The following is a 144,038-nucleotide window of genomic DNA, read 5'->3' as shown; positions in this document are numbered from 1 at the left end:
ATTCACAGTAAAATCAGTTCATAAATTCAGTTTTTTTATTTCACCAAGTAGCTCATTTGGAACAATACTTAATAATAAAGCGTAAAGTTAAATGGTATTTTACAACTCTACATCCAAAAATGTTTACATGCTGTGTAAAATGTACGTAAGTAAAAACCGATCATTTGCAAATGTTGTCGCATTTAATAACTCATAGATAGATAGATAGATAGATAGATAGATAGATAGATAGATAGATAGATAGATAGATAGATAGATAGATAGTGCAGCAGCAGCTTGACAGACAGCAAGCATAGAATATAACATCAACAATACAAGAGCAAACACACTATACATAATAAATTACAAGTATAAAAAACAGAAATGAGAAACTGTAAGGTGCAACAATAAACTGTAATGTGCCAAGTAAAATTTATAGGTTTATATACTATTATTTTACTGGTCCAGTCCACTTGAGATCCACTTGGGCCAGGATTGGACCCTTTGGCAGGCTGGTTTTGGCACCCCTGCCTTAGAAGAACACATTATTGATGAGTACATTATTTACTGAACAGTGATATTAATACATAGAAACACACTGAGTTCATTCTATGTGTCATCAGCTGAGGTCAGTCGGTACAGTTGGCATGTATGACGGTAAAATTACATGCAGACAGTATTTATTACAGACTCAGCATGGACATCCTTCTTCTGAGAGTTAATAAAAGTATCCACTGGCTCTGGTAGAAACATCCTTTCAACTGAGAAAGAATCAGTACTGTGCACCCTAGCCCTGCTATTGCAGCTTTTCACATTTGAAGGTGTCAGCATATTCAAAGCCCTAGCTCTATCAGTTTGTTTTATTGCTACAAAAGCTTGTGCAGATCTGTGATAGCTCATCATTACACCCCTTGAATGATTTCACAGCTCATAGATTCATTTGGTCCAGTGAATAAATGCTACACTATCGCAGTAGTCCCAATAAAATTCCTGCTGAGCTACGCAATGTGACATTAGTGAAGCAAATAGCGTGGATTCAGAACTCACCCCACATGCAATGATATGTATGAATTTGTGGGAATGTATGTGTAAATGTATGAGTAAATGTGTGTGTGTGTGTGTGTGTGTGTGTGTGTGTGTGTGTGTGTGTGTGTGTGTGTGTGTGTGTGTGTGTGTGTGTGTTATGATCACAGAGGTGTCATGGCACAAGTGTTGCCAATTAAGTTGTTATACATGGAGGACTTGGGTTCCTGTGCTGTTAAGGATTTGCGTTGGAGTTGGAGAACGCCTGGAAGCCAAGACAACACTTCATTATCACTGAAACTGCAGCCCAGACACTCCATATTTGACACCAGGGAAGCAGTTCTCGTTCTGTTTATCTCTCCAAGTTGTACCCATGTAAGAATGTCTGAATTGAGATCGGCAGACATATTGGATGGGAGGTCTCTTAACATCATGTCTGACTACAAACTGGGCAGTTTACCAGAACTGCAGCTTCAAGTCTTTCCATCTTCGACATTTGCAGTGATTTTGACAAGACACGATCTAAAAAAGACAAAAGCTTCACTAGCTGCATGACAGCTGAGTTATGGGGAGAAATGTCTCAGCTCTTGTGTAAAGACAGCTTTGAGAATTTCATCTTAGCAGTTTTTCAGTTCAGGTCCATAAATGTGTCTAATGTTCTATGAATATCAAGTATATCCAGACTCACATTGGATTCTAAGTCTGAGGCCTCTTTGAAACTTTCATCTGCCAGCAATCAAAGCAGTTTTTTCTCCAGAAAATGAAGAGTGACTGTCTTAATAGTCTTAATAAATTATGCAATAATACATTTATGAATGAAATTAACTTTTAAAACATACCACTGAAAGATATAATACATGCTGTCATTAAGTTAATGATGGCACTTGCTGATGTGTGTGTGCTGTGACCCTGGTTTAGTAATGAAAAAGAATGACAGCCAAACTGAAGAGAAGAAGAAGGAAAAATCAGCTCCCAGCCAAATGTATTGACTCAAACAAGTATGAGATATCTTTGGAACAGGCATGAATTTAATTATAAAGTTTAGGTTGTCATGTTTCGTAATTGGTCTGAAAACTTGAAGAAACTTAAGTTAAAAAAAGGTGAGAATAAGTAAATAGAAGTTTTCTGATGATTGACAGAGACAGGAGTGGTGAACCAGTTTAGCTTCAAGAGTATAATTAAACCCCAGAGTCACAAGATATGGATTCACTGGAAAAACAGTGATTTAAGAATCAGAATCAGAATACCTTATTAATCCCAAGGGGAAATTATTGGATGTTACAGTTGCTCCATTCAAGTAAAATAAAAAGTAGCAGGAAAGAAATGATCAATACAACAGAAAAGATAGATAGATAGATAGATAGATAGATAGATAGATAGATAGATAGATAGATAGATAGATAGATAGATAGATAGATAGATAGATAGATAGATAGATAGATAGATAGATAGATAGATAGATAGGTCGGTCAATATACAAATATATATATATATATATATATATATATATATAAACATTCTTTTAACCCTTTATCGGGCAAGTGACTGTTTTTCTTCATTTCCTCATACATTGTAAGACAGTGACAGTAACAGTTCCAGTGAGGACAGTGAGTCAACAATCTCAGGTCCAATGTGGTCTACAGGGTCTGTAAGGTCCACCTCTGCATGAACAGTGAGTGGACCTGCTTTGTTAGGTACCATAAAGTAATGGTACTAATGTAAGGAATGATGTTCATAGGGAGAATGTGGATGTGGACAGGGGTCTGGATCAGCACTAATGTTGGTCTAATGTTCTAAAAGTCATGTTCTCATGTTCTAAAATGCATGTTCCTTTCACCTTACATGTGTTGTTCTTGTATTCAAAGTGTCTATTGCCACAGTACTGTGGGACTACTTTCTCATTTGTCTATTACCATAGAGCCAATCGTTATATCCTGTGTAGACTGGTAACCTGTAACCTGTCACCCTGCTGACACACTACTGTGGCAATAAGCATCACACATGCCATGTGCCTATCCGGTTACAGGAAAAGGTTAGTGTACCAGTTACCAGAAGCTGGTTTGTGCACCTATTCACACTTTCAGTTTCAGCATGCAGGCAAACAACGTGAAACATGGTGACTGTTTTACCTCATATGAGTAATTTGCCCAGGTTTTGATGAATATAAATCAGCCACTGGGACAACGTTCAGAGTGCAGAATTTGGATCATTTGACTGGCTCTGTGGCAACAGACAAACCGATATTTCATGTCATAGTACTGTGGCAGTAGCCATTGGCATTTTTTATATGTACTTCTTGGATTTTTTTGTTATTTTATATTTTTTGGCACACATTGGCAAGGAACCAAATATGGTAACTTCATTGACCCTGATTTTCTACATGACAATAAAAACATCTGAGAAATTTCACAAAAGTAATAAAGTCTTGTTATGTCCTCCAACAATACACTATTGTTGAAATGTTAAATTTCAGAGAATTTCTGTGAGTGAACTATAAAGGATTAAGACACAAAATTAGAACAAAAATTTGTACGATATGTAGTAGAAAATATATTATCAATATGATAATCAAAGAAATATACATAACACGTGTGTGAAATATTACAGGTTACATAAAAAGTTACTAAAACATACAAGTTAAGGTGCACAAAAGTTCACAAGTTATTTTTCTTACCTCAGTGCTCGGGTGTCAAACATACGGCCCATGGGCCCACACCGGCCCGCCAAAGGCTCTAGTTCAACCTGTGGGATGAATTTGTGAAATGTAAAAAGACAGTCATTTTAGTCTCAGCCCAATTTGATCGCATGTGGGTCAGAACAGTAAAATACTACAATTACATTATGACAGTGTTTGCAAGTATAAACTATCCTTTCACAAAACAGTGAATAACCTGAACAAATATGAACAACCTGCAATGTTTTAAGAGACATAAGTCCATTTTTACCAATATGACTCCAGTGTTGAGGCTTTGAAGTGAGACAGTGAAGTTTGACAAAGGAGGTAAAACGGTCTCCTATTTCTGTCTGTAAAAAAATACAACTCTTCCTATTCAAATGTCCTGTTTATCTTCATATTTTTTTTACTTAGCTTTTCATTTTCCTGACAGCCTTCACTATCCCATCAGTAGCATTAGCTTAGCTGAAGCACACCTGCACATCTGCACTCGTAGCATTTACACCTGTGTTACCTTCACAAAGTGTGGGGCATTTCTGTACTGTCACAGGATTGTAGTTATTATCTCATTAATTTTTTTTTTTTTTACCAAAAAATTCACCAGAAAGTAAAGAAAGTAAAGGAGTGAACTGTATCAGAGGATCTAGAACCAGTGGATCCCCACAGGTCAACGCGCTACAATAGTATAATTCACATTATTTACATTGTATAATAATACATTATATATTAATAAATTATACAATGATATAACACCATTATAAAATAATTATGTTTACATTGTATAATAATACACATTATAATACATTATTTATAATCATATAATACATATTGTGTGAATTGTATTATAATACACTAATAATGGATTGGATTTATATAGTGCTTTTCTAGACACCCAAAGCGCTTTACATTATTGACCCATTATTCATTCGCTCTCACATTCACACTCTGGTGGTGGTAAACTACATTTGTAGCCACAGCTGCTCTGGGGCAGACTGACAGAAGCGTGGCTGCCAATTTGCGCCTACAGCCCCTCTGACCACCACCGGACATTCATACACCAGTGTGGGTGGCACTGGAGGCAGGAGGGTGAAGTGTCTTGCCCAAGGACACAATGGACTGACTAGGACAGAGCGGGATTCAAACCGCCAACCCTTCGGTCATTGGACGACCCGCTCTACCACCTGAGCCACAGCCGCCCCCTACATGTTAATAAATCCTGCAAAGTTCTAATATTATAAAATAAGAATGTATTCATTGTATAATAATAATACACAATAAAATACATCATTTATAATCGATTAAAATAATACTCATAATATACTATATGATTAATTTACAATCATATAAAATGCCTTAATGAAATGCATAATCATAATACACATTATAATACATTACATGTAATCATATAATACCGTACATCTTAATCAGTGGTAAAAGGAAAAAGTAACTGCATGGAAACTGTTTTATTGGTACCAGTGTGGCAGAGGCTGGGGTCATCCTGATTACAGTTGGTCTCATTACACCATATGTCAGCCCTCTGTCCAAATCACCCACTGTCACGAGGTTAGACGAAGGGATTAGTCTAATAAGTGTTCCTTTACTGCAGAATGGGATCAGATACCGTCATTCAGCCTAACCTTTTAATCTTAGATCCTCTTGAGATTTGAGATTTTTCCCTGTAATTTATTAGCCGTATTCACATGCAAAAAAAAAAAAAAAAAGCTGCCATCCTGCCTGCATGCTAATAGGCAAAGAATAACAACTTTTGAGATAAAGTTTGATATCACGCAGTGTTGACAGAATGGAAACAGACACAAAAAAAGAAAGAGAGAGAGAAAGAGAGAGAGATAGTGGAAATGAATTATGGACAGAAAGAGCAGGTCTGTGCCTATCTGTACATCATGAGTGAGTTGGAGCAATTTAAATACAATTACAATTAAATATGATAAGCATATCTGAAATTAAAGAGGACCAGGAGCATGAGATGAATAAAAGGTGTGTGTGTGCATGTGTGTGTGTGTGTGTGTGTGTGTGTGTGTGTGTGTGTGTGTGTGTGTGTGTGTGTGTGTGTGTGTGTGTAGGTGTAGGTGTGTATGTGCGTGTGTGTGTCTGTGTGTTGTGTGTGCCCTATGGGGAGTTCTCCACAGCAGTGTGGATGTGTCATCTACTGTAAACTAAAGAAAAGCCTTAGTTCTCAGGTTATTCGAACCCTGTGGGTAAAGACTTGTAGGTTCTTTTCATACCTTCAGAGACCATGAAATTTGACAATTTTGTTTGTGTCACATTCATTCTTCCCAGCCATAAATCATATGTACTAGTTATATGTCTGGTATGTGACATGAAATTTCACTCGCTTTTGGCAGGCACAATGAGTATAGTAAAAGAACAGAAAAAAAAAAAAAACATAGAACCAACATGGGTAAAAATGTGCTCATATGATGGTTTTGAACAGGAGAAATCTGCGCTTTAATACTAACCCATAAAAACCCAAACATCGATCACCGACCAAAACATCAACTGATTAATACCTGTTGATCCATTTATTCTATCAATCCAAGTAAATAATTGGTGTAAAATACAGTTTGTCATCTTTCATGGTCATCAGACATGACCCATTTGGGCATTCAGAGGCTCCATAGTTACCGTGGAAACACCATCATCTTCTATAATATCAATCAATCAATCCAATTTTATTTATATAGCGCCAAATCATAACAAAAGTTATCTCATGACACTTTACATATAGAATTGGTCAGAACCAGACTCTAAGCCAATTTACAGAAACCCAACAGAATCCTCAGGAGCAAACACTGGTGACTGGTGACAGTGGCGAGGAAAAACTACCCGTTAACAGGCAGAAACCTCGAGCAGACCCTGACCCCTGGAGGATGGACGTCTGACCAGTTGGGGTTAAAGAGAGCATGATAGAGATAGAGGGAGACTGGGGGAGAGGGGAGAAGGGGGGAGGTAGGGGGAGAGACATGGATGCAGCTGATGCACAGATAACTGAACTAGAACATCTATGGAACTATATAATAAACACTATCATAACTATATGGATAAGTGAGTGATGACGATGAAGGAGGAGAGAGGCAGGACCACAGCAGCAGGTTCAGAGATGATCCTGGGAAAACCTGTGAGGCAATAAAGCACAGAGACTCCAGGGAAGAAGTCAACTCAGTAACATGTATTCACTGGGGTGTAAATAGAAGAGAGCATTAGGAGAGAAAAAGTCAGGGAGAAAGAGGAGCAGAGAGGAGGTCATAGAGGAGGAGGAGGAGCAGAGAAGAGCTCAGTGTATCCAGATGAGTCTCCAGATGAGTGAATATTGATTCACCAGTAAAACCCATGGAGTTGGATCAATGACAGTGGATGGACACACTGGGTTTATGTTCACTTAATGATATATTTGACTGAAAAAGTCACTTTTTTTCTGCTGTTTTCTCTGCTTTGGATATAATAAGCCTCAAGTTTAATCTGAGCTTTTATGAACATCTACATGATCAGTAAATTAGCCCATAAAGACCCAAACAGCCATTGGTAACCAAGTTATCTGCTAATCTAAAATGTTTAATAACTTCTGAACCACTAAACCTATCAATACATGTAAATAATTTGTGTAAAATACAGTTTGTCATCTTTTCATGGTCATCAGATATGACCCATGTGGACGTTCAGAGGCTCTGCACCATCATCTTCTATAACATTGATTCTCCAGTAAAACCCATGGAGTTGGATAAATGACAGTGGATGGACACACTTGTTTTTGAGTTCTGTTATTGAGTCACTTTTTCCTCAGTTTTCTCTGTTTCTGATATAATAACCTTTGAATTTACTCTGAGCTTCAACAAACATCTATATGATCTGTGAATTAAATATAGGAAAATGCATGATTTACGCTGAAAAATGCAAAAAATACAGGGTGGGGAAGCAAAATTTACAATATTTTGAGGCAGGGATTGAAAGACAGTGTATGACCAATTAGTTTATTGAAAGTCATGAGAATTTATTTGCCACAAGAAAATTGACATAATAGAAAATGTTTTTATTCTATGTGTCCTCCTTCTTTCTCAATAACTGCCTTCACACGCTTCCTGAAACTTGCGCAAGTGTTCCTCAAATATTCGGGTAACAACTTCTCCCATTCTTCTTTAATAGTATCTTCCAGACTTTCTCGTAATAGTTTTGCTCATAGTCATTCTCTTCTTTCCATTATAAACAGGCTTTATGGACACTCCAACTATTTTTGAAATCTCCTTTGGTGTGACAAGCGCATTCAACAAATCACACACTCTTTGACGTTTGCTTTCCTGATTACTCATATGGGCAAAAGTTTCTGAAAAGGTATGGATAATAGTGTTAGGTATGATTATGACATCAATATATGTTTGGTTTCAAAACAATTGACGTAGTGCCTGCTGAGAAAAAAACAACTAAATGTTCATTGTAAATTTTGCTTCCCCACCCTGTAGAAACAATAATATTACAGTAAATGGTGATAAATCACTTAAAAAACGTCAAATATAGAGGAAAAATTTTGATGGGAACTGCCGCAAAAGTAGCACTGGGTCTTTATGGGTTAAATAAAGGAAAATGCCTGATTTAGACTGATAAAATACAAAATATAAAAAATAATATTATAAATAAATGGTGATAAATAGAGACAATTTAGCCCATAAAGATCCAAACAGCCATTGGTAACCAAATCATCTACTAATCTAAAGTGTTTAATAACTTCTGAACCACTAAATCTATCAATACATCTAAATAATTGAGATAAAATACAGTTTGTCATCTTTTCATGGTCATCAGATATGACCCATTTGGATGTTGAGAGGCTTCGTAGTGAACATGGAAACACCGTCATCTTCTACAACATTGATTCACCAGTAAAACCCATGGAGTTGGATCAATGACAGTGGATGGACACACTGGGTTTATGTGTATTATTGATATCTTTGCTGAAAAAGTCACTTTTTCCTCAGTTTTCCCTGTTTCTGATATAATAACCTTTGAATTTAGTCTGAGCTTTAATGAATACCTATATGATCTGTGACTTAAATATAGGAAAATGCATGATTTACACTGAAAAATGCAAAAATACAATGGATAGTATTACAGTAAATAGTAATAAATCACCTAAAAAAGGTCAAATACACAGAAAAATTTAGTTGGGAACTGCCACAAAAGCAGCACTGGGTCTTTACATAGGAAAATGCCTGATTTATACTGATAAAATGTAAAATACAGATGATAATATTATAAATAAATGTTGATAAATCACTTAATAATGGTTAGATAAAGAGAAATTTTCATTTGGGAACTGACATAAAAGTAGTGCTGGGTGTTTATTGGTTAAGGGGTTGCTTTTGAATGCTTTTTTTTCCGAGGGCATTAATTAGCAGGTTGTCATATTACCATAGCTCTATGATTCATTGCTCTGAATTCAGGAACCTGCTTTTCATCCACAGTCGCCAGGTGGTTTAACACTCAACCAACATGCATATATGTCGTCAACAAGAAAAAAAAAAAAAAAAAAAGATTAAATAGCTGGTGTGTCCTCTACATCCGTCTGAAGGAGAGGGGGTGAAAGAATCAGAATAAAAATATATAATTTACAAAGAAAGATAAATGGATAAAGCAATGGTGCATGAGCTAAAACATTCATCATTTTAGAAAATTGTCTCTTAATTGTATTAGTCTTTGTACGACACAACACAAAGGTGTGCACCTCAGCATTGCCAGGCTCTGCATTTCCATTCCTGTTGCAGATGATGCAAGTAAAATATCGAGTGCAGGAAGCGCTAACAAATACACTGTTGTAGATGTAGAAATGATGGTTTCTTCCTCCCTTGAAACAGGAAACATTTATTCTAATGGCAAGTTATAGCGTCTACAATAGCAATGCTGTTTCCCACATTGGCAGGATGTATTGCCAAAGATTTCAGCCACATAAGAGCTACGTAAAATATGCTTATTTATTCATTTCTTCAGTATTTACAAAAGACATACACTGGGAATACTGTGAAACAGGCATGGGATTATTAGAGCTCACCACTGATGTAGATGTACCTGTGCACAGGTCAACTTTGATTCACATTCACATTGCCTTATTATTGCATTCTAATGAAATAGCCACATTGTTAGCTAGCATCACAGTTATCCTGACTAAAGACAGATTCCGTTAGCCGTTAGATCACTGATGAAAATGTAGTGTGTGTCATTATGGTTCAAAATAATAATAATAATAATAATAATAATAATAATAATAATAATAATAATAATGGATTGGATTTCTATAGTGTTTTTCAAGGCACCCAAAGTGCTTTACATTCCATTCACTCTCACATTCACACAGTGGTGGTGGTGAGACACATTAGCTTTAGCTGTAATAGGACAGATTAGTGACAGAAAACTGATGTCAAAGTGCCTGAGTGCTCACCAATATTACAGACTGCAGGTCTACGCTATTTTTATATAGACCAGGTATACATACTGTTTACATAGATATACATATTATTAATACTGTAAATTGTGCCTATCCATTTTGTATCCAGTTGTATTTTTTCTACTAAGCCCTATTCTTATGTAACATTGTTTTTTATTTATATATATATATATATATATATATATATATATATATATATATATATATATATATATATATGTATATATATATATATATATTATATATATATTTTTTTTTTTTTTTTTTTTTTTTTTCCCTTATCTTATTTTTTGTGATTTTATATTCGCTCTATTTTTATTTCTGTTGTACTAGCGTTTTGTTAAAATTGCTCCACTGACTGGAGTTGTACTCCTAATTTCATTGTACACACAATGACAATAAAGGCTATTCTAGTCTGTTCCGTTCTGTTCTGTTCTATACTATTCTATTCTGCTCTATTCTATTCTGTTTTGTTTTATTCTATATTCTGTTCTGTTCTATTCTCTTTTGACTTATTCTATTCTATTCTATTCTCTTTTGATTTATTCTGTTCTATTCTATTCTGTTCTGTTCTGTTTTGTTTTATTCTATTCTGTTCTATTCTATTCTTTTCTAGGTCTAGTCTGTCACAATACCTCAAGGAGTCATTTGTCGCATAAAATGCTAATTTATGCATTAGATCTTATCAGATTTAACAGTTTAACAGTTTTAGGTAGATAGTTTTTATTCAAGAAACTTCTCCAATTCACACAAAACATCCAGACCCCATAGCTGTGATGTGTTTACACCCAGAGGTTGTAATCCTTCATATTTAGTCAGAGTATCTTTGTGCAGAGGAGCCAAATGCTGACATACATAGTTAGTTCTTAACATTAGTTCACTAATTTCAGATTGCATTAGCCAATGGTTGCACATCTTATTAAGTTAGACTGATGGCGAAATCAATCAACAGCAACAACAACAAAAATGCTCTGTAGTAAATTGCTGTTTATCTAGTGTTTACTATTTTTCTCCATTTGAAGGGACATGGCATCACTGACAAGCAAAATAAAGTAAACACTGAATAAAATTACATATTTCTCTAAGTAGGACGTGTGTGTGTGTGTGTGTGTGTGTGTGTGTGCGTTCGTGTGTGTGTGTGTGTGTGTGTGTGTGTGTGTGTGTGTAGGTGTGTGTGTGTGTGTGTGTAGGTGTGTGTGTGTACTGTTGGACCTCAGTCATTTACGTTGTTGTTTGTTTCAGCTCAGTTCTAAATCTTGTGTTTCTTTCCTGACTTCCAGGACCTTCAACTTCTTCTAAACCCATCATTTACACTGCAAAAATCTAAGTCTTACCAAGTGTATTTTTCTCATTTCTAGTCAAAATATCTCATCACACTTAACATAAGACACAATTAACTAAAGAGTAACTTTTCAGTGAGATATGAGAACTCATTTTTAGATGATAGATCTTGAAAATCTTATTTAAAAAAATCTTACCAAGATAATTTTCACTTGTTCTATTGGCAGATTTTTTTGCTTAATTCAAGACTTTTTTGCTTAATTCAAGATTTTTTTTTGCTTAATTCAAGCTAAAAAATCTGCCAATGGAACAAGTGAAAATTATCTTGGTAAGATTTCTTGAAATAAGATTTTCAAGATCTATTGTCTAAAAATAAGTTCTTATATCTCACTAGTCGCTTTTCCATTGACCCTCAAATTGCACGAATATAACTTGCACATAAAAATTTACCTAATGGAAAAAACGACAATTTTGCCAAAACTCTCGTTTTTCGATTAAAAGTTTTTGCGCTGGCAAGAGGTGGTTTTTCAGGTGTAGCGCAATTGGTATATCACGCAAAACTGCAATGGAAAGACCTTTTTACACAACTAGAGTCGTGTTAAAAAAAACAGATGTAGACGGACGTTACAACAAGCAAAGAAGAAGAGTTTTAAAAGAAACATGGCGTGGTATGTGTGAACACACCAGAAAACCGAATCATTTTTTAATTTAGTACGGGCTAGAGGGGTAATATATGATACTAATTAATATATCTGTAAATTAATACCATATTTACGTTTGTTGCCATGTTTATGGAATGACTTCTTGTGTCATCTCATGATAATAAATAAACAAATCATCACATTTGTGATTTAGTGGAAAAACTGACATTACGCACTTCTGTTTTTTTGAGATTTACTAAATATTGGTAAAGTTTTGCGCAGATGTCTAATGGAAAAGCCACTCCTGAAAAGTTACTCTTTAGGTGTTTGTGTCTTTTTACCTCCACCAGGAGGGATTGTGATCACTTTGCTTTGTTTGTTTGTTTGTTTGTTTGTTTGTTTGTTTGTTTGTTTGTTAGCAACTTTATGGGAAAACCATTCCAACCATCTTTACCAAATTGTACCCACAGATAGGTCTAGGCCCTGGGACGAACCCATTAAATTTTGGGCCAAGTAGGCCAAAGTTCAAGGTCACAGCAAGGTCACAAAATCTCAAATTTTCCTATCTCTCATCATTGAGTAATTTTCAAAAATTCATAAAAATTTCAAAACAACTCCAATTAGCCTCCAATTTGATCCACCCGTAGCTTATAAGAATATCTTGTATCTGGCACAAAATTGTCCACATCCACTGTGGAATGTGGACTCTGCGGACATTTACATTTAACATTGAAAATCCCATTTACCACACATTTTTCATTTACATAAGTTTCTATCTGGTTTATATATGTTTCTATCTGGTTACCTCTGCCAAGGAGGTTTGTTTGTTTGTTTGTTTGTTTGTTTGTTTGTTTGTTTGTTTGTTTGTTTGTTTGTTTGTTAGCAAGATAACTCAAAAAGTTATGGAGGGATTTTCATGATATTTTCAGGAAATGTTGACATTGCACAAGGAACAAATGATGAAATTTTGGTGGTGATCAGTGGGGGGGGCACTGATCTGCCTTGGCGGAGGGGTGCGCTCTCCAAGTGCTTTTCTAGTTTTTAACTTTTTTTCATTATCATTTTAACTAATACAACTTTAAATCTACTCAACACTACTGAGTTCCCATTGCTTATTTTTTTAATCAAGCAAAGTCCATAGTTTTTAGACTGTATTGTACTTTTTCCATTAAGGCAAGTGGGGGGGGGGTCTGTCTTGGCAGAGGGCTGTGCTCTCCAGGTGCTTTTCTAGTTTCAATTGTGATGAGATATTTTGACTAGAAATGAGAAAATACACTTGGTAAGATTTAGATTTTTGCAGTGTATTTCTTCTTTTCTGGTTCCTCATATTGTTTCACGTTTGTAAATCTCCCCTCACAGAACTCCTTTCCCCTTTGAGTCACTGTCCATCAACATGCTTGTTTATGCGCATGCACATGTTTGTCATCAGTCACCATGTTCAGTTCTTGGTGTGTTTTCAGTTGTTGTAATGGGGCAGCTGTAGCGTGTTGTTTTGTTGTTCACTGTTGTTCAGTGTGACCTTTACAAGACCTGAAGTGTGTTTATTTAGAGAGGAGCTGGGTCCACACATGATCACGATCAGTGAGGTACATGTTTCCAATCTCAGAGGTATGTTAAAACACAATCCGGATCACAGTGTCCTGATCACTTTAATCCACGCAAGCACAAAACAGAATTTAACTGGTTCGACTTCTAACATTGAACACAGTTGTAGCAGAGGAGCTTTATCCTAAAGCACAGGTGTCAAACATGTGGCCCGGGGGCCAACACCGGCCCACCAAAGGGTCCAATCTGGCCCATGGGATGAATTTGTGAAATGCAAAATTAACAATTACACTGATGATATTAACAATCAGTTTTAGGTCAATTCAATCTAAAGTGGGTCAGACCAGAAAAATACTATCAGAATAAGCTAAAAAATAATGAAAACTGCAAACTTTTCTCTTTGCTTTAGTTTTTAAAAAAGTAAGATCACACAAAAATGTTTACATTTACAGACTAGCCCTTTACAAAAAATGTGAATAAGCAGAGCAAATATAAAGAACCTGAAATGTCTTAAGAGTAGTATGTCTAATTTTACAAATATTCTGCCTGTCACTAAATGTTTTGTATATTTGTAGATCCACTGTGATCTGTAAATTGTGATGCACATGTATAAATTATAAACTAAGGTGTAATAAAGTTAAAATTGCACTTATTTTTTAAAAGAATTTTCAGGTTGTTCATATTTACCTCACTCCTAACTCAAAAAGTGATGGACGGATTTTCAGGAAATGTCAATACTGGCACAAGGAACAAAAGATAAAATTTTGGTGGTGATTGGGGGCGGGGGGGATTTTGATGAAATTTTCAGGAAATGTTGATACTGTTACAGAGTATTTCTATGAATGCCCTATAAAAGGTTAAAGTTCACTTTTATTGTCTCTGTAGGTAAATTCATTCATGTCTTCCATTTAAGATAAGATCAGATAAGATTAGTGAAGTTAAGTTAAGTTAAGATAAGATAAGATAAGATAAGATAAGATAAGATAAGATAAGATAAGATAAGATAAGATAAGATTTTGCATTAAGACCTGCTGTTTGAACATAGCCATAGACTTAGAGTTAGACAAACTTCATTGATCCACAAGGGAAATTACTTGGTCACAATAGTTCAGTTGCATACAAAAACACGATTGAAAAAACACTAGTAAAAAAAAAACAAAAAAAGGAAAGCAAGTGTGAGGAGATAAAATCAATAAATAAAATACACTAAAGTAAAAAAGGAAAAATACAAGATTTGCATATGTACAAATCTACAGGAAATGGAAGTAAATATACACTATATACGTACACCAGGACAGTTCCATGCTGCCGACATCATGTGTGTGATATTCAAAGCATGGACAGTTGTGTTTCTGTTGTGTTGCCGTCTTGATAAGCTGATTGATATAAACCGGTGCAGCCCAGGACTCCGCTGGGCAGAATCTCCTCCCTGCTCTCCATTCTTAGCTTGTGACAAATGTAGCCTCTAAGTGGCTATGGCAGCCTGTGATCCTGCAGGACCCTTCATGTTGTGTATAAGCGTATCATTTTTTTCATTAACTCCAGGTGCGCCGTCGCTTCGCCTCCCCTCCCCCTCCCCTCCCCTTCCGTCACCGTGGGCCTACAGGCCGTACAGCCCACACCGAGGCCTGCTTTTCACTTTCCGCTCTGTTTCAACCTAGTCCAGATAGGCGGAAACGCATGACAGACAATCTCTGGCCTATATGCAGCACCACCACATGGGCACACATACACACACACACACACACACACACACACACACACACACATACACACACACACACAGACAAGTGAAGCCGCAGAACACAGGCCTCTCTGGGAGAAAACAGGGCTGAGGGCCAGTTCTGAATCTGCCTCTGGCTGTCCTTGACGAACCTCCGGGCTAGATCCTACTGGGTGGTCTAAGCAGCGTAGAGCTCTGAGAAGATTTATCTGGATGGTTGACAAGTTCTGCACCACTCATCCAGTCTGCTCGTGTCCCCATAGAGAGCACATGTCACCAGCTTAAAAGCAAAGCTGGCTGACAATGACATTGTGGGGTTGTTTTTATGTTCTACTCGCTTTATTTAGAAAGGGTTGAGAAAGTTTGGGGGAAGTAGAGGCAATTTTTACCTTTAGTTTCTACCTTGCATTGATCTGAATAAGGGTATGATCACATTTCCAGCAAAATCCAGATTCAGAATCAAAATCAAGGCCCGTTAATGCTCAGTTTATGTATGTGAAAAGGTACATCAGTTTCAAACATTTTAACTCCTGAGACATTATTCCAGGTAAATGTGTCTATTTTAGGTTCATAAAAGCTGCTGTGAGTATGTGTTTGTGTTCCTTTTCTTCAGTGGTTTTGTTTTACTCTGTATTTTAGGGTCAAAACAGGAGGAATAACAGAAAAAGACAATGAGAGGAATGGAAGTTTTTCAGGTTTTTACTAAATAAAGCACTCAGAATGTACATCGAAACTGCTTTTTGGCACCAGGTTGAACTCCAAAAAGCAGTTACATGGTCAAAATTCAGCAAAAATACAGTAAATGATAAAGGAAAATCACCACAACATTGCAAACAACAGTAAAAACAAAAAACCACAAGGAAAACAGTGTAAAAAAAAAAAAAAAAAACGCCAATTTTCAGTAGTTTCAAACATTTGCTCAGCAAGAAAATTTTCCAAACATGTGAATCGAATAGACCTTGTACTTTCTATAGACATCTGAGCATGCTCAGTCCACCCCCTGCCACCTGCCTCCCCCCTGTGGAGGGGGGAGGCCATTGTGATCAGGAAGTGGGCCAGCGATTCCATGAACTGGGATGAGGGGGACCTACACTCTCTCGCACTCCTGGGACTCCATCCTCCAGAGACCATCGAACAGTGGGGGGGGCATGGCTGGCCTGACAGATTCAGACAGATCTGTCACCTGATAAAAAGACACGTGGTCACATGTCACATGACTCTGAGGAAGACTGCAGACATAGTTGAAACATGTCAGCAAGGTAAAACACTCACCCGTACTAACTTTATTGCAAAGAATTGCTAATCTAATATAAGAAAACGACAAAATGAACATAATCAATCTGCTTTTTGGAGTTCAAGCCAAAAAGCAGTTGGACTGATTTCCATTTTTCATTTCATTCGTTTGTTTATTTCGAGCATTTACAGAATGCATGCAAATTCAAAATTAAAAAAAAAAAAAAAAATCATTCATCTATACTCGAAAAGGAGTGGGAAGAAGAAAAACTTATTTAATCCCACCCCCATTTTCATCATCAAATAACTGAACATAATAACATTTTAAATACTCACTCCTGTCCTTTGACTTCAAGCCAGAACAATGAACAAAATAGAACAAAATAGGCCAATACCAAATTAGAATGAACTCATTTGACAGCATTTACATTGTATAACCAAAATGTGTGTAAAAAAAATACAAAGTACATTCCTGGTGGTGTTACTACAGGTAACAGATAATAATTACATACCAACAATGGTAAAAACAAAAAACTGCAATACCACAAGTGGTAAAGAACAGCAATAATTACATACCAACAATGGTAAGAAAAAAAAAAAAAAAAACTACAATAGCACTAATGGTAAAGGGCAGCACATCCCAGTGATGGTAAGAACAATACCAGATGGTAATGGACAACACAGACCAACTTAGATGAGGAACAACAAGCACACATTAACATTTAAGACAGAATATTGATGGAACAGTATTAAGACCCTCCATCTTTATACATGGGACCAGACCATATTTTATAGAACAGTTTAAATCGGTGGGAATTTTGGCGTTGCTTGTGTTGGATGTTCAGACTGTTCCAAAGTTTCACTCCACATACAGACAAACAAAAACATTTACGAGTGGTTCGAAATTTGGGTATGCAAAATCTCCAAAGCCTCTCAAATTATGAGTACTCTCCCGAATTGTGAAGTTTTTTAAAATATTACTTGGTAGTAATTTGTTGAATGCTTTAAATAAGGTTATTGCTGTATAATATTTTACAAGATCATGGATTTTTAATAGTTTTGAATGAATAAACAGATTATGAGTGTGTTCTAAAAGTCCAACCTTATGTGTGATCCGTACTGCTCGTTTCTGTAACATGACTAATGGATTAATGGTGCATTGGCGATCGTTTCCCCACACATCTTTCTTTCTTTTTCTTTTACAAAAAAAAGAGCCCCAAAACAAAACCTACTAGGCCAAAACTCTAATCCTTCTTGTTGCTCAGTGTGTTCCAGTTCACGATTCATGTTCAACATCCTAAATCTCTTATTGATGTGCATTCTGAGTGCCTTATTTAGTAAAAACGTGCAAAAGGTCCATTCCTCTCTTTGTCTTTTTCTGTTATTCCACCTGTTTTGACCCTAAAACACACAGTAAAACAAAACCACTGAAGAAAAGGAACACAAACACATACTCTCAGCAGCTTTAATGACACTGAAACAGACGGCAATTCACAGCAGCACGTTTACCTGGAATAATGTCTCAGGGGTTAAAGGGTTAAATCATGTCAAAGCTATGTTCGTTTTGAAGCCCCCTCATATGTATAAAAACATCGAGTAAAGAATACGACCTTTCCACTAAATTGTAGAAACAGTGTGAAACCAAATAGTAAACAGAACAATTGTACAAAAATAATTAGAAGCATCTGTGACTCACTTGTCAGTGTCACTACTGGGACCAAAAAACACGACGAGCTGATGTGTTAACTAATTAGAATTGTCCAGGACTTAATTAACATTACTAACAAGTATAACAAATTTGTCAATTCTTGCATTTGACAGAGTTCAGGTCAACCACTGTAGGAGGAGGAACATGTCACGGATCGTCTTGTTCTTTTGTTAATTGCGACTTTTGACTCCGTGTGTTGGTGGTGTTTATAGAAGCAGCAGATGTTGAAAACAGGAAAATGACATTTAGATGTTCCCGCAAATGTCTGTTATTGTTTGTTTCGTGCAATTAAGAAATATTACCCGTCAATTCAAAGTCTAGTAGTTGAGCTTTAGACCTCTGTAATGTATTTCCGATGTGGAAAAGGAAGCCAAGTTAGTTCATCATAGTACAGGGTGGGGAAGCAAAATTTACAATGAACATTTAGTTGTTTTTTCTCAGCAGGCACTACGTCAATTGTTTTGAAACCAAACATATATTGATGTCATAATCATACCTAACACTATTATCCATACCTTTTCAGAAACTTTTGCCCATATGAGTAATCAGGAAAGCAAACGTCAAAGAGTGTGTGATTTGCTGAATGCACTCGTCACACCAAAGGAGATTTCAAAAATAGTTGGAGTGTCCATAAAGACTGTTTATAATGCAAAGAAGAGAATGACTATGAGCAAAACTATTACCAGACAGTCTGGAAGATACTATTAAAGAAGAATGGGAGAAGTTGTCACCCGAATATTTGAGGAACACTTGCGCAAGTTTCAGGAAGCGTGTGAAGGCAGTTATTGAGAAAGAAGGAGGACACATAGAATAAAAACATTTTCTATTATGTCAATTTTCTTGTGGCAAATAAATTCCCATGACTTTCAATAAACTACCTGGTCATACACTGTCTTTCAATCCCTGCCTCAAAATATTGTAAATTTTGCTTCCCCACCCTGTATTTGTCATGTTATTTCCACCTGTTGTTGTTTAAACAGTGCTTTTAGATCAACTTATTATTTAATACATGGATCTTTTGGGGCTTCTTTGTATTTTTCACTCACATTACGAGTATTTGTGAAACTGCAAGCAAATAAAGGCACCATTCAAGAAAGGCTAATTCAATAACAATAATTCAATGCAACAAAAGTGGGGGGAAAAAACTGTGTGTTATTACACCCAGAGGGTTTCTATCATAGTATGAACAGAAAGCCCAGAGGAGTGTGTTGGTTGTTGTGGTCCCTGCAAACAGTAATAGGCCGTGAGCCTCATTATTGGTTGTTTTCACCGTGTCTCAAAGCCATGTACCATCAACAAGAATGTATTTTAAGAGATTAGTTTGCACCTCCAGGTCATTTTAAACCAAATAACTGCTCACAATTATGTTTTCCTAATTATGATTATTTCATGATTACATTACAGAGCTCCCTTGCCATAGCAAACACAACATGGTCTCCAGGCTATTGAAGGAGAGGGGTGACAGTGTCACAGAAAGCAATTAAAAAGCTATCAGACAGAGCTGAAAAGAAAACATTTCCTCGTAGATTGCTAAGTTAACCACTGGCCTGAGCCAAACGTGGCCACAGGAGCACTAGGATGTTATTACTCTCTGTTGGTGCTGTTATTCCTCGTTGTGTCTGATGCTAAAGCGGACTCTATAAGGACCACTAACAGCACTTTGCACTGTTGCTTCAAAGAACAGCACATCAGGAGTGGGCATCTCTGCTCCACTTGACATTGCTCACAGGAACTCTCAAAGGAATCCAGTGAATCTTAAACACATTATATCAGGGGGAACAGGTGAGGATGGGGGCGTCAGAACAGGGAAAACCCAACTCCCACATCCAAATAAACCTCTGATTCTATAGCAACGCTGCTTTTATCAGTCTATTTCACTTCATTTCAGGATGAAGTACACAATAAGCAGCTTGCTGTCTTACTCTTAAAGACACAGTCCCTCGCAGTAAACTATGCTCCCGCCCTAGACGCTGTACAACCACCATAGTTATTTAATAATTCAGTGAACAGTCATTTATTCAGAGCGGTTTGACGACAGGACAAATTTTATCATTCTATTTATGTCCGATGTTCCTTTCCTGCAGTGAAGGATTATTGTAAGAAAAAAAAAGAGCAAATAAAATATAAAAATGTGAAAGATGTAGCTGACGGGAAAAACATAGATTTAAGGATAAAATCACACATCAAAGAAGCGATAAATAATTCAGTGCACCGGTATGGGTCCAAACACTACACGGGTTTAAAACAGACCACGGATAAACCATGCAGTGGTGTAGTCACTGTAGGATTAATATAGATAGATAGATAGATAGATAGATAGATAGATAGATAGATAGATAGATAGATAGATAGATAGATAGATAGATAGATAGATAGATAGATAGATAGATAGATAGATAGATAGATAGATAGATAGATAGATAGATAGATAGATAGATAGATAGATTAAAGTTTAATGATACTTTACGACTCCACACCAAAAGATGTTTACACACTATGTAAAATATAAGTAAAAACCAAATTCTATCATTTGTAAATCTTATCACATTTAACTCTTTTATAGATATAGATACCAAAAATGATAAAATCCAAATGCTATATCCTGTGAAAGAGCTAAAAGAATCCAGTGATGCCGATTTCCTTTTGAGTGTCCAAAAACCTAAGGTGAATAATTAGGGAGAATAAGGGTGGGACACAGTTAAGAAAGACAGAAAGTCAAAGAAAACAGAACAAAGAGATACAGTAGATAGATAGATAGATAGATAGATAGATAGATAGATAGATAGATAGATAGATAGATAGATAGATAGATAGATAGATAGATAGATAGATAGATAGATAGATAGATAGATAGATAGATAGATAGATAGATAGATAGATAGATAGATAGATAGATAGATGAAGGGAGGGAGGGACGGACAGACGAACAGATTTTATCGCAAATTACAGTGTAGCAGCAGCACAATTTAGAATAGAATAGAATAGAATAGAATAGAATAGAATAGAATAGAATAGAATAGAATAGAATAACAAGAAATACAACAGGAGCAAACCCTATAGACTACACATAATAAATTAGAGTATAAAACGACCTTGGTAAAGAACCTGGATAATAACTGTAATGGGCCAAAATAAAAGTGTAAGGTGCAAAAAGATCATCATTCAAGTTGATTTTGTTCTCCTGCTGGAATAAGGTCATCGTAAATCCAGTTATTCAGAGAAGTATTAAATATGTATACTGTATATGAAGAGCCAATCGTCCCCTCCTCCCATTCAACATGTTCTAGACACGCCCCTGAAAGGATTACTGTGTAAAAGCTCTTCACTTAAATAAATCCCACTTTCTTCACTGAATCGAGCACTCAGCTCCTCTTGTCCCAGTAGTATTTTGTGAGATATCAGGTTTTGGTGGGGGGGTTAAAAGGATTCAGAAAATGTTCTCACAAGCTCTCCCTGCGCTCCACTCGGCTGCCTGAGCAGGAAAAGGTGCTCGCATCCACAGTGTGTTTGTGTGTTAACGTGTACATAAGTGTTGTGACTATAGCGTCATTAAAACCCATCTGGCTACAGTCTCCAGGAGGGGGCTTGGAAGTAAAGCTCTAGACCCAGCAGGCGAGTCACGTAACGTCCCTGAACATCTGTGTGAAGGGACTAAGGATCAGATTAAACACAGGCCATGAAGGATGTGACTCACACAGACTCACTGCAAACACCGCCGGCCCCGCCAACCTGCGCTGTTTCTTGAGTGCGAAAGTAGGTTTTTAAGCTCTTCGGATAATCAGGTTGGAAAACAGCTCATGGCGGCGGTGACGGCATCAGCATCTACGCTCAGACACATGTCACCTCCTCCAGAAACAGTTATGTCTCAGGTACTGTAAGTCACCCTGACCACCCTGAGGGGACAGGGAAATGATCACGACCTGGGCAACATCATTAGGCAACTGCTGTGTGGCAACGGCTGCTTGGCAGAGTGATAAGCAGAAACACTCCACTGGGAAATGCTTACAGCGCACTTAGAGGTGACAGGGATAATATGGGCCATGCACTTGTTATTCTCAGCAGAGCGGCGCATCATTTGTACTCTTCAGCTATAAATAAAGATTTGTCACAAACCAAGATATGGACTTTGGATGAGGCGCTGAGCTGTAATCGTCTTCAGTTTTATAAGTGATGATAGATATACAGTAACTTATAAAGAGCGGCTGTCTGTGGTTGGGCACATATGGCAGCTGATGAATAATCAGAGGAGGAGAAGTAATGGAGAGATCACCGTAAGGCAAGTTAGAGGAGCGTTTACATTTTATTTAGGCTTCTGGTTTGGTTGTAGTTTACTCTGGTTTTTAGGAAAATGTTTTTACTTCATTTTTATTTTGTCTTCGGGCACAGTCAGGAGACTATGAACATGTTGGATGAAAAAAAACTTTACATGAGTGATATTTTACTTTTTTTCACCTTTTTCACCTTTGTGTGTGTGTGTGTGTGTGTGTGTGTGTGTGTGTGTGTGTGGAGCCTACTGGGCTTTTACAGCTCATAATGAAGGGTGATACACTGTACTCTAAAGTGTTGGACCTGAAAAGATGCATGCAAGTCATTTTCTGCTTGATTACAAAAGGATGTGTATTTATTTCAAAACAAACAGGAAATTCACTGTGATTGTTCAAAGGTAATATTTGATATTCTGGGGAAAAACTGTGAGAAAATGGAAACAGGCAGTGCTGAGAAGGAGACTTTTTGATTGCAATGAGTTACAGATTTGTAGTTGCCTCAGTTACTTCTTACCTTTTAACAAAAATAAATAAATCAATCAATTAATTAAAAAAAATAAATAAATAATCGGTCTAGGATTAGGTTTAGGATTATATATATATATGAATTTGTAGGAGTTGCAGTCAACAATATACCTGACACTATGTTAATGTTAACTTTGGCAGCTTTAGGTGAATACAGCAACTTTTGATATGCTGATCAATTTGCCAATTTTTGATGTAGTTTTTTTTACCCTATGTAACTGAGATGTTTTTCGTAAAGATTTCAGTGAAAATGGCTGAAATTAACAAATGTCTTTGCATTGCCTCATAGTACTAGAAATACCCTTTCCATCCGTGTGTTACACTTATATGCCAGATAAATGTAGGCTGACTCATTATCATCTGAACAGTTTTTTTACCCTACATAACTGCTTGACCACGCCCCTTTGTTTACTACAAGGAAAGCCTTACAGAAGCTGAAAAGCTAGGATGAAGTCATGCATGTAGGGATGGGAATCAAGAACCGTTCATTTTGAGAACCGGTTCCCAGTAGCTTGATTCCTTGGAATCGTTTGCCTGCCTGCTTAACGATTCTGTTCATCGATTCCACCTCTGTTGTGCATGTGTGATTATGCTCCATTGTTTTGGTCAGAACGTAGCCAACATGGTGTTGAGGCAGAAACGCTCCAAGAAGATAACACCAGGGCCACTTGTAACACTTACAAAGCTTCCATTTCTTCAAAAGGGTGGAATCTGTTCAATATGCTCAGACATTTGTCCACAGCATGTGATTCAGTTGCAGGAATGTCATCTATTTGATACACTACTTAGCAAGGCTTGTGAATCTCACGGCAGAGTGAACACCAGGACGTCATCCAGGCCTGGTTCTGGTGCAGGCATTAACGTCCTGCCCCCTCACATAAAAGTGTCTGAAGGGAGGGAAAAGGAAATGAGCTGCACAACAACAGGAGACATCGAGGAATTAGTAAATCAGCATTTTAAGTTTCAGTTTCACTGTACTCGCCCCACTCCCCCAAACCAGGCCCGGCATCATCTGTTCTTATTATTTGTACATACTGTATATGTTGTATTTTCTGTGCAGAGATGGAAATATAAAAGACAGTTAATCCAAACACACCCGTTTTTATTCTTTTATTCCCTCACCCAATAAGAATCAATAAGGAATCAGATCGATAAGCAAAATTGATAATGGAATCAGAATTCTTAAATTCTAATCGATTCCCATCCCTACATGCATGACATCAAAAATAATTAAGAAAACCATCACGCCTAACGTAACACTATCTTTGTGTTCATATCTGTACTTTGTCTTTGTTTGTATGATGGGCTCTTCTAAGTCCAACAGACTCCATAAACACCTGTAATTTCAGAAAATGACCCACATAAATATGATGAACGCAAGCAGTGATCATCTGTGTCAAAGACAATGTCAACAATGAAATAAAAAAAAAAAAACTGAGTGCAGCAAGTGCTCCTGAATGACTGATGTGACAGTATTACCACAACAGGTACTTGAATGAGTCTGCTTGTGTATCTATGTGACAGACACACACTGCGCTCAGCAAAGGAAAAAATAATACCCACTATGTTGCAATTATGAGATCTGTATCAGTGATGAGATATAGCTGTGGTGATCAGGGGGAGTCATGGGCCATAACATCCTTTATCTGTATCCTGCAGGTACAGAGTTACTTTTATTAGATCAGAGTGGACCTGAACCATCCACTGACCTGAGACGCCTACGCCACATGGACAAACTCATATAAATGTCATTAATATTAATCGATAATAAACATTGACATTTCCTTATGTCTCAGTCCGAGAAAGAACTAAACGCAGATTAAATCTGACAGTGGATCATTTCCTATTGCCTGTACGGGGAGGATTATTGAAAGACTTAATTTTTCTTGTAATTATGAGATACAGTATCGCATAATTATGAGATCTTTTCTCATAATTCTGAGATAAGGGGTCTAAAAATATTTTTCTTCAATGAATGCAATACATAGCTATAAAGTCCTGCCACTTTAGGTTTTCTGTGGTAGTCAGTGGTAAGAAAGTATCCCATTGGGACTGAACTTTGAGGGGAAAAACGAACATTGGAAACAATAGTAATAGGAGGTCAATGGCTACCCAGATAGCAATTACCTTTGGGCCGGATCCGCATTAAAGCCTTTACATCCGTTTATTCCTTACATCTGTTTTCTGACTTTGGACCAAATCTGCATCTGATCCGTCTTTCATCTCTCTCTAGCAGTTTCGGAGTTGTGCTGGCTTACTGATCCGGCCCAGAACAGTCTCCCATCACACAACCAAGACTGATTTTCAAAGTTGTAATGCTGATCTGGACCAGAATCGCAAAATGAATCTGGACCAGAGTCGTAATACAAATCTGGGCCAACATGATTCTTGTGTATATTGTAGATGTGATTGAATGGAGCTGGGCCAGAGCTGGACCGTTTCTGTAGAACACAGGTGTCAAACATGTGGCCCAGGGGCCAGAACCGGCCCGCCAAAGGTTCTAATCTGGCCCGCAAGATGAATTTACAAAGTGCAAAAATGCAAAAATTACCCTGAAGATATTAACAGTCAAGGGCATCAAACTCAAAAATAATAGCATAATAACCTAGAAATAATGACTCCAAATTTTCTTGTTGGTTTAACGTGAAAAAAATAATACATTATGCCTGTAAATGACGGCAACACCAATTTTTTTTCTCTTTTATTTATTACAAAGAACATTAACTTCTGATATCCTATAACAAGAAAATGTCAATAACCTGAACAAACATGAACCTGGAATGTCTAAAGAAAAATAAGTGCAATTTTAACAATATTCTGTCTCTTTTGTGCCTCGGCAGATCTGATCTGTAATGCACATGTAGAAATCATAAGTTGAGGCACAATATTGATAAAATTGTACTTATTTGTCTTCCAAAATTTCAGTTTTTTCAGGGTTTTCACATCTTTTTTGTTTTGTATAGAAATAGTTTCATCATTTAATGTTATTTTTTGCACTAAAAAATTTGGTGTTGTCATTATTTATAGGCTATTCTGCTATTATTTCACTGGTCCGGCCCGGTGGAGGTCAAATCGGGCTGAATGTGGCCCCTGAAAGAAAATGAGTTTGACACCCCTGCTGTAGAAGATCCATTTCGTGGCGCAGTACCTGTTTTGGCTCGATGTGCGTTTGGACACCGGGACGGATCTGCCAAACGGTTTCGGGCCGAGTCGGGGTGCGATTCTGTTCCAGATCTGTCCCAGTATCTCTTTGCTCTCTGGATAGGGACAATATTTGGATCCTAGTTGAACTGCGTTAGAGTAATGATTTTCAATACTTAAAGTTAGATTTGACCTAAATTACAATGATTTTGCTGTAATATCCAAGGCACAAATTGCTTGTTTTCTCCCACTGTGGTTTTTGAGCACCACCAGGCCTAGCTTATGCTTATGCTAACATAAGACAAATCCAGAACTATTGTAAGTCTTTCTTATTTTTTCCTGTTTTTAATTTACCATGTATGTTCATAACAGGTTTTTCCCTTTTTTTTTGACACCAGGACCCAAGTGCTTCAGTGACAAAGAAAGGAGAGGTGACCCTCAGAAGCCTCATGCCTGTATGAGGTTGACAAATTCAGCTGCTATATGTGATCGTGTTCCAAACTAGCATTTAATAGCTGAGGTCTGACATTTACAGGGTGTCCAAAAAAAGTGTATACACACTTTAAATAATTGTAAAGTAACTGTTTATTAAAATTCATTTAATTTTCCAAATGTAATAGAATTTACAAACATCATTTTATTGTTTTGTCACCGCCTATTCTGAAACTGACATCTGTTCTGGTCCAGACGCTGCTGACAACGCCAAGAAATGGAATCACACATCACCAAACAATTCCCTCGGTATTTGCGTACATTCACATTAATGGCTGCTCTCAATTCAGCAACTGCTGCAGGTCTCATAGCGTAGACTTTGTCTTTTAGGTATTCCCATAAAAAAAGTCTAGTGGTGTGAGGTCTGTTGAATGCGTAGGGTATTCAGCGAAACCCCTCCATCCAATCCACCTGTTTGGCAAGTTCACCAAACCTCATTTCATTTCATTTATTTTCATTTTTTCATTTTTCATTTATTTATTTGTGTCAGACATGTAAATAATTACAGTCCATAGAGTATAATAAACATTAAAAAAATAAAAATAATAAAATAAAATAATAATAATAATAATTGAAAAGGTTTATAGATAGATAGATAGATAGATAGATAGATAGATAGATAGATAGATAGATAGATAGATAGATAGATAGATAGATAGATAGATAGATAGATATACACACACAGGGTGGGGAAGCAAAATTTACAATGAACATTTAGTTGTTTTTTCTCAGCAGGCACTGCATCAATTGTTTTGAAACCAAACACATATTGATGTCATAATCATACCTAACACTATTATCCATACCTTTTCAGAAACTTTTGCCCATATGAGTAATCAGGAAAGCAAACGTCAAAGAGTGTGTGATTTGCTGAATGCACTCGTCACACCAAAGGAGATTTCAAAAATAGTTGGAGTGTCCATAAAGACTGTTTATAATGGAAAGAAGAGAATGACTATGAGCAAAACTATTACCAGAAAGTCTGGAAGATACTATTAAAGAAGAATGGGAGAAGTTGTCACCCGAATATTTGAGGAACACTTGCGCAAGTTTCAGGAAGCGTGTGAAGGCAGTTATTGAGAAAGAAGGAGGACACATAGAATAAAAACATTTTCTATTATGTCAATTTTCTCGTGACAAATAAATTCTCATGACTTTCAATAAATTAATTGGTCATACACTGTCTTTCAATCCCTGCCTCAAAATATTGTAAATTTTGCTTCCCCACCCTGTGTATTTATTTATTTATTTATTTATTTACACACACACACACACACACACACACACACATATATATATAAAAACAACACACATGCACACACCCTATTTTCAATAACAAGTATAAAGATGCTGGTGCCAGTATTTAACAAGTGTAGAATCAGCATAAAAGTCAGAGTTAACTATTGTAAAAATCACAACATTTCTAGAGTGACTTAAACGCAGTATAAAATTCCAAATTGCTTTCCGTAACACCTCATAATAAGAGCGAACATTATTAAAACAGAACATACCACTAGCACTACAGCTACGATAAAAACCATGTATAATACAGAATGCATTGTTAAAAGCAACTCTGACTGAGGGAGCAGTACAACGTTTAAAATTAACCCATAAGTAACAGAGATAAATATTCAAGCAAAAAGATATGAACAATTTATTCTTAACAGTAAGTGGAACTAAAATAAAACCTGTGAGAGATAAAATTACTCCTGCCATAAAGACTCCTAACCTTAGTTTGAATGTCATTGCCTCACACCACTAGACTTTTTTTATGGGAATACGTAAAAGACAAAGTCTACGCTATGAGACCTGCAACAGTCGCTGAATTGAGAGCAGCCATTGAACGTGAATGCACACAAATACCAAGAGAATTGTTTGGTGATGTGTGCGATTCCATTGCTTCACGTTGTCAGCAGTGTCTGGACCAGAACAGATGTCAGTTTGAGAACAGGCGGTGAAAAAACAATAAAATTATGTTTGTAAATTCTATTACATTTGGAAAATTAAATGAATTTTAATGAACACCTACTTTACAATTATTTAAAGTGTGTATACATTTTTTTGGACACCCTGTATTTTTGTGTTAAAATATTAAAAGCGTCTCACATATAGCAACGCTATAACACAGATGTTTTACAGAGAAAACAATATTTTGACTATAATATTTTAACATTTAAATGAATTGAAGGAACTTTCAGCGATATAATGCTAAATTCACAATGCACACATGTTCCTGTTAAACTTGTCATATGACATGTCAAGTTTTCCTCATTAAATAAATGTCTGAAACAGGTACATCTTTGTTATGACATGTTCGATAGTGTTATGGTGCAACTGGTCATTGAAATCGGATTGTCAACTTGTTATATCAATTAAATTCCATAATATATACACTCAATTAAGAAGGAAGGGCATTCTAATCAATATTTAAATGCAGCCTTTTAAAAAAATATATACGCAGTTAATTCAAGTCTTGTTTAGTTAATATGTTAACTGCCTGAACAAAATTTTTAACCCTTTCATGTATAGTGGTCACTACAGCGGACAGTTATTCTACAGCTGTTCTCTTGTATATTCATGGATTTTGTTATTTTATTTTCATATCAGCCAACACAATATACAATACACTGCAACTGATAACATTACTGTAACTTGGCTGTTCTTGATAAACCAAATCTAACATGTTTGAGTGTAAATCAATTCCTTGTTATTGTTATTAGACTGTAATTAATAACAAAAGTTTTTTTTTTTTTTTGGCATATTATCTCCATGAAGTGACTAGTATTGGAGTTCACTACAAACAAAAAGTTAAGGATATTTCTTTTTTTTTTTTTTTTTTTTTTTTGTTGTTGTTGTCATTTTTGCCATTTGTAAATAAAACTATGTCTGGTCATTAAAAAAACGTAATCCAATTCAATTCACACACAAAAAAAGTAAAAAGCATTGGGCAAAAATCCCAACTGAAAAAAACAGCCCCAAAAATTTTAAATATCCATAACTTTTTGTTTGTAGTGTATGTTAAAATGTGTGGAAAACATCAAATTTGCAGCATTTAATGTTTTTATTTCATAGTTTTCACACAGTATATCAGTAAATACACGTTTCGTTGCTTTAAAAATTAAACGCACATTTTTGCAACTCCATGAAAAATAGCTTCATAAAAAAAAAAGAAAAAATGATCTCATTGTTTTTTAAATGCCTAAAGAGGAATTTTAAAAAATCTTGATTAACGTTCTCATAATTCATGCATGAAAGGGTTAAAGTAATGCATAGTACATTTTGCTTTTTTTTTTTTTTTTTTTGCTTACAATTAAAATTTCAAGAAGTTGGTTGAACTTCAAAAAAGTAGTTGGAAAATGTTGCCTTATTTTAACAATGCAACAGTTTTTACAGTGTGAACACCATGTATAATATTTTCCTGAAAGCCTTACAACTGGGTGTAGAGTCTCTAAGGGTCTCATAAATTTTATTTGCTTTCATACTGACAGAGAAAACACACAGGGGTCTTTCTTTATCTCCTTCCACATTCACTGTGAACCCAAGACTGAGAAATGTGTCGTCATTTTTTCTCATCTTGGCTTTTGGTGGTGAGTCATCGGTCGCATCGGCTGACATTGTCTCGTTAGTTTCACAAACATTGCATGTTTTTTTTTTTTTTGTTTGTTTTTTCACCCTGGTAGAAACTTGTCCATTCTCCAAACCTTGACACCATGGCAGTGGATTTGTTTATTGTGCATCCCTAAAATGAGACCAGGGTGTTTCGACATCAGAACCTAGTTCCACCTGCTACATGTTTGGACCTAAAGAAGAAGAAGAAAAAAGCCAGGTTGAGGAATGCTGTTCTAAGCTAACGGTAGCTGGTGTTGTCTGCTGTTACCGTTGTACATTCAGAGAAGAAGCACTGAAGAACTCATACAGTGTGTGCAGTTCTGTGGTGCAATGTTTATTGTTTATTCCAGTCTGTAATGCTTATTATTATTATTATTATTATTATTATTATTATTATTATTATCATTATTATTATTATTACCTACTATATACTACTTACCTACTACTACCTACATATTTATATTACTTGTATATAATTTTTACCTCCCCAAAGGAACAGCGGAGGTTATGTTTTCATCGGGGTTTGTCTGTTTGTTTGTCTGTTAGCAAGATAACTCAAAAAGTTATGAACAAATTTGGATGAAATTTTCAGGACATGTTGATACTGGCATAAGGAACAAATGATTACATTTTGGTGGTGATTGGGTGGAGGTCTGTGCATTCCGAGTGCTTTTCTAGTTATTACTATTATTACTTTATTATAACTTTTATTCTGTGATTTTGAAAGTATATACATATAAATATTGGGCATACTATAATATTATATATTACTAGTGCATTGACTGGTGGGGATCCTCTGGTTCTAGATGTGGTAGTTTTTATTGTTTTGTGTATTCATGCATGCTGCACCACATTTGTCCACCAGTCACCGCCAAAGTGTTCTGGGTATAGCAACGTGATTGTAAGGCTATTGTATGCCAAAATTACTAATATCTTCAAAAATATTGGTCCTATCAACTTGCCGTTTTAACTAGGCTGTTCTTTGATTAAAAATACATAAGTATGATAAAACTGCAGCAGTCAGCACTGTACAGATTTTTTCTGAATCCTCGGATACACACACATGCATGCACACATAGGCCACTTGGCTTTTACAATATAGAAAATATTATATCATAATAAGCTGCTTATTATTATTATTATTATTATTATTATTATTATTATTATTATTATTATTATCATTATTATTATTATTATTATTATTATTATTATTATTATTATTATTTGCTACTTCAATAATTTCCCCTGGAATTAATAAAGTATTCTGATTATCACGGACAGTTATTTGCTTTTGCTAACCTTGACTAACACCCAGCTCCACTAAAAACTCCCCAACACTAACCCCAGATAACGACAAGCACGTGCAAATGTTACAAATTGAACCTTTAAGGCTCCCATATTAACATGTGCAAAGACATTCTGTCCAAAAGCTGTAGAGAAATCAGAAAGTAGCTGGTTTTAGCTACTATTTTATTTCATTTTAGTCTGTGATGCTTGGTTAATTGCAGTTTTTTGTGTTTGTTTTTTGAAAACTGTCATTTTGATGTCAACGAACAAAATTATTAAACACTTTTTTTTTTTTTTTTTTACTTTTAATTAAGAAAAGGCTTGCAAATCACTATGTGCAACATGAAATACCCAGAATTCAACACCACTCTGGGATTACGAGTTGTTTTTGGCTCATTTAAATATCAGGCTTTGGTACTTCCTGCCTTGATTTATTTGCTTACAACAAAAACATTTCTAACAGCTTTCTAATGGGTGTTTTATCTTCTTTCCACAGGCAGTTACTATCCTCTACAGCAGTGTGTTGCTTCTGTGTGTATTTGATGGGTTTTGATCTGATTTTGAAAGAACAACTCTGATGGGCAGCAGGCATCTTTTACGCGCTGTCATTTTCACACAGCCCCGAAGAAACTTTTCCAAAATGTCATACCATTCAGAAGCAAACAACAGCAACAAGCACTATCTCACGATTGACAAGATGACAAGTGGCTATTAAACTCGGCTGAACTGTTGCTGTGAAGTCGAAGCTCTGAAAAATAGTCAAGACGGGGCGCCGAGAAATGATCTAACCGCTGATGACAGAAACAGGAAACAAAAACACATATAAAGGAGCTGACTGAGGGGGAGGAAATATCTCAAAAAAGGGCAAATTTTCCGGCATTGTTTGTGCAATTAGGCACTGAGGTGTTTTTTTCCCCCTTCCAAAGTGTCAGGAAACAGATGGACTTTAGCAGCTGCAGCCATCTATCAGCCACTATGTGAAAACACCGTCTTACTAACAGGATCTGCAAAGACTCACACAGAATAAGTGTGGGTTGGTTTCCATGGTGAGCAAAGCTAATCAGCTATTTCTCATCGAGTTGAGTGACATAAACGGAGCTCAGAATACATTTGAAATCCACGCTGGAAGCATTAACTGAAAAAATAAGCATCTCTCTCAGTCTTTACCTTGACCCTATAGGCGACCCTAAATGATTAAACACCTCCCATGTGAAACAGAAATGACATGATTGCTATAGCATTCTAATTTGCCATTTCAGCGTACGTAAGACAGATATCGGAATAAGTCGCGGTGTAATTGCCCTTGTCTAGTGCTGAAGATTGTTGGTTCTCTCAAAGAAAAGAGACAGCAGGCCTCCTTCATTTACCACATGATGAAACTCATTCACAGAATATATAGTGAGGTAATTGAGCGATGAATTACTTTTTGCATCAGTACCACTCAATGACACTGATTCTGATGTAGTAATACGTTATCTCACACTTTGCTGTGATTTATCCCTAAAATGACATCAACTGTGAAACTTTCCAACAGCCCGCCCACTTCCTGTGTATCTCCCTCAACCTGCTTTGGGGTTGAAGCTTCAGAAAATACACTGTATAAAAATATGGCTTTTCATTATGTAAAGTCACATTGCTGAGTTTGACTTGTGAACAAGGTTGTAATAGTTTTGGATTTTTAATTCTAGTTTAGTTTTATTTAGTTTTGACTTTTTGTCTCTAATTCAGTTCGTTTTAAATCGTTTGTAGAGCAGGTTTGCTGGTTTTTATTATTTTTCATTTTTTTCTAAATGCATAGTTTTAGTTTAGGTTTAGTATTAATTTCAGTTTTGTCATATCTTTTATCTTCATTGTCATATTCAAATAAATCCCGTATAGGATTCTGCTGCTTTCTCCCAACTTTAGTCTCCATGTTTCCAGGTAGAGTGGGGACCAGAAGACGACTCTAAACCACAAGTGACGGACCGTGGTGCCGTATGGTGCCGCTAGCTAAACTTGCTAGAGCAAAATGAATCATTTTCATATCAATCCGACACTGACAAAGACAAAAACAAAGGGAATTTTATCCATAATTTTTATACGTTTTAGTTAATTTTGTAAGCACACAATACAGTTTCAGTTAGTTATCGTTTTACTCTTTTAATTATAGTTTTTATTTATTTCAGTTAACGAAAATGTTTTTTCATTTCTAGTTTTTGTCATTTCATTAGTTTTCCTTAATGATAATAACCTTGCTTGTGAACCACTGTTATTTTCTAAAGAAAAGAAATAAATGAGTTTCACATCAGCTAAAGCACAGAAGTCAAACATGGGCCAAAACTGTTCCACCAAAAAATCCAATCCAGCCCATGGGATGAATTAGTGAAACGCAAAAATTACACGGAAGATATTAACAGATTTTAACCAATAAAGACCCAGTGCTACTTTTGTGGCAGTTCAAAAATGAATTTTTCGCATATTTAACCTTTGGGCGACCATTGCTGAGATGGTAGAGTGGGTCGTCCAATAACCGAAAGGTTGGCGGTTCGAATTCCACTCTGTCCATGTGCTGTTTTGTCCTTGGGCAAGACACTTCACTCTCCTTGCCTCCAGTGCTGCTACTCACAGTGTTGTATGAATGCGTATGAATGTTTGGTGGTGGTCAGAGGGGTCGTAGGTGCAGATTGGCAGCCACGCTTCCGTCAGTCTGCCCCAGGGCAACTGTGAATACAGATGTAGTTTACCACCACCAGAGTGTGAATGGGTACGGTTACATGATGTTTTTTAAATCCGATTTATTTTTTCAGAAGAAATTAATTCGGAACTAAAGTATTTTCTCTTCTGTTTACATGGAAATGTTAAACCCAAATAAAGGTTTACATGAGAAATGTTTATTAGGTTTTCGCAGCCCTTCTGTTAGCTTAGCTTAGCATAGTCACTGCATTTCCATGGTCACACGTAGCCAGTTTTTTAAAGGTGATTTGTTGTCTTTTGTAAGTGATTTTGTGAAATCCGATTCTCCCTGATTATTTCTTTAGATCCGCGACTTACTGCACTCATACAATCTTGGGACTGTTGTGTTGACAGAAGTTGGAAAATCTTTTTGTTGGAAGGGATGCATGCGCTAAATTAGCTTTGCTTTACCGCTTTAGCTTTGCATTAGTTTTTTATTTCCCAAGATTTTCTTACTGCAGTAAGTCACATGGCCATGATTTGAGCCTCAATTTGTGATCATATTGACCCCAGCGGACTAAAGGAATGATTAGGGAGAACTGAATTTCACTAAATCACTCATAAAATACTACAAATCACCTATAAAAGCCTGGCTACGTCTGACCATAGGAATGAAGCGATTATGGTAAGCTAGGCTAAGCTAAGATAACGGAAGGGCTGCGAGAACAAGGCAGTCGGTGCACTGCAGTGCAAACTGATTTGCCCACTTATCGAACTCATTAGTGCATGACAAATGAATGAATAAAAAACAAGTGGTGAACTCTTCCTTCAGGGTTTTCCAGGCTGGTAGATCCCATCAGAATAGCCCACTGGAACGGTTTGGGTTGACTAGACTGCATTGCATATTCTTCTGCCAGTGCAGAATGTGTGCGTCATCGTGACAGGACAAGACAACGAGCATGTGCAGAATGGAAGGAATAAAGTCCAAACGGAATAAAGGGTTTACATGTCCCAGGAATAATTTAGGTCGGAATTAAAAGGGGATTAAACCAGTGACTTTATTCGGGTTTAAATTTAATCCGAGCTATTCTTTTTCAACTGGAATAAGATGTTTACATGGGCATCTGAAATAGGATCTAATGTTTATTCAGATTAAACCAGGAATAAAAGTTGTCATGTAAACACACAGAATGTGAGAGCGAATGAATAATGGATCCTCTGTACGTGCTTTGAGTATGCATTCATAGAAAAGCGCTATATAAATCTAATCCATTACTATTATTATTATTATCGTAAGTGATTTATCACCATTTATTGTAATATTATCCTGTTTACTTTGTGTTTTTTCAGTGAAAATCACGTATTTTCTTATATTTAATTTACTGATCAAGTAGATGTTCATTAAAGCTCACACTGAAGTTGACGGTTATTATTACAGAAACAGAGAAAACTGAAGAAAAAGTTACTCAATAACAACATAAAAACGAGAGTCTGAAATCTACTGTCATTGATCCAACTCCATGGGTTTTTCTGGTGAATCAGTGTTACAGAGGATGATGGTGCAGAGCCTCTGAACATCCAAATGGGTCATATCTGATGACCATGAAAAGATGACAAACTGTATTTTACACCAATTATTTGCATGTATTGATAGGATTAATGGATCAACAGGTATTAAACAGTTTAGATCAGTGGATGGTTTTGGTCACTAGTGGTTTGGGTCTTTATGGGTTAATTCAGGATCTACATACAGACTGAGTGGGTCAGATCAGTAAAATACTTTCATAATAACCTATAAATAATGTAACACTTGGAAGTTTAGGTGTTACCCAAAAATTAGGAGGTCGTGGATGAAAAAGCAAGACGCAGAGGGAATAACTCCACAGGAAGAGTCCTTATGAGTGGTCCACCGCTCTCACTTCATTGAACCGAACCCCTCCCCTCACTTTCTCTCTACACCGTATTCCTCCGCCTATCCATTACAATAGTCCCAATAACAGAAACCATATAGACCCAGTTAAATTCTACAAATAAAATTAACAAAGCAAAAATAAATCATCTTACAATAATGACAACCACAAATGTTTCTCTTTGTTTTAGTGTAAAAAAAAAAAAGGATGAACATCTTTAGATTTACCAACTATCCTTTCACAAAAAAGTGAATAACCTTTTAACAACAAACATGAACATTAAATGTCTTAAGAGAAGTGAAATTTTACCACCTGTTACTAAATATGTTGTGTATTTGATAAGTTGTATGTGTAAATGATAAACTAAGGCATGATATTGTTAAAAACTGCTCTTATTTTTCTTGAGAAATTTCAGGTTGTTCATGTTATTCAGATTTTTTAAAGAAACTTTGTAGATGTAAACATTTTCATTATATAATTTTTAGTGCTGGGCAGTGATTAAAATTTTTAATCGCAATTAATTGCATGGATTTCTGCGATTAATCGCGATTAATCACATCGTTATATTGGGGGGGGGGGGGGGGGGGGGTTGCCGGCATCAACAGTGTGTATTTGCCTTTAAGTGATATTTCAGATTGGAAGTACTCCGGTGATAAAAATAATTCCACATTGCAGTGCTTACAAACAACTTTGTAAAATAATAACAATGAAAAAATGAAAATTAATAATTTTCATTTTTTCATTGTGATTATTTTACTGGTCTGATCCACTTGAGCTCATACTGGGCTGAATGTGACCCCTGAACTAAAGCAATCAGCTGCAGTTAAATCCAGATCTGAAGAAATTCAATTATATCTGCCATATACAGTAGATGTTGGTTTCGGCACCATCTTCTTTGCAGCTGCGTGTTGGTGCAGCGGCATCAGAGCCAGCGATACCAACAGACTCGATAGAATCATCAAGAAGTCTGGCTCTGAAATCGGTCTCAGGCTGGACAGTTATGAGACCGTGGTGAAGACGAGGACGCTTAAGAAAGTGTTATCCATCAAGGACAATCATGAGCACCCTCCACCACACACTGCACAGACAGTGGAGAACTTTCTCCAACAGACTGTTACAGCTCCACTGATGAACACATTCAATACAATCAACTGACCTTGGCATAAACCTATTTCCATTATACACTTTACTGTTATTTATGCACCTTCATCCTGCTGAAAAATGACATTTTACTTGCACATTACAGTTTATTATTGCACCTGTTTAACCCTTTCATGCATAGTGGTCACCACAGTAGATAGCTATTCTACAGCTGTTCTCTTGTATATTCATGGATTTTGTTGTTTTATTTGCACATCAAACAAAACAGAGGACACGTATGCATTATCCCATACACTGCAATTTATACCATTACTGTAACTTTCCTGTTCTTGATAAACCTGATCTGCAGTAAGATATGTGAGTGTAAATCAATTGCTTATTGATGCAGGGGGGTTTTTTTGGGTTTTTTTTTTTGCATATTATTATTTGTGAGTAATAATTAGTAGTAGAGTATGTTAAAATGTGAGAAAACATCAGATTAGTGTCATTAAAAATGTTTGTATTTCATAGTTTTCACACAGTATGTCAGTAAATGCATGTTTCTTTGCTTCAAAAATTAAACACATGGTTTCCAGCTGAGTGGACATTTTTGGAACTCCATGAAAAATAGGCTCATAAAAAAAAATTCAATTACATTGTTTTTTTCCATGCCTAAAGAGGAATGAAAACACATAGGAAAAAAAATCTTGATTAAGGTTCTCATAATTCATGCATGAAAGGGTTAAATTATCCAGATTTCTACTAATTTATTTTGTATAGTGCATTTGCTGTATTTTTTACAGTGTGAAATGCTGTTACTGCACTGCAGTTTTCCAGATTGGGATCAATAAAGTCTATCTATCTATCTATCTATCTATCTATCTATCTATCTATCTATCTATCTATCTATCTATCTATCTATCTATCTATCTATCTATCTATCTATCTATCTATCTATCTATCTATCTATCTATCTATCTATCTATCTATCTATCTATCCATCTATCTATCTATCTATCTACTGTATCTCTTTGTTCTGTTTTCTTTGACTTTCTGTCTTTCTTAACTGTGTCCCACCCTTATTCTCCCTAATTATTCACCTTAGGTTTTTGGACACTCAAAAGGAAATCGGCATCACTGGATTCTTTTAGCTCTTTCACAGGATATAGCATTTGGATTTTATCATTTTTGGTATCTATATCTATAAAAGAGTTAAATGTGATAAGATTTACAAATGATAGAATTTGGTTTTTACTTATATTTTACATAGTGTGTAAACATCTTTTGGTGTGGAGTCGTAAAGTATCATTAAACTTTAAGCTTTATTTTTACCTCCACCAAGTGAAACGGCGGGAGGTTATGTTTTCATCGGGGTTTGCTTGTCTGTTAGCAAGATAACTCAAAAAGTTATGAATGGATTTGGATGAAATTTTCAGGAAATGTTGATACTGGCACGAGGAACAAATTATTAAATTTTGGTTGGTGATGGGGTGGGGGGGCTGATCTGCCTTGGTCGAGGTCTGCGCTCAGTGCTTTTCTAGTTAAGTATTGTTTCAAATGAGCTACTTTATGATATAAAAAAACTGAATTTACACACTGATCTTACTGTGAATAAAATAAATGCCTTACTTTTTTATTATTAAACTCAGAATAATATTGTGAAATTGATACAAATGTCATAACACAATAATATAATCATGTACAGTCGCAGAAAAAAAATATTAAACCATCAAAAGTAATCCAAAACAATGGTTATGCAATCAAGTACTAACTCCTGTGTGTATCATGTGACTAAAACAGACAGAAAAGAAAACATGGAATGTCTAAAAGCACTGTTTTTGTCAGTACAATGCCATAGATACTGATGTAAGAACTGAAGTGATTTTGGTTATTGGTTTGGTTATTTGGTTATAGATATCAGCTCTCAAATTAAAGTCTTTTGAGCTATTTTTGTTGTTATCATTATATTTGTCCAAATAAATGTACCTTTAGTTGTACCAGGCATTAAAATGAACAAGAAGCTAAAGAAAACACGGGTGGTCTAATAATTCTGTATAATTGAGCAGACAACTCTAAACTGGTGAAAAAAAAAAAAAAAAAGATTCAGATACAATAATTTGAGATGGATTCAGAAATATAAGTCTGCCCTATCATTAGATGCGGAAAAAGCATTTGATAGGGTCAGCTGGAGTTACCTATATCATACGCTTGAAAGATTTGGGTTTGGAACTTCATTTCAAGAAACTATTAAAATGATTTATGCAAATCCAAAAGCAGTCATAACAACCAATGGAATGAGATCATCTCAATTCACACTAGAACGCGGGACCAAGCAGGGGGGGATCCATTATCACCACTACTTTTTATTATTGCACTTGAACCGCTGGCACAAGCTGTCAGACAGAGTGATACAATAAAAGGTGTAATAATGGGTGGCCGAGACAACAAAATGCTGATTTTTGCAGATGATGTACTGCTTTTACTGTCTGACCCTCAAAAGTCATTATCTCCCTTACTGGACTTGATTACTGCTTTTTCAAGACTATCTGGGTACAAAATTAACTGGACCAAATGCGAAATAATGCCTTTGTCAAAGTTTTGCTACAAGGACCTTGTTCAAAATTAGACATTCCAGTGGACTCCAAAAAACCTTAAATACGTGGGTATACTTTTGAATCCGGGATTGGAAGATATTATACCTGACAATTTTGAGCCGACAATAAATGAGATAAGCCTACTTCTGAAGGGTTGGGATAAAATGCATATTTCACTATGGGGTAGAGTTCAGACAATAAAGATGTTCATTGCACCAAAATTAAATTATTTGTTCAACCTATTACCCCTTAAGGTTCCCAAATCTGTGTTTAAGGCCATTGATAAAATGATAAATAATTTCATTTGGGCCGGAAAAAGACCCAGAATGACCCTGAAAAAACTCCAGAATAAAACAGAATATGGAGGCCTACGGTTACCAAATATGCAGCTTTACCAAGAAGCCTTTACAAGCGCACAAATAACAACACTTATATCAACAAAAGATAACAGACCAATCTGAGTGGACTTGGAGAACGAAATAAACTCCCCATTTAAAGCTACTGACTATCTGTCTCAACACCCTAATGATAAAGTTAAATCTAACCCAGTTATGAACCACACTAGAAACGTATGTCACCGTTTATATAAAAAAGACAATATCTGCCCCTTTCTTCTAGGTACATCTTCGGTGTGGAACAACCCAAAATTAAAAAATTGGGGGAAAAATGTTCTTCTGGGTGAGCTGGCATAATAAAGGTGTTCAGAACATAAACTGCTTTTTTTTGAGACAACACCCTATTGTCTTTTCAAGATCTACAGACAAAATATGGCCTTAAATAGTACTGATTTTTGGAGATTTCTACAACTGAGAGATTGCCTCTCAAAATTATATAAATCTGAAGTAAAGCTATCGGGTGAATCTCCAGTGTACTCTATATTTTAAAAATTAAGGGATTTACCATCAGGGATGTTAATTTAGGGCTCCAAAAGGTGTGGGAAATGGATTTAGGGAAAACATTTGGGGAGGATGAGTGTGATGTATTAATTAAACAAATGTTAAAGCCAATAAGAGATGCACGGTCCAAACTCAATTTAAAATTCTCAATAGACTACACTGGACACCTGTCAAACTATATAGAGCAGGAACATGCAATTGTAATATCTGTTGGCAGTGCAAACAAAGTCCTGGAGACATGGTTCATATGTTTCTCACCTGCCCGAGTCTGACCTCTTACTGGCATAGTGTCATGGGAAAGATAAATAGTACTTTAAATTTGAATTTGGTCCTGACACCTGCGTTGTGTCTTCTGAATTTCCTGGAACATGATGTTACATTATTAGTCAAAAGAGCACATTGGCTTAAAATTGCACTCACTACAGCTAAGAGGGTCGTACTAAGGCACTGGAAGGGGCAGAACAACCCTACTTATTCTGAATGGTATTCAGCCTTATCAGAGACCGCCTCATTTGAAAGACTGATCCACAAGATAAATGGACAGATGGATATATATAGAAGTGTGTGGGAACCCTTCTTAACACAGATTGGCTCATATTGAGGGATGTTGATTGAACTCAGCTCATGCTGGAAGATCCAATGTGCCTACCTTTTTTTTTTTTTTTTTATGACTGACTGGCTGGGAGAGAGGGGGGATTGTGGGAGAAAAAGGAAAAGGAAGGGTTGTTCCTTCATAATGTGTGTTCTTTCCAGTTTAGTGCAAGATGCAATGTGTTCAGCTCTGTGTTAGGGCTGTGGACTAATTGTGATGTCCTTGATTTATTTTCCTTAATGTGACTTGTAAACTTTTGAAGGATTCAATAAAAACTAGAAGCACTCGGAGAGCGCAGACCTCCGCCAAGGCTGATCAGTGGCCCCCCCCGTGGGCCCCCCCACGCCAAGGAGGTTATGTTTTTGCCAGGGTTTGTCTGTCTGTCTGTCTGTCCGTTAGTGTGCAACATAACTCAAAAAGTTATGGACAGATTTTGATGAAATTTTCAGGGTTTGTTGGAAATGGGATAAGGAAGAAATGATTAAATTTTGGTGGTGATCGGGGGTCACTGATCAGCCTTGGCGGAGGTCTGCGCCCCCCCCGTGTTCCCCCCCACCCCCGATCACCACCAAAATTTAATCATTTCTTCCTTATCCCATTTCCAACAAACCCTGAAAATTTCATCAAAATCTGTCCATAACTTTTTGAGTTATGTTGCACACTAACGGACAGACAAACAGACAGACAAACAGACAGACAAACAAACCCTGGCAAAAACAAAACCTCCTTGGCGGAGGTAATAAATTAAAAAAAAAAAAAAAAGAAAAATAAGTCTAAATACATAACAGATGCAAAAAACCCAAAACATACAAGTCAACAAGAAAAAGAGGACAGTCTTTATTTCAATATCTCTCAAACCTGTAATAAACTGTGACAATCTTGATTCAAATCCAAAGAGGAAATTTGGCAGAGAATGGTAGGCAACTACAAAAACCAGTAGGCAAGGCGAGGGCATGGTTTCCATTAGTGCAGTTTCACAGTAATAATACAGATCGTCTCTGTATGAACAGACAGCAGGTGAGCTTAGGTTGAGGTGCTTCTGTCCATCGACTTACGAGATCTACTGAGCTACAAAAGCAGGTTGAAATGAGCAGTGACGTATAACAAAACCTGAAGGCATAGTATTAATCCGTATCACAGAATGATGGGGATAAAGACTTGAGATATATGTACATGAAAAATAGCAAAGAAACATTAACAGCCAACTAAGAAAAAAGAAAAAAAAAAAAGAAAATGAAAAATGTTCACCTTTGCTCCATTTGCAAGGCTTTCACCCACATCTTCATTTGCACATCTCATGGTCTCAAACTGAAAATGGAATTGTCATGGAGTTTTTAACCTTCAAGTTACTTTTATAAACTCCTCCCACCACCGAGGTCGAAGCTGAATTCCTGCTTTCATTTACGGCCAAGTATTGATGTTCCCTTGAGAAATGTTCCCTTGCAGTGGAAGCTCTTGTTGCTCAAACTAACGATTCCTGTGCTGCTCAGAACGTTGCATGAATCCTGCAGAAGGACGACGTAAAAGAAAACGCACAAACATACAACAGTCAAGTGAATGTATTTATATAGAAGGCCTTGAAATCCGCTGTTCACCAGCTAAATGTGGACCCATTCTGTAAATCAGGGGTCTCAAACTCATTTTCTTTCAGAGGGCACATTCAGTCTGATTTGATCTCAAGTGGGCTGGCCCAGTAAAATAATAACATAATAATCTATAAATAATGACAACTCTAAATTTTTGTTTTTGTTTTAGTGCAAAACCCCCCCATTAAATTATGAAAATACTTACTTTTATAAACTATCCAAACAAAAAAGATGTGAATAACCTGAAAAAAATGAAATTTCTTAAGAAAAATAAGTGCAATTTTAACAATGTTATGCCTCAACTTATCATTTAAATATGTGCATTATGGATCGGATCTACAAAGACGTTAAACACTTAAAAATAGTTAAAATTGTGCTTAATTTTCTTTAGACATTTCAGGTTGTTCATATTTGTTGACATGTAATTGTTTCCGGAATAGTTTGTAAATGGTAATATTTTCATCATTTAATGTTATGTTTTGCACTTAAACAAAGAAACATTTGAAGTTGTCATTATTTATAGGCACAGTGTAATATTTTTTTCACTTCAAACCAAGAAGAAAATATGAAGTCATTATTTTTTGTAGGTTATTATGCTGTTATTTTACTTGAGATCATATTGTTCTGTCTGTGGAACCTGAATGAAAATGAGTTCGACAGCCTTGACTGTGGAATTTTTGCACTTTGCAGATTCATCCCACAGGCTGGATTGGAACCTTTGGAGGGCCGCATGTTTGAGACCTCTGCTGTAAATAGAAAGTAATATTGAGTGGACATTTACAACGCTAAGGTTATTTCTTCATGAAGAGGGGTCGGGGTTTTTAAATGAAATGAAAGGGAAATAACGGATAATGGACTGGTCTATGAAACAACAAAAAAAAAAGACTAACATTTTTTATGCCCAGAGTAGAGTGCATCTGGATGTAAAATGCAACCTGCGAATTCCATTCAATACAGCAACCAGTGATGGAGGACAGATTGAAATATGGAAACAGACAGAGCCGGTCTATCTGAGGAATACGAGTGGTTAATAGACGCCAGAGTTACTGATGCATGTTATGGGTGTCTGCTGCACAGGTATGATCCATCTATACTAGGATGTGTTAGCACGTTGCTCATGCTGGATTGAAACAAGGGTGGGGGGGGTCATTGTACATTTACAGGGACCAAATAGAGCGACACACCTCTTCAAAGACAGACGTTAACAGACGTACGCGTTGAAATGCTCGACTGTCTCTGCACTTTGCACCTCAGAGAGAAAGGAAATATTTTCGGGCCATAACATACGATAGAAAAGCACGATTCCATTATGGCAGATTTTTCCTTCTTGGGCACTTCCTTTTGCGTTCTACATATGTCAATCACTATACATGATAAGCCTACAGTGGGGCTTGGGGGGGGCAGAGGTCACCAAAAACTTGATTTTATGTTTTCACTTTCAAGGCAAGGTTCATCTTGTAGGCTATTATCTAAAAACACTGTCAAAGAAAAACTGAGATATGAGGCAAAAAAGAAGATATAAGGGTGTTTAAATGGGGACAAAACAGCTGATAAAGGCAGTAGAAGGGGGGGGGGGGGGTACCGGTTGATGGAATAATAAATTAATTGTAAGTTTGGTTCGCGACTCTCCCCTGCGTTCGTGTAACATTACGTGTTTAAAAAGGCTGTTAGTTTCTTACATTTGGAAGTCTCCACCAAGCGGCTGACCTTTGTCACACAGAGAGACAGAAACTCAAAGATGGACAAGAGTCTGTGCTAAAGGGGCTTGGAGAAGGCGTGAGATGAAAAACAAAGAAGCGTAACAGTAACACACTGATATGTCTTTGAGTTTCATGTCACTGCATTAGACTAGGCCTATCATCCTCTATCCGGCGGGAGTAACCCCTGCGTTAATCGGTTTTCTTCTCCTGGGGATCTTTCTCTCCTGCATCCATCTCCTCTTCCTCGTTCCCGTCTCCTTCCTCTTCTCCCTCCTCTTCCTCTTCTTCTTCTTCTTCTTCTTCTGGGCCCGCCAGCGCAGCGGTGCGTTGCCTCTCCTCCTCCTCTTCCTCCTCCTCATCGGTCAGGCCCTCCCTCTTGAGTGCGTCGATGTCATCGGAGCCGTCATCGGTTTCGGCGGTGCAGATGCCGTAACACATCAGGCTAATTACACCCAGCGGTAGGCCGAACAGGAAGCAGCCGAGGAGCGGAGAGCTGCGGAACACCGACTAGTGGAGGGGAAAGACACAAGAACACCATGAAATGGAGACAAAAAGGACAAACACAATAAAAAAAATTAAAAATAAACTGCATCTATATGAAGTATGTGATAACATGACCATTTTACTGAACTGTACACATCTTTCTTATATATAATACACATAATCTTACAGTGTGTTTTACAGATGTACACATTCTTTAGTGTTTTTTATATTTTTATCTAGCCAAGAGCTAAGCAAAATTTTGTTATGTGCACATAATGACAAACATTCTTGAATTTCTAAATTTGAACAAGTATATCTCACATTAACCTTTTAACCCCTGACATGTCTGTGGCAAGGTGATTATCGTTAATGAAAACTAACAAAATGACGAAAACTAGAATTGTAAAAACATTTTTGTTAACTGAAATAAATAAAACCTATAATTAAAAGAAAAAAACAATGACTAACTGAAACTGCATTGTGTGTTTACAAAACTAACTAAAACGTATAAAAATTATGGATAAAATTCCCTTCGTTTTCGTCTTTGTCAATGTCGGATTGATATAAAATCGATTTATTTCCCTCAAGCAATTTTAGCTGCTGGCACCATATGACATTTAACGGTCCTTCACTTCTTGTCACTTGTCGTTTAGGCGTCTTCTCATCCCCACTCTATCTGGAAACATGGAGACTAAAGGTGGAAGAAAGCAGCAGAGTCCTGTCTGGGATTTATTTGAATTCGTCGGCGAAGAAGAGAAAAGATATAAAGAAACTAAAACTAAACTAAAACTAAGCATTTAGAAAATAACAAAAACTAATAAAAACTAGCAAACCTGCTCTAAAAACTAATTAAAACTGAATTAGAGAAAAAAAGTCCAAACTAAATAAAACTAAACTATAATGAAAAGTCCCAAACTATTATAACATTGGTCTGTGGTGATCATTCTGAATGTATGATTCATTTAAAATATTTCTAACAATTCAACCATTTCCTCAATAGGAAAAATTTTCAAAACGTGCTGATAGAATAGACCTTGTTCTTTCCATAGACATCTGAGCATGCTCAGTGCACCCCACACCCCTTGTGTAATGGGGGCAAAACACAGGACAGTGAGTGAGACTGACTCCCTATAAAAAATAGGTTTTTTTTTTTATTTTTTACACCATTTTCCTTGCTGTGTTTTGTTTCTACTGCTGTTTGCAGTATTATCATGATTTTCCTTTTTTTTTTTTCTTCCCTGTATTTTTCCTGAGTTTTGACCATGTAACTGCTTTTCGGAGTTCAACCAGGTGCCAAAAAGCAGTTGAATTGATTTAGAAAAAAATAGCCCCAAAACAAAAACTACTCAAAATCAAATACAGGTTCTTCATTGTGTTCCAGTTCACAGTTCATGTTCAACATCCTAAATCTCTTATTGATGTACATTCTGAGTGCCTTATGTAGTAAAAACCTGTAACACTTCAATTCCTCTCTCTGTCTTTTTCTGTCATTTCACTGTTTTGACCCTAAAATTCACAGGAAAAAAAAAGAAAACCACTGAAGAACAGGAACATAAACACATACTTGTAGCAGCTTTTATGACACTTCAGCCCATTTCATTGAAATAATGTCTCAGGGGTTAAAGGGTTAAACCCATAAGATAAACACAAACAGGGGGATTTTTTTGGCTAGAGGTTCTAGGACCTGTTTCAGAGAGCAGGTTTATACCCTGTACACACAAATACAGACATTTTTCCAAGCAGAAAATTTCCTCCTCAAGCTTCAGTTTACAGAAAAAAAAAAATACAACTTCAAATGCTTAAATAAACCATTGCTTCTGTCGGATTCTGCTGGAAGTGCTGATGCTGTGAATCAGATAATATTGGACACAGCAGACGCAGAGGCTTTAGTCTGTCAGGAAGTTGAAAGGTAACCTAAAAGTGTTAATTCAGGTTCAGGTAGTACACTGACTAGGAAAAAAAAAAAAATCAAAATTCTCCCTTTGTAACCACAAAGGTAAAGTAAATGTAAAGAAACCTGTATATCTGACACTTGTGTCTTATACATACAGATGTATTTTCACTGTATAAGGCAACGTCATTATTTCCTAAACCCATTTTCTCATTCACCCTGTTCACAAGGACACACACACTAACTGGAAATATCTGTTTTAGTGACCTACAATGACATTTGTCTATATATGTATAGGTTTATTTTGCAAAATATCCATATTATTAAATGCGGCATTAGCGAAAACACCATTTTTAAGTCAGTTACAACAGTTCGTTTCATTTATACAGACAGTATCACGCTGTATATCTAAACACATTCATTAGCGATTCACAGAGGGAGCTCACATTCACTTTTATAGCTCAGCACTTTTAAATGAACTTGTTACCCCACGTACCTCTAACATTACCATTACAGTGATTAATATTAACTGTGATCTCTGCCGGCGTTTTCAGTGACAAATAAGAGTTGGCACGATGAGCAATTCAAAGCCCTGTTAAAAATGTTTTAAAGTTAATTAAAGTTAGTTTAATGTCACTTGAAAAGTAATTTGTTCTATTTTTTAATCAAAAGTTACACTGAATGTGCTTAAAAATGCCAGATGGCATCACTGCAAAACGATGAGAAACATCACAACCTGATTTCACTGACATGATGCTAACAGAGCAAAGACATTCCACTGGATAAATGATCAAAATAGGCACATCACACACAATTTTGCCATCACTTCTTCATTAAAAAAAATGTCTGTATGCAAATAATTACCCCCCCACCCCTCGAAGGGGACAAGGGGTATTGTGTTTAATTTGGTTTGTTTGTTTGTTTAACACTCTAGCAGCAAAAATGTTGGTTGAATTCATACCAAATTTGGTTTATACATTGCCAGTGACCCAGAATAGATGTGGTTACATTTTGGGAACAGTAGGTCAAAGTTCAAATTTTCTATGAATTTTTATAATCCTTTTTTTTCCCTCATTTACTTATAATGGGTCACATTTCACATGTCTATAGCAGCAAAACTACTGGCTGAATTCATACCAAATTTGGTTTATAGATTGCCAGTGACCCAGAATAGACGTGGTTACATTTTGGGAAAAGTAGGTCAAAGTGAATATTTTTAATGAATTTTTTTCAATCTTTTTTTTCTCCCATTTACTTATAATGCTCAACATTTCAAATGTCTCTAAAACATCAATTTTGCTTCAATTTACTTCAAACTTGGCACATATATAGAGGCAATTGATATGCTGACATCACCACATGCATAGACATGATGACATCAGTTGGATTGATGCCAAAATAAGCTACAATATGTGCAAGGCAGAGGTTGTGTTAACTGAAAATATTCCATTATTGACCGATTTTTTTTTAAGGATGATGGAAAATTCAAAACACCGTCAGTCATTTTGACAGATTAAAATTTTGAGGGTAATCTACAAAAGAAAGTTTCACAAAAGACTGAGAACAGAACCTGCTCACAGGATCACTGGTCTGTCTGTCTCTTAACAAGGCATCAAACAGTCCATAACAGCATCCTACCTGTAAATAACCCTACAGCACCACCAGTCACAACTACACTGAATACAACACCGCAGTCCTGCACTGGGTCAGGTATCCAACGAGGGACCGACGGGTAACCCACAAAAACATGTGGGAACAGGTTAGAAAAAAAAAAAAAAAGAATTTTCAGGGGTATGGGCACGGGTAAAATTAAATGAAATGCAGGCAGGTAGCAGGCAATGAAGTGAAAATATAAAAGAAGATTCATGGATGAAAATAATTAGCAGGACATTGAATGATGATCATCTAATTTGATCGTAGTTGATCCACAGTCGGTTTATTTTATTGTGAAGTGAACTTTACATCCGGCCACAGATGTCATTGAGCAGTACATATTACAGATTTATTGACGGCGTGTGTTTTAGCCAAAACATGAAGCCCTTAAAAGTGAATCACAGTGTGTTTAATCACGGGTCGGGTCAGGTTGCGGGTCTGGAAAAGTGGACCTGTGCAGGACTCTGTCCCACAGTTACTTCTTCCATACGACTCCCTGTTAGTTCACCTGTAGTACACCTCCTGTCCAGTTGATGGCCAGTGTACGTATTAATCACTAATTGTCTTGTCTCGTTGTTTAACAGACTTTAGCCAAAATTCTATGCTACATTGCTAGCACTAAATGTCAAGACAGAAGAGTCTTCTTCGTTATTTTAAAAAGCCCAGTAAATGTGGCATTGATGAACGCGGTGAAAAAAGACGGACTGATGTGGTGGAGGATGGACAGGAAATAGTGATAATGATTATCAGCCGGCAGGAACTACAGTTACTGCATCATTGAGATGTTTTTGAAAATGAAATACTACTAAATATGTCTCATTAAAATTTCATTTGAAATGATGGATAATAATGTGTTATGATGGAATTTTTACAAACCTGTCAAAATGACTGACACTAAAAATGTGTAGTGCAACCTCTGGTGAAAGGGGCGGGGTTTGTAGTGCCTGGCACCACCTGTCACATTTCTTTTCCAAATTCAAGCCTTTTAAATGAACATCTTAAACACTATTCATCAGTTTCACTTCCAGCTCGAAAAAATCTGCATCTTTTTTTTTTTTAAACACTAACTTGACGTCAGCACAGAAACTGATATTGAACATACAGTGAAACTACACTTCAATAAAATAGTACATTTTATTGACGCTACAGACGTATGATCAATGAATAATCATCTCTGTCATGATGGGAAAATGCACTTTTTTTCCATCTTATACTGGATGATGTGAATATTGCCAGTGGCTGTGTTGCAGTTTAAATGAGTGTATTAAATTTACATCACTTGCTGCTGATTTCTATGAACAATAGAAGCCAATGTTATGTTCAGGGTTTTAACAAGATGCCATTTTATCTGCAGGATATTGAAATCAACTCCCCTCCTGTGTGTTTTATGATTGATCTACTGAAATCTCATGATTACTCCCATTTGGTGGTTTGTGTTTTACTTCTTTCATGTTAAGTCAAAGCTAAATAAATACAACTTCCACCTATTTCTAATCAATAGAAGAATTCATTACATTGTTTTTCTTTGCACATATAGTTAACGTACTTTACCTCAGCTGAAACAACAGAGGCTTTGTCTGTTAATTATTGTTGCCATGGTGACTCATCATCTCTCAGCTACATTACATACATAGTGTTTTTCTTCCCATTTAATTCTTCTTTAAGCTGATTGCACTGGCTCTGATCAGTTCGACCCAAAGATCTGCTTTTCAGTCTGTTTAACCTGATTTTCTGAAACAGTTCATCTGGTAAAGGAGGCGGTGTGCTCTGTGAACGGTACCTGATGTAGGCCTATATCTGAAAGCAACTACATTCACATGTAAATATTCAAAGAGGAGAAGAAGGGGCTGGGAGATGATTTTTGCCCCGGGGCAGCCTAATGGGTTAATCGGGCCTTCTTCGTCTCTTTACTCCACAACAACAAACACACTAATAATTCATAAGCACTTCTCCCATTCCTCTCAGAGCTTGTTTCCCTATATTATACGAGTTACATCCCCTTCAACAGACAGCGTACGATGAGCTCTTAAGTAGAATAATTTCAAAATCCTGTTTAGAGGGCAGAAAAAAAATACATCAAATAAATATATATATAAAATATTTATTTATTTATCTGCTTGTTTGTGGAAAATTGTGCGTAGGCTTTTATGATTTGAGTGGAGATCCAGCATTTGTATTTATTCATTTATTCCTTCATTTGCATTAGCTCAGTGAGTGTGTTTAGAGGGCAGGTCACAAGATATTTTCTGAAACTGAGGCAGGCTTTAAATGTTTTAGTATTAATTTTTTTTTTTTTTCTCTGTAATTCTGCAATAATTATGTTATCCTGTACTGATGTGTCCTGTTCTGTTTCATTTTACAGTTAGAAGCAACTAAAATAGTAAAAGACCTGCCTTTTATTCTAGGTGTTTGTGTTCAGATGTGTGTTTTTCTTCTCAGCTTCTTTCTCTCACATAATAACACACAGTGCAGAGGCTGCAAAAACACAGTCTTTTAGGTTTTTAATATTTTCTTATCCAATGCCGCCATATGTGAATTTGTCCAGACTCTTTTATTTACTTGACTTTAACCCATAAAAGACTCAGTAGTACTTTTGTGGTAGTTCCCAAATGAATTTATCTCTCAATTTTACCTGTCTTCAGTGATTTATCGTCACTAATTATCATATTACCCTCTGTATTTTGCATTTTTCAGTGAAAATCAGGTATTTTTTCTATATTTAATTTATTAATCATGTAGATGTTCATAACAGCTCAGATTAAAGTTGAAGGTTATTATACAAAAAAAACCAAAACTGAAAACTGAACGAAATCACTAACAATGTAAAAACAAGTGTCATTTATCAAACTCCATGGGGTTTACTGGTTTTCAATGTTGCAGAAGATGACAGTGTTTCCACGGTAACTATCGAGCCTGTGAATGTCCAAATGGGTCAAATCTGATGACCATGAAAAGATGCATTTTATCTCCATTATTTACATGTACAGTCCTGGAAAAAATTAAGAGACCAGCGCAATTTCCTTCGAAATCAGCATGTCTGCATGTATGACAGCCATTCCATTCCTGTGTCTGTTGAATTTCAACACAAGCACACATTACTCTACTGAATAAACACCTGTTCATGCACCTTATTTAAGAAGAAGTATAAAAATCATTACTGTGTACCTCGGTCTTCCGTGTTGCAGTTTAGACCTGATACCTGTTGACCTAAATCTCTGTTGGCCAAAGGCTGACCTATCTGGTTGTCTTGGTACTTTTCGGGCTCTGACATTTATATTTAAGCTTCAGGGTTAAATCAGATTAAAGTGTATATTGTGTGTTGTGAAATATGACCGTAGTGCGCAGTATGTTCTGTAAACAATGCAAGCAGCCCTGCTAGGTAGGAATATGACGATTCAGAGAAGGATATCATATATGTATGTATATATAGACCCCCTCCTCCTCCCTTTTTTTTTTTCTGGATCTGCCACTACCTAACAGTAGAGCACCTCTCTGTTGGGAAGAAAAATGCAATTTTAAATTATTTTAATTTCAACGTATTGCTCCTGTACAAAGGTAAATACGCTTTCACTTGATATTTTTTACCTTATAAATCTTTATCTGATTTAAATTTTAATTAAACATATTGTTAAAGTGAAGTGTTTTCTGTTAACTTCTCAACATATACCTGAACTTATAACCAATAAAAAAATAATTGGAGGAGCTAGCTGCTGTTTAATTTATTGAAATTCCTCCTCCATGGAAAAAGTGGGCCTGTTTGGGCATGAAACTCCCAGGCTGAAAAAGGGGCCCACTTTTTGAGGTCTGAAAACACTGCAACTTTTTGTTATTTTGACTATGTGTCATGTTCTGCAAATACACGCTCTAAATAATATTTTGGGGGCAATTTGGGAGAAATGTTGTCAGTAGTTTAGAGAATAAAACAAAAATGTACATTTTATTCAAATACATACCTATAAATGGTCAAATCAGAGAAAGTGATAATTTTGCAGTGGTCTCTTAATTTTTTCCAAAGCTGTATTGATAGAATTGGTGCTTCTACAAGTCTTAAACATTTTAGATCAGTAGATGGTTTCAGTTGCTAACAGTTGTTTTGGGTCTTTGAGGGTTAAATGGAACACAGACCCTGGCATCCAGCTGAGGATTAACTTGATAAATAACAGTTAATGGCAACACATTGCTCTGGAGGGGATCTGCTCCGTGGTGCTGATTAAAGCACATACAAATCTGTGTCATGAACCCACAAATAACATTTTGTGACATGTAGCGCTCTATTCAATTCACACACGATGACACAATCTTTCATCTCCTGCAGGTGTAGCAACGCTCAGCAGTGGAGGACAACAAAAAAGTTCTGTGAATCAGTGGTTCTCAACTGGTCTGGCTTCAGGACCCACTATCACGCCTCAGTGACAAGCTGCAGTATCACAGTATGACAACACGGAAGACAAATTCAATAATAAACTAAAGTGACCTGCCAGTGGTTATGCTAAATATGGAAATATTCCCTTTAACACGAAATTTAGTACACTTTAACCAAAAAAATTAACCTAAAAATTAAAAGTGCATTCAGTCACTAATTCAAGAATCAAACACACTGAGGTTCTTGTCCTCCATATACGTAAAACCATATCTGATGTAGTCGTTGTCATACATGAGTTTTGCCACGATATTAATAGAAACTTTAAATTCTTCTTTTAATCTGTGAAATGTCTGGTGTTAATTAGCATCACAGCACACTACTGCCACCTACATTTGAGGAGTGTGAACAGGTGGTGCTCAGCTCCATAAAAAATAAAAGCACAAGATTGTTTTTTTTTTTTTACCCCGCCCCCCCGACAGGGAGGCAAGGGGTATAGTTTTTTGTTCAGTTTGTTTCTTTGTTAACACTCTAGCAGCATAACTATTGGTTGAATTCATAATAAATTGGGTTTATAGATTGCCAGTGACCCAGATTAGATCTCATTACATTTTGGGAACAGTAAGTCAAAGTTCACTTTTTCTTTTTTTTTTTTTTTATGAATTTTTAAAATCTTTTTTTTTTCCCCATTTACTTATAATGGGCAAAACTTCAAATGTCTGCAGCAGCAAAACTACTGGTTGAATTCATACCAAATTTGGTTTAAAGACTGCCAGTGACCCAGAATAGATCTGATTACATTTTGGGAAAAATAGGTCCAAGTTTCAATTTCTTATGAATTTTTTAAAAATCTTTTTTGTCCCCATTTACTTATAAGAGGCGAAATTTAACATGTCTGTAGCAGCATAACTATTGGTTGAATTCATACCAAATTTGGTTGATTGCTTGCTAGTGACCCAGAATAGATGTGATAACATTTTGGGAAAAGTAGGTCAAAACTGAAATTTTTAATGAATTTTTTTAAAATCTTTTTTCTCCCATTTACTTACAATGGGCAAAATTTCAAATGTCTATAAAAACATCAATTTTGTTTCAATTTTCTTCAAACTTGGCACATATATAGAGACAACTGACATCTTGACATCAGCACAAGCATAGACATGATGACATCAGCAGGATCGATGCCAAAATAAGATACAATACGTGCGAGGGGCGGGGTTTGTTGTGCCTGGCACCACTTGTTAATCTTATTTTTTGCCTAAACAAAGGCTCGCGACCCATTGAAAATGAGTTTGCGACCCATTTTGGGGTGAGAATCACTGCTTTAAATGTTCCTGGCAACAAATGAGTCACGTGGCCTATATGCAGAAGGATACATCAGAGACAATGTACCCAGAAGGGACTATTCAGGCCCAGAGTCTGTCAGCCGCTGAGCTGTGAAGAAGAGGAATATTCACAAATTCCTCTAGTCATTGCCACAGGAAGAGGGACGGTAATTGCCTGGGCTCTGTGATGCTAGATGAGGTAGAGATGGGTATGCTATCCTAACACAGCTGCCTGTGAGTCATTGGGCCTAATGCGGTGGCTTTCTCATGCTCCTGTCAGTCGTACATTTAGATGGGCTCTCCAGGGGAAAGGTGATGGCTGCTGCCTATCTGCCTCGTGTCATATCATGTCACTGTAAGCAGGACTAGTCACAGAGAATACCTGCAGCTTGCTAAAATTAGTACGGATGGCAAGTGGATGACTTCTTCTTTCTTACAGGTGGAAAAGAAGCCCTTCATACTTTCATTCATAATGACTGGGAAATCAGAATTGAAAGATGAAACCGAACCACAATGTTTTGTATTAAAAACACAGTCAATGAAATCACCCATTTGTTTGTCTCCATACAAGAACGAGAAGATGGAAACAGTACAGGAGTGAAAGTCGCTGAGCTAAACTACCCACAACTCACACAGATCACAAAGAAAACTAATACTGAGCCTGTTCACATGCTCATTAATACTCTGATCATTATCTGATTTCTGGAGTTGTCAGATTATACAAGTGATCATGTAAAGAGCATTATCTGATATCGTTAGCCTCATTGCATAATTGTAAATCACACACAATATGGACAAAAATATGTGGACACGTTGAATTCAGGTGTTTCTTTTCTAACAGGGGTCTGGGATACAAAGCAATAATGACAAATGTCATATCATAGTTTTATTTGTGGTAAATATCATTGCATTGGTTAGTTTGGTTTAAATTATTATTTTTGCTTCCAAAATGCCTCAGAGATGGTTTTTACTTAATTTTTCTCAACATTGATTTTTTTTTTATCCATGACTGTAATATTAAATGATATACCTCTAAATTTCTAAAATATTTTTCATGCTGACTCTAAATAATAATTTTCTACCAAAACTAACCATCTACTTCCATCACACGTCCCATTAAAAGGAAATATTGATGTTTATAAACTATATGGACAAATATATTGGGACACATCATAGCTACAGCTGTAAGATGTCCTGTTCATGCTGATTTGAGATTATAAACATCAATACTCAATCAATATTATATTCATCACAATATTAAACTATATTATGACATTTGTCATTATTATTTTGTATCGTACAAAATTGTATTAAAATCATAGAAAACTGATGTTATGTAGTCAAATGTGAGGGGAAGACAACAGGAAGTCTGAGTATGCAATCACTATGTATGTATGTATGAACGTACTCCGAAAGAAATCCGATAATGGACTGGGGCGTCTAAACCAGGGTTTTCGATTATGGTATTTCTTAAGTGCATGCAAAGGCATCAGATCTGATTATTACAATTATCTGACTACTCCCAGTTATCAGACTTTAAAGGCTGTGTAAACAGATTCATTGTTATATCAAAAACCACAGAGTAACTTCAGTCACTAATGTGAAAAAATGCACTGTATTTAATGGCGTCAATTACTGTTTCACGTTTGTTCATTTCTCTGTATTCAATCTGCTGAGTCCATCAAACATTTCCAGATGTCACTCTGCTACTTTCCATGTGATGATAAAGAGAAGATAAAGTGGAGGAAGATGATAAGTACTGTTTTGACAAGCTTGGTGCCAGCTAACATTAGCACATTAGCTAATTAATGTTACTTTCCACTTGTTCCATCTGCCAAACCGGATCTTTATGAATTTCCCTGATATAGAAAAAGGCTTTTATGAGGTATTTCACGTCTTTCCCATCATACTTAGTGTTTCATTTGTCAGTCCTTTATCTGTGCTGTTCAGTTCAGAGAAAAGGTAAATCAAGTCACAATGTATGTCCATATACATCTTAGAAGTGGATGAAGTAATGTATGGCTGTAAATGGACCAGGAGGTTAAACAGTTAAAATGACAGTGTGCTCCATGTAAAACACTGACTATGGAAAATGATACTATTCACCGTATTTGTGTAAATGAATAAATAAATGAATATAGCCTCCTCTGAACCAAAACTGATGCTTCATTAAAGAAAGAAGTGACAGTAAACAGGCGTACAGGCTCCACTGTTGCTGACTGTTTGGACCGCAAATGAAATTTATAAAAAACATGACGTCAGACTTCATAAGCAGATAGAGAACAAATTAATCAAATTAAAGTTATGCTAATAAGGAAGGTGTTCTAATTAATGGTAAACTTCATGAAACATTTACGTAGCAAAACTAAAACACCACGCTAACCACTAACCACCAACTTCCTTAAAATAAAGAACACACTGCAACCATGTTAAATACCATCAAATAATTTGACTCATTTATTAAAATAAAACACTGTTTTACTTGAAAATAGTAACTCAAACTCAACATAATATATTTACACACAGTAGAAAGCTAGTGACAAATCATATAATCCTACATCAAATCAATGCTAATATTAGCTACTAGAGCATTGACCCATGGGAATCCATGGGTTCTTGATGTGGTTTATGCTGTTGTGTATTCGTGCATGCTGTACCGCATTTGTCCAGCTGTCACCGCCAAAGCGTTCTGGCCATAGCAACATGATTGCAAGGCTATTGTATTCCAAAATTACTAATATCTCCCAAAATATTGGTCCGATCAACTAGCTGTTTTCGCTAGCCTCTTCCTTGACCAAAAATACATAATATACCAAACTGCAGCAGTCAGCTCTTTCCAAATTTTGTGTGAATCCCTGGACACACACACACAGAGGCCACTTGGCTTTTATAATATAAATTTTAGATCAGTTATACTAATAGAATAGAATAGAATAGGTCAGGTACTTTGATTAAGTAATGGTTTAGTTAATATGGTGTTTTTGTAACTAAATCTCTTGATCGTATGGTTGATGCAATGTCAAGCCATCAGAAAAAAGTAAATTTTATTTAATAAATAGCAGCTCTGAAAAAGAAACTCAGCAGGTGAGTAGTCATCAATTATACCTGTTGACACCCACCTGGCATTAAAAACTGTCTAGAATTAGATTAGGAGTCTTTTGTTGGAATGGGAGTCAGCTGGAGCCAATTATTCTACTGTAGTAATACACAGTATTGCCTCCATAATGGCTTCAATTTCAGGCCGTAGATGTTGGCGGTTGGAAGGTTTCTCCACCCCTTTATTTGCACATCCAGTTAAAAGCTCACCCAGTCACCATGCTTTCCATTTCAGACCTTTTCATAATAAGATCTATAATTTTCCTAAGGATTTCTCCTCGTTTCCTTAAAGGACAATGTAAAGGGCAATGTTAAGCTTCCAGTATGACTGTGCCAACTGAGGAGCATTACAACACAGCTGTATTTACATTCCTATCACACCCTAGGAAAAATAAATACCAGTTCTCCCAAAAGAACCAAATACTTAGGGTAAGAGAGGGAGGAGAAGCATGTTCAGCCTCCTGACCCTCTCTCCTCCCTCATCGCCCCATCTCCTCCTCCTCCTCTGTTGGCTTTTTCCTCTCTCCCTTTACTGTGTTTATTGCCTGCATTGCATATTCTCCGCTGTATGCCCGTCTTGTCCTCTGAATGTTGTTTTTCTCCCAGAGGGAAAATGCAGGGTGCTGGGGCATTTGTTCTACAATCTTAAGACAATCTGGAACAGGCTGCATATACATGTGTACAAATAGTATATATATATATATATATATATATATATATATATATATATATATATATATACACAGACCTGATCAAAATCTTAAGACCAGTTGAAAAATAGCTAGAATTTACCTTTTGCACATTTGGATCTTAATGAGGTTTTAAGTAGAGCTACAATATACAAAAGCAAGAAGGGGGAGTGAGACAAAAAGCACTTTGAAAAAGTAATTTATGGAAAACAACAAGTAAACTGAAATAGGCTGTTTATCAGCTGATCAAAAGTTTAAGACCGCAGGCTATAAAAGCCAAAATCTGCTCAAAATTCTCATTTTCTGTCGGGCATTCACACGGTCATGCCCTCCTGATGGCTAAAGCTAAGAAGCTTTCTCTTCTTGAACTTGGTCGGATCGTCGAGCTGCATAAGCGAGGCCTCTCGCAGCGTGCCATTGCTGCTGAGGTTGGACACAGTAGGACAGTCATTCTAAATTTTTTGACAGATCCTGAGCATTATGGAACAAAAAAGTCAAGTGGTAGACCCAAAAAAATTACACCTGCGCTGAGCCGGAGGATCCGATTGACTGTCCGTCAAGACACAGGGCGGTACTCGACCCAAATTAAGGCCCTTACTGGTGCTGACTGCAGCACAATAACCATCAGACGGCATCTGCGGGAAAAGGGTTTCAAAAACAAAAAAACGAATTCAAAGACCTCGTCTCCTACAACGCCACAAAACTGCCCATTTAGACTTTGCCAGGGAGCATCAAACATGGGACACTGAAAGGTGAAAAAAAGTTTTATTCTCTGATGAGAAAAAATTTAACCTTGACGGTCCAGATGGCTTCCAACGTTACTGGCATGACAAGGAGATCCCACCTGAGATGTTTTCTACCCGGCACAGTGGAGGGGGGTCCATCATGATCACCCCAGATCATTTCATTCAGTGGAACACTGGAGCTTCAGGTGGTGCAGGGTCGTCAAACGGCGGCTGGTTACGTGCAGATGTTGCAGCGGGCATCCCTCATGACTGAGGGCCCTCATCTGTGTGGTAACAGCTGGGTTTTTCAACAGGACAACGCTGCAGTTAACGATGCTCGCTTGACGAAGGACTTCTTCAGGGAGAATAACATCACTCTTTTGGACCATCCCGCATGTTCCCCTGATTTAAATCCCATAGAGAACATTTGGGGATGGATGGCAAGGGAAGTTTATAAAAATGGCCATCAGTTCCAGACAGTTGATGCCCTTCGTGAAGCCATCTTCACCACTTGGAGCAATGTTCCCACCAGCCTCCTGGAAACACTCACATCATGCATGCCCAAACGAATTTTTGAAGTGATTAACAAGAACGGTGGAGCTACTCATTACTGAGTCCTACTGACAAAATGTTTTGCTCTGGTTTGGAGAGTTTTTTGTAATTTTTTGAGCGATGGTCTTAAACTTTTGATCAGCTGATAAACAGCCTATTTCAGTTTACTTGTTGTTTTCAATAAATTACTTTTTCAAAGTGCTTTTTGTCTCACTCCCCCTTCTTGCTTTTGTACATTGTAGCTCTACTTAAAACCTCATTAAGATCCAAATGTGCAAAAAGTAAATTCTAGCTATTTTTCAACTGGTCTTAAGATTTTGATCAGGTCTGTATATATATATATATATATATATATATATATATATATATATATATATATATATATATATATATATATATAGTCAGATGTGATATTAAGCATATGTACAAGAGCACTTATCAATATGGGTGGACATAAGGTGTTGTGTAGGATCTCAAACTGCTTATAATGTAAAGGTGAAAGTATTCAGTTTGTCCCTTTTAAAAGGAGACTCTGACATGTCACTGTCCTTTAGTCAGTATTGAGTGAAAGCCATAACCGATATATTTTCTTGAGTGAACTTCAGCAGACTTACCATAACAGTGGACCGGGCATCAAACCCCACACGTTTGATCCTTTGAATGATGCCATCACCTCCATATGCCTGCAATAAGAGACACTGCTTAATTAATGCAGCAGAAACAGCTGATCATTTTTCAGTTCTCATAAAGAGGGTTCATCCTTTCTTTATCTTAGCACATATTTGTGTTAAAGTAATTATGTGGGAACAACTCTGCAATCTGTAACCTACAAAACAATGATCAACATGTCAAGTTTAAAATAATCTAAGGAGTGAGCTTGTATGCTTAGCACATCCCAGACACTTTGTAACAGTGTAAATATATATATATATATATATATATATATATATATATATATATATATATATATATATATATATATATGTATATATATATATAAGTGCTGTCAAACAATTAAAATTAATCAGATTTATCACAGGGTTGCTGTGGATTGATTTTGAATAATCACAATTAAATATCATTCGTTTTTAAATCTATATTAATCACATTTCACCTTGCATGAGCAAACAGACTCAAGAAAGAAGAGAATATATATGCACTTAACGTGTTTGTCACAAGCTGGATGACACGTTAGCCAAAGTGCTAGCAGAATCCCAGACTAACGTATGCTTCGCGTATGTGGTATTTTAAGCTGGAAGTGATTCGGTGAAAAGAAAACTCCTTCCTGCAGACTGTGTATAATACTTTATGTTGGTCAACTGTTCCATCTTGTTTGTTTTTTTTTTTTATCCAGAGGGGCAACGTGCTGTTTAGCGTCTTCCATCTTTATGGGTTGGTTCAGCTGACTGTTACTATCAGATCAACTGCCCATTTGCGCATGTGCGATGGTAACTCTACTTGGACAAACTGCCCGAAATGCATCGTCAGAGTCATTCTGCGCTGTAGATGGGTTAATTGCGCTAACATTTTTAATCAGATTAATATTGATGATGGATTAATCTGTGTTACTGTTGCCAGCCCTAATATAGATATAGTTTATAGCTATATAGAATCATTAGGTAAATGTTACTCTGGTTAGTTCAGATCTGGTCTGTCAGATCCAGGAGTCAGTGATGTGCAGTTGATCAGCAGCTGTTACACTGTGTGGAACTACAGGCACATACTGCGGCAAGTTTTGTTGAACATCTTATTTCATGCTTCTGGAGTAAACCCCCCCCCCCCCCCTTTAACTGCAAGGAGGCAAGCTGGAACTGCACATTCAGTGAGGATAGTTACCTATGTAGCTCCAAAGTATTAAGCATGGCTATACTTCAGTAATTGGATCGAAAATCTGCTAGAAAATGCCAGAGCTTGGCAACTCTGTCCACCTTGTGCTTCTTGTGAGGTCAGTGTATTTACTGTCAAAAAAGCAGATCTTCACATCCTGGAGATAATTAGAAAGACTATTAAATTTATTTATTAATGTAGCCTTTATTTAGCCAGAAATTCCCACTGAGATATGAGACCTCTTCTTCCAGTTAGTCCTGAACTTGAATTGAACTGTAAAATAGTTTGTTTTTTCATCTGTGCTATGTTAAATGACCTTATTTGACTTTATTACATGTAATATGTTGTACTTATGAAGCACAAACCAGCCTTGAGGAACCTTAAAGCACACATTACCAGCATGTTGTGAAGACGCAGACACTGTCCAGGCTCTGGCTGGATGACAACTGGAGAAACACAGAGGTTTCTGTTGCTGTTTATTTGGTGAGAGGTGGTTTGTTTTGCCAAGGAAAAAATAGCCTGGACCTTCTTGGAAACAGGAGAGGACCTCTGGCAGTTTAGCTTTTGGTTTCATACATCTGGTGACTTTAGTGTGGTGCAAAGAGAAAGCCATGACGTTGCTTTTTTCCACACATCACAGAGATTAATGTACGTACTGCAGCACAGATTCACAGTGTAATCTCAGTGTCTGACTTCGACTGCAGAATTATTGGGGATAATCTATTCCATGGGTGTCAAACATACGGCTCATGGGCCAAAACCAGCCCGCCAAATGGTCCAATCTGACCTATGAGATGAATTTCCGAAGTGCAAAAATTACACTGAAAATATTAACAATCAAGGATGTTCAGGGGCCATGTGCAACTCAAAATGATATCAAGTAAAAAAGTAACTTAATAACCTATAAACAACTCCAAATTTTCTTCTTGGTCTAATGTGAAAAAGCAAAATTACATTATGAAAATATTTACATTTATAAATCCTGTCACAATAAAATGTGAATAACCTGAACAAATATGACAAACCTGAAATTTCTGAAGAAAAATAAGTGCAATTTTAATAATATTCAGCCAGTTACAAAATGTTTTCTTCATTTGTGTATCCACTGTGATCTGTAAGCTGTGTTAATAATAAGTTGCGACATAACTTATATTTTATAGATGTTTCAGAGTGTACACCAGTGTTTTTAAACCTTTGGGTCGGGACACCACGTGGGGTCGCCTGGATTTCAAATGGGGTCACCTGAAATTTCTAGTAATTGATAAAAATACAAAAAAAATACTAATAAACAATATATGGTAAGTTGAAAGAGACAATCACACACATAAAAGACATGACAAACTCTGAAGCTGAAACTGAAGCACTGTGGTACTGTTTATCTTTCAAATTTTCATTGTGGACAGTTTAAGATGCTGCAGCTCTTTCATAATTCATAGTTTGAGTTATTGTTTGTTCAGTATTAATTGTCAGCCTTGTAAATCCAAGCTGGACTGACTGTACATATCCTGACCAAGGAAAATCAAATTCTCACTTTGTGCAGTAATCTACACCTGGCTTTTCTGCCTCCGTCCATAATAATATACATTATATAGACTAAATGTCATCTAAAATTGACGTTTATTTGCAACACAGTATAGGAAACAATTTCATTATCAAAAACAAATTAATTTTAGCAAAATCATGTCTCTGTTTTAAAATGTCTGGGGTCACCAAAAATGTATGATATTAAAATGGAGTCAGAAGCCAAAAAAGGTTGGGAACCACTGGTGTACATGGTTGTTTAGGTTATTCACATTTTCATCAAGTAATTTAACTTTCACACTAAAACCAAGAGAAAAATGTGGATTATTATCCATAGGTTATTATTTTACTGGTCAGGCCCATTTGAGATCACATTGGGCTGAATGTGGCCCCTGAACTAAAATCAGTTTGACACCCCTGATTTATTCCAAAGGGACAACAAAATGAAATCCAAACATACAAAAGGAGATACCTCATCTAGAGAAAATATTTTCCAGGGAGTACTTAAAATGCACGGCACCATGCTTGATTAATGAAGACTACTGGTGTGATTACAATGGTACGACAAGAGGGGAAGGAGGGGAAAGGGCTACACTGAGCAGAATGTATAAACAGAGAGCAGGATGGGTGGGAGGGGAAGAGGGGTGGGGGTGGGGGTAAGAAGAAGATTTGGACCTGTGCAGAACCGTTCAGAACACTTTTGATGAATTGGACCAGCTGCTCCATGGTCTCGATGGGCTCGCCAGGCAGGAAGTACTGCTCATTGGATGTGTTGAGGATGATAACGGAGGGCACTGTCACCTCGCTGGAAAAACAGGAAACATTGGTTTTAATCTTCTTAACCTCACCACCTTGGACTGGCATTATCAAAGCGCATCATTAGACGGGAGCAAATTGCAGTTTCTTAAAGTACAAATTGTAGCACAGGGGATACAGTAGTGAGATAAATAAAACCCCTTTGTACTCGGAGCAACCTAACTTTTCCCATGGGCATTCGTTCAAAGAGAGGATTTTCTTTTTTTTCCTTCTAAAAGGAAAAAGGCGATACAGCCTGGCCTATTTCAAAATGGCATTTCTTCTATCTTTTATGCAAACAGTGTGCAACACAAAGGCTATATGGGTCTGTGCTGGTCACACTTAAAGAGACCTTTACAAATTACATCTGACAAGTGAATCGCATGGAGCCTAGAAACTCTGCTTCTGTGCTAAGACACATACAAAAACTAACACGGAGAAGCCCCGGTAGCCTCTGCTAGAAAACACAGAAAACAGACACACACACTCCACACACCAGAGCTCACATATACAGACAAATAAGTATAGGAATTACAAAACTAAGTAAGATAACAAACAAGGTCATATAAACAAGCAATCCCTCTTCCCCATGTCTCACACAACACAAAAGCCTGGCTTAGATAAGGTATCCTAGTGCGCACACACACACACACACACAGGCTCAGTAACAGTCCATCACACCACTGCCACCTCGCATCCCCGCAGTGTTACTCAACACAGTAACAAACTGCAACCACACGCACACGTATCCATCACTGTCCCAGCCCACCACCCAGCTGAGATCACGAGTCCAAACACACACACACACACACAAGGTAGAGTCATCATGGGCCGCCTACACTCTGTCCAGCTGAGATCTGCAATCACACATAGATACACACATACATACACTCATGCACTTATTATAGATGTGCATCCCCATCTGACGGTCCGGCCCACTCCAACAGATGGCACCCATTTAAAATAAATATGGATTAGCCTATTCACCTTTGTGTGTGTGTGTGGAGCCTACTGGGCTTTTACAGCTCATAATGAAGGGTGATGCACTGTACTCTAAAGTGTTGGACCTGAAAAGATACATGCAAGTCATTTTCTGCTTGATTGAAAAGGGATGATGTGTATTTATTTCAAAACAAACAGGAAATTCACTGTGATAGTTCAAAGGTAATATTTGATATTCTGGGGAAAAACTGTGAGAAAATGGAAACAGGCAGTGCTGAGAAGGAGACTTTTTAATTGCAATGAGTTAGAGATTTGTAGTTGGCTCGGTTACTTCTTACCTTTAAAAAAAATATAAATAAATAAAAATACTGATTGCACTACTGCTGCCACTGTAAATAGACTTACATATATACTTTATATTTTATCATAGTTTATTCTTTGTACCACCTATTTACTCTATTTTAAACTCTTTTTAAACAATCTGCATGGCTTTTTAATTACAAAGTGAGGGAAAAAACAATATCTCAATTCTCTATATGTACTGCGCATCTAGTGAACTGACAAAATAAAAATCTTTGAATCATATATTATACGATACTGTATTTTAAAAGATACATACTGCACAATAAATCAGAAAATATAAGGTGAAGAGACTAAAAATGCTAATCTAGAACTAGGACTGTAAACCTGAAAACACAATAATAATATAGTGCCATATGTAGGATTTCTGCTTTCAAAAAATGACCAAAAAATGATCACTACAGTGTTTACAGTAAAAAGCTGTAACGGACTGTAGAGATATGCAGGATTATATTCATACTGACGGGCCAGGGGTTATTTGTGACCACTAGAGGGAGTAGTGAGTCACTCTGCTGGTCTCCCATGGTAACAAAAACTAAAGCCTGCTACATATGTGAGAACAAAGAATTTTCTGATGACTCAAAGGAGTGATATTTAGCTGTTTTTTATGGAATTATGCATTTAAATACATTTCCCTGTGGTCTACATAAACTGTAAATGCTATGCTTGGGTCTGAATTCTTCATTAATCCAACTCCACAGGTCCATCTTCAACCCTACTGCTAATGACACCAGAAAGGTCGGTTTGAGCACTGGCTCTTTAAATGCAAATGAGCCACTTCAGGCCCCCCCCCCTCCAGGTTGTTGACTGTGCTGCTCTGTCCCGGTCAACCAACAACTGAATATTTTAGGTAATCGGCTCGAAGTTTGGACATATTTTCAGTATGGACTACAACTGCTGCTGCTGATAAACAATTATGGTGTGCTCGGAGAAATGTTTGTCGGAAGTCTTGACCTTATATGTGCAAATGTTGTGACGTAACTAGATGTAACAAATTAAGAAGGAATTAAAACAGATTGTAGAAATCCACTCGATTTTTGCCAAAATGAATATACAGATAGCTTTGCAGCACCTGGAGGGTTCAAATTCAAACTTTTGGAACTGTTAGGGTCCAAATACACAAATAAATGTACCAAAGACTACTAAAAGTGGGTTTAGCAAAATACGACCCCTTTTATTTTGTTCTCGCAGCCATGGTTTTGGAGTTCTTGCAGCTTGTTCTCGATACACCATCTGGGCAGAACTCTCTTCTCGTGCGATTGGTCAGGTATTCAAAGGGGGCGTGGTTAGTGCGGAAAAGCTGAGGACCCCCATGAGTTCAGCACTTGAGATTCTGGTAAGTATGAAATGTCTCCGCCAGAATGAACTTTCTTTCTCCACCTCGAGAGGACGAACAAATTTGTTTGTCGTCGTGGAATATGTAACAGGTTTAAAATGGGCCTTTGACCAAAGCATCAGAAAGTGACCAGATGGGATGAGAACCACAAGAAACAACTTTTAGAGTCAAAGAAAATGACGAAGACATAAAAAGTAGACACACCATTGTTTTTATGAAAAAAATAGATTTTGATGCTGTTTCTTCTATGCAGGTGACTTTGATTATGAGGGTTATCAAGGTATGAAGCTATTATGGGATGTTATTATCTTTGCTAAGTTAGTGTTTGTTGATCCACGGTTCAGACTAAACTGTGACAGTTCTGACCTTGTTTGGACGATTCCAAACAGATCTTTAGTTCAGGTATTGACAACACAAACTGTACCGAAAACAGAGATAATTTGTGGTTTTACTGTGGCTGTTTAGTCTAAAAACAGAGGTAAGCTAACAGAGCTATAATGTAAACTATCAGTTGAAGCAGCATGTTATGATTATAAGACACAGTGTTATTTTGTCTGACTGTAAAAATAACCAGTTATGAATTTTTATTTTGAGAAGAAAACTTGCTGATACTATGATACAGATGTGTGTAAATAAGGAGTTTTTCAGTGAATGATGCAGTCTGTGGATATAAATCACACATGCAAGAGGCAAATTCCCAGAAGAACCAATCAAACACAGATTGCAGACCTTCGCCCTCTTTGATCCTATTCACCACATTGAATGAGTCCACTCTGTTATGACTACATTCAAAGAATCATATACGTTATAAATCAGTTCCTTGACCTTTAGACTGAGCTACCAGTATATGGATTCATGTTTCTCTCATTAATTCTTTCAAAGTTAGAAGGTGTGAATGTGATTTCAGCATCAGTGCTATTATTAGTATGATCAGGTGTGATATGAAAAAGGACTGAACAATATGTGTAAATACCACATTCTGAAGTTAGTACATTCCTATCTCAGATCCCAAACACAAATCAAATATGTCAGAGTTCAAAATGAAATGGAGGATATGCTCTCAGTTTTGAATCCTCTTACAAATCTGCAAGAAATTGATCACGCTGCTAGATACTGTTATGCAGCATGCGGTTGATTTATTTCAGGGTATAACGTCAACGGCAACTTCACTTTTTGTAAAATCAGTTTCCCAAAAGTGCCCTTTCTCCCAATGATGAAGAATCTTATATTAAAAAAATAGATAATAAATATCTGTCTGTTAAAGGGAAGTTTTTCCTCGCCACTGTCACCAGTCACAAGTGTTTGCTCCTGGAGGATTCTGTTGGGTTTCTGTAAATTGGCTTAGAGTCTGGTTTTGACCAACTCTATATATAAAGTGTCATGAGACAACTTTTTTGTTGTGATCTGGCGCTATATAAATAAAATTTGATTGACTGAGTGATCTGATTGGTTTTCCCTTGTAAGTCGCTTTGGAAAAAAGCCTCTGCCAAATGCATAAACATAAACATAAAATATCACACCATGTGCATGTGCAACCACAATGTAAATATGTAAATAATACTTACGTATTTATATAAATACTGCATTTCTTATTTTTCTCTTTATATTTCATTTTTCACACGTTTGTGGTTTTTCTACCTCTTTTTCTCTGCACTTGTTTGTTTTATGTTGCTACTGTTAAACTGGGAAATTTCCCCATGGTGGGATTAATAAAGTTTTATGTTGGACGCAAGTTTGTTTCAATGGTTTACTAATCTGTGTTACCCAAGAATATGGAAAAAGAGAACCCAACTAAGGAAGCTTAAATTGAAAAGAACATGCTCAGAAGTGACCTTTTCCAATCACCAACATTTTGAGCAGTAGTGCTAAACTGTGATCATGATTTTCTGTAGGATCATGGAGAGCTGTGTGATGTTTTTTTTAGCTGATATTTGGTTAAAAATTATACTTTTTTCTGCATAATTTTGGACCATTATTACTATAACAACTAGAAAGCTCAAGGAAACATGAATAAAACATGAATTTCATCTGCTCATTGGTACTGTCAACATACAATTACAATTTTGTGAATAACAGATGCAAATAAAAGATTATTTATAGAAAATAACACTTGTTTTCTGTTACTTCATCTTATATGCTGTGCAAAACCATACTTACGCACTCTACCTGTGTAAAATAATGGTAGGGAAAACCATGGCAACTTTCGTTTCTCAGTAACCATAATGGATTCAAATTGCATTTGTCTGTATTTTAATTACATAATGCTGTTACATATTACTCCCCAACATTGTGTACAGGAGACAATTAGCGTAGCAAAACAAATGACGGCTTAATTTTTGTTTACAGCAACATAAAATGCATTTGACTGGCTGGAAAACCACAAACCTGTTTGTGTTTCTGCTCCTTTTTAAACAAAACAATATTTTGATGAGATAAAACCACTGACACTCGTAGCTTCTATCATGTTTCAACAAAATGTCAAAGATGAATGGCTGTACCTATAGACGTAGTATCTGTTTGACTAGCAACCACCTGACTTAGTACTTACTGTATGTGGTGATGACCTTTTTAGTGATGTAGGTTCTTTGGTTATAAGTCACTCCTTCACATATCAAGTCACCTCACACATCTATGTTTTTCAAAGCCCACAGTGCATCCCATATAAAGGAGTTAGTGATAATCCCACCTTAAAACAGATGCAGAAGCAGCCTCTGGTTTAAAGTGGTTCTGATGTTGGATGTTGTGTGTCTGCGTGTGTGTGTGTGCGTGTGTGTGTATTTATATATATTCATGAGTGGGTCTGTGTGCCTCTGGTGAAAGCAGGGGCAGCCTTACGCCAGACAGACTGCTGCCAGAACACAGTAATCGCTGTGATGACAGAAAGAGGGATAAAAAGCCATCAGATTTATTTCCATGGCCCTCCTACGGGAGAGGATTAGTGGACATTGACAGGCCAGGATTTCATTCCTCAAAGGAGGGCAATTAATCCTGTGCTGCTGCGGCCAAATGCAGTCCCGTAAAACCCTGCGAAATACATATTGTATGTACTCATACAAAATTAGGAAGGCTAATCACCCCTTTTATCCTTAAATATAAACACCGCCTGTCTAATTTCAGCCTTGCAACCGGGGAATCTGTTCGTTGAATGTAGTTGCGTTTCCAACACGACTTCTACTGTACTCACTGCCACACTTTTAATTACACAGGATTTAGGAGACCATGTCTGCTATAATCTCCCCCATGCAAACAATAACATGCTTAAATTAAAATAACATCCTGCTGCAGTCTATTACGCTTACGAACACACAAACATGATAACAAAGACATACAAACGCAATTAGATACTGTTTGTAGACAGCGAACCAAACGCGCTAGTTGCTATGGTCCTACCGGCTCGTAACCCGAATGACGTTCTGTCTAATTAAAAGTGTGGGATGTCAGTTCTATGGCGTCTTGGAGCTCAGCAACGCACCAGTCGGACTTAGGCTGGCGCAAATCTACTGCAGCCGGACTTGCTGCATCATTAGGGCTGCTCTTTGACAAGCTATTAAAACACAAAACCACTATAGATGTAATCCACGCAAAGCCTCGTCCTCACATATTCTCCTCACTATGTTGCCCGAACTTGAGGAGATTTTCTAGAGCTTGAACGATCATGTGTGTTTCATATGTGTGTGTGCGACGGGGGAGGGGGTTACAATCTCCAAGAGCACTAAAAAGAAAATGTCAGTCTGTGTACTTGCATGAAGTAGAGCGAACATTAAGCAAGTAACTGAAATTAAAAGATGGCAAGAAGTGAGGGGGTACAGGAACACAAACGCTGGCTTTTTGGAACTGGAAGTGACCATATTTGGACAAAGTGGTGGAGCTGAAGGAGGATAAGGGGTCGGAGACATATGTGAGGGGTCATGGGTTAGCTAATGCTAAACGGTAGCTTATGTAAACTTCATCAAATGTTGTCTTCGATGAGTCATTTTATTTTAATTACAACTTATTAACCACACCTAGAGTTGAGCAATAGAATACACTATATAGACAAAAACACTGAGATAAATTACACCTTAACCCATAAAGACCCAAACATCCACTGTCAACCAAAACCATCTACTGATCTAAACTGTTCTTATATCCTATCAATACATGTAAATAATTGGTGTAAAATACAGTTTGTCATCTTTCATGGTCATCAGATATGACCCATTTGGACGTTCAGAGGCTCCGTAGTTACCATGGAAACACCGTCATCTTCTATAACACTGATTCACCAGTGAAACCCATGGAGATGGATCAATGACAGGAGTTGGAGATACTTGTTTTTATGTTTAGTTAATGATAGATTTTACTGAACAAGTCACTTTTTTCTTCAGTTTTTCTGTTTTGACATTTGAATTTACTATTTTATTTTAATTAATTTGTTATACAGGGTGGGGAAGCAAAATTTACAATGAACATTTAGTTGTTTTTTCTCAGCAGGCACTACGTCAATTGTTTTGAAACCAAACGTATATTGATGTCATAATCATACCTAACATTATTATCCATACTTTTTCAGAAACTTTTGCCCATATGAGTAATCAGGAAAGCAAATGTCAAAGAGTGTGTGATTTGCTGAATGCACTCGTCACACCAAAGGAGATTTCAAAAATAGTTGGAGTGTCCATAAAGACTGTTTATAATGGAAAGAAGAGAATGACTTTGAGCAAAACTATTACGAGAAAGTCTGGAAGATACTATTAAAGAAGAATGGGAAAAGTTGTCACCCGAATATTTGAGGAACACTTGCACAAGTTTCAGGAAGCATGTGAAGGCAGTTATTGAGACAGAAGGAGGACACACAGAATAAAAACATTTTCTATTATGTAAATTTTCTTGTGGCAAATAAATTCCCATGACTTTCAATAAACTAATTGGTCATACCCTGTCTTTCAATCCCTGCCTCAAAATATTGTAAATTTTGCTTCCCCACCCTGTATTGAATATAGGAAAACAGATGATTTTTGCTGAAAAAATGCAAAATGTAGAAGATAATATTATAATAAATTTGGTTAAGGTTAAATAGAGAGAAAAATTCATTTGGGAACTCACACATTAGTCACACTGGGTCTTTACGGGTTAAATAGGAACCTGTAGGATTATGACTGTTGATCTAAAATAGTCAGCTGTTGTCAGTAATTATAAACATTATAAAATCAATATTTAAATAAAGGTTTATAATGATTTTTTTTATATATGTTTTTCTAAATTTAGAAATATTTAAGATTTTTCTTCTCAGTATGTTGCCCTAACTTGAGCAGATTTTCTAGAGCTTGTGCGCTCTAGTGCGTGTCTTAAACGTGTGTGTGTGTGTGTGTGCGTCTGTGTATGTGACAGAGGGAGGGGGTTAAAATTGCCAAGAGCGCTAAAAATAAAATGACAGTCTATGTAATTGACTTCTCCGCAACAGAGAGTCTTTAATGGCAGGGGCGGGCATTTCGAGTCAGTCCAGACCTGGATAAAGAGCTGACAGAAGGTAGCATGAAGTAGAGCGAAAAAAAAAAAGAAAGGCTGATGACATAAGAGGAAGAAGAGGTAGGCTGTATATGAGACACTTACCCCATAATGAGGCTGTTAATGTAGTCATTCCCGTCCATGTGGCCAAACTGAAAGTCTCTGCAGATGTAAGAAAAATCAATGACATCAGAGAGTGCAGAAGCAGGTGAAAACCACATACAGCAGAGTAAAATATGCACCAATATTATTTCATTTTGAATGGAGTCATGGAAAACTAGGATTTCTTTTGTCAGTGTGAGCAGGAAAAAAAAAAGAATCCCCAAAGCTCGGTCCTATCCCGTCTCCTCTTCCTCATCTTTTCCACGGCAGAAAAGACTCAGGTGATTTATCTAAACGATAAGGCAGGAGGAGGAATTCAATTTGTATCTTATTGTACTGTGCCATGTCTGAGCACAGTGTATTGTGGGTAGACTAGCGAAAGGGGGTTGCACTAGTCCAGGGGAAGCCAGTCACTTCCACTGAATGACTGATTATGGAGCGCTCTGCATATATATTATATTCATCCTGAATCATAGCTACATCTAGCACATTTGTCCCACGGGTGCTAAACAATACTGCCTACGCTTATATCAATGACACGATTATGAAGAGACACAACTACATAATAAATCCACTGGCTGCAATATAAAATCAATCTGGCTGGCTGACAATCTTGCTGACAACGGCGGACCAGGCTGGGAGTAAAGCTCATCAAAAAGTCAGCTTGTAACTTGTGGTGAAAGGTGTAGTAGGAGGAGTTGGAAAACCCAGAACATTAAGTCTAATACTGATTTCTACAAGGAACAAAATGTAGATTCTGGAAGGAATTTGGAGGTTTTTGACTTTATTAGCACTGCTTTGCCTATTATCTGTTATACTGTTATTATTATTATTATTATTATTATTATTATTATTATTATTATTATTATTATTATTATTATTATTATCATCATCAGTGTCGTGATCAGCGTCAGGCAGACTGATCTGGCTGATGAATTGGCTGCAACAGGACTCTACAACTCAGTTTTGTCATATTTTGGCTTCAACAATGGCAGATGGATGCAAGGCTTCTGAAGTGGAACAGCTGAGTTTGATAGAGAAAAAAAAAATTGCACCTAGATCAGTGGATTCCCAGTTTGGTACCCAAAATTCACACAAATCAGAGGTGATTTCTCATAGACTGCAAGGGCAGCTCGGCTTCCCCTAAAATTACGATAATTAAATGGTTAAATATGTACGGTTCTGTTGACATTTCATTGACTACAAATGTGTTAGAACACGTTCATCTCACAGACAAGTTCGTTCAGAATCAGCTTTATCACAAATCAGTGGACTCAATGTTGTTCACTTCTCATACATTCCCGTTGCGCTGTTTTGTCATTCAATCTCTGCTCAGTGCATTTGTCCGTAGACGCTCAGCGTCCATGCACTTCAATGGGACTGAGTGGAACAGTTTTTTTCATTGCCTCAAAACTGGATGGTAATTGGATAAATGTCACGATGTTGTCCCGCCCCCCGGATTCTCGGCGTCCCTGGGGGTGAAAGGAGCTGTGGGCGGAGCTCGGCCGGGCTGGACGCCGGGCTTCCATGTGCTGATTGGAGGATCAGTTGAAAGGCTGAATCCCATTTGATTGACAGCTATTTTGAGATCTACTCCTTCACTGACAGAGTTCAGTTTAATACCGTCGTGCATTCTGCTGTGAAATTAGAGAGAAACCACTACGAAATTACTTGTTCATTTCTTGCACTGTAAATAAAACACACTCATTGCACTTATTTGTTTCAATTTAACATAATTTCAACGTTTTCTTGTTTAGTTGGTATGATAAGGTCACTGACCATTTTCTTAAAAAGGAACGGAGGGCCGAATTTATGTTTAAATAACTTGACTTTTTTTTTTTATGTAAGCCGACAATGAGCGTCCCCTCTCTGAAAGACGACCAGCCGGCACTGATACAAATGCATTACTAATTCCCATAGATGTGTTTTTTTATTGACTAATCTACTATAAAAAAATATCATAGAATCTCTTTTATTTATAATTTTTATGTTTGTTACATTTTTGTTTTCTTTTTAACAAAAATTACACCATTATGTTGTTTTTGTCTTATGTCTTGTACAGCATCTCTGTCTTATTTCCATCTTGTTTCATCTTTTACATCAATTCTGTCTAAACCCACAAAGACCCAAACAGCCACTCGTGACCAAAATCATCTACTGATCTAAAATGTTTAATTACTTCTGATCCATTAAACCTATCAAGGAGATAACGGAGATCAAATACAGTTTGTCATCTTTTCATGGTCATCAGATATGACCCATTTGGACGTTCAAAAGATCAGTAGTGAACGTGGAAACACCGTCATCTTCTACAACATTGATTCAACCATCAAATTAAAGTTATTCATATCTTTGCTGATAAAATCACTTTTTCTTCAGTTTCCTCCATTTCTGATATAATAACCCTCAACTTTGATCCTCAACTTTAATCTCAATCTAATTTTATGAACATCTAAATGATCAGTGAATTAAATATAGGAAAATACCTGATTTTCACTGAAAAACCCACAAAATACTGAGGATAATATTATAACACTGGGGAACACAATTTTTGTTGAGTTAGGTCTGACAGCTGTTTTTAACTAATTTTTGGGTGCGGAATCCAAAACTGATCTTAGTTTTTCTCTATCATGTCAACTTTTTGAACTATAGGATCCCCATTTTCTTTAAAAATATGAAAAATGCTGTACTTAACAGATATGTGCTTGTTTAATAAAAATTTTCTGAAGCTTTTTTTGATAGGCCCAAAACACGTGCCAAATCATTCAACTTGTGCTGATCAAATCCCCTCTGAACTGAATCCTCGTGAATTTCAAAATCTGCATCATTGCTGTCACTGCGTTCTTCAACATCACTCAGATCTTCTAGAAGAGGTAGTTGTTCGAAAACTGGCACTGGAATTTCAGCTGAATGAGGCATTGGTCTTATAGCTGACGGTAGATTAGGATATTCTGTTTTACTTTCATTTTTCTTGTTAAATCCTGATGTTTTCACTAAACAAAAGTAACAGTCTGTGCAATGATCTTTTTGCTCTCGCCAAACCACGGGGACACCAAATGCCAATTTTTCACGTGTTCTTTTGGTCCACATCTGTAAACTGTCGACACACTGCTTGCACACTTTGTGAGGGGCCCATGGCTTGTCTTGATCACTGAGTTTTACTTTAAAATATGCAAAATATGCTTGTTTGACAAAGGCACTGATGTTTGTCCTCTGACTTGGAATGGTGAAACTACCACAAATAAAGCAAAAGGAGTCAGGGTTGTTCAGGCATTTACGACGAGAAGTAGCAGGAGCAGACATGATCTGGAACAAAGGAAATGTATACCTATGTAAATAAAACACTAAGATGGAATAGTTACAAGCTTTGAAAACTAAAAAAACAGCATAAAACAAAGTAGAACTTACAACGGTATGCCCATGGTTACAAGGTTAAGAGAAAAGCCAGCACAAATCTTCTTAATTCCTACTATGCTAGCTTTCTGTTTGCAGATATTGATAGTACTGACCTACTGGGAGCTGCACACACCTCTCATCGCACTGTCTCAATTGTGAGTGTACAAACAAGTTGCCACGTAGCTGTAGATGAGTCCAATCGTAATCAGCTGGCAAGTCTTACTACAGCTAATCAGTGGAATTTTGCTTATCTGGAGGGTAAGCTGTGGAGAAAAAACTTGACGTGCTAGAAAAAACTGACTGCAATTTTGGAATCAGCATGCCAATTTTAGGTTTAATCAGCATAAAAACCTAACTCAACAGAATTTTTTTTTCAAATTGTTCCCCAGTGTAATGAACGGTGATAAATCATTTAAGAAAGGTTAAATAGAGAAAAAAAAATGATTTGGGAACTGCCACAAAAGGAGCACTGAGTGTTTATGGGTTAATTCGTCTTTTAGATCATTTGACATTTTTACATCATCTTTTCTGTTGTTGTTTTCTTATATCTCTCTTGAGCCGTCATTTTTGTCTTGTTAGGTCTTTTTCCTCTGGGGCCTTTCTTCTACATTTCAGGTCAGTGTATCTTTTGGTAATTGGATTTTCTTTTCAGAAACAAAAGAAAAACTAGTGGTTAATTGAAAAATGAATTTCAAGGTGATTTTCTTTTTCAGTGTCAAAACAGATAAACCAAATTTTAAAAAATGGATTGATTTTCATTTTCTCTTTCCAATAACAAAAAAGAAATTCACTGTCTGACAGAAATAGAAAAACAGACCAAAAGCAGTTTTTTTTCCATTTTCTGAGACCGAATGTTGTCCTTTCAAGGAAAGCACACTAATCCCATCTAGGTTACAAAGATTCTTAAGAACAAAGTGTTTGTATGAATCTTCCAGTTCACACAAAATCTGGCCATCGTAGACATGCTCCCCTCCACGAATGTCTATCAACTCCAGATTTCGTACAAACTGGAAGACTGTAAGAATCTTAGTGCTCTTTCCTTGAAAATGACAACATCTGGTCTCAGAAAATGAAAAAAAAAAAAAAACAGCCGTTTTGGGTCCGTTTTTCCATTTCTGTCAAGAAGTAACTTTCTTTTTTGTTAATAGAAAAAGAAAACGAGAATCAGTCCGTTTTAGAAAATTTGGTTTATCTGTTTTGACACTGAAAAAGAAAAATGCCTTGAAATTCAATTTTAATTTAATTTTATTAGTTTTTCTTTTGTTTCTGAGAAGAAAATCCAATTACCAAAACATACACTGACCATTTCAGATGGCTTCATACACTCTTCCAGAGAACATTGTCTTATGTTTTAACCGGAAAATCAACATTGCATATGATATAATAGTTATATTTGTTCCGTCTTTCAGTTGGAGACCTAAAAAAAAAAAAAAAACAGCTCTACAAACCTATTTCCCTCTGAACCTGAGTGGGGGAATGCAGACCTAGATATTTACAGTAAGATTGATCTTCAGTTCCAGATTTAATTATATCTAGTGGAAATTAATAGTTTCTTAATTGCTGTATTTTATATTTTAACTTAGACATTCAGTTCAACACTTATCAAGCCCTTGAGAATCCACTGTTCATCGCCCTCCTATTGTGTGTAAACAGTAAGTCCATGGCTGCATTCCCATTGACACCTCCTGACAGTTTAGGGTAAAGACCTGTGAGTAACTGACAAACTTGGATGTCTGAGAGGAGGCATCAAGCAAAACAAGGCAAGAATATGTTGTACATTTTCTGGGTAAATCCTGCAGTTGTGCAATAAGACGAGGAGATTTTTGGCTCTTCACTTCAGATTTCCCTGGAAAGGTGTAAGTGACCTAGTTATTCAGTAATTTTAGGACTAGGACCAAATGGAATCTGCTTATTGTTTTTTTCCCCACAGTTTTCAGAGGGAATCCAGGACGAAATCTGCGGGATTCAGCTGAGTTGCTTTTTGTTCACAAGATGTGTTAAATACTATCCATCTAATCAGTTGGAGCCGCTGTGAAAATTGGAAAAAAAAGATTCTTTTCAGTGCTGGGGATAGAATAGATTCCTTCTGAAAACAGGAAAGAGCACTAAAATGATGATAGGAGTTTTCAGCTTTAGAATTATGAGTAATAAGTTATAGAGTATATAGTTATATAGTAATCAATTAATACTGTCACATTACTTTGATGAAGTCAATAGAAATGACATTACTCATATTTAACATGCTTTAGCAATTGAATTCCATGCTTTAAAAAGTGCAACACACGTCTCAAGTGTGCATTAAGGTGTGTTAATGATATATTTACTGACTGGAGCTCCATTATTAGTGTACTGAGACACGTGACACTATTTAACTTCTGGTTTTCTCAGGTAAAGGTGCTACTTTTTGTTTGTTTTGGCTTACACAGAGAAAGTAGGATATTTTCAGAGCAGAAAATAACCTGTTTTAGCTCTAAGGACTCCTATTTCGATTATATTAATGTATCGATTTGAGTAACATCTGCCTGTCCTTTTGTTTATTCAATCAGGCAGACTGAGAACCATACGCACCAGAACCAACAGACTGAGAATCAGAGCTGTGAGCTCACTTTACTGATCGCATCCCAGTATTCTCACTGTACTATACGGTAATGACACATGTCTGACCTTCACCCCCACTGTTACCCTTGCACTTTACTGTTACCTCTGCACACTTCCCACGCTGACCTGCACCTACTGTACAGTATCACACCGCTGATCTGACAATCTCTATCTGTTTTATCAAATTTTATCTAATTTTTACTGCTTTTTAAACTGCTGATTAGACCTGTGAGATGCCAACAAAATTTTGTTGTATGCTATGTACAATGACAAATAAAGCTTCTTATCTTCCTATCTTATTTGTGCATAATTATCGGGAAATTAAGGGAAGGCAAGGAGTATTGTTTTTGGTTCGGTTTGTTTGTTTTTTTTGTTAACACTGTAGCAGCAAAACTATTGGTTGAATTCATACCAAGTTTGGTTTATAGATTGCCGGTGACCTAGAATAAATCTCATTACATTTTGGGAGCAGTAGGTCAAAATTCAAATGTTTTATGAACTTTTCAAATCTTTTTTTTGTGCCCATTTACTTATAATGGACAAAATGTCAAATGTCTGTAGCAGCAAAACTATTGGCTGAATTCATACCAAATTTGGTTTATATATTGCCAGTGACCCAGAATAGATGTGATTACATTTTGGGAAAAATAGATCAAAGTTAAAATTTTTAATGAATTTTTTACATCTTTTTTTTTTTTTTAACTCTCCTTTATTTGTAATGGGTGAGATGTCACATGTCTATAAAAACATCCATTTTGTTTCAATTTACTTCACATTTATTTGGCACATATAAAGAGGCAATTGATATGCTGACATCAGCACACGCATAGACAGGATGACATCAGCTAGATCGATGACAATATAAGCTACACTACATGTGAGGGGTGGGATTTGCTGTGCCTGGAACCACTTGTTGATTTATTGGTTTATTTTTCACCCGAATGTTCATTTCTTTAAAACATATAACTTACCTACTACATTCCAAATGTAACCTTACCAAAAAACAACAATCTCACCATTCACTCACCAAAACATAACCTTTACTTATTGTTAATGTGGAACCATTAAAAGACCACCACTGTAGAGACCACCACACATTTACACGGTTCCAGCCACCTATCTAACTCCAGTCCAACACAGGTTCTCCCATTAGCTCTGTTTAGGTCTCAGATGACGAGCCACTACATGCTAATGCTTCACTTTGTTCTCCCTGTAGTGTGTCATGGTGCTTGATACTTATTAGGTAGTACTTTGACCAAAAACTGCCTCCGCATGGGACTAAAAATAGGATTTATGAAAGGGGTGAGACTGTAAAGCAGCGACCATAAAATCACAACAATGAGGTAAGGAGAACTGTAGCTGAAAACTGGGTCACTATGAGCATTGTCTTTAATAGTGCGATGGAATTTATTGGTGTAACTTTTCTGTAAGTTTCCACCAATGTGCAATGAGAAACCACTTCAACCACCAGCTTCAACTTGAAGCCAGATCCAGGCATCACAAATATCTTCAGTTTGTATGATCCCAATCACTTTATTTGGGCTCTCAAATAACTACACTAATGGTCATTTTGTAAATTATAACTGTATTGATAAGATTTCCAGGCTGATGGAAGGCTGTGATGGCTGTCATGTGGGTGCTGTTTGGCAGGTGTCTATGATAGCTTACTCGCCTGCTGAGTCAGATTCTCCAAGCATCTGTTTATTGAAAAAAAATTTTTTTTTTCCAAACAGACTGTTCCACTGTTGTTGCAGTGGTTGGTTGATTAATTTAATTTAATTTAATTACAATAAGTAGACTTGTTACATTATCAAATGGTATCATTAATTCGACAGTGCATTATATGATTTTCCAGTTATGTGTTTATATCATTGTTATCAGGTGCAATTTTGTGTGTTAACATTAAGCAAGTAACTGAAATAAAAGGGTGGCGAGAAGGGAAGCGGGGTATAGGGACACAAATACTGGCTTTTTGGAACTGAAAGTGACCATATTTGGACAAAGGGGTGGCGCTGAAGGAGGATAAGGGGTTGGAGTCATATGTGAGGGGTCATGGATTAGCTGATATTAAATGGTAGCTTATGTAAACTTCATCAGATGTTGTCTTCGAAAAGTCATTTTATTATAAGTAAAACTTATTGACCACACCTAGAGTTGAGCAAGAGAATACACTATATGGACAAAAACACTGAGATAAATCACACTTTAAATAGGAACTTGTAAGATTATTACTGTTGATATATATACTGTGATAAAAATGTTAATGTCTGCTGCGGTCAGTAATTATAAATATTATAAAATTAATATTTAAAAAAAAGGTTTAGCATATTTTTTTTCCTACAGTTGCAGATACTATGTTTATTTGAGGATAAACATGACAAATATGTTTAAAATCTCGAGGTAGAACATTTAAAAATTTAGTAAAAGTAAGTAAAAAAAAAAAAAAAAAGAAAAAAATCTGAAGCACTTTGTAAGTATTTTAGTTGACAATGTAAATAAAATTAACCTTGAAATAATTAATTTTAAAAATGCTGTGCAATTATCTTAATAACAATATATAATAATATTCTGACATTCATCATTGTGGTTTGGTTAGCAATGAAACTTCTGAGTTCTACGTCCTAGTACAACCAATGATATAGTGTATGTTTACCTTAATGTAGCACGTTAATTTAATAAACAAGTTCAACATGCAAGAAAAATCTTCTATTCACTCCAGAATCTTATGAACTGAGCAATAATTTAAAGATAAAAACACTCATATTAAAGCTTTGAGATCAAATGACTGTCACCAGAATGACTCTAGGGAATTAAGAGCTGGAGGAACAATGCAAGTCAACAGGTTTTTGGATCCAGCATCTTGTGGCTGTCACCAGCATCACACTTTACCATACTTAAGCAGTGGCTTCATTCTGGTTCTTGCCTTGTTTTTACTATAACATATCCTAGTTACCAGCATGAGTACAATAAAGCAAGGTTAGTGTTGTGAGCTCACTAAACTTTGGTCACTTCGGGCTTAAATGCAAACTCAAGGCTTCAGAGATCCACGGGTTGATATCACTGCTCCTTGCTTTTCGACAAAAACTACCCAAAGTACCTGGAAACTAGAAGTTCCACTTTCATTCATGGATAAAGATCAAAGGTTAAATGTTTTACTTTGTTCCCCAGAGGCCCTGCCTACACTCTACCTTCATGTCTCATCTTGTTGCACTGGTTTCTGAACAGAAAGTGCACCATTAAAGCCAACAAGAGCGATGACTAGAGCCCAGTACACACACCCACCAACTGAGAAAACCAGACCTCCCATGAGCACAGTCTGCTCACATGTAGGCATGTGTCTTTTATCCCCCTCCACAAACTAGTTCAACCTCAGATGAGAGATTTGTCTTCACTGTTGTGTCAAAATGCTGCAAATGGAGGCTGAGCCAAATTCCATGACATTTATGATTGCATCAAGAGGCGTCAGCTCATTCAGATGTCAGTCATCGCCCGTGATCTGTTGACACCACTGTATGTTCTGCCTCCACCCACCACCGGGGGCGATCCTCGAGCCTATGACTTGTAATTACGTGTATCGCTTAGGTGCCTCAGAATACTGAAGGCTCCTCTGATCTCAGTGGGAATCTAAAACTCAGAAGTCTTCAAAAAAGAAAAGAAAAACACCAGTGGGTAGTGTGGTGGATAGACATCTAATTGAAGATAGGGATCTGTATAATTCAATGAGTCCTAATGGGAACGCCTGATCAGTCCTAGTGGACAGAGAAACACTTTGATCATGGTGATTTGCAATACACCTCTTCATTGAAACTCAAGAATCTATCTGATTGAGGAGCATGGTCAATAATGGGGCACGGTTCCATCTTAACTGGAACATAATGTTGGATGAAATCCTCTGGACACCTGCTGATCTAATGAGACGACGGAGGAAAGGGTCGGCGCCACAGGTGCTGATTATAATTCAAGCCACTTCAACAGAACACATGCTGTAGAAATACACTTTAACCTGAGTGCTACTATCAGATATTATTTTCCAAACCTGTACTATTCACAAACAATGAATAAATAAAGTAACAAGGCATCAATAGTGTCTTGAATTTGATTTTAACTGCATTTTTTTTTTTTATCTGAAGTCTTGTTAAATTGGTTTCCCTCCCATAGAAAAAAAAAAACAAAAAACTGTTGAACAAGGCAGTACAGAACATAAACATCCCATCCCCAGTTATTGCACAACTGGAGTTACAAAAAAAAAACAAAAAACAGAAAATTATGCATTAATACAAGGCGAGCAGAGTTTTTGACTGACAGCTGAAAAGAACACCTATATTTGGAGGCTGACATTTTGCATAATTACCTTTCTACTGAACCTCAACGAAAACAGACATGCCCTGACAAAGGCATAAACTTGCTTGTGAATAGACAAGCGACGTTCCCCAGCGAGTGCACCATCCTAGAATAAATGTATAAATTGGATATTCATCTTTGACCTCGGCGCATGTCCGTGCCTTACCTGTTAAAATGCTCTCTGTATTCCTTTGCCACCCTCTGAATCAAGGTCTTTAATCTAAAAGCAAATGAGAAGAGAACGAAATACCACATGAGATTAAGTCTAACCTTTTTTAGCCGCTGCCTGCAATTTGTGGGAAGACGCCAAACAATAACTACACCTTATATCTTTATTTGAAATCTGTGCACATATGACTTCAGTGGTCATGATTGGACCGTAAAGCAAACATTTATAAAAGGGATTGTGCTTTTTAATTTCAATGTTCTTTGTACCTGCCACTCTCCTCTGTGGGGTCCTTCTCATCGATGACTGCAATCGCCACCAATTTGCCTGAGGTGGCAGACAGGGATTACAAATCACAACCAGACTCCACACAAAAAAGAAATAAAAAATAACAGGGTGAGAAGACAATGGCAGGGAGATAAGAGGCTCTGGAGGAGAGGCATCACCTCTCAATAGAGGGGAAGAAAGGACAGGCATCGAGAGAGCGCTTTATTCATTCATTCATCACTCAAACATTAAGCTAGCTTAAGCTTTCTACTTGGCTGAACAGGAAACAAGTGGTCACTTTCTGGTAGAAGAGCTATTTCGGAGCCATTCAAAAGCCCAAACCCACGAACATGACAAATAGGTCTACTTAAAAAAAACTGTTACACAACTTAAAAGGTCTGTTATCCAGACTTATTTGGTTTGAGGCTAGACAACCCCCTTGTCATGTGGATCAGAGTGCCAGCCTGCCCCCTGGTGGTCATTAATGGTATTTGTGTGGATAGGTTGCAGCTTTGTGAAGGCAGTGAAAAATAATATATTCCAAATAGATTTACTCTTTAGCGCCGAGAGTAGAGGAGGGGGAAGTAGTTTAGAAAAGACAGCAGTATTTCACGGACTCAGGGAGTTGGAATTTCATTGTAATTCTGAGCACACACATATATTTTGTTTATTTTTTCTGAAGTGTGATTTTATGTGAATACGACCTGTGGATATGTGCCCGGGTAATAATCAGGAGAGCAACATCTCAAAATGAAAGGAAGTAAAAGAGGCAAATTCTAGTTAAAAAATGAAACTGGAAACCTCTTGTACATTCGATAATTAAGGGGTATTTTCAGCGCTTCTGCCGTTTTGTTATTAATTCAGCCGGTTCTTACGAGAGGTTCTTTATTATTAATGACTGGACAGACTTCCTGGAGCATAACTAGCCAAATACTCATTAAGAGATCTTCACCAGTCCCTCGGTCTCCTTCCCTCTGGCATCACTGCTTCCTCTGTGGATTTAGGCATTACTCATGACCCACAGGTTAAAGTGGAACTACTCAAACTGAAAGACTCTGGTGTTGTTTTCTGCTGCTGCCTCTTCTGCCAAATACAGATGATATTTCAGCTCTCCAGTTATTATTAATATTGTTATAATTATATGCCTAGTTTGCTGTGAAAGTTCAGCTAAAAGTCCAGATCAATACTGAGTCAGAAAAAGATCTGTCATCGCATAGAAATATCCATGAAGAGCTTGCTGATCAATTATTTGGTTTTATGGCTCAATACAAAACACTGGAAACTGATGGGGTTTTTTTTGTAAAATTGTCAAGCTTTCCACTCTGTTTTTTGATATGACTGTGACATTCTTTCACTGAGTGCTGTGGCTTTAGTTTTTTTTTTTTTTATTAAAAGGTGTGCACAGTAGTTATATATAACTCTCTAAAATGTGTTGTTTGGAAGCCTTCAGACGTGCTGTCCCTTCTTTGGCACTTGAAAAGCAGCCTGTAGGCCATGAAGAAAATACAATTACAGAGATGATGCGTCAAAAAGGATTTCACATTCAGTACACTAGGGTCATTCTGTACCATCTCAGAGAGGCCTCATAGTTTGTTGGGATTTTCCACATATTTCAAGCCTCATAAATTGCACCATCTTCACTGGATTAGTTTAGAATTTGTACTAAACATAGAATAATTTATCACTTGCAATATCATGTAAATAGTTGTTTCTGATAACTATTTTATTCCGCAAATGACTTATTCCTCTTCAAAAAATTAACATCTGTTAATTTTCACTTTCTTGCAACTGTATTTTTTTATTCCATGTAGTGTTAATCTCCTTTTTTGTGTGCATCAAAAATGAGTGTCACAGATGTTACAACATATAACGAGAGCTTTAAAATATGTTTTCAGTCGTAATTTGTGGTACATTGTTAAGTACAATCTAGATTTGTGTGAAAACAGCTCAGTGGACTGCATCTCTCTTTTCATGATTCACTAACACCAGAAAAACTGTCCCTTTAGTATATTTCACCTTGTTCATTGACAGCTAGGTGAAATGGTATTTAAAGAGATGAAAATCACTGCCAGTCCGGTCATGTTAAATCTGCAGCAACATCTTCAGCGACTCTCAACAGGCAGAAGAGTGAAATAACGATGATGCCACTTCTGTGACTTGAGGGAGTGTACTCTTTTTATTTATGTACTTTCACAGCCTGGTAGTTCCACAGTTTCAAAAAACCATGTGACTGTCTTGACACATACTGACATATACATCAACTAGTGCATTGACCTGTGGGAATCCACGGGTTCTAGAAGCACTAGAGTTGATAAAATGGGGAGGTGAAGTAAGTTTACTGGTGTAACGCACAGATTAGGAAAAAATATAATGGCCCTCATTTTGTTTTGTATTGAAATCAAAAGTAACAGGAAAGAATGTATTAATAGTTACCTCCGCCAAGGAGGTTATGTTTTTGCCAGGGTTTGTTTGTCTGTCTGTTTGTTTGTCTGTCCGTTAGTGTGCAACATAACTCAAAAAGTTATGGACAGATTTTGATGAAATTTTCAGGGTTTGTTGGAAATGGGATAAGGAAGAAATGATTAACTTTTGGGGGTGATCCGGAAGAAATCCTGGATTCTGGATCACTTTGAAATTTTCGTTAACATTGTGGTAAATGGGGCCAAAATTTTCGTTTCCCAATATCTCGCTTAATTATTGACCAAAACTCATGAAATTTAACTCAGGAATTGACAATGGGGTCCTCTATCACATTTCAAAGGCTGATCCGGATCTGATCCAGAAGGCGGATTTCATTTTAAAAAATAAATGTAGGATTTGTATCACCAATTATGTGGGGAATTTTTGCGCTTGGCGGAGGTCTGCGCTCTCCGAGTGCTTTTCTAGTTACCTTATATATTTGTTTGAAAGAGCTTTACATCATTATTGTATGACTTCATCACATTCACATTACTTGATGCCTTGACTAAGTTTACTGGTGCAACACACACATTAGGAAGAAACAGAATGGCCTTCATTTTGTTTTGTATTCACATCGACGTGGACCATAGTCCTTAACACAGGACTGAACCTGAGGGTTTGTGAATTTTACTATTCCCAGTAGCACCTGAAGGCAGCATAGGACTTTTACACAGGCCTGAACATGACGGTTTATTGCGAATCACTGCTGTTCTGCATCTGGATCTGCTGAACTCCGGTCTGTCTGATCAAAGTCTGCACAGAACGGTCTGTCACCGTGTTACAGTGAGAGAGGTGGGGGGGGCGGGTCTGACCGGGACCAGCGGAGTGGAATCGGGCCCCAGTAGGAACCTGACTGACCTTGTTAGTGTGTGATTGCAGCTGAACCTGGTTCTCCCATCGTGTCTCAGTGTTTGCGTTGATCCAGATCCTTGTAATTGTAATTTTAAAACCAACTAATAACGCAAAAAGTATTGTTCATATCAATAATTTGTTTTCATGTGTCTGATTCTTGCTCCAAAATACATAAGTACTACAAAAGGCAAAGGCTAGTTCTGTCCAGTTTTTCAGTTATAAAGCAGATACACATACACGCACACACACAGAGGCCACTTGGCTTTTAAAATATAGATGCTCATATAATTCCAACAGGATCAAAAAATTTGTCGTCTATGGCCTTTGACTGCAACACAATATCTTCCAAAAAAAGTCTCATTTGACACAACCAGAAGGTACGATATTTTGCCTCTATTTATCCTAGAAACTTTTTAATGGAAAAAACATTAATATTCATAGCAAATACCTACAAACTGAGGCATTCCATCATTAAAAATATGTCAAGTTTTTCCTGTCTGTTATGGCACATCCAGTGGTTTCATCTCATTGGTGTTTGAACAGTATCAAGGTTTCTGTCTCTGATACCTTTTGAGCCTGTTTTTCATTAAGTTTGGGAAATTTACAAGTAAGAATTGTCTGCCACTAGCCATGTCGGTCTCTGTAGGTGTTCTGTCTCTTTATTTTGACTCTCCATTACAGCTACAGCTACTCATTGATTTCACTCAGACTTGTATTTAAACATAAGTACTGACTTTCAGTGAACGCGTGGGTTGGTGCTTTTATAAACACAGATTGTCACTCCACCGGCTCTATTGAGTGCATGAAATCTGATACCTTGACTGAAATGCCTTTAGGGACAAGGTTGGTAAATCTTAAAAAATGCCTTTCATTTCTATCTTTACAATACTGCTGTAAAAGACTGATAGCACAGACTACGACACCTTGAATCAGTTTGTTTATACAGTGAATACGCTTTAAGAGTGCTGACAAAAATAAGGACAGGTCAGAATTTTAAAACAAAGGCAGATTCAAACATTAACGTCAAACGACCATCGGGAAATTTGAGTGTCACTGATCTGATGCATAACATGATGTCAGCAAACTGCACATAAAGGGTAAAATACTGTATCTAATATTAGAAAGCACGGCTTTCTCTGCACAAAGCATCAATTTACCAGCATTTAAGAGACAGTTCGTGTTTCACTCTCAAGTTTAAATATCCTGTGGTGGGAAAAGTGTACAGACATTTGAGCAAGTAGAACGCTGTGGTCTACATGTAGAGGATAAGGAGGGCAGTCTTTTATGTTAGAGCCCCAAAATACACAAAGGGAGTCCAATTTAGCAAAGGCAAATCTAAAATTTTAATTATGAAAATCACCATGTGGTAGGATAAATATTTGGAGGTAGGAAGCAAAATAGAGGTTTTAGTGTTAAGTATCTATCTATCTATCTATCTATCTATCTATCTATCTATCTATCTATCTATCTATCTATCTATCTATCTATCTATCTATCTATCTATCATCAGAGAAAAAATTATTAGACCATCAAAAGTCATCAAAAACAATGGTTATGCAATCAAGTACCAACTCCTGTGTGTATCATGTGACTAAAACAGACAGAAAAGAAAACATGGAATGCCTAAAAGCACTGTTCTTGGCAGTCCAATGCCATAGCTATTGATGTGTAAGAACTGAAGTGATTTTGGTTATTATCAAGAAAGCATGGAAAATGGCTAGATATCAGCTCTTAAATTAAACTCTTATGAACTATTTTTGTTGTTATCATTATATTTGTCCAACCAAATGTGCCTTTAGTTGTACCAGGCATTAAAATGAAGAAGAAATTGAAGTTTGTCGCATTTCAATGACGTAAAGGTCGGATAAATGCGACCTGGCCGTTCAGACTGAAGTTGTATTGCAAAATATTGGATTTCGGACCATATATGAAAGTGGCCTGGGTTGGATTTGTGCTGCTCAAAATGTCTTGAACAGATCGGATACAGGTCACATATGGGCAAAAAAATCAAATTTGCCTGCAGTCTGAATGTAGCCTAAGACATACTGGTTCCAAATATCTTATAAGAATTTCTCCTGCACTTCACGATTTTGAATTATGTTAACAGTTTTAGAATCTTGCGCCAATGGCTTTTATTATTTATTCACTGTCTGCAGATAACGTGCTAAATTGGTCAAATGGACATTAAAACTCAGAATCAGTTTGGCTTTACATTGTTGTAAGATGTTTCAGACACTGTCTCTTGTGCTTGTGGTTGTGACAGTTTCCCACTGCGGAACCAACAATAATTACCATCATGTTTGGAGTGAAGCTCCTCTGTAACTGGTTTCCATTTCAGAAACACCTTGAAGAAATTGTTCCCTATTTTCATCACTTACATCACCCAAACTGTGTGGTTAAAAAAAAAATAAAAAAAAAAATCAAGGTGCACATGGAGAAAATGAATTTTGAGTGACGTTCTGCTACAGATACATTCATATACTTTGATATTTGAATATGAAACAAATATGTCCACCCTGTCACCGACAAATACATGTGAAAATAGGTGACAGGGTGGACAGTTTTAGCTAAAGTTAACATTTAATGACCACATGTTGGACCTTGAGTGGCTAAAGTAGGTCATTTTTGAAGAGGACTGAGTAATGTTCAACAAATATATTTTGAACTCCAGAAAAGTTTAATATCAAACAATATTTAGTGGTGACAGGGTGGACATGCTAGGGTTGACTACATCTAAGTACAAATACAGAATGATGGAAATTTAGAAATGTAAATAATAAATAATTTCATAGACTATGTTTCCACCTCCAATGAAGACACTCAAAACGATGATGTAATCAGTGATGTCATCAACCAGATTATTAAAGGGGAGATTCCCCGAAAGTGACAGGGTGGACAGCAATTTCAAGAACACATGTAGAATGTTAAATATTATTAGGAAAATAACATAAAAATTACCAAAATGACTTGTTTTAACAAAAAAAAACTTGAGTATAATGACATCTAAAAAGTATTTTAATTTTTTTTTTTCACTTAAACACTTATTTATCTCACTAAAGTTAGAAGTGCAATGTGAAGGACATGCACAAATCATGTTCATTCCCTCAAAGAAAATTGTATAAAATAATAAAACCACATTTCAAGAGGTTTAAAATTGTTTTTGTATATGTGTAAGTGTTTGTCCATTCATAATAAAACCCCCAAAATTATATTATTGTGCAAGCACGGTGACAGATTCTACTGTGGGACACCAAAGGCACCTTATAGTCATATTGACCCATAGATAGGGATAGGTACCGAATTCAGTACTTTTATTGGTACCGACCAAATTTCATTGGTACCACATTTCGGTACTTGAACGCATCCTCATGTTGCATGTGTCGGGAAGAGAGTGGAGGAGTGTCTGCCTGATGCGATGATGGCATTGGACGCACGGAGCGTGATTACGTCAGTGGCGGATAGAAAGTATTGGAGGGTGTGGCTCCACTTTGCTAAACTTGATGCAGATTGAGCTCGCTGCACTATCTGGAATGCTAAATGTAAAGCCAGCCATGGCAACACCTCAAACCTGAGGAAACTCTTAGTCAAATCTAATCTACACCTGAAGGTTGAGGAATGTACAATATTCAAAAGCCCCAAAGGAGCGCAGGCTGTGACTCCTGCACCAGGCACCGTCACTGCACCTGCAGCAGCCGGCGGCTCCCCACCTACAGCCAGTATCGGGGGAGAAAAAGTGGGGTCAAAAAAAAAAAAGAAAGTCAGTGTGGAGCGGGCTCAGCTCTTGCCAGAAAAAGTAGATATGCTGGTGTTCCTGAAAAAGACCTGCTGAACATGTGCAGTTCATGCTAGAGGGAATGGTTTGTTTTAGTTTGTAATACTTTAGTTTTAAAAATTGTATGTATGTTATATTTATTTTTAAGTTATTTGCCCTCCCCCACACACACTTTCCTCAAGTTTTATGTTATGTTATTTCACTTGTGATGTTGAGAAATAAATATTCAGAAGTTTTTAGTATTTTTTTTAGACACAATGACTTTAATCACTAAACATACACACAAAAAGTACTGAAAACAGGTACCATTGTATACAGGTACCAGTTCCCAGGAACCAAGTATCGGTACTGTATCATTTTAAATGTGAAAGGTGAAAGGAACCACCCCTCCCCATAGAAATTAGACATTTATGTTGGGTTCATCCAGCTGTTTATATGCAGCTGATCTGAAAATTAACAGGTTTAGTGCTGCCACTAACGACTAATTTTCTAATGATTAATATTTCAACAAATTTTTTGATTAGTCGAATAATCTAAACGACTAATTAAAAAAAAAAAAAAAAAAAAAACGGGGGAAGGAGGGGATGAATGGGTGTGCACTGTTCCATGGACCGGGGAGTGGAGGGTGAACAGGTGCTAACCAATCCACAGACTGGGGGGAGGGGGGATGAATGGGTGTTCTCTCTCTCTCTCTCTCTCTCTCTCTCTCTCTCTCTCTCTCTCTCTCTCTCTCTCTCTCTCTCTCTCTCCTCTCTCTCTCTCTCTCTCTCTCTCTCTCTCTCTCTCTCTCTCTCTCTCTCTCTCTCTCTCTCTCTCTCTCTCTCTCTCCTCTCTCTCTCTCTCTCTCTCTCTCTCTCTCTCTCTCTCTCTCTCTCTCTCTCTCTCTCTCTCTCTCTCTCTCTCTCTCTCTCTCTCTCTCTCTCTCTCTCTCTCTCTCTCTCTCTCTCTCTCTCTCTCTCTCTCTCTCTCTCTCTCTCGTACTGCAGGTGCCGAGGCCGGCATGCTTCACCAGGTGTCGTGGCCAAAAATACATAGGTGGTCAAAAGTCTAATAACTCGTTCACTTAAAAAATTGCTGTCAACTAATTTTCATAGTCGATTACGTTGACTAAGTCAACTAATCACGGCACCACTAATCTGGTTTATGTGAAATAATTATGGTTTGCTCAAATAACTGCGATAAAGTGATTAGATAAAATAATAACACTCAGACACTAAAGTTTAGAAAAGTAAAGTAATGAAACTAAGGAGAAGAGAACATACATTATGAATGTCACAGAATATTAGACAAAGAAAATGTTCATGCATACGCCACCTGTTTCTCCCAGCTCATAGAGTGTAAACCCATCGATCTGAAGGTATCCTTGGAAGCGCTCCTTGTTCACCCACGATGACAAACTACCGTCCTCATACTCTGCGAAGCAGACACAGAATCTTTCAGAAGCAGAAGCACAAAACAGCTTATCGACATTCAGCACACAACCTGTCTATATTAAAAGCGAGGCAGTGCAGTGTATTGATGCCTGGATCGTAAGGAGATCACAGCGTGTACCACTCGCATGGTCTCTCGGGAACAAACGGAGATGCGAGCTGAGCAGTCGTGGACAGAGGTCAGGTAAACAATGATCAGAAATGAATGTGACAGAGGGCTGTCTATGTGTTAAGCAGTCAGGGAGGCCATTCAGGGTCAGGAACAGCACAAGGGGCTGTGGATCAGAGCAGGCAGATAGGAAATCTATTAAAAATCCAGACACACTAGTAGCACTGTAAAAAATATATATATATATTAACAACACTGAATTTCATTCCCAGTAGAAGTTGTTTATGATTTCTGACCTTATTCTAACAGCCATTATGTCCCTCTTGGCTTGTGAATGACTCTCTACACATACATACATTGATTTTCAGGACACATTTTTGGTAGATTTTCACTTTTTTTCTGTTTATTTTGGTAGGAATGCATAATTCAACAGGTGCACCAGGCAGGAAAAAAATGATCGCAGATAAAGTGTATTAAACAAATAAAAAACCTAGTTAAATAAATTCTTCCGTGAATGTGAACCACATGCTGTTGTTGCGACCCTGACATCTGGAGGCAAGATGCGAGCTGGAACAAAAGTCCATCCCTGAGGATATAAATAGGGTGTACTGAATCTGGTTGAACAAAACTGTTTTTTCTCTCTGAGAGGTTCCGTGATGCTAATAATTAATGTCAAACGTAGCTGGGACCTCATAATGACATGTTAATAAGTTTCCATGACCTTTCTGCTACCGTTACAGTAATTACAAGAGCGCTGATGACTTTTACATGGTTCTTAAGCTGCAGGCCTCGGCGGAGAGAGAGGCACGCCGCGTTAATACTGAACATGACAACCTAAAACCTGGAACACGCTTTTAAAACCCAAGGTCAGAACGTATTAAAATGGAAATGACCCTAATGCATTGCTATCTATTTTTCAGTGCTGCTGTGTAAAGGCTGCGAGGTTTTGTCGTTAAGGCCGCTGAGTCAGTAAATCTGTTCGGCATTCCAGAGAGTTCTTTCCCCCAACGTTCTGGCTTTATAGATGCCGTGCAGCTGCCTGACTTTCTTCTCCCAAAAGCGAGGGAGAGCTGAAGGCCCCCATACTGTGACGGTGCGGGCCGGTCAAGCCGTCCGCCGACTGAACCTCCTTCACCTTGATACAAATTACAGCTGCTTTCTTCTTGGGTGCCCGCCTCGCAATCTCCACACCGCCCGACGGGAGCCTGTCAGCCCACAGTTCACACAGCAGGAAACAAGAGAGGGAGACATGAGGGGCAGCAGGAGCAATACAAGCAGACAGTGGGTGGAGGAAGGATGATCCAGTGCTGGGAGTTTTTTTCTTTTTTTTTTGTTTTTTGTATGAGTCGAGGGATGAGGCAGCTCTGACAAGATTTCAAAGATGAAGGTTAATGGCAGAGAAGACCTCCAAGACGATGCAAATAGCGCGGAAACAAAGCCAGAGCGAACAACAGGGGAGGAGGAAAGAAATATCACCCTGATATACTTCAAACAGGTTAAGACAGTGAAGGTGACACAGGATGAAAAGATCAATGTATTAACCCTTTAACCCCTGACGTGTCTGTGGTGAGCGTTCTGAATGTATGATTTAGTTTAAATATTCCTAAAAATTAAAAATTTTGCTCAATAAGAAAAAATCTGAAAAGGTGCTGACAGAATAGACATTATGCTTTCCATAGACATCTGAGCATGCTCAGTGCATACCCTGCTACCTGTGTAATGGGGGGCAAAACACAGAGCAGCGAGACCAACTTGCAATAAAAATAGACGGTTTAGGCTTTTTTTTTCAACACCATTTTTCTTGTCATTTTCTGTTTTTCACTGTGTTGTTGTGATTTTCCTTTATTTATTTATTTTTTTACTGTGTTTTTACTGAGTTTTGACTGTGTAACTGTTTTTTGGAGTTCAACTGATTTAGAAAAAAAGAGCCCCAAAACAACTACTACTGGGCCAAAACTCAAATCCTTGTTGTTCAGTGTGTTCCAGTTCACAGTTCATGTTCAACATCCTAAATCTCTTATTGATGTACATTCTGAGTGCCTTATTTAGTAAAAACCCGCAAAACTTCTATTCCTCAGTCTTTTTCTGTTATTCCACCTATTTTGACCCTAAAACACACAGCAAAGCAAAACCACTGCAGAAAAAGCACACAAACACATACTCACAGCAGCTTTTATGACACTGAAACAGACGACAAATTCACAGCAGCACGTTTACCTGGAATAATGTCTCAGGGGTTAATTAAACTAGAGCTGTGCAACGTGATGATCATATGATGACAGAAAAACATGTATCGTTTCATCTGTTTTGTCCAAAATCACACTCTTCATCATCATGTATAAAACAGTATGAGCTTGTCTACATGGATGTGAATACATGCTTTGTATATTCATCAGATCTGTGGAAATGTCTCTACGATGTGGAATCGATTCATAAGGCAGGTGAAAATTGACAACTCTGCTTGTAAAATGCACTGCAGAGGGATTTCTATTTTGTTTTTACAATGTTTACCTGCTGAGGTGAGTCACACAGATACTGTTATTGGAGAGATGCAGTTTATGTTATAAACTTTCTCTGGTTTGAATTTTAAAAGCGCCTCTTAAATAGAAGGGTGTTCACATTTATTCAACCCGTTTGTATAAGTAGATGAAACAGTACAGTATTGTGCAAATGTCCGAGGACGCATTTAGATTTGTTGTTGTTTTTTTCTTTTACAGGGTTGTAATGAGCATTCATGTTTATTTCACTGTTTCCTTTCCTCTGGTGCAACAAGAAAATACAGGAAATTAAAGCACAGTATTAGAAAAAAAACACTGAAAAATCACAATGACTCCTTGAGGCTACAGTCAGTATTTAACCCTAACTCTTCCCATGGTAAAAAGAAGCACATTTGTGGAATAAAACCAACTGTAAAACATCAGAAAATTAATGCCAGGAATCTCATTTGGTTTGAACGAAACAGTTCAGGACAAATTAATTTCAAATGTCGCAATAAATGTGTGACACTTTGGGCTATAGCAGTTTTTTTTTTTTCCTTGAAACATTTGTTTTTAATGCAGTACATATTTCTCATATATCCTCTTTGTTTCTTAAGCCTTACATACATGAGTGGGTCAGAAATAATAATTACTATAATAAATTATTATTATTTATATTACTTATATATCATTGTTATGACTACTATCAGTGTTATCACTTTATAACTTTTATCCTGTGATTATTAAACTATACATATACACTCTACATATATACATATTCTGCACACTATAATATTGAAACATAATTAGCTATTTCATATTATTATTATTATTACTACTTTGCTACTTGTTGTTTCTACTAGTACTTCCTAATGTGCAATTGCTTGCTTTTTTTCCACCACTGTTTTTTTTAGAGTTATTGTTTTACTATTTTCTTGTATGTGTGTGTGTGTGTGTGTGTGTGTGTGTGTACATTCAGTGTTGTGCTGCTATTGGAACCTCAATTTCCTGAGGGTTCTGCCCAAAGGATCAATACATTTTTATCTAATTTAAAATGACCCGGTGAGGTTGTTTTCAGGCAAAATTTTTGTGATGAAAAGTTATTATTTCATATTCCACACATTCCTCAAAAAACATGTTATTGACTTCTTCCTATTTAAATCTTTCATTTACATTTTATAGATTTTATGAAATTATAGTTTTTGTATTACTACCCCAAGCCTCTATAGGTGGGTCAAAAATTACCCCCATTCATTTTCAATTGAATTTCATCTAAACCTTTGATTCATTCTACAGTTATTCATTCATTCTACAGTATATACTGTATATATTATATATGGGCTACTTTGCTTTTCAAATTTTCAAAATAATTTTTAAAATATCTCAAAATTGTTAAAAAATGTTAAAACATGCAATCATTCATTTTTGGACCAACATATAATACAAATGATTATTTTTTACATGATAAAATGACAAAATTGGCATAAAAACACATTCATATTAACACGGGTTATTTTTGACCCACTTATGGCAGAGTGGAGGGTCCAGACACTTTATGCATCTAAGGGTTAAAGCTGCAGTCTTAGTTTGTTGTGTCATTAATAAAAAATCCACAATTACCTGTCAGCGTATTGTAATTCAAGTGATCTGAGAGGATGCGAGGAGGGACAGAATGCAAGGAAGGTGTGTGTTTTTGAAGTCTAGCATTTTTACAAAATGACTTCAACTCTTGGAGCTTTTATTACAGAAGCTGAAACTGCATGTGTGTGACAAACATTATCTAAGATAAAACAGGAAACCTAATGGTGACCTAAGGCTGCTGTAGACTTCTACTGTCATATAGAAAATTAACAGAGCCTTTAAACTTGAAAATGTTCCATGTTCAAATGTTGTTTCCTAGCTAATACACATATTCCTGTTTATATGGGGTTACAAAAGGTCCAATTCTACTGTTAAAGAGTAATTTATTGTGGATTTTAATATTTTGGACCACAATCAAACTTATTTATTTGTGTACATTTGCGCTATAACTGAAGTGCAATTTGTCTATCCCTTTTTTTTATTAACAAATTCATATTTAATATGAAGGTACGTGTATAATTAAACATTATCTCAAAGGCTCTAAATAAAAGGTGATAAATAATGATTTATGAGTACATTTTATGTGTAGAGCATGTAATTTAAAATGTAAAAAGGTCATTTGATGAGGTAATTTCATGGGTTTTATTCACTGAATTTACAGAAAATGTCTCATTATCCAGGTATGAAATGACTAGAACTACATAATCAATCGCAACGTCAGCCTGTGCAGTTATATAACCAAAAAAGGCTGAACTGAGTAGATCTAGTGTGTGTCTGGTGGTATTTTACATGACACACTGAGCACTGAGGTAATGTATAAACATGCAAAATGAAAGGTGATAACCAAGCAAATAGACTTAAATTGCCATACTGACCACAATAATTATGATAAGACTTTTGATCCAACTCAACTATGAGGGTTTGGTCATATCGTACAGATTATTGTTAAATTTATTCAACATCGTTACATCACACAAAACAGGAACAATGTCCTTGTATCTCACGGGCACGTTCTACTGAGAATCAATAACAAGCGGAATTTGCGAGGTTGTCAGGTTCTGTCTCTATGTTAGAGTCCTGTGGTCTTGATGCAGGGGATCAATCTCCCAATAGAAGTGGGTGGTACTTTCACTGGAGGAGAAATCAACTAATTAAATGAAAATCCATATATGACTTCCTATCATTGCTCAATAGTAAGTATATTGATATCTGTAACAATTGCAATGTTATAAGCCATTAAAATATGGACCAACACAAGGAAAATGTTTAATATTTTGAAAATTTGTTGAAAAAAAATTTATTTTTTTTAATTTAAATATCTCAATATCCTGTCCCAAGATGTGTAAAATTTTAAAGGAATCTGACCAGTAGTTTCAGAGAAATAAAACTGTTGAAATGTAGATATTGGTAACATTGAGTTTGCCCCTTAAGGTCACTCAAGGTCAAAGGTCATGGACCCAAATGAAAGTCCATATATGACTTCCTACCAGTGCTCAATAATAACAGTAAAGATATCTCTAACCATGTACATGTTACAAACCATCAAAATATGGCCCATTATAAGCAAAAGCAAATTTTTAATTCAGCAATTTGTCAAAAATTCAAAACCGAAATATCTCAAAACTGTGAACATACTTTCTAGACACTGTCCCAAGGAAGCTACGTATAAAATTTGAAATGAATCCAACGAGTAGTTTCGTCAGAGAAGATGTTTGAAGAAATTGCTAATGCAGAAGACGACGAACGCAGCAGCTTCACAGTAGCTCATGGCCTATTGGCTGTTGAACTAAAAAGGAAGATGCAGCTTTTTTTCCTCAGTATAGTGAAAAAAAGCTAAGGAGGAATGGTATATCTGTGTGAGATCTTACATCTGCAGGCAACATGGTCAACACTTCTGACTTATTTATTGCATTTCTCATTAGCATATCATCACCTCCATTAAATAACCCGTGAAGTCAATACTGTCCATGTGTGCAGTCAGTCAGTGTGTTATCACCACTTTAAATATGATCTCACCTTGTCATCACATTCAAGGCTGTTGAAGCTGCCTGTCACTTAAGTGCTTCATTTAAACATATGCAAAATCATTCTGCCTCATAGAACGCTGCATTAGGTACCTTCCCCTGCGATAAGGGATTAAGCCCAACTATAACGCCCTAAAACGGATTCACACAAAGGCACATGATTTGCACATGTCTGAAAGAAATCGCATTGGTGTGTGATGCCTTTACAAATAAACAGCATACAGTACACAATAACAAGCACCTTAATTATCCTTTTCAGTTGTCACACTGTCCTAGCATGTAGTCCAGCAGCTTCACATGCAATGATCAAAACCATTTGGCTCTCGAAACACAATAACAGCACAGCCTTGTATAAACTGTGCTACTGCTTTGTAGCAGCCTGAACCTGAGGATTTTGGTAATTAAATATGTATGAGGCTCGGTGCTGTACTATATTTTAACAGTGCACTTCAAAAGGAATGCCGCCGTTTGTGATGTGCACTAAACCAATCAAAGCTCAACAATAATATGTCAAATATCATTTACTCAAAGTGAGAGGGCTTTGTTTGGACAGTGTGGCTTTGCTCAGTCACTTACTGTCTTTAAAAACAATAAGACAAGACAGTAAACGTGCACAGAATTTCAAATCTGCAAAATCCACTAAAAATTCAACCTAAAAAACAAATACCAGCGTGGAGGCAATAAAACTTGCTTGAATAGTCTGAGAACTGGCAGCGTCTTGGAGATAAAAACAACATGCCACACAGCTCATAAAACCTATGTGTTATATAACCGTACAAATGCTGCACATCTGATTAAATAAATGTCAGGGGCTGTCATAAAACAGTGTCACAGGGCGTTGATGCAAATGTGTTGCACAAGTATAGCTGAATAAAATTTGATAAATGCTTCTGACAGAACATCATGCAAAGAATGCGTCTCAGCAGCCACATAAGAACCTTAGCTTTATTTATTCTGAGCCAACATGGCTGCAGCAAGACCAGTCTGAACAACGCAGCAGAGCACAGCTGGAGAAGACCCCAGACGCTGAGGACCACAGGTGGTGAAAGAGGCAGCAGACAAACCACATTCTGTCACTCTCTGTAAGTGCTTAATGAGCTACAGTCACATATCCTCTTATCTATTCTGTACCTACAGTATATTCCACAATAATTCAAAAATACATTTTTTCTGCATTTACTGAGGCTTGACAGGCAGAGGATAAATCCGCCACAAGAGGAAGGACACAAGCGTGTCATTTTGCCTTCCTGCTCTCCTTTCTCAGTCCTTGACGAGCTTAATACGGTGTCACCATGGCAATGCTAGACATTCACCACATCCTCCGCATCAGGGTCCTGGAGGACTCAGCAGAGTGTGGAGTTTTTGTTATTAACGTCTACTGTGGCGAGCCCCTCCTGCTGCAGTTCTGGTGCAGGAAGCCTCCCTTCCATAATGGTCAAGTGGAGCAGATGGATGTGAACTCTCACACTGAGGCAGAGATGAATTTTGTTCTCCGGGCTCTACACCGTGCGCCGAGCCTCCCTAACAACCACTACTGGAGCCCGTTTGTGTTGTCGCTGTGCCTGGACGCTCTATGCTTCCACTTCCGGCTCCCGACCCGGGCCCGCAGTGGCAGTAAAATACAGGACATCATAGAGGAATGTGGTGCGCTTACGTTGTTGCGGTAAGTGGCTTCAAACAGGGCGGCGAAAAAAAAGCAGCTCCTCTAACGCTCTCATGTCAAACCTAATTTTTTCGCAGTGACTTGATTGGTGCCTCTGTGATTTAATTCTTGGCTTTAACCGACTGTATATACAGTATCAGCTTTGCACTGGTTTCTTTGGCCTCCACTGTGGGCTCCCACGCCCACACAGGCTATTCCATCCACCCTGGGCTGCTATGTGTGACCGTCCAAAGACAAACCACCACAACATCACTGGCTTCACCACACACAATAGTGGGCTGAGCCCCGGGTGCTTTATGATGGGCTAGGCACACCATAACTCAATGTGGTGAGAAAGATGAAAGGACACCAGCAGGAACAGAAAATCTAGAGGAACAGGGCTAGAGAAAACAAGGATTGCTGCAAAGTAAAGAGGTAGATGACAAGAAAATTGGTGTACACTGCCCTCTAAACAAATCTTTAAACTGGCTAAATAGAAGAAAACACCCCACGAAACGATAAGTCAAACAAAAGTAAAAATACTCACCATCATAACTGAAGTATCCTCCATCCTTAAAGACTACAACTGCAGGAAGTTCTGGCAGAGTTACCGACTGAAAAGACAAAAAGATAATTTAAAGCCAAAGTTCATAAATCAGGCTATATACACCCTCATTGTACGTGCACCTGGAAAATATGGGACAAGACCGTTGGCAGTAGGGCTTGGCTGTAATTTGTGAACCTCTCTGCATACTGCAAAGGCAGAATGCAAGCTCAATGCCTGTGGTAATTATACTGTGAGAATGTAATTATTTTCTCTTGCTTCAGTCTAGAAAATAGAAAAGATAGAAACATCTTTTGAATGAGCAATACTCCAGAGTGCCAATAAAAAGTTGAATATAGCATACGATGACAAAAATAAGACATCCCACAAGTGATTTCAGTATCTTTATGAAAGTTATTACACAGTACTTTCAAAAATAGATGCACATTCAAAGCGTTACCTCTGGTAAGACGTCCTCTGAAGCCGAGAAGAAATAAGTGTAGACAATGAGCTCAGAGGCTGCGTCGCTGTACTTCTCCTGAAACAGCAAAGGAGGATTTTTTTTTTTTAGTATTTACACAAAGGTGTTCACTAGAAATGCTAGTGATTTTTCACATGGAGGTGTTACGCACATCCTCCTCATTGTTAAAAACATGTTACAAGAGTAGCTGAGTGCTACTTAAGTCATTCAATCAATACACATGGTTTTTTAGTTGAGTGGTGGTTCCTAAGCGCTGGGTGCTTAGAATAAAAGCAGCTGATTTATATCTCGTTTACATAAACTACAGTCTAACTGCTGGTAAAAGAGGTCCAAATCTGGTTTCTCTCCAACATGACTGAGGTGTGTTCTTTTTCATCATATTGTGGCATTTCCGTATGCGGTCCTAAATCAGATCCAGACCAGGTTTCCGTATTCTACATCAATACTCATCGCATTTCTATCCTGTAGTTAAAAGTAGCTCTTCATATCCTGAAAGTTGGGATGAGATCTCTCGCCACAGAAGCGGCTGACATCGATCCACAAAAGGCCTCATCGCTGTCAAAATTATGACCTGCATACATATTCAATTTTACCGAACATCAACTTATAACTTTAACTGTGAACAGTGACTTCAACTACCGCCATGATGGCCTGTTACAGTCATTACATAATCATCAAATGGAACTTAATAAAATAATCAGGACTATTTTATCTAATCGTGATAATATCTCCATTGATCTGAATAAAACAAGTAAAAACTAACTGAAATATTCTACATTATTTGACTCATTGCATTCCTTTCCTTTTATACTGTGACTTTAATGAAGGCCTAGCAACTGTTTATATTGATATTTTGATTTTATCATCATCATCATCATTTATTTAATTTTTGTGCTTTAGTCCAATATTTCATTCAGTAATGTGTCTTGTATATTTAGGTCATGTCACATTTCTCCTGTTCAAGTTTTATTAACAATCAAACTCTAATTGTATGGCTATTATAGATAATTACAGCTCATCTATATCCTGCAGTGATATTTTAATGCTAACAGGACAAGATTATAATAATAGATTTTAATTCATCACAATTATTTCTCTGAGAATTAATCATCAGCTCATTTTTAGAAATCAGGCACTAGCTCTACGTTTACTTGTGTGTGACTAGGGCTGGGTACTTAGCATCAACACTTTTATTCAGGTTACTTATATACGATCCAACATCACAAAAATGCATGCATATCTATGGATGTTATTGCACGAAACACACCGCTTTCTAGGACAACGTCAAGTTTCAGGGTAAAAAGTGGTATTCTCTATGCTGTAAAACTACTTTCAGTACATAAAAATGCAAACAAGCTGAAAATACATCAACCGACTTGGACTGCAATGTGTATTTGGTACTGAAAAATAATAATTTAGGAACTGGTGTTTAAGATTTTAACCCATAAAGACCCAAACAGTCACCAGCAACCTAAAGCATCAACTGATCTAAAATGTTTAATAATTTCTGAATCACTAAACCTATCAATACGTTGATAAAATTGGTGTAAAATGCAGTTTGTCATCTTTTCGTGGTCATCAAATATGACCCATTTGGATGTCCAGAGACTCCATAGTGAATGTGAAAACAGTGTCATCTTCTGCAAGGTTTTTAACCAGTAAAACTCACAGAATTTGATCAATAATAGTCGATGGAGACGCTTGTTTCTACATTAAGTTATTGACATCTTTGCTGAAAATGTCACTTTTTCTTCAGTTTTCTCTGTTTCTGATATAATAACCCTCAACTTGAACCTGAGCTTTTATGAGCATCTACAAGATCAGTGAATTAAATATAGGAAAATATATGATCTTTCACTGAAAAAAAAACACAAAATACAGAGGATAATATTAGAATAAATGGTGATCAGTTGCTTAAGAAAAGTTAAATATGGAGAAAAAATATTTTGGAACTGCCACAAAAGTAGCTCTGGGTCTTTATGGGTTAATGATATTGTGCCCCACATATTACCGTGTGTTGCTTGTGACGTCTGTTATTGTTCTTTTACACCTACAGGTCTGTAATCAGCTCTCATTGTAATCTGGCATTGCAAATAAAGTAAAAACAACTAAAACATCTGAGTAATAAATATGAATTGCACACTAATGCTTGTGATGTGAACATGGCTGTAGACAGTGCTTACTTTAAGTGGAGAATCTCCGCCGATGTAAACGAACAGTACATCATGGCGTTTCATCATGTGCTCAAACATCTGCCTGCTGGGAAGCGCTCGAACAGCTGGCCTGCAGTGGAAATACAATTAAATTAATAATGTGGTTTCAAGTGAAAAAAAAGATACTAAAAGGCACACTTAAAATCCAATTCCAACATTTCTGCTTCTATGCCCAAGTATTGATTTGTGTGGTGGTGGCGCCACCCAGTGGGGACTCAACAACTGACAGCGCTGGACTCAAACAAGAGCCAGGCTTTTGATCAACCCCTCTGTCACGGATCTTGTCTGATTTCCCTCAAGGAGGAGAAAATCTGCCAGGCTGTGTTGATACAGTGGCTTAAACTAGAGCATCAGAGGCAAAAATCCACTGAGCCTTGAAACAAATATGGCCTGCATTGATAAGTGTGTTTGGAAGCCTTTATTAGTACAGCATATATTCCTGAAAAACAGGCTTGTTTCATAGCCTTATGTGTCCGTTGGAAAGAAGAGAATGAAGAATGTTGTTATGGACTTACCCTGCTACTCTGTTGGCAAACTCGACAATGTCATCTTTTGTCCTTGGTCCTTTGTAATTATAGGCAAGATCACCTTTTAACCTAAATAAAAAAGAAATATGTGAATATAACAGTCATTTAACCCATAAAGACCCGAACAGCCACTGGCAACCAAAACTATCCACTGATCTTAGATGATTAATATATGTTGATCCATGAATCCGATCAATACATGTGAATAATTCATGCAAAATACAGTTTGTCATCTTTTTATGGTCATCAGATATGACCCATTTGGACGTTCAGAGGCTCCGTAGTTACAGTGGAAACACAGTCATCTTCAACATCGATTCACCAGTAAAACTCATGGAGTTGGATCAATGACAGCAGATAGAGACACTTGGTTTATGTTCAGTCAATAATATATTTTACTGAAAAAGTCACTTTTTCTTTAGTTTTCTCTGTTTCTGATATAACAATCTTCAACTTTAATCTGAGCTTTTATGAACATCTACATGATCAGTAAATTAAATATAGGAAAATACCAGATTTTGACTGAAAAAAGCAAAATACAGAGAATAATTATTAGAATTATAATTAGAATAAATGGTCATAAATCACTTAAGGAAGGTTAAATAGAGAGAAAAATTCAAAAGTAACACTGGGTCCTTATGGGTTACTGTTTGAATCAGTTATTGAAGGATGGTGTGCAGTAATTCCTTTTGAAAATATTGAATTTAATAACAATGCACTGAAAAAATAAAAAATAAAAAATAAACTTCTAAATTCTAATCAAAAGCAAAAAGGTGTCCCTGGGCAGAGCTTCATTCAAATGCTTCTTTTCTTAATTTTTAAGTAAGAGTTCAAATACTAGATTTGTACAAGGTTTTGTGACTCAACTATTAATTTGTGAAGAAAAGCTCCTTCACATAAAAGGTCAGTTTAATCTAAATTATCAACTTTTTAATGAAAGGAACAAACGACTATGTCTGATTGAGTTCCAGCCGGGCTCCAGCTCTTACAACAAGCAGCATGCATTAAGGATTGCTAAGGTTGCATCAGTCTGCAGGGTTTAATGAACTCAGGGGGAAACAGAACTCTAAATCAAGTCTCCTTCTGTCACCGGGGGAGGCTTCTCGTGTTCTTCGATGGATATTTCATCACTCGCTCGGTTCAGTGTTGTGAACCCTGCCGCGATCCTGTGGCACTTCTCCAAATGAGCTTGATGACACCAAAAAGAAAGGCCATTATGGCAGCATGCAGATAAATGATTTGGTTTGAAATATATGGAGGAAACTCAGCTTTAGATGATCATCATTTCTCTCATGTCAACTTGAGTTCCGCTGTCGAGCAGCTGGTGATGATCTAAATTTGTACATTTTGTGCAGAAAAAAACAAATGACTTGCCTTTTAAGAACTAATCCATAATGAGCTACAAAAATGTGATGCAGGAGAACTAGAATTACCAAAACAGAACTGAAATTATTTTCCAGCATGTTTCAGAAAAGTCAAAAGTAGATCAACAAGAGCAAACATTAAAGGCTCATGTAATATTTAACTGTGTCAAAGAATAGTCAGTGTTATAATTAAATTAAGTTGGAAGGAGAATGTAATAGTACAGGTGTGAACACAGTTTGCCTGGAAGAAACAACACCTTATTCCCTTGTTGGAATTATATACGGACATCTCAGCAGGTTAAACGTCAAGGGACTAAAGTCAACAGCGAGGACAAGGATCCTAATAATAACACAACCAAAACTCATGCAAAGACATAAGATAGAGAAAGTGATGGGAGATGACCAGGTTGAAGTAACAGCAACACATTATAACATAATCTGACACTAACAACAAGAACTGTGACCTCAAAGTCAGTACATATAGTCGTGGGGAAAAAAATATTAGACCATCAAAAGTCATCCAAAACAATGGTTATGCAATCAAGTACTAACTCCTGTGTGTAGTATGTGACTAAAACAGACAGAAAAGAAAACATGGAATGCCTAAAAGCACCGTTTTGTCAGTACAATGCCATAGATATTGATGTAAGAACTGAAGTGATTTTAGTTATTATCAAGCAAATGTGGAAAATGGCTAGATATCAGCTCTGAAATTGTTGTTGTCATTACATTTGTCCAAACAAATGTACCTTTAGTTGTACCAGGCATTGGAAATGAACAAGAAATTGAAGAAAACAAGAGGTGTAGGGCTGCCACTAATGACTAATTTTGTAACAATTAATCTTTCTAACAAATTTTTCGATTAGTCGACTAATCTAAACAACTAATTTTTTTTTTTTTTTTTAAATCAAGTGTTTATTTTGTTGTGTCCATTTTATTTTGAATACAACTCAAGGGCCAAAACATAAAATGTCACCTGTACCATGGTAAATGTAAACAATATAAATAACTGAAATATTACCAAACAAAAAGTTACAAAGTGGGATTTTTTCCACTTTCCAAAAAAAAAAAAAAAAATTGCACAAAGTTATTCAAGCAAATGGCTAGCTATATCAAACATAAGAATTAATGAGGTACGCACACAGACCGGGGGAGGGTGGGTTTGAACCTTAAGAATGAGTGATGTAGGCACAGATTTTTTTTTTTTGGGGGGGGGGGGTTAAGATGCTCCCTCTCTCAGAGGTGTGGCCATATGACTGCAGGTGCCAATGCTGGAATGGATTGCCCAGGTATGCAACCAAAAATAAATAAGCAGTCAATAGAAAAAACAAGCGTCACCTAAAAAAATTACTCTCGACTAATTTTCATGGTCGATTACGTCAACTAAATCGACTAATCGCGGCAGCACTAAAGGGGTGGTCTAATATTTTTTTCCACGACTAGTTGTTTCTGATGCAGCCTTTCAAATACTGAACTTCACAAACCTACTGCATGTGTGGGACTAATAGTACTGTGCGTGCAGACATATTCAAGACTTTAATACTCATGAACGTGCCTGTTCTGAGCACCATACGGTGGATTATTGGTCAATAATAACAGGAATTTCATTTCAGTTCACAACAAAAGGAAAGAGTGAACTGTGGAAAACTGTGAACACGCAAATGTTTTACTTCCAATTTCCAGATGATGTTTAAAAAGCAAAACATGAGACAAAGCAGGGTGGGACACACACTGTTACGTAATGCACAGCTGTGGGAGATACTTACAGTTTTATTGTGGGGTATCCACGGACCCCGAACTCTGATGCAATTCCTGGAATACAGAAAACATACAACTTAGATCAGAGGTGGATTGAGTTGTCTGTTGTTCAGAGGTAGAATAATAAGAATAAAAAAGACTGAAACTGGCCCATTTTCAAAAACACAACAACTTAAAAAAATATAATTAACAATAAAACAAAAACAAAAGGCAATCAAAGTTAAAATAGCTGCGTTTTCCTCCTTGTTCTCTGGAAATTGGTTATATGGAATCTTAATTTTTCCTTTTCACACCTGATAATCTGAACCAAAGTCTGAACTAAGATTTATGTTTTTGTTATACATTTGTTCTGGTTAGTTTTGCTTTCACGCTGCACTTTGGTAGATTTATAGAGAGCCCCATATGGTTTTACCCTATGGGACCTCATTTCAGAATAATAAATTGTATCACAGTCAATGGTGAGACAAGTACATTTTTTATCCCTTTTGAAGTGTGTCATCATTTACATATACGATGTTTATCAGCTTAAAAGGTCATTTCACACAAGAAAGCAGCAGTGTGTGGTAAAACCGTTGAACTATCAGACTGTTTAAATATATAGATATAAAGACTAGACCCAGAAGTTGAGGAGGTGATGTTATTGGAACGGTCTCTCCCTGTGATCTGTTCAGAGTCACTGAAGGTGTCTCTGCTGCTTCAACATAACCAGACTTAAAGTGATTTTCACCTCTTTTAATTAGGGCTGCACGATATTAGAAAAAACTATTGCGATTTTTTTTTAACCCTGTGATATATATTGCAATATGAAAAACTACTCAGGAGAATATAATAACTGTGTGGTGCTGATGTAAATGGTCAAACAAATTAGTTGTGTTTCCTCTTGTTGTGTCAATAGATGCAAGGCAGTGTCGACACAGAACACGTCATTCAGTATCATCCTTCTTGTAGCTGAAATAATTCCAGATACTGACGTTGCTTTTGTTTTTGGTACCAAGTCTTTGTTTTTGTGTTTCATGTTTGTTGCTCATTTTTCAGTGTTGTTACTAGCGACTCACTCCATGTGCAGGGGCGTGGTCTGCTTCAGCAAACTGACAAAGAACTATTGTGATTGGTGGATCGTTGTGCACAGTGTGTGTCAGGTACCCAGGTTGAAATTAGATGAGAACACGATGAGTTCATTTGCCTCCTACATGTATGCGTGACTATTGCGCACATGTACATTGTGATGTGTGTGATGCTCAAACAATATATTGTGCAGCTCTATTTTTAATAATTTTTCACCCCGCTTTTAAAGATTGAGGTAAAATGGGCTAAGGCAGCAGCTGTTTATTTGTTGGTGATGTGTATCATGTGCAACATAACACGAGCACATCCACTGAGTGGGTCAATAAAAGCTAGATCGGGGTCTTTATGCTCTTTATCCACATAAAAATTCCAGACTTTTCCGTAACTGCTATTTTTTTTTCACCCAACACATTGACTTAATCTACTTTTATACCTACGTGCCTACTTTTTTGGTTGAGACTGTACCTGTTGTGTGCAGTAGAAAAGTTCATTTTAATAAATGTATGAATGAATGAACGCACAATTCGCAGTAAATTAAGTTTTACTGACAGAAACATTTTCAAAACATATGAAAATTACAAAAGTGCATGGATATCACGAAAACAAGTTTCACTAGAATCATTCCAGTACCAACCAGTTAGTGAAATCATATCCAGTTTTTTTTTATGCTTTCTTCATGTATTTCTTATCTTACAAGATGATGTGCCTTTAAGCACACTCTAAAATTCAACTATGAGAGAAACTGTTTTCCATACTTTATTTAGACTTTCACACAAAATTCCAAACTTTTCAAGGTCTGGAAAACAGCGTTTCAAAATTCTATACTTATTAAGACTTTCAAGACCTGCACAAGTACCCTGTAGATGTTTCTATCCTATACAGCTCAGGAAAAAATTAAGAGACCACTGCAATTTCCTCTGAAATCATCATGTCTGCATGTATGACAGTCATTCCATTCCTGTGTCTGTTGAATTCCAACACAAGCACACCTTATTCTACTGAATAAACACCTGACCCATGTCTTATTTAAGAAAGAGAAGTATAAAAACCACTGCTGTGGACATCACTATCTTCTTACAATAGGCAAAAACAGTGCTATCAGTACTGCAAAAGTAACTGGAATCCAAAAATAACTATTGAAAACTACTGGACTTCTGCTCTGACAATGATCCCAAACTCTGAGGACTGGTTTTTCTATCACGACAATGCTCCTGGCCTCAGCTAGGTCTATAAAGGTGTGGATGACAGACCACCAGATGAAGACCCTGTCATGGCCAGCCCAATCTGCAGACCTGAACCCACTGTGAAAACTTCTGGAAGAAGATGGATGGTCACAAGCCATGGAACATGTCTGAGCTTCTTGAATTTCTGTGCCAGGAGCTGCATAAAGTCATTCAACAGTAATGGTGGAGAGCCAAGATACATGAAAGCTGTCATTGAAAATCAGGGTTATTCCACCAAATACTGATGTCTGAACTTTTCCCAAGTTATGTTAGTATTTTTTCGTTTAGAAATGAATATGAACTGGTTTTCTTTGCATTATTTGACATCTGAAAACACCTGCATCTTTTTGTTATTTTGACCATGTGTCGCATTCTGCAAATACATGCTCTGAATAACAATATTTTTATTTGGAATTTGGGAGAAATGTTGTCGGTACTTTAGAGAATAAAACAAAAATGTTCATTTTACTCAAACACATACCTATAAATGGTAAAATCAGAGAAAGTGATAATTTTGCAGTGGTCTCTTATTTTTTTTCCAGAGCTGTATTTACCACTAACCGTGACTTTCTTGACTCAAACAAACATCTTTTAATCTGACAAACATCATATGCGCAAATGGTGACACAAAGCAAACAGGAGCAAACAATTCTTTGTCTCATCATTGTCTACCGTTCAGATTTTACACTGAAGTTACACTGGAAGGGATTGGAGTTCAGCTTTCTGTCCATCCAGCCGACATCATGTCCCTTCATAGACAAGTGGCTGTCAGACAACATGTTAATTAAGTTCATTTTTAACTTCTTCCATTTATTTTTCATCTTCTTTTGTTTATTAGTGATGATAACCTTGGATAACTTTCTGTAACTGGTCCAAAAGTCTGAACCATTGAAAAAGTGTTTTCAAGCTGTGCATGAATCAAACCATGGCTCAGTTTTATTGGGACCAGGACCACCTCATTTGATCAGACCACAGACCATCTGTTCAGTCCACATCATGGTCCAGGGAAGGGATCAGTCCAATAGTTTGGATCAAACTGAAGAGTCTAAAAGTCAGACCAAATGAGGAGGCCCTTCAGTGTGGATGTACGAGTCTCTGGATATTTACAAATTTCCACTAAAACACAAATATTTCAATGATTTGTCGTCTTACTAATCATTAATCATTGCAGCTGTTTTGAAAGTTCTAGTTATAGATTTCTGAAATGTTCTGAGATGTTTATCATGATTTTAAAACTATGAATAAGCATCCGATTTATTCTGTTTTTACTCACAATCAAAAATGAGCTTTTTAACCCAAAAGAAATAACCATTTGAAATTTATAGTGATAATTATTGATATAAAGCCAACCTAGAACTAGACTATTCAGGGTTTGTACATATTTTTCAAGGTCAAAATCAAGCACTTTTAAGGGTCATTTTCAATTTTTTCCAGCACACCACCTCATCACTGGGGTAAAAAACTTATCTATAGAAATACATATACTCATGATTATATTTTTCAGTTTTTAATCGAAATGATGTAGATTGTATTATGCTATAAACATCTAAAATTATGTTTCATAATAGCATAAAGTTCAGAAATCTAAGGAGTACACAAAGTTTTATCCAAAAAAAAGTAAAAGCCACTTGGCGTTCTTCAGACACACTCGCACCGAGACAAAGATAAAGATAAAAATGTACCTGGAGTCGACCTGAGAACACTCACTAATTTTCTTTTTTGAGATAAAGTTTTATTTTTCAAAATGCATCACCTCTCTGTAAGTTGCTTTAGCTTGCCATCTAACCTGGCAGAGTTAATATTAAAAATAAATATATATATCACATCACAGATTTATAATTGCAAGCACTTAAACTAAAATTCAAGCACTTTTCAGACCTTGAAAACACAACATTGAAATTCAAGCATTTTAAAGAATTTCAAGCACCTGTAAGAACCCGGTCTATCCCATTCAAGGCCAAAACAACCTCAAACTAAAACTAAACGGAAATGAAATACCACAATAAAATACAGGTGAAGAGCTAAGGAAGGTTTCCAAATTACAAGAGCTTTACTATTGTCAAATGATTCTAGATTTTAAACACATTATCATCAAGACTAAAGTCATAAAAGTCACATACATGAAACATAATGATCATATAAAGACTCGGTTCAACAGGATAAGCAACCACTTACTGTGTCACAGACGAATGCAACATCTCTAAGACTGACGACATGTTTGTGTTGTTGAAAACAGAGTTAATTAGGTTACGGCTTCAACACATGAACGAACCCCCAGAGGACACCAGAGCTCCGAGGGGAGACCCCGAAGGGCCTCGTCACCTACTCACCAGAGTAAGCAGTGGCATCCATCTTCCCCACACGGACCGGAGACCCAGAGGTCTTCAGCTCAACTCCCACGTCATGCCATACCGGCTCCAGTTTTTTACAGTAGCCACACCACGGTGCGTAGAACTGAAAATGAGAGGCACAAACAGAGCAGACTTTAAACTTCACCTGCTGTTCATATGAGTCAAAAATCACACTAGGAACAACCAAATACTTCAGACTATGTCCTTTTTTTTTTAATCAACGTCAGGGTTATGATTACAAATATCTCTGCATGTTTTAGATTGAGGCAATGTCGACAAAGTCTGTTGACAGTTTTGAGATATTTTGATTTTTGACAAATTTTTAAAATATTAAACATTTGCCTTTACTTATAAAAGCCAATATTTTGATGGTTTATAACATGGAAATGGTTAGAGATATCAATATAGTTACTACTAAGCACTGATAGGAAGTCATATGTGGACTTTCATTTAGGTCCATGACCTTTGACCTTGAGTGACCCTGAAGAGTCAAACTCAAGGTCACCAATGTCTACATTTCAACATTCTTCTTCCCCAAAACTACAGGCTGGATTCATTTTACATTTTATATGTAACTTCCTAGGGACAATGTCTACAAAGTTTGTTCACAGTTTTGAGAAATTTAGATATTTTTAAATATCAAATATTTTCCTTTACTTATAGGGGTCCATATTTTGATGGTTTATAACATGTAAATGGTTACCGATATCAATATAGTTACTACTGACCACTGATAGGAAGTCAAATATGGACTTTCATTTAATTAGCTGAGTTTTCCCCCAGTGAAAGTACCACCCACTTCTGTTGGGAAATTGAACTCCTGCATCAAGACCACAGGATTCTAACAGAGACAGAACCTCACAAATTCACAAATTCAAGTTGATTCTTGATAGAACATGCTGGTGAGATAGAGGGACATTGGTCCTATTTTTTTTAAAACTATAATGTGCATTTCTATGGCATGACATAAAACACTAGTTGCTTTCCCACTGAACCCCAAATTGCACAAATATAACTTGCACATAAAAATTTACCTAATGAAAAAAACGGCAATTTCGCCAAAAGTCTCATTTTTCAAATTAAACTCTTTGCACTGGTGCTGGTTTTTTTCAGGCATAGCGCAATTGGTATATCACACAAAACTGCTATGAAAAGACCTTTTTCCACAACTACATTCACATGAATAAAAAAAAAAAAAAAAAAACGGATGTTGACGCATGTTACAACAAGTGAAGAAGAGTTTTAAAAGAAACATGGCGCAGTATGTGTGGACACACCAGGAAACCGAATCTTTTTTAATTTAGTACAGGATAGAGGGGTAATATGTAATAATAATAATAATAATAATAATAATAATAATAATAATGAATATATCTGTAAATCAACACGATATTTACATTCGTCACCATGTTTATGGAATGACTTCTCGTGTCATCTTGCGATAATAAATAAACAAATCATCATATTTGGGATTTAATAGAAAAACTGACATTTTGACATTTAGTGAATATCGGTAAAAATTTTGCGCATATGTCCAGTGGAAAAGCGACTACTGATACATTTTCCCTGTTTTGACCTCAGTGGCATTTAAAGCACATCAGTCACATAGTGAGTGGTTATTACTTCAAAACTGATTTGAGTTATTGAGCCTGTTTCCATGCACACCAATACTCTGATCATTATGCAATTCCTGAGTTATTATATTATTCAAGTGGTCATGTAAACAGTATAGTCTGACATATTTTATCAGATAACAGCAGTAATCCGATTATGAGAAATCAGATTAAACACACCTGGATTTCTCCCCAATACTCCGATGTCTCCCTGCATGTATACAGGTTAATCAGATTTATTTTGTTCTTTTACGTCTGTGCATGTGTAAACAATTAAAATCATAGAATATGGACGTTACATAGTCAAACATGAGAAGACAATAACAGGAAGTTTGATTCCACCATCACAAAAATCCATTAATGGACTGGAGCGTCTAAACCAGGGTTTTCTATTATCGCATTTCTTTAGTGCAAATTAGCGTGTCAGATCTGATCATAACAATTATCTGATTTTAATGGTCGCGTAAACAGGCTCATTGTTTTTGCTTTTTCTGGATTTGTTTATGATCATTGGTACAGCTCTACCTGAGTTACATATTTCAATGCATTTCTTACATGTGCATATCTTACACTTCATATAGTATGTCTAGGGTATGAGCTTAATGTTTGAGTATGTAAGTATATGTGTATGTTAGTATATTGTAAGTCATTTAATTTTTTTCCCTTATATGCATTACTAGTTGGTTTAATTTGCCACACTGTTTTATGGTGGTGTTACGTAGTTGCTGATGATAATAGAAATAAACAAAAATGCATGTCTTTCCAGCTCTTTCAGTTCGAGGTATTTGAAGGTTACTATGCAAAACAGATTGCATGTGTTCTGTTACTCAGATGAAAAAGAAAACATTTTGACCATCCTTTGGTGGTTGCTAACATAAATTATCTGCCTGTGGCGGAATATCGAATGTTTTTTTCACTTTTAATAGATCTTGAAGGCTATATTTTTTTCTGTATTAATGCACAAAATTGAATGGAAATAAATAATCTGTAAAAGTTCTTCAGATACAAAAGCATAAACACCAAAATTCTGGGCAACTAGTGTATATTTTCAGCACAGCTCTTACAAATCATCTTTTTTCCAAATCATATTAAATGAAAACCGCAGGTCTGCTGAAACTCTGTTCTTTTAAATCAAGGTTAAAGACTCATCTGTTTACAGCTGCCTTTGACTAGAGTATTTTTTTCAGTTCTAACATCTGCAATGCAGCTCACAATTTTATCTGTCTTGATTGATTTAACATTAAATTCTAAATTAGTCAAGACTGTTTTTAGCTTTTTTTTTTTTTTTTTTAAAGGGGTCATATTTTGCTAAACCCACTTTTATTAGTCTTTGGTTCATTTATTTGTGTATTTGGACCCTAATAGTTCCAAAAGTTTGAATTTGAACCCTCCAGGTGTTGTAAAGCTATCTTTATATTCATTTTGGCAAAAAATCAAGTGGATTTCTATAACCTGTTTTAATTCCTGCTTAATTTGTTATGTCTATAACTAGTTACATCACGACATTTGCACATGTAAGGTCAAGACTTCCGACAAACATTTCTCCAAGTACGCCATAACTGTTTGTCAGCAGCAGTGGTTGTAGTCCATACTGAAAATATGTCCAAACTTCGAGCCGATTACCTAAAATGTTCAGTTGTTGGTTGAACGGGACAGAGCAGCACAGCCAACAACCTGGAGGGGGTGGGGCATGAAGTGGCTCATTTGCATTTAAAGGGCCAGTGCTCAAAATGACCTTGCTGGTGTCATTATACAGATATAGGTTTGAAGATGGACCTGTGGAGTTGAATTAATGAAGAAATCAGACCCAAGCAGAGTAATTTTCAGGTTATGTAGACCACAGGGAAATGTATTTAAAGGCATAATTCCATTTAAAAAAGCAAAATATCGCTCCTTTAACTGTCTCTTATTCCTGTTTTAATTTCCCTCTTTATTTTTATCTTTCCGCACTTTCTTTTTGTTTAATGTTTTATTCTCTATGATGTTAATGTAATTTTATGCCTTTGTAAAGCATTTTGAACTACCTTGTGTATGAATGGTGCTATATATATAAATTTGCCTTACCTAAATGTCTTGACAAAAAGGAGCCATCTCACTAACTGAATACAGTAAGGCTGTAAACTACTCAGAACTTTACAAATCCACTCTCAGTCACTAGTTTTTTCTGAATAATTATATTTAAGATATAGCTATATATTATTTATTTATTTATCTTACTTAACCCATAAAGACCCAAACATCCACTGTCGACCAAAAGCATCTACTGATCTAAACTGTTCAATACCTGTTGACCCACTAATCCTATCAATACATGTAAATAATTGGTGTAAACTACAGTTTTTCATCTTTTCATGGTCATCAGATATGACTCACCGTCATCTTCTACAACATTAATTCACCAGTAAAACCCATGGAGTTGCATCAATGACAGTGGAGGGACATGCTTGTATTTTATATTCAGTTAGTGATATCTTTGCTAGTAAAGTCATTTTTTCTTCAGTTTTCTCTCGTTCTGATATAATAACCTTCAACTCTGATCTGTGCTTTTTATGAAAATCTACATGATCAGTAAATTCAATTGGGGAAAATACCCGATTTTCACAAAAAATTCACAAAATACAGAGAATAAATACTATAATAAATTATGATAAATCACTTAAGAAAGGTTAAATATAGAGAAAAAAATTCATGTAGTTACTGCCACAAATGTGGTACTGGATCTCTATGGGTTAAAATTGTAAGAAAAATCACTTCTCATTAAGTAAGTTCACATCCACTACAGCAGCCGCACAATGACCTACTGGTAAAGTTCAGTTATTGTATATTACCCATGTCTTACTCTCCTTTGAATGGCTCAGTTAAAAATATGACAAAAAAACCCAAACATTTTTGCTCACGTCATATTAGCTTTATGCAAAAACACGGAATCACGGCCTCTGTCCTGGAGGCTACTGTCAGCTGAGGATTTAGTCATCAGATGAAGCTGGATAAGCCATGGTTTTAGTTTTAAAATACATTTTGCTAAGATTTGGCAATGAAGCTGACACTCAGTTTTCATCGTAGATCAGGTTTGGTCCATTTCAGATCATCGTAGACCTCCTCATCCCTCTGTCTCACCAGTGCAGAGTTGCATGTTACTTTCTCTTGAGCTATATATGAATACTCCTAGTTGTAGTGCTGTGTAGCTGTGCACTCATCTGCTCTTTTCAATCCTTGTTACACAGTTAAGGCTGTGATCTGTAAAACCCATTGTTGTCAAAATAAATATGCAGTCCATGTATTTCCTACAGTACAACATGACTTATGTTAAATTGTCTATAGTTGTATAAATATTTACATAAATACCAAATTTCTCATTTTCTTTTACATTTCATTTCTCACTTCTGTTTTTTTTCTACCTATCTTTTTCTTTGCACTTGTATGTTGTATGTTGCTGCTGTCAACTGTGAAATTTCCTCATGGTAGGCTCAATAAAGTTTTATCTTACCTTGATTCTTATTTTTCTACTGTATCATGCAACTTTTTCCATTTTGAAAACATTGGTAAAATGCCACTGAATTTCACTGCATGTTTATGTACAGCAGATACATATGCTGTAAATTCAAGTTACTAGACCACTTGTACATATTAATGATGTGTTAACCTGCAGGTTTTGCTTTTGGTACAGTATAAAGTGGCTCTATCAGGGGTGTATTCTTGAAAAGAATTTAAAATAACAAAATAATTACTGCAGTCTTAAGAATAGATAGCAAGCAGTAAATAATGTTCAGTATAGTAAAACTGATTGGTTACACAGAATGTCATTATTCCACAGCTGTTTAGTTTCTGCATTTATTACCTGTCAAGTTGAAATACTAACATCTGTGTATGGAAACGTTCGTCACAACCCAGCGCTGCGACTCTACAACTGGGAGTGAAAGCAGCTTGTGGTGGTTGTTCTCGATCTGCTTTTATGAGCCCGGATGCGAACTCTGATATAAACCCCTGCAAGCCCCCTGGCTTTGCCCAGTATGCATGACTTCTCATTGACTAATAACAAACACAGAGGACAGTCTGCACACACCCTCGGGCCCCCGCCCTCCTACATCCAACCCACCACTGCTGCCATTTCCGCAAAGGATGAGCCCAACAGTAGCGTGCTGGACATGAGGTAAAGCTTGGCTGAATAGAGTGAACTGGGTTTTGTGTGCTTGGGTGTGTGCGTGTACTGACAGACTCACATCAACCAGCCAGATGTCGTTAACTCTGGAGTCTTTAAATCTGTTAAAAGGAAAGAACAATACAAAAGTCTTATCAATGCAAGACAAGTTAACTCATATGATGTATAGCTTAGGTGAGTCACATGACATACACTAATGAACTAAGTGAATGATAACAAAGCACTTAACTTGATACCTATTACTTTACCCCTTTTGTAAAGTGCTACAAGATTCTGGTTCAGTGAAGATAAAGCAATACCAGACAATTAGTGTACAAGCTGCATGCACGTACTTAAACAACTTCCACCAACAAAAAGCCAATTAAAGGTTCCCCCAACAAAGACAAACGACACTCACAAGAGACACAATCACTGTAGACTTGCAGGCATCCAATCAGAAACAGTTAGTAAGTAGAAACCTGAGATGAAGACCTCCCCCCACCCCAATGTACCCTTTACAACCCCCCCACCCTTCCCTACTGTAACCTTTTGTGTTTTTAAATATAATCTTATATCTCTAAATGATGCAAAAACATGGTTAAGTAAGTAGTAACTAAAGTATGTTGTGGTTTGTGTGCGTGTCCTCGGGTCAGACGCTGCATTACAGGATCAGATTCTGATGTTCCAGAGGCAGGAAGCTGAAATGCTGAAGTAGAGCATTGAGGAGGGCATCACTTACGTGTCATCTAGATCTTCAACAAATGCAAGCACCGCTGAACTTAGGAAAGCCGCTATAACTGCAATTTTAAAAGAGACGTGAAATCAGACCAAGTGCAGATTATCTCGACGTGAACAAGACCCTCTTCCAGCCCCAGACCCTGTAGCCTGGAACCTCATGACTGAAGCATCAGCAGCTAAAGCTGTTGTTCAAGCTAACTATGTGTCAGTTTGCTCCACGGTTTAAAGAGCAGGAGGTTTTATGGTCACGGAGACAAAAGCCGTGATGAGATTTATGGTCTAGCGTTAATTACACAGTAAATTAAAAAAGTGAACCTACCTCCACAAATCAGGGAAGCTTTCACTTCTGCCATCGCTTCGAGTGGAAACAGCAAGCAGGAAATACAGCGGCTGTAGCGTCATGTGCGCATGCGCGGATTTACGCAGGCTCCTCCGGCCCATTCCGTCCCGTCATATAAAATAAAATAAAATAAATAAAATAAAATAAAATGGGTTTTGTTTGACAATTACATTTTTGGCTGGATGGATACGGCATAACAGTATGATCATTTCTATGAAAAACTATAAACATCTCAGTCTTTTTTATGAAATGTACAACATTTCAACACACACCAAATGTTCTTTTTTTATTTTATTTAAAATGTTTGTTAGTCTAAGTCATCTTTAAAGCATTTCCCTGAGCCTATTTTTATGTACAGTGCGTTACATATAAAAACTTAAACCTTAAATCCACTACTGACCACAAGATGGCCCTCTAAGACAATCCATAGATGGAGTAGTAACATTTGACTCGTCAGTGCATAAAAACCTATGTAAATACCTTTCCATTCTATTCGTATTAAACCTATATGGTACATATTCTGAAATTCACAGATTCACAGAGAACTTGGTCAAGCACATCATTTTTCAGCAGACTAATCCAATGTACACCCCTCTATATCACACCATGTGCATGTGCAACCATAATGCAAATATGTAAATAATATTTAATTTTTAATTCTAATTCTATATTTATATAAACACCCAATTTCTGATTTTTCTCTTTATATTTCATTTTTCAGACGTTTGTGGTTTTTTATACCTGTCTTTTTCTCTGCATTTGCTTGTTGTATGTTGCTGCTGTTATCTGTAAAATTTCCCCACAGTGGGATAAATAAAGTCATACCTTATCTTATCTTATCTTATCTTATCTTATGTTATCTTATCTTATTAGTATATTTTGATATTGTTATATGATCAAATTACATCAATATTCTTGATGCAATAACAATCTAATTTTGTACATTTTCATTTTTGAGAAAAATTCTAACTAATTTACGTACTGTTAAGATATTTAATCTTGATCCTTTCAGACTTACTGTAGGTTTTGTACAGTATGTGCTGTAAACTATTAATCCAGCAATTAATGACTAGTGTTAATATATGTAGACAGGTTTCAGTTCAGTGCAGTATGTCTCTTTTATTACTTTATTTTACTGCATTTACAAGAAATAAAGAAACCACATTGCTTTTACTGGAAACATATTCATTTATTTAAAGAGGTTTTGCAGACAAATGGTATATAATACTGTCTGAATAGCTTAAAAGTTATCAGCCATATTACACTTCTTTCTGAGTTTTGTACAGATCTTCACACTAGAACACTTCACATGAGGCATCAGCACATAAATATGAAATTATAAGGCATATGATGGTTAGCTTCACAGAGTGTGGCTGAAGTATACAACTTAAATAACACATTGCATATTCTTATTTTCATACAGCTAAGCACACTGTCATTCTCAGTCATGAATTTTCCCACCTCATAACTGGCATGTTGGGCTTGTTGATATGTTTTCAAAAATTTATTGAAACTGGACTAACCACATGTTGTTTACTCACTGCCCTCACAGGACTGCAGGAGTACCATTTTGATTGATCATTTTCATAGAATCTGTGGCAGAATCATTGTGATGCACGACCCACTGCCTAGATAGACTTAAAATTCCAAGTCCAAGATATTAGTAGAAGTATTAATTAGAAGTAGAAGTATTATATGTCCATATTCATTCATATATTCCATTGATGTTCCATGGTTAATTTGATCAAAGATTCCAGTTTCTTTTTGAAAATGTACTGCATTTCACTGAAACAGAAAATTTACGCCTATGGAATCCACACCAATTAAAGACATCATTCTTGGAGAAATGGTATTAAACGGCGTGAGAAAGAGCTGTACTTTCTCACGGGGGTGAATGCTGGTCATGACTGTGTTACTAAATAGACCCATGCAGAGGTCTGTCCTGTTGAAGCCTCGTGTGCCAAGTTTGTCAGAGCTGAATGCCTTTGTATTTATAGGGACAGAAGAGTGGGCACAAGCTGTTGGCCCACATTGTAAAGTCAGTGACAAAGACGTCTTCAATGAAAAACTGTATATAGATGGACTTCCTTACAGTCAACCCCACGCAAACATGTACTTACTTGCATTTTGGTTGCATTCAAAACATAAGCAATGCTCCGCTGCATTCTATAGCTTCACAGCGGGCACTGCTTGAAGTGAAAGCACCGTCTTTCTGTTCCTCTTTACACTGTTACACCCATAAAACACACAAAAGACATGAATTTTAATCAAGTGTGTGCCTACTTAACAAAACTGTGCCTATGGAAAGCTTTAAGCATAGCAATGTCATTTGTCTTCCTTAGATAAAGAGTGGACTTGTTCTCCTGATGCCGCCTTAGCTGAAGACTCCCACAGTCACTGCAGTCAGCTGTCTGACTGAACCAACTCACGTCATGTTACAGAGTGGGTCAGGAATGACCTCAGTGACCCATAAAACAAAGATCTCTTTGCATATATTGATCACTAATGTGACACCAACAACAGAAGTGGCATGACTCAGTTATTCACATACTGACTACACTGTAAATATACTGTATATAAGTATTTGCTCCTAAACATAAAATAGGCAGATTAACAAGCAACATGTTACATAATTCAGGAAAAAAAACACAAAAATCTCCAAATAGGCAGCATAAATTTTCACTTTGGAAAGAGTCTGTTGTAACAAAATGACAAAGGTTTATTCTATCATTCATTAATTGACAGTGGTCTAAAGAACCCAGAAGAACAGAACACAATGAAGATCATTTAACTCCTTTTAGCTTCATCTGGATCTTAGAGGACTCTCACACCAAATAACCAACTGCATTTCACAGAACCAAAGCATAAAATATCCTTTGACGTTCAATCTGGTTATTAATTACACATAAAAAGAATCATGCTGGTGGAAATTGTATGAACAAAAAGCTTCATGATACAGTACTCCCTCTGGAGTAAAAGTGGTAACACTGGAGCAGTTTAGATAAAAATACGCAAGGTTTTGCAAGTGCATTGCAAATCTCCTTGCAAACGTGGCAGATCTCATCTCATCATGTGGGTCCACAGGAGGACTGACTGTGCAAAATTAAATCTGCAGTACATATTGATATTGTAGAGATGAAAAGAAAGCTGGTCAGTTCAGCAAAGCCGTGAGTATCAGCAACTGGTCCAATAAGGTAAGAGCTCATGTGCAGCCCTCGACTCAGCAGTTGCAGTCACACCTCCTCCTCAGTATAGGGCTGTTTCAGGTACACCACCTCCCCTTAGAGACAAACGCCATCTTGTTTTGTCTCAGTTCCCTCAAGTAAGGCTTTGGATGAGGCACGCCGGTGACATCACATACAATGCAAAAAGAGAAAGTGGTGCTGCTGATGCATCCTTTCAGTCTTTTTCTGTGTGTATTGTACATGTGTACATACATTGAGATAACAGCTACATGCAGCATGTTCCCTTAATAAGTGGATAGCTAGGTTCCATTTAAGGGTGCGTATTTCTTAACGATAGCATCAGATGTCCATCTATTGTGTCACTCCAGGATGTCGGTCTCAAATGGAACCAGGTGGTAATAGGAAAGGTTGGTGACATATGCTTCTGTTTCCTCATCACACACATCTGCTTCCAATGGCAAAAACTCTGTTCCATCCTCATACCTGGGAAGAAAAAAAAAAAAAAAGACATTTTACTGCGTTGACAAAACAGATTTGTAGATTTGATCTGAGGTACGACTTTGAGCCACTAAGCCTTTATGTGTTTGTTGAAGGTCAAAGAATACCTAAAGACAGGCATTTAAGAGTGATTTAAAGTCTTGTTTTGTGTGAAATACCAAGAGGAATGTGTTCCTCTTTTGCTTCCTATGCACACCCAGGGAAGGAAGAGGCGCACACACACACTTCCTGCTGTACTGTATATAGAGGCGGTGGAGGGGCCTGGGGTTTCAAAGCACTGACTTGACTCTCAAGAGCATGAATGGAAATCCTTACATTTGTGGAAAACAAGCAAGTGATTTGTAGTGCAGGCTTTCTGCTCATTTTGACAAGTTGAATTTAATACCCTTTAAGACAATTACAAAAGCAATTTGAGACCTAGTTGTGAGTGCAAAGTGGGTCATGCTGGGGCCGGTTTTGATGATCCTGCTGATATTGAGGAATAGCAGGTGTTTGCTGGTGGATTTTTACAGCAAATGTATGTATTTCTGACTCTTTGGTACTTTTTAAACTATTTATTCTGCAATAAGCTTTTTTTTTAAATGAGGGTGGATGCCACATTAGACCACACACCAGATTGCGACACACTACCTGGGTGTAGTCTGATAATATCTGACTGAGCTGCACAGTTTGCATCAGTGCTTATTTGGTTCTGTTTGTTTGTCACAGAATTTCTTTTAAGCCCTATTTAAAGTAGGAAAGTGTTTTATACAACCTTAAAAAACATAATTTGATAATCCAATCAAGTGTGAAACTTATTAATACCATAATTATGGCAGTTGAAACATTTACACATTCTAAATCCATATCATTGGACCTGCGGAAGCCTTTTTATGGAACTGAACTGACTCATAATGAGGCAAATCTTTACTAAATCTGGAGTTAACTCAGTTTGAGGCGTGGCTTGGCTGGTTTTGGAAGTAATCTTGAAGAGTGGTTTATAAAAACACCAAAATGACAATGAGTAGTAACATGTCAGACACTAAAAACAACAAGGAGCGACAGTGATCCTGATGCTTACGTATGTTCTGCAGAGTCCGTGGATGAAGGTCTCTCTTTTTCCTCTTCAAGATTATGATCAAACACAATCGTTTCTGTATTGGCCAAGCAGAATCCATTGGATCGCATGATTTCTGAAGGGTACACAATGGAATGTTGTATCACTTATTAAGCACTTATGACTTCAGCACTGTTAGTAAAATGGGAGGAATCTGTGTCACACAAGAATAGTAGTTGTGTACCTGATATCTTGATCGGACTCTGAAAACAGGGCTGGATTCTGTGGACTTTGTCGTTCCTCAGGACCTGGTCCAACGGCGAGCGCTCAAAGAATGTCAACATCACCTCTGACCTGGAATACTGTGGAGTGAAGTCATTTGAGTCATTTTGTCCGCATGACTATGAGATTCCCAACACCCAGCAGTTCAGTCACATGAAAAATATGTCGTGGAAACATATTCACGTGCATGGTAAAAAATGTGAGTAAAATCCTGATGTCAAGAAGTTAAATGCGCGGTGTGTAGTGTCCAGAGGTGTCAAAAGTATTCACATTCATTACTCAGATAGAAATATAGATACTCTAGGGTTTAAAAGACTTCTGTAGAAGTCAAAGTACCAACTCAAGCTTTTTACTCAAAAGGGTAAAAGTACTGGTTTCAAAACTAAAGTATAAAAGTAAACGTAAGGGGGAAAAATACCACAAGGACAAAAGCTTAGGTGGCACCACAGGGGCCTATAGTGCACTACCCCACCTCCACAAAACACATTTTTCTAAAGGCCATAATGACTGAAATGTTATATTAAAATGATAATGCTGTAAAATGTTTTTCATTTTTAGTTCATTTCTTTTATTTGTTTTGAGCAGAAGAAAAACAAAACATTTTTATGTGCACAAGGAACTAATAGCAGACCAATACATTAATAAATAAAGGTGATCGAGACAATAGTAATTGCCATGTACACGAGTAATGACAAAATAAATTCAATATGTATTGCTCAAAAAGGAGTGGGAAAAAGAAAACTTATTAAATCCCACCCCCATCTCACATTTACACAACATAACACATTACTTTTGCTTCCTTAATGATATAGCGACATCGGTTTAGAGTCCTAATAATGTAAATAATGAATAGTTAACAGATTAGGAAAACTGATGTTTATTAGGCTACACATAGTAGCTATCTAAATGATAGTCTGCATAACTTATAATACTACATACCAACAATGGTAATGGAAGTGACACATACCAATATGGTAAACAATGACAAGCACAGACCACAGTTTGGGGCGCACTAGTCTACCTGTTTCAGCCGCATATATGCCCATGAAAAAATAAAGGCATTTAAAGAACCATATATGTGTACGGCTGAGCACTATAAGTACTGGAATGGTGCAAAAAGTCAGGTGCGATGGACCGTGTGCAAACCAACAGGGTGTCAGAATGGTATATGTTTATACTCCTCATCCAACCACAATTAAATTCACAATCCAGATGGTGCAATTTATCTGGATAGGGTTTTTTTTTGTGTTTGAACGATGACAAGGGGAATAAAAACAAGCCGAAATGAAATAGGAGTAGCGAGGCTATTTTTAAAATGTAAAAAGTAGAAAGTACAGACAATTGCATGAAAATGTAAGGAGCAGCTTCGCCCATAAGTAGCTCAGGTAGGCTCCAAGTGATCCCCGTGACCCTGGTAGGATAAAGCAGGTTCAGAAATTGGATGGATGGATGGATGTAAAGAGTAGAAGTAAAAAGTCGGCTGAAAAATAATTACTCCAGTAAAGTATAAATAACCAAAATTTCTACTTAAGTAAGAAGTCATGTTTAAGTGACTTACTTTGCACGGCATGTTGATTGCATTCTTCAGTAGCCTCTCCACCTCGTTCAGTTTCTCCTCTATGTCATGTGCCTCTTTGATTTTCACCAGACCTGGAAAAACAAATATGAACATCTGAAAACACCAGCTGTGGTACAGCTCAGTGACTTGGCTGAACTGCAACACACCGACTGGGTGTGTGTCAAAGCATTTATCTGTCCCCTGACACCTCACAATATTACCCAACTGACGATAATACTTACAGCAACATTGGCCTCAAAAACATTTAACATGTCATATATTAGAACAGGCCTGCATCTGATTTGATCTGATTTTAACAATATATTTTGATATGGGTTACTATTTGTATGCTTGGACAATAAAAAGGCAGCTGCTCTAACCTTTGCAGCTACAGCAGTAAGAGAACAGGACAAAAGTCTAGACAGGGTTGAGTTTATTCTGAGTGTGGAGAAAAGTGGTTGCTGGTTTCTATTTAGTAACCTTTAATGAACAATGTCCCTTAATATCTGCCCCACACAGGATAGAAAAATTAGGTCTCAGTATGAGTACGAAATATGATCGCAGAGATTAAAGTAACAGCAGTGACTCCAAGCAAAAATTGCAAAGATTTGTAGAATAACAGAAATAAAAGGAGAAGTTTATAAGGAAAAGAAAGCTACAGAAGATTTATGCAAATGAGTCTTGAATAAAATGAGGATTCTGTTTCTAATTCCAAACTACAGAGATCAATACTGATTTTTCTGATGGGAGAAAAACTGCTGATTTTATCTCAAATCAAAATGAAATAAACCAAATGATGAAATGATCAGCAATTCCATCCAGATGTTTCTGAAATGTGAACCGAGTACTAACAGCGCTTCAGCCAAAACATGAGGGTGATTACTGCTGTTGGAAATAGAAAACTGTTACAACCTACAAGTAAAAGCGACAGTGTCTAAAACATTTAGGAATAATTTTGATCATCCAGTTTTCCAAATAGTGAAGTTTGGTAAATCAGGTACAATGGAATCACAACACAATTTGTTAAACACCTCAGGATGTTGAGTCCATAAGTCAATATATAGTCATTAGCAAAAGCAGATTAGTTCAATAAATTCTAAGTGAAATAATAAAGTGGTTCAATCCAAAGTGATGCAGAGCTGGTGGATTTTTCCCTTGACCATGATTGGAGAACTCATTGATCCTATATTCCCCTCAAAGTTCAGCTCTACAATTAACAGCTTGGGATTTGTTTTGATTCATTAGATTCTGAGCTCCGTTAATCCCCAAATCATGATCAACTAGTTAAGGATATGATCAAGTCAGATTAACGGATGGCTTGCAGAATGTCACTCAAAATGAATTTCTTGCACTCATACCCGGATTTTAATCATATTTAGTGATGTAAGTCATGAGCATAGTTAATGATTTCATCCACATATTTCTGAAATGTAAAACAAATACCAAGGGGCTTCAACCCAAACGTGATGCTGATTATTGTTGGTTCCTACAGAAGGAAACTGTCACAGCCACAAGAACAAGATGCAGTGTCTGAAACATTTCACACCAAATTAAGAACCAAGTTGATGGGTTCACAGGATTATTCCAGTGAGCTTGATATTCATATCTATATGTAAATTTGACTAACTGAGCGCATATTTTTAAATTGTGGACACGCAATAAAAGAAAAACTGGGAAATTTAGTGTTTTCACATATAAACAGAACAATATACTGACATGCTGGAGAAATTCTGATTTCATATTTGGAATGTGCGTGCTAATGTCATATTTTCTGTCAAAAAAAGTAAGTAGTATGTGACAAAAACTTTAATTTACCTAGAAGACATACCGTACTTGGCAAAAATTTCCAAGTCTTCTACTTTAGTTTTCTGAGTGGCTTACTGCTGCTTTTCCCAAACATTAGATCACAACTCAGAAAATATTGCAGACCCATTCTTATCAGTTACCTTTTAGTACAGGGGTGTCAGACTCATTCTAGTTCAGGGGCCACATACAGCCCAATATGATGTCAAGTGGGCTGGACAAGTTTAATAATAACAATGAAAAAATTTATAAAGTTAACTTAAAAATCTGAATATCATCAACAACCTGAAATTTCTTAAGAAAAATAAGTGCAATTTCAACAATATTATTTCAGTTTATCATTTATATTGCAACTTAGAAATCACAGTGGATCTACAAATACACAAAAGATTTAGTAACAGGCAGAATATTGTTAAAATTGCACTCACTTCTATTAAGACATTATAGGTTGTTCATAGTTGTACAGGTTATTCATATTTTTTGTAAAAGGATAGTTTATAAATGTAAACATTGTCATGTAATTTTACTTTTTTACATTAAAACAAAGAGAAAAAATTGGGGTTGTTCTTATTTATACGTTATTATGATAGTATTTTACTGGTCTGACACACTTGAGAGCCAATCAGTCTGTATGTGGAACCTGAACTAAAAATTGTTAATATCTTTAGTGTAATTTTTGCATTTCATAAACTCATCCCTTGGGCCAGATTGGACCCTTTTGGCCCGCGGGATATATGTTTGACACCTGTGTTTTAGCAGATTAAATTATATACTAACACTATGACGCTCCTTCAAACAGGAGTATTGTTTCATACTACAGTAGTCAAGTCACTGTTTTCACTGCAAAGAAGAAAAACTGTTTTAACAGTGCAAAAGTGAGCCAGTGTGTACTGAAACTGAATGTGAACTGTTTGCTTCATATATGTGTGTTGCTAACTTGCTAACATGTTTACCTGGCTTAGCTGATGTGATCCTGCTCACTAACAGTGATTTGATGGATGGATTGACGGAAGAGTCAGCAAAAATGCAGATTGCATTTTTGCAGAATGCAGAAAGAATGCAGTTATGGCAGTACATATTGTATTTTTGTGATTCTGTGTGAGTCCCCAGAAGACACCAAATTATTCCTTTGAGTTATTACATGGAAATCCCTGAGAATCCCTGATTCACTATTTCACACAATGCATTACGACTATTCCCCAGCTCGGGAAATTTAAGAGACAATAGCAGAAGCATTAAAAGATCTGTGTGTTGCAGAGAAGACAAGCGAGTAAATGTATTCAACACTCATGAATATGCATAATGCTAAAGGCATAAGGTACATATTTATGTTGTAATGTGTGCCTCCAAGCACACTCCCTATGTGTGTTATTTACGAGGTTGTGGGAGTGTAAAATAAGCACACACAACAATAGAACGCTGCAGGGCTTGTGAAGGACCAGTCAGCAGAGCATCATTTACTGCCATGCTGACAAAGGGATGTGGTGAGGGGAATAACGATGAAAACTGCAGCCACCGTCTGATGTAAGTGGTACAGGCAACATGTAGTCACAGCGGTTACTGAGTCAGACAGCCTCCAGCAGCACTATGCACAGTCACACACACTCATCCATTTATAATGGCCCACAATGATGACATCACACCCATGGGGATGTGAAGAGTGATTGAGCACTAAAGTCAACACCAGAAACCCAATGAGGCTCCCACCCAGTCTGAACCTCACACTGCCTCAGGATCATGTTCTGAGACCCCCTTTGAAAATGAGGCCATACATCTAAAGTGGTTTGGACTGAAACAATGGACATTTTTTGTTAAAAGTTCCATTTTGGAAGATTAGGGGAAGATTTATGAAGATATGAATGCAGAAATGGAACATAATGATGATAATTATGGTTTCATTTGTGCTAGAGCTGCACAATATATCGTTTTAGCATTGTCATCGCAATGTATGTGTGTGCAATAGTCACATCGCAGGTCCTGCAATATAGGAGGCAAATGAACTCAATATGTTCTCATCTAATTTCAAGGGTATCTAACACACACTGCACACAGCGATCCACCAATCACAATCATTCTTAATCAGTTTGCTGAAGCAGACCATGCCCCTGCACATGGGGTGAATCGCTGGTAACAACATTGAAAATGAGCAACGAACAACAGAAAATCACTGAAAATGACGACTTGGTCCCAAAAATCAAAGCAATATCAGTTATCTGGAATTATTTCGACTACAAGAAGGATGACACTGAAACAACGAGAGGAAACACAACTAATTTGTTTGACCATTTACGTCGGCGCCACACACCTATTATATCCTCCTTAGTATATTTTCATATCACAATATATATCGCAGAGTTAAAAAAATCGCAACATCAGTTTTTTCCAATATGGTGCAGCCCCAGTTCGTGCACACATGAGATGTTTATATCTACTATTCATGGGGTCAACCATGTTGCGCTCCCAGTGGTGTGTCCAGGACATTTTTACTGGGGTGGGCCATAGAGGTAGTGTGGGGTGGCCATGACATAGTGAACCTTAATGGCAGGTGATCAAAATGTGTAATACAGATGTTCAATGTGTTGCATTGCTTTAACCCAGGGGTGTCAAACTCATATTAGTTCAGGGGCCACATACAACCCAATATAACCTGCAGTGGGCTGGATGATTAAAATAATAACACAATAATACAAAAATAATATCAATTCCAAAATTTGTATGTCTAATTTCTATGTTTTAGAGTGAAAAAAGTAAAATTATATTACCAAAATTTTTACATCCTTTAAAAAAATGTGGAAAAACATGAACAACCATGACCAAAATGAAATTTATTAAGAAAAAAAGTGCAATTTTAACAATTTATGCCATTATTTGGCCTCAGCTTCTCATTTTCACATGTTCATTACAACTTACAGATCACAGTGGATCTACAATTACACCAAACATTTAATAACAGACAGAATATTGATACAATTACTCTTAATTCTCTTGAGACATTTAAGGTTGTTCATATTTGTTCAGGTTTTTCACATTTTTTGTAAAAGGCTAGTATGTAAATGTTAACATTTTTGTGTAACTTTACCTTTGTTTTTTTACATGAAAAAAAAGAGAAAAATTTGTGGTTTTCATTGTTTATAGTTTATTATGTTATTTAGGTAGTTTATTATTATAGTATTTTACTGGTCTGACCCACTTTAGATGGAATTGGCCTAAAATTATTTTGACATCCTTGACTGTTAATATCTTCAGTGTAATTTTTGTGTTTCACTAATCCATCCCACAGGCCGGACTGGACCCTTTGGCGGGCTGGTTTTGGCCCCCGGGCCACATGTTTGACACCCCTGCTTTAACCAATGCAACACAGGAAGAGGAAAAAACTTGTAAGTTTTATAGTATCAAGTATTAAGGTGCATTACTGTCACCAACTATGTCAGACTGGATCAGAGTTACTAAAAAAACAGCTGTAATCAGGGTCTTTGGTGGGGTTTTTTTTGCAGCCACTGTAGATTTTTCTGGAAATGTTAGATGTTGGTAAGTATCACACACTGAGCCTTTCACTTACAATTCATACATTTTTAAGACTATTCTGTGAATCTGACAATACATGTATGTTGACCTGTGGACAAGTAGAGTGTATTCTGGTTTCAAAATCTAGCAGGTTAAGAAAAGCCATTCACGAAAGACTGATTCTCATCAAAATTCCCTAAAGAAATACTAAAGTGTATATAGGTTTCTGTGTTCTTTGGTAAGTGTGATTAGGGGTCAAAATGATCAAAATGAGGAGTACAGTTACATTTGTGAACATTACTGCTGCTTAACAAAAAATACAGAACATTTGCCATGACTATGTTGAAAATGTTCTGTTGGTAACACTTTATAATAAGTACACACTATGAAGCATTAGAAAAGCATTAACAAACACTGAATTCATTATTTATAAAGCATATTTCTAACATGAATACTCATTAGTATAAGGTTTATAAGCACAGTTATAAATGTTTTACTAATCATTCATAATCCTTCATCATTCAATCATGCATTTTTTTTTTGATAATCCCATGTGCTTTGTCTTTCCTTTGTTAGAATAACTGAGACTTTTGTGAGTTTTTAGGCATTGCCAACCTTTAAATCTCATTTGTAAATGCTTTATATGGCATAGATAGTGCACACTTTAGATGAGCTCACACCATAGACTTAATTAATGAGTAGTAAGTGCTTTATAACTGCCTGAAATAATGAATTCCTGTATTAATAACTGTTTATAGGACATCTATTGGAAAATAAATGTGTGAGTTAGTATAAAATAAACACTCACTAAAATATTCACTAACCATTAGTACATGTCTGAATAGTGTATGTGCAAGTACAAATGCACATCATAACTGGTTTGACAGTGATGCAATGCTAAATTTTTAAATGCTGAATCTATCATTTATAAAGTATGAAAATGCAATCATTAAGCACATTGTAGATGAGCTTATTAATGAAGAGTAAAACCATTATAACTGTGCTTATAAACCATATATTAATGAGTGTTCGTATCATAAATATGCTTTATAAATGATGAATTCAGTATTTGTTAATGCTTAACTAATGCTTCATAGTGTGTACTTATTATAAAATGTTGCCATTCTGTTGTTCTAAATGAAAAAGTGATCAAAATTCCATTAATATTTAGATCCAACAACGACAGTCAATCTTGCAAAAATGTCTCAAATTTAGCCGTGCCTGCAATACTGAGATAAAACAAGCCTGGTCAAAGTGCAAAAGAGAAGTGTGCGTGAATATTTTGCAACATCTAGGAGCAAAATTATGCAAGACTTAATCGAAGTAACCACAGTGGACCTGGTGTGTGTTGTGAGTTTAATGATGCACACTTCTGTAATGAAAAGTGGAAGACTGAACACATACTTTAGTGTAATAACAAAGCACTGAATGGTGGATGACAGAGGCTGTTCTGTATTCAGCCTGGTTGGTATGATTTCTGTGTTAAAGCTGTATTTTGGCTCTGCCTTTGGCTGTACCAGTCGGCCATAATGATTCCACATTGGGGTTTTGGAAGGTCAGGGACAGCTTCATCCATTGCAATCGATCTGCAAATAATCTCTGCATCTTGTGCCACTGAATCACCAATGATGTCCTGCTTACTGTATTTCACAACCTACTGCAACACATTCCAAAGTTACAAAAACACCAAACAAGCTCTGGAAATGAAAATAACCATTTGCCTCTGGCAGATTTCCCTCAGGTACTGCACATGAGGAGGTAATGTGAAAAAAAGAGAGCCCATCACATCAGAGCGTCATCTCCACAATATGTGAAATACTTTTTATGTCTATTTCATTTCAGTTTCATCTACAGTATATACTGTCCTCTCAAAAATGTCTTCAGAACAAAAGACCCAGCGGTGTTTCTTCCTACCGGACTCCCTTAAGTGTACTTCGGAGTTTCTGTTGAAGCATCTGTTTCCTGCAAAGAACTACCTCGCTACAACAGTTGTAATAAATATGTATGGACTTTCTTGTTTCTTTCTCCAAGATTATTGAGTTAAGTCCTAATGAGACAAATTATCTATCTGCTATCAATCAATCAATCAATCAATTTATTCCAAACACTTAAAATCAACAATTCATTTACAAGATACATTTAGTAATAGGACACCCCAGAAGTAGTCCTCAGCTTATAAATGGGGCCCTTAAACATGTGATAAGAGACACAATTTACATTATAGTCTTAATAAATTAATAATAAATTCAAATGTTCTAAATAACTATAAACATATTTTAAAATATTTGCCTAACATCAACCTAACGATGATTCATTTCCTTTTCCTGAGTCCTATTATAGTCAGCATATTCCAATATTCTCAGATAATTTAATAGTCAGATATGAGGCTTTATCCACATAAATAAAGACTTTACATGATTTGTATATCAGCCATGCGGGGTTTTAGGTGAGGCGTATTTTTGAGGTAGCTCTGTTTGTTTATGTTTCCTTTTTTGTTTTGGTTCATTAGGGTTACACTAAGCATAAAGCAGCAACAGTTTTTGCTTAAGACACTTTTTAAATATAATAAAAGAAAGGCATTTTTTATAGAGTTGGGTGCTTGTATGAAACCGATCCCTAAAAACAGGACAGAGGGGTTAAAAATTCAAACCAGATGTAGATAAATGCTATGAAGCAAGTTTGGAAGCACTTTGCACCTATTTTAAAATACATACTTAACTGAGATAAAAGGGAAAATATTTTTCAGATAAAACACATCTTTATATCATTTTACATTATTTTTAATACAAAAATCTGCACTAACTCAGTAAAAAGTACATGAAAATTACGCACTACTGTTTTTTTAAAAATATGTTTTTATTCTCTTACAGGCACATTTTGGGAATTGTGCAATAATGCAAGGGAGAGTGTTTCACAAAAATGAATGCTGTTGCAAAATCATTCATATACGGGGATTTATATACGTTTAACTGGGCAGGTTCTGTATGTAACAGAAGTGGACACGATGGGTTACACACAAAACCTGGAATGAGACTGAGATTCATGAAAAACCTGCATGTCTGGGTTAGAAAAACCACTAGGATCATCAAATTTAACACAGTGTCTTTATTTATAGCGGTATATAAGACCATTTACAGCCATGTTTTCCAGATCAAATGCACTGACACCTAGGTAGCTTTTCCTGTCCCAATTTTGGTCCAATTTTTTTATTAAAAAATCATTAATTCTGGGATGGCTCAGAACAAGAGTATTTTTTTTTTTTTTTTTGCATTTATCTGAGGTCATCATTAGGTACATACTGGGAGTGGGGTATGTCTAAATTTCTCTTTTATTATTGGGTCTAAAAAGCTGGAAAAGTGCCAGGTACCAAAATGAACCCAGTTTCACAGAAGCACCCAGTTTTCAATCTCATTCCAGACCTCCGGACCCCTACATGCTGCACTAAAGCTTATACACTTCAGCTTACGGTAACAAAGATTATCACCTAGCAAAAGTATTTCAACCTGGTGCTTTGAGTTGTTTTCATACAGGTTGCTCTCTTAAGTGACTTCAACGACAGCCTTCCTATAATTATGCCTAATAACATTAAGCGTAATTACAGTGACACTGTATGACATTCAGTGCATGTGCCCAGAACATAATTTTTTGTAATTATACGCTTATGTTAGCCATCTGTTTGTGGTAGCATTCAACACTGGCAGGCCTGATCTCTTAGCCAAGAGTAAAACAGCAACTCGACTGTATCCAAGTCATCCTCCAACACATTATCTAAGCAGTCATCAGCTGTAACCGGCTATTTCACAGCTATCGTCTGCATGGATCTGATAAGTGCATGTCAGCAGCCTCACACTTTATCATTTAACCACTAACCCTTCGCAGTGCTGTCAACGTGCTATTTCTGGATGTCTCAGTCATCACGAAGAGGATCTAACTTGGGTTTCATTTAGAGTATTTCTCTGTATTGTGAAATATTCATGAATAAATAAACAACATAGTTTAACAATCATAAACTCAAGACTGTGAGGGTGAGGTTCCATCAGATTAGACTGTCTGTAAAAGTAATAAACAACCCAAAATTGTCTGATTTTTGAGTATTTTTTGGAGTATTGCTAATTCTATATGTAACATCCCCTATTTCAAGTGTGAGCTATGTGTATTCCATGATTAGGAAGTTAGGGCTGGACCATAGAGACAAAAATGTAGATAAAAAAAACAATAAAAAACTGTAGGTATTGATAGCTAGCACCGTAAATGTCAAATCATTGTTTGATTTAAGATTAAAAGCTGAGTTTTAGTCAGTTTTAGAGTTGATGGAACCAGTTTAAAGTTATTCATCTAAAACATAACAAGATTTTTAAACAGGACACACAGGCAGAACAAGATGAAAATGATGAAAAAGATGGAAAAATAAACTTCAAAGTAAAAAAAATAATAATAATGATCAAAAAGACCAAGCAAGATGAACATGACAAAAATGAAGTAACAAGATGTAAACAGACCCCTTATTTCAAGATGTTTAATTTGTCTAATGTCAGATTAATGTGTCAGATTTCAGTCATTTTGCAATCTACAATTAGTGAAATCTGAGTTCTTCTCAAAAAATACAAAGACAAAAACTAGACTTTTTTACACAAACAAATCATCCTTTTCTTTTCATTGCAGGAAGAAACTTATTGAGGCATAAAGGTTATGAAAAGATGAAAAACATTTTTTAGCTTTAGCCATAGACTACATTTAACTAATGGACGAAGGAACTGTGATGTAATCCACTGGGTGCTGAACTGCCATTGTGAAGCCAGTAGTTTTGGATTTGGCCCCTGAAGTGACTATATTTGGACAAAACAGGTGAGGGGTCAGAGTGGAGCTAATGCTAAGCACTAGTTTACTGTCTCATTAAACTAAATTAAGCACTGTGTAAGAAAATAAAAATTCAACTACAGAAACCAGATCCCTTATTAGAGGTTCCAAATAGTGACCAGAAAGATTTTTGAATTCTTGGATGATTCTAGGACCAGGGATTTTTCAATCTAACCCCATCAGCCATTAGCAATATTTGAAATACTTCCACGTTGGCTTAATTTAGAAGTCAAGGTCCTTGGTTTTAGCTACAAGGTTAGCAAAATAAACACTAAAAGTAAAAAAAAACTAATATCATGTTACTGATGTTTATTGCAGTAAAAAGGTATGATAAATATTGCTCAAGATTATTAGCAATCGGTTTAATCTTTGCTGCAGCAGCTCCTAAACTATGGAACAATCTGCCTCTCCATATCAGACAGGCCTCCTCTTTGTCTGTTTTTAAATCCCTTCTTAAAACCCATCTTTTCTCCTTGGCTTTTGAAACCAGGTGAGATGTTTGAAGGTATTATCTTTATTCTATTTTTTTTTTATTTGGTGGTGGTTTATTGTTCTTATTTATCTATTCTATTCTATTCTATTTATTTATTTATTTATTTTGTTGTTTTTAATTGTTCGGCTTTTTAATCTATTCTTGTATTTTATTCTTTTTATTTAGGTTTTATTTATTCTTCTGCATAGCACTTTTTTTTTCTTTTTTGTACAGTTTCTATGTCTTTAAATCTATTCTGTATTTTATTCTTCTATTTTGGTTTTAATTATTCTTCTGTACAGCAATTTGGTCCACTGCAGTTGTTTGAAAGTGCTTTACAAATAAAGTTGGATTTGATTGGATAATCTAAAATTAAATAAAATGAAAATACCTCACACTGCTTCTTTAAAAAACAGTCCAGTGACCCATGCTGTTTCATTTACAGACGTGTAAATGACTTGTGGTGACCCACCAAAATGATGATTCATGTTTTCCCAGAGAACTATGAAATGTTTCATATGCAAGGAGTGGTGAGTTAGTAAAGGGATGATAGGCAGGGGGGGTGGGGGGGGCAGATACAGTCTGCATTCCTCATAAGGAATGTGAACAATCACTTCCTGTCTCTGTCCACTCTGAGGTTACATGTGAGGTAAGTGTTATAAATGTTTCGCAGCCCACTGGGACTAAATATGGGAAGTCCACTCCTCTCCCTGATCATGACATTACTCTGCGAGCTCTGTACGCCTGCTTTGTTGCCTGGGTGCAGCCGAGAAACAGGAAAACACGAGCGGAGCCAGACACTGGAGCAAAGACGACTGCGAAAAAGGCCAGGACTTTCAATCAGGGCACCAATTAGAAAGGATGCAAATGAAATATTGAACAGAGGTAGGAATTAAGTAAAAGCCATCAGGAGAGGGTTGTTAACCCCGAGGCGGGCTTTTCAGTGCAACAGTAGTCGACATAAAAGTACCCTGATGTCGACTTCAGTGGTGACATCACAGATATATGTGTCTTCTAACTGGACATGCAGAGGGACAGACGTTAAAAAAAGAAGTACAGGGTGAGTCATGAGATCTGAAGAGTCTCTTCCCAAAATGCACTGCTCTCTTCTCTGGCAGTCGATAACACTGTCAGCTATTTCAGTAGTTGAGCAGGAAGCAAGGCTTTCCAATCACCACAAAAGGGGGCGTTTCTGAAACATTTGTATGCATTCAGTGAGGACAGAGTAAGTGAAATGCCAAGGAGAGTGTGCCGGGTGAAAGCACTTGGAGCCACATTTGACCAAGACACTGCCCTTGACTGGGACTTATCTGTGGAACACAACACTGAATACACAGTAAAATATGTCTCTGACCTTTTTTTTTTCAACATAAAACTTTTCAACATGTTTTGTAGATGGTCAAAGTGCGCTTATTCATATAACAAAAAGGTCTGAGTAAAAAAGCTACTGTGACTATGGCTCAACAAGGTTATTATCGAAAACTATCGAAATGACAAAAACTAGAATTGTAAAAACATCTTTGTTAACTGAAATAAATAAAAACTGTAATTAAAAGAAAAAAAAAAAACGATAACTAACTGGAACTGTATTGTGTGCTTACAAAACTAACTAAAACGTTTAAAAATGATGGATAAAATTCCCTTTGTTTTCGTCTTTGTCAATGTCGGATTGATAAGAAATCAATTTATTTCCCTTGAGCAATTTTAGCTACTGGCACCATATGATATCTAACGGTCCATCACTTGTCGTTTAGAGTCAGCTTTTCGTCCCCACTCTACCTGAAAACGTGGAGACTAAAGTTGGGAGAAAGCAGCAGAGTCCTGCCTGGGATTTATTTTAATAAGACAGCGAAGAAGATAAAAGATATGACAAAACTAAAACGAAACTAAAACTAAGCATTAAGAAAAAAATGAAAACTAATTAAAACTAGCAAACCTGCTCTAAAAATGAATTCAAACTGAATTAGAGAAAAAAAAGTCCAAACTAAATAAAACTAAACTAGAATGAAAAATCCCAAACTATTATAACCTTGGTGCTCAGGCTGTGACTGTTTTTCTTCTGTGCACCTCTGCAGGACCCTCCTGACCTGGTGTTGCTATCACACACACCATTAAGCTGCTTTAGAACTATTTATGCGATTGCCTTAAATCAAAGCCTGGGATCAGACATGCAGTCGGTTCACAAGCATCAAAGAATAGAAGCTTTAGCCATTGCTCCTGCAGAGTACAGAGGAGACGGAAGACAATGTTGGCACTCCTGGTGTTTTTTTTACCTTGTGGAATCAAACTTTAAAATATAGTACAATGTGAGGTGGAAGCAGACTTCATGGATCCTAAATATTGACAGGGATTAGAAACTTGCTGTCAGCATGTCTTGTGAGCCAAAGGCTATGCGATATGTCTGGTAACGTGACATCCTAAAGTGCACAGTTAATTATTAACTTGTCCAAACAAAAGCAATCAATAAAGGCTCTGAAAATACTTCATACTAGTGAGACCCTACTGTGGTGTGACACCCAACGAAACATTTAAATGAAGGTGTGGATGTGGACTGTCAGTCATATGTTAATAAATCTTAATTTTTTCATGTCACATTTAGAAATATGGGTTAAAAAATTGGTTTGTGTCTTGTGGAAATGATCTTTGACATCAGGAACGTAAAAAAAAAAAAAAAAAAGTGTAGAAATTATAAGTACTTCAGAGTTTATCACTTTGATTTAGTAGTTATTTGCTTTCCAATTGTGAAAGCTATTTTCTGACATGCATTCTTTACTTCAAATGAATTGATCATTTGTTTTTTTTATGATCCAAACTATGTTGGTCTAGTATTTTTATGGTGTAGTATTACTTCTACATTCATTCATAAATAATTTCAATGTCAAGTGGTCATAGAACAGTTACTAGCCATGAATGATTATTGGATCTGAAATGTATTTTGTTTAATGAGATAAAATGTCAATAAATGTAAATATATATAAATCAAATGTACTGCCTACAACCTTATCTGACTGCTTATGCATCACATGTCATAACCTGGTAATATATATTTAATTACTACCAGTTATTTTGAATTCCTTCTATTAAATATCAAAACTTACAGTAAATATTATTGAAATACTACTGAAGTTACTGATTTGAATGCTTTATTAATATTATATAACTGTCAGGCATTTTGAGGACATTTCAACTAAGTTTTACGTTCAAACACTTTGAGTGCCTACACTGTAAAAAAAAAAAAAAAATCCTGTTGTTTTTACGGAAAAAAACTGGCAGCTGTGGTTGCCAGAACAATACTGTAAAAAACACATCCAACTGTAAACATATTTACGGAGTAACAAGTAGATTTAACATTTTAAACATGTAGATTTAACACTGGATTTAAATGGTAAATGGACTGCACTTATTTAGCACATTTTCTCCACCTTCATGGTGTCCAAAGCTCTTTCCAAAACCACCAGGTCCAACTGAGTTGTTAAGTCTAGGGGTTTTTTTTTGGCTTAATTCAAGATTTTTTTTACTTAACTGAAGTTTTTGTTTTGTTTTGGGTTTTTTTGCTTGATTCAAGATTTTTTTTACTTAATTGAAGATTTTTTTTTTTTGGCTTAATTCAAGATTTTTTTTTACTTAATTGAAGATTTTGTTTTGGCTTAATTCAAGATATTTAGCTAAATTTGAGGGGGGGGGGGGGGGTGTCTTAATTCAAGATTTTTTTTTTTACTTAATTGAATTTTTTTTTTTTTTTTTTTTTTTGGCTTAATTCAAATTTTTTTTTTACTTAACTGAAGATTTTTTTTGTCTTAATTCAAGATTTTTTGCTAAATTTGATTTTTTTTTTTTTTTTTTTTTTTTTGCTTGATTGAAGATTTTTTTTACTTAATTGAAGATTTTTTTTTGTCTTAATTCAAGATTTTTTGCTAAATTTGATTTTTTTTTTTTTTTTTTTTTTTTGCTTGATTGAAGATTTTTTTACTTAATTGAAGATTTTTTTTTTTTTGTCTTAATTCAAGATTTTTTTGCTAAATTTGATTTTTTTTTTTTTTTTTTTTTTTTTGCTTGATTGAAGATTTTTTTACTTAATTGAAGATTTTTTTTTGGCTTAATTCAAGATTTTTTGCTAAATTTGAGATTTTTTTGGCTTAATTGAAGATGTTTTTTACTGAATTGAAGGTTTGGTTTTTGTTTTTTTGGCTTATTGAAGATCTTTTTGTACTTAGCTGAAGATTTTTTTTTTTTTTTTTTTTTTTTTTTGGCTTACTTCAAAATTTTTTTCCATAATTCAAGCTTTTTTTTTTTTTCTTCTCTTAATTCAATTCAAAACTGTGGAATTTTTGCACTTGGCAAAAACATCCCAGGGGCCGAACTGGACCCCCGGGCCACATGTTTGACACCCCAGTATTAACAGCATGTTAGTCATCCCTACAAGACCCCAGAAAACCAAAGGGGTCCCCAGTCAGCTCCGTGTGGGACTCCTTAAGTACCAGTTATTAAAGTCTGTATAAATCCTCTACTGTTGTGTGCTACTGCTCTGTCCTGCCATCCCATCCTCTGTCCTCATACAAACCTTCTATCAGTGGACACTTGGACAGATCTCTTCTGTCCTCTGGAAAAGACTCCACCAGTCTCTTAAACAGCCGACCCAAATCCGCGTAACTCCGATGCAAATACAGAATATTCCTGTCGGACCACTCAGTCCTGATCTCGAAGAACTCCTCTTCCTCTCCCCGCTGGCTGATGATGAGTCTCCGGATCCCGTTGACCCAACAGTCCCGGACAAACATGTTGACCAGAGACGTCCCTTCGAACACAGCCGATGCCATTCCTCAGACCTCAGTCCAGCATGCTGGGGCGGGTCGGGACAGCAGGCACCAGAACTTCAGACCAAGGAAATGTTCCGAATAATGCACAAGGAAACACAGGAAAACAACTTCTGCAACTTTTCTCTCGTCGGTCGCTGTGTCTGGTCTGTGCGTAATGTGAGGAGGAGGACGCTCAGCCCATCACATGCGTAATCTCAAACGTGGCATAATTTGAGAAAAAAAAAAAAAAAAAAACAGACTTTAGAGACAAAGATAACGCCCCCAAAAAATAGGTTCTGCAATTTGTGTCACAAATCTGACCCTCAGCAGTCGATTTTTTCTTTTCCGTGATCCTGCGTAAAGCGCCTTAAACCGCGAGAAGTGCTGCGCCCCTTTTCTTGCGCGTCTGCAGAGAGTTTCCTAAATCCAAAACATTTCACTCCACACTGTCTGGAGAATCGGCTGCTTTTCTGTCAGCACAGTTTCCTCCCCTCTCCTTCCTCCCTCCTTCCTTCCTCCCCCCTTGACAACAGGGCATTATTATGCAAAGAATGCAAAGGGCTGCAAAGGAACAGTCCACCTCCTTATTTGTGTGCACTGCAAAAAAAAAAAAAAAAAAAAAAAGGAGTGTCTAAAAACAAGATAAAAATTCTAAATCTGAGGAAAAAGGTACTCAAAACAAGTGAAATGTCTGTCCATGCAGCAAGATAATTTTACTTGACAAGATTTCTTGAATTAAGAGTGTTAAATCTAGAAATAAGCATGTCCACAGATGTATGAACACTTAACCCATAAGGACCCAGTGTTACTTTTGTGGCAGTTCTCAAATGAATTTCTCCCCTAAGCAATTTATCACCACTTATTGTAATATTATCTTCTGTATTTTGTGTTTTTTCAGTGAAAATCAGGTATCAGGTTTGTCTACATTTGATTTACTGATCATGAAAGTGGAAGGTTATTATATAAAAAACAGAGACAAGTGAAGAAAGTGACTTTTTCAGTCAAATCTATCATTAACTGAACATAAACCCAGCGCCTCCATCCTATAAAGACCCAGTGCTACTTATATGGCTGTTCCAAAATACTTTTTTTTTCTCTATATTTAACTTTTCATAAGTGATTTATCACTATTTATTTTGACAACACCCTCTGTATTTTGCATTTTTTCAGTGAGCATCAGGTATTTTACTATATTTAACTTACTGATCATGTAGATGTGCATAAAAGCTAAGATTAAAGTTGAGGGTTATTATATCAAAAACAGAGAAAACTGAAGAAAAAGTGACTTTTTCAGTACAATCTATCATTAACAACATAAACCCAGTGTCTCCATCCACTGTCATTGATCCAACTCCATGGGTTTTACTGGTGAATCAATGTTATAGAAGATGACAATGTTTCCACGGTAACTACAGAGCCTCTGAACGTCCAAATGGGTCATATCTGACGACCATGAAAAGATGAATAACTGCATTTTACACCAATTATTTACATGTAGTGACAGAATTAGTGGATCAACAGGTGTTATACACTTACATCAGCAGATGGTTTTGGTCTACGGTGGATGTTTGGGTCTTTATGGGTTAAAATAAGAAATTAACTCTTAAAACAAGATAAATGATCTAATTCTTCTAAATCTTTGTTGTTGTTTTTTTATCTTGGTAAGAACCAAATAATTTGCAGTGAATTAATCCTAAGGAAAAGTGCCACATTCTTTCACTTTTGCTGTTTTTTTTGTTTGTTTGTTTGTTTGTTTGTTTGTTTGTTTGTTTTTACAGTGATCTTGATTTGATGCCTTGGCTTTTTTTCAAAAGGTGCGCATGATCCTCAAATTAGATGTTAGAAATAACCACAGGGGAAGAAAAAATCTGAGGAGGCTGCTGAAATGTAATCCAACAGCTTCAGTCCATCAGCTCTTTTGCCAGCCATAAAGTATTCAAGATTCTCAGCTCCTGACCTAATAACTACTCTTCCCAAAATACACGATTTAGCCAAAATTCAGCCACAGAAAAAAAAGACACACCTCTTAAACACAAACACCAAAAAGAGGACTAGATTTCCTCTGCATTGCTTAACTGAACGGCACAGTAAATGGACAGTAAAGTAAAAGAGCTTTACAGGAAGACATGTAATGACGATTCAGCTGTAATTACTTCTGTTTTGAAAATGATCGTAAACAGTTCTGGTAAAAGCAGTTCATAACAATACGGTACAGGAAATAGCATGTTAATTGCAAATAAAAGCAAGCTGTAAAACTCCTTGTGCAGCCACTCAGATTCACATGCACACATAAAGCAGCTGCAGCACAAAGACACAAAATCTGTACAGGGAAAAAAAAATGGTACCATTGAGATTGAGGAAAGGAATTCTTGCATTTCAGCTGTCAGACTGAGTGGGTCTGACTGTCCCTTAAGGTTCAAGAAATCCATTACAGAACAAGCCTGCTATGTCATTTCCCAGTGATTCCAGTACTGCTGTTATATGCACAAGCTTCTGTGAAATGCAAACTATTCACTGTATTAATGTTCTTCATGTGCAAAACTGTAACACAGTCTGAGCTGGAACATTTCCGTGATATGCATGAAGATTTCTAGCAGTGCAACTGTTCTGTGGCCCCTGAATGAGCTTTTAAGAATATGGGATTTAAAAAGTTATGGGCTACTTAAAAGGAACACGGAAAATGCTGCAGAAGGGCTGCATGAACTCAAAATGATATGATCACATAGTGGTTATTTAAGTCAGGTCAAGGTCAGGTTTATTTCCATAGTACAAGGATATAGGTAAAAATACAAAATACAACACAACTAATAACAAGTGGTGCCAGGCACAACAAACCCCGCCCCTCGCACGTATCGTAGCTTATTTTGGCATCGATCCAGCTGATGCCATCATGTCTATGTGTCTGTTGATGTCAGCATATCCGTTGCCTCTATATATGTGCCAAATCTGAAGTGAAGTGAAACAAAATGGATGTTTTATGGACATTTGAAATTTCGCCCATTATAAAAGTAAATGCGAAAAAAGATGGTAAAATAATGCATTGAAAATTTGAACTTTGACCTACTTTTCCCAAAATGTAACCACTTCTATTCTGGGTGACTGGCAATCTATAAACCCAATTTGGTATGAATTCAACCAATAGTTTTGCTGCTGCAGACATGTGAAATTTCACCCATTATAAGTAAATGGGGGAGAAAAAAAAAAGATTTAAAAAATTCATAAAAAATTTAAACTTTGACCTACTTTTCCCAAAATGTAATGACATATATTCTGGGTCACTGGAAATCTATAAATCCAATTTGGTATGAATTCAACCAATAGTTTTGCTGCTACAGACATTTTAAATTTTGCCCATCATAAGTAAATGGGAAAAAAAAGATAAAAATTCATTAAAAAATTGAACTTTGACCTACTTTTCCCAAAATGTAACTACTTCTATTCTGGGTCACTGGCAATCTATAAACCCAATTTGGTATGAATTCAACTAATAGTTTTGCTGCTGCAGACATGTGAAATTTCACCCAATATATGTAAAAGGGGAAAAAAAAGATTTTAAAAAATCATAAAAAATTTAAACTTTGACCTACTTTTCCCAAAATGTAATGACATGTATTCTGGGTCACTGGAAATCTATAAATCAAATTTGGTATGAATTCAACCAATAGTTTTGCTACTACAGACATTTTAAATTTTGCCCATCATAAGTAAATGGGGAAAAAAAGATAAAAATTCATAAAAAATTTGAACTTTGATCTACTTTTCCTAAAATGTAATCAGATATTTTCTGGGTCACTGGTAATCTATGAACCCAATTTGGTATGAATTCAACCAATAGTTTTGCTGCAAAATGTTAACAAACAAACAAACAAACCAAAATAAAAACAACACCAACAATACCCCTTCCCTCCCCTTTGGGGATGCAGGGTAAAAATATATGGATATAAGAGATAAGATATACTAAAACTAATAAAACAGGCACACAATAACTAAATAATCTCTAAAAATACAACCAGAAGGTAAAACAAATTAAAAGTCACACACTTGTATTAAAGCCAGTGTCTTTAAAAGACATTTAAAATGTTCAATGGACGGTCCACACGTGAGATGTTGGGGCATGTTTGAAGCAAGAATTCTGTCCATGCTACGCCAAATATTAACCTGTATTATTATAACAACAGAATTACACAGTGGAAAGAAAATTACGGTGATGCACTGCAATATAATAAATGCATAATAATAAATACAGGTCAGGCCTGGATGGTGAGTCATCCAAGTCCAGCCTCAGCTGTGTGTCTGCTATTGGCTGAGCTGTACAGGTACAAAACCCAGGCATTAACAGATAGGCCGTGTGGTGCATGTCTGGGGTTTTTCATGCTTTAATGACTGAGTCTGACCCCTCTGGACTGTTTCAAAGGAACAAAACTTACTGTGATTAGACTGAAATTACAGGTGCAAAAGGCAAAATAACAGGATGTAGATGTTCTAAAATGATGAATCTCATTGAGTTTAATACAAGAAAATCTACTCTTATTTTTATGTTAACTGTTATAGACTTAAACAGCTGCTGTCGACCAAAAACATCTACTGACCTATAATGTTAAATAATTCTTCAACCACTAATCCTATCAATACTTTGAAATAATTCAGGTAAAATGCAGTTTCTCAGCTTTTGCAGAGCATCAGATATGACGCATTTCCACATTTATTCACCAATAAAACTCATTTAGTTTGACATATGACAGTGGCTTGTTTTCATGTACAGTTAATGATAGATGTTGCTGAAGATGTCACTTTTGCTTCAGTTTGATCTGTTTTGTTATAATATTTTTTACCTTTCCTCTGCACATCT

At 36.6% G+C, this 144,038-nt stretch overlaps 2 protein-coding genes across 2 annotated transcripts; both read right to left on the bottom strand.

The window, feature by feature from the left end:
- Positions 1–44,559: 44,559 nt before the first annotated feature.
- Positions 44,560–117,295, bottom strand: tmx3b (thioredoxin related transmembrane protein 3b). The gene is made up of 16 exons (XM_030122954.1): positions 117,178–117,295; positions 116,860–116,917; positions 116,203–116,242; positions 110,349–110,472; positions 105,739–105,784; positions 102,597–102,677; positions 102,052–102,151; positions 99,848–99,925; positions 99,391–99,457; positions 90,895–90,993; positions 82,499–82,556; positions 82,230–82,283; positions 71,732–71,788; positions 63,382–63,511; positions 59,973–60,041; positions 44,560–45,091 (listed from the first exon to the last, which is right to left on the bottom strand). Exons 1-16 carry the CDS (start codon positions 117,209–117,211, stop codon positions 44,774–44,776), a joined length of 1,413 nt encoding a protein of 470 aa, XP_029978814.1. The 5' UTR covers positions 117,212–117,295; the 3' UTR covers positions 44,560–44,773.
- A 3,314-nt stretch (positions 117,296–120,609) lies between these two features.
- On the bottom strand, positions 120,610–139,676 carry pxdc1b (PX domain containing 1b). The gene is made up of 5 exons (XM_030123829.1): positions 138,955–139,676; positions 123,758–123,849; positions 122,162–122,279; positions 121,942–122,053; positions 120,610–120,866 (listed from the first exon to the last, which is right to left on the bottom strand). Exons 1-5 carry the CDS (start codon positions 139,208–139,210, stop codon positions 120,743–120,745), a joined length of 702 nt encoding a protein of 233 aa, XP_029979689.1. The 5' UTR covers positions 139,211–139,676; the 3' UTR covers positions 120,610–120,742.
- Positions 139,677–144,038: the final 4,362 nt, after the last annotated feature.

Source organism: Sphaeramia orbicularis, chromosome 20 (assembly GCF_902148855.1).
Source record: "Sphaeramia orbicularis chromosome 20, fSphaOr1.1, whole genome shotgun sequence".
Lineage (NCBI taxonomy): Eukaryota > Metazoa > Chordata > Actinopteri > Kurtiformes > Apogonidae > Sphaeramia > Sphaeramia orbicularis.
Note: the sequence above shows the minus strand (reverse complement) of the source record. Positions and strands in the feature narration are given on the sequence as shown.

Excerpts from the sequence above, each read along its gene's own strand:
- pxdc1b (XM_030123829.1), bottom strand. The coding sequence starts at position 139,210 with ATGGCATCGGCTGTGTTCGAAGGGACGTCTCTGGTCAACATGTTTGTC. Across the intron at positions 123,850-138,954 it reads CAAGTGTCCACTGATAGAAG|GTCTGGTGAAAATCAAAGAG; the intron begins GTTTGTATGAGG and ends TTGTTTTTCCAG. Across the intron at positions 120,867-121,941 it reads ACGGACTCTGCAGAACATAC|GTATGAGGATGGAACAGAGT; the intron begins GTAAGCATCAGG and ends TTTTCTTCCCAG.
- tmx3b (XM_030122954.1), bottom strand. The coding sequence starts at position 117,211 with ATGGCAGAAGTGAAAGCTTCCCTGATTTGTGGAG. Across the intron at positions 102,152-102,596 it reads TTTGCCAACAGAGTAGCAGG|GCCAGCTGTTCGAGCGCTTC; the intron begins GTAAGTCCATAA and ends TTTCCACTGCAG. Across the intron at positions 82,284-82,498 it reads CCCACAGAGGAGAGTGGCAG|ATTAAAGACCTTGATTCAGA; the intron begins GTACAAAGAACA and ends ATTTGCTTTTAG.